Below are 144179 nucleotides of genomic sequence, written 5' to 3'. Positions count from 1 at the left end.
GACTTGAGCTGCTCCACTATGGGAGCGATGGAACAGGTATTGGGGGCAAAGGACACTAAGGGGATTATCTCTGTGATATATAGTACATTACTTTCCAAATTCCTTGGAGATCCGATGGGGGAGATCAGACGCAAATGGGAAGAAGATGTGGGGACTATAACAGATGAAGAGTGGGAGGAGATACTCGAATCGCCCAAAATGCTGTCCATTAATGTAGCACATAGGCGGTCACAACTTTTTCTCCTGCATAGGGTGTATAGGACACCTAAGGTGTTATGGCAAATGCGGCTTAGGCCAACGAAGGAGTGTCCCAGGTGTTCGTTTGATGGGGCAGACATAAAGCATATGTTCTGGGACTGTCCGATGCTGAATGACTACTGGAAGGAGGTTGGAGGCATGGTAGCGAGAGTATATGGGAGGGATTTCCCGTTGGAACCTAAGATCTTTATGTTGGGTTGCATGGGGGAGGAGGGAGGAAATGGGGCTGAATTACTGGCTATTAAAAAAGTTTTATACCATGCTAGGAAGCTGATAGCAAAATATTGGCTGAACACGGATCCCCCGGAGGTGTCTGAACTGGTAGGATATGTTAATCACACGGTGTCGTTAGAACATCGGATATATCTGAAACGTGGGGCAATGCACAAATATGATAAACAATGTGGAAGGTGGATACATAACTATGGTACGGCAGGGAGGTAGGAGGCAGATTGAGGGGACATGATCAGGAGATCGCTTATGAATATATTAGTATGATGCGGGAGAGAAAATGTACGAGCCAGGGAAAGGAGATACTGCGGGGGAGGGGGGGGGGGGAGTTTGGTTGCAGGGAAGGGGGAGTTATGTTAAATGTAACTGAATATTCTGTACAAAACTGAAAATGTATTGATTGTTGGAATTGACTAGATATACATGAGATTTATAATGTATGTTGTACTATCAATAAAAACTGGTTTGATTTTAAAAAAAAACAATGTATAGACTGTATTTCTGATTAATTTAATCTTATCTTCATTGAAAAAAACTGTGCTATTCTTTCAAAAATAAGGACATTTCTAAGTGACCCTAAACTTTTGAACGGTAGTGTAGGTGTAAGCTAGGAAGAAATAATATTGGATAAAATATAAACTGCACAATTTTGAGATAGATAAACTGGTGAACAAATAGACATATATGAAATAGATTGGAAATAGATTGATACAGGATCGGCGTCATGACACCCGGGAAAGTAGGAACTACACAGAAGAGCAGTGTTCCTACGTTCTGCCCAGTACATTCAATTCTCTCTTTTCCAACATGTATTGGACATTGGGGGAGGGGCTCTCCTATGAATATGCTGAGAAGACAGCTTTTTATACTGTATGTCATCATTTCTATGCCTCTCTTTGTATGTTGTCTGTGCTGGGCCTTAAAATCAGGACCTGCTGAACAGGAGGCAGATACACTAGCAGTGACCACAGGCTGCACTGCTATCTATGAGAGGATTCCCTCTGCCTAAATGCCTCAAAACTATTATTATTAATAGGCCTAATGTACTGATATATAGACATATGCTAGTACATTACAGGTAGAAAAAAAAAGTTAAAAAGTAGAAGTTCCCTTATTGCACTAACAAAAATGTTAATTATTTTTCTAGATACATCATGGCATCAAGAAGGTATGGGTAAATTTTTTAATACACTTTATTAAATAAATATCACATAACATTAAATAACAGACATATTTGGTATCCCTATAATCTTAACAATCTGTGCAATACGGTGAACACGTCTTATAGTGATCAGAAAATGGCTTCAAAATGATAACAGCCCCATTCAGATCTATGTACGGTATCTATGTATGGGTTTACATTTGCTGACATTCCTACAACAAATCTGCGTCTGTAATTGCTTTTCAATTTTGTTCACAAGTTGTGTTTTCGCTGTGCGTTTTAGCTTCATTATGTAGAAATGAAAGGAAAACATTCATGTAATTTTTTTTATTCAACACGCACACAAATGAAGACATGTATGAATAGACCCTTAATGCCAGAAGTTGAGGCGTAGTGGGGCCCACTGTGACTCTGTTGCCCAAAGGTGCACAAAAAACCTGGAGCCGGCGATAGATAGATAGATAGATAGATAGATAGATAGATAGATAGATAGATAGATAGATAGATAGATAGATAGATAGATAGATAGATAGATAGATAGATGGATGGATGGATGGATGGATGGATGGATGGATGGATGGATGGATGGATAGATAGATAGATAGATAGATAGATAGATAGATAGATAGATAGATAGATAGATAGATAGATAGATAGATAGATAGATAGATAGATAGATACTCTTAGATAGACTATTTTATATTGGATGTGGATCCTGTTTTTTCCTTAGTTTTTTTTTAAAACTATTTGTCATTCATCAGTTTTACAAGTCTGCATCCAACTAAGCAATGTCACCGTGCAGTATTTCTCCTTGCACTTGGCAGATCTTGCTAAATAATTCTTGCATGGGTTTTTATTAGATGGTTAGTTAAAATTCAGTTCAAGCAACTGTGCTAAAATATCTGTATTTGTGGAATAAGGCAAGAAAGAAGAATCTACAAAATAGAGACGCTGATTTCTATTCATCTCATGCTCATGTCCTTGAAGAAATGGATTTTGAGAACCATCTTTGCAATTTGGTAACTGTTTAGAAAATATGGTTTTAATTAGTAATTTGGAGGTACAGATAACTGGTAAATTATGATTTCCTATGATGCATCTTAAGTCTTACATTTTTATATTGTACTGAGGCTTATCTAGTAGAAATATAGGAGATGAGCACTGATGGAAGACTGAGTGTCAACAATTTTCTCAAATGTATAAATTGCAGTACCACTGATGGTCTCTAGGTGACTATACAACACATTCAGTTGAAGCTATTATTATTTTACAATATCATTTTTGGATTAAATTGATCAGACATCATAAATTTTTTACTATTTGCATATTATTTGGAAACATATAATTCATAACTTTGCAAATATTTGTGATTCCAGAACTACATTACCCTTATACTTGAGGTTCCAGAAAATCAATGTTATTGTTGAGATCTAGTACACTGGCATAATGATGAATGGGGTTTTCTGGGGGGAAAAACATTGATACCCCTGGGACCTGCATCAATCAACACAATGAAGTGACTGCAGTGCTCTGCCGAGTGCCGCAACCCCTTCATCAATTGTTCACGAACAGCAGGTCATCCCGGGTAGGGGTCCCAGTGGTTGGACCCTCAGTGAGGGGTTGTCTGGTTTAGAAACCAATTTTCATATACCCTATAAGGGAATTCTGAGTTAATAGAGGAAGAGTCTCTTTTTCTGGATCCTAATCTCTCCTAATCTCTCACAAAGAGCATCTATCACTCTGGAGGACCTGCCCTGTCTTGAATTTCACAGACAACTCATTGATATGAATGGGCACATGTAATAATGTGTAGTGCTTAGTTTCTCCTGTGGTGGTGCTGCAGGGAGATTAAACGCTTGCTGCCGGGTTTCCCCACAGATCACAGCTGATCGCTGGAGGTCTCAACATGGGGACAATTTGTGACCCTTTTATTTTCAAGGGACTTTACTAACAAGTAGGAATTATCCAATCCCTTTAAGGTTCCATAATAATAATAATAATAATAATAATAATAATAATAATACACTAATAAAATGGATTTACAGCCATTGAGATACATTTTCATTATGTGAAATCCCATACTGTCGCTTTGGGTACCAGAACTATCATGTACTTCCATTTATTCGTTTTAGTACAAGACAATCTAATACAGAACAATGACACACTGAGACTTAAGGTTCTAGATTAAAGGGAATGTGTTGCCAGCAAAACATGTTTTTTTTTTAAGTTAAACAATTAGTGTGTAGGTGATTAAACATTGTTCTAATTTTTTTTATTTTTTTCACGAGTCAGGAAATATTATAAATTGGATTCAATTTATAATATTTCCCAGCACTGGTCACTAGATGGAGCAATTCCCAAAATTGCAGCATTGCATGTGGTAAAGCAACCACATTGCTTTATGCTGCAAAATTGGGAAAAAATCCCTCGCTCTAGTGAGCTCTCAGAATCCCCCCCCTCCTTTATCCTGGCTAGTGCCGGGAGAAACGAGGGGTTTGAACGGTCTAACCTCCTACACTGTGTTTTTGAGCTAACACACAGTGTAGTAGGTTAACATACACTAGTAAAACACACTGAAACACGAACATACATAGAAATCACTTACCTGCTCCAGTTGCCGCCGCTCCCTCCGGTCCGTCCGCTCCGTCTGCTGCCGCTGCTCCATGTGCACAAGTCCGGAAGCCGCGACCGGAAGTAGTAATCTTACTGCCCGGCCGCAACTTCCGGTCCACAGGAAAATGGCGCCGGACGGCGCGCATTTCAAATCGGACTGTGTGGGAGCGGCGCATGCGCCGTTCCCATACACACGGCGTACACCATAGTGGATGGAACGGGCCCCGTTCGCAGTCCCTATGGGACTGGAGCTGCTGTATTCCATGTCTGTATGTGTCGTTAATCGACACATACAGAAATGGAAAAAAAAATGGCAGCCCCCATAGGGAAGAAAAAGTGTAAAAATAGAAAAAAGTAACACACAAACACACAAATAAATATAAACGTTTTTAATAAAACCCTAACATAAAACTGATATATAAAAAGAAATTTTGGTGACACTGTTCCTTTAAGGATTCAGCCTCATTCGGGATTCATGAACCATGAAACTGCTGATACTGCTGCCACAAAATAATAAGACATTCTCATAAACACAAACACTCTAACCCCAGGGGTTTTAGAACAATGTTAATCCTTCATTTGTAGTTCTAGCACAGTAACATACAATTATGGCTCCAGAACAATCTGATTTTAGACTTGGGAAACCTGCGTTACTGACAGCCGGGGGTTCTAGAACAATGATAAACTTTCATTTGAAGCTCTACCACAATGACATAATGATACTTGGGATTCCAGAACAATCATATACTTTAATTTGCATTTCCAGAATAATTACACACTGACAGATAGGGTTCCAGAACAGTGACATACTCTTAGGGTTCCAGATCTAAAAGCATACTGACATTTGGGGTTCTAGAAAAATCACACTCTCTCCTTTCGGTATCTAGAACAATGACACACTAACAACGTAGACCAGACTTGAATTCCTGAGCACTAAAACAACTTCATGTTGGATTCTAGAACAATGATATATTACTTGCCTATGCTATATTGACATATGCCAGTGGTTCTTGAAAAAGAGAGAAGGACCTGGACCAACTTTATATGACTTGTTTGGGTCCATAGCAGAATGGCACATCATAGTTACATAGTTACATAGTTACATAGTTAGTACGGCTGAAAAAAGACACATGTCCATCAAGTTCAACCAAGGGAAGGGAAAAGGGAAGGAAAAATTTCTACACATAGGAACTAATATTTTTTTGTTCTAGGAAATTATCTAACCCTTTTTTAAAGCCATTTACTGTCCCTGCTGTGACCAGCTCCTGCGGTAGGCTATTCCATAGATTCACAGTTCTCACAGTAAAGAAGGCTTGTCGCCCCTGAAGCTTGAACCTTTTTTTCTCCAGACGGAGGGAGTGCCCCCTTGTTTTTTGAGGGGGTTTTACAAGGAACAGGATTTCACCATATTTTTTGTATGTGCCATTAATATATTTATATAAGTTAATCATGTCCCCCCTTAGTCGTCTTTTTTCAAGGCTAAATAGGTTTAATTCTTTCAATCTTTCCTCATTACTTAAATTCTCCATGCCCCTAATTAGCTTCGTTGCTCTTCTTTGTATTTTTTCCAACTCCAGGGCATCCTTTCTATGAACTGGAGCCCAGAACTGAACTGCATATTCTAGATGAGGCCTCACTAATGCTTTGTAAAGTGGTAATATTATATCCCTGTCCCGCGAGTCCATGCCTCTTTTAATACACGACAATATCCTGCTGGCCTTTGAAGCAGCTGATTGACACTGCATGCTGTTATTGAGATTATGATTTACAAGTACACCCAGATCCTTCTCACCAAGTGACTCCCCCAGTGTAGCGCCCCCTAGGACATATGATGCCTGCAGGTTATTACACCCAGATCCTTCTCAACAAGTGAATCCGCCAGTGTAGCTCCCCCTAGGACATATGATGCATGCAGGTTGTTGGTACCCAGATGCATAACTTTACATTTATCTACATTAAACTTCATCTGCCAAGTGGACGCCCAAACACTTAGTTTGTTTAAATCTGCCTGCAATTCATGAATATCTTCCATAGACTGAACTATATTACATAGCTGGGTGTCATCTGCAAAAATAGAAATAGTGCTATTAATCCCATCCTCTATATCATTAATAAATAAGTTGAATAATAGTGGTCCCAGCACTGAACCCTGGGGTACACCACTTATTACCGGGGACCATTCAGAGAAGGAATCATTGACCACAACCCTATGGATACGGTCCTTGAGCCAATTCTCAATCCAATTACAAACTATATTTTCTAAACCTATAGTCCTTAATTTACCCATTAGGCGTCTATGGGGGACAGTGTCAAATGCCTTTGCAAAGTCCAAAAACACTATGTCCACAGCGGCCCCTCTGTCTAGACTTCTGCTCACCTCTTCATAAAAACAGATTAGGTTGGTTTGACAACTTCTGTCCTTAGTAAAACCATGCTGGCTGTCACTTATAATGCTATTTATTGTCACATAATCCTGTATATAGTCCCTCAATAGCCCCTCAAACATTTTCCCCACGATGGATGTTAAGCTTACTGGTCTATAATTACCCGGGGAAGACCTAGAGCCCTTTTTGAAAATAGGCACCACATTTGCCCTGCGCCAGTCCCTTGGCACTATACCAGTCACTAGAGAATCTCTGAATATTATGAAAAGGGGGACAGAAATAACTGAACTAAGCTCTTTAAGAATTCTAGGGTGTAACCCATCTGGTCCCGGGGCCTTGTGCACATTTATTTTATTTAATTTAGCTTGGACCATCTCTACATTCATCCAATTCAGTATATCAACTGATATATTAACAGCACTGGCACCGGCTACATCAGCTGCTCTTTCTTCAGTTGTATATACAGAGCTAAAGAACCCATTTAGTAACTCTGCCTTCTCTTGATCCCCTGTGATCAACTCCCCATTACCATTATCTAGGGGTCCTACATGTTCAGACCTTGGCTTTTTAGCATTTATATACTTGAAGAATTTTTTGGGATTTGTTTTACTATCCTTGGCCACCTGCCTTTCATTTTGTATTTTTGCTAATTTTATTAAATTTTTACAGATTTTATTAAGCTCTTTATATTTTACAAAGGCTGCAGATGTACCCTCGGATTTGTATTGTTTAAATGCCCTTTTTTTGTCATGTATTGCCCCTTTCACAGAAGGTGTAAGCCATGTGGGGTTTAATTTGAGTCGTTTATACTTGTTACCTGTAGGAATACATTTTGCACTATAATAACTCAAAGTAGATTTGAAAATCTCCCATTTATCATTTGTTCCATTATTTGACATTAGTTCTTCCTAGTCCATATCCTGAATTGCCGCCCTCATCCTGGGGAAATTGGCTTTCTTAAAATTAAATGTTTTTGCCCTCCCAGCCTGCGTTTGTTTTTTACAGTATAGGTAAAATGTAACTATATTATGATCACTGTTACCGATTTTTAAAGGTCCAAACCAGACAACCTCTTAACACACAACTGGTCCCCTGATTATGTATTTGTCCCTTGGGGCCCCCTGCTGCCCTGTTCCCTATAATCAGTTGTTATCACTAGGTCTAGTAAGGTCTCATTTACAATACATGATTACACAACACCCATTAAAATCAATGGACATTCATGTAATACGCAGTTGAAATGGATAAGAGAGAGAGAGAGAGAGAGAGAGAGAGAGAGAGCTGAGAATGTAAATAGGGGTAAAGAAAATCCCTTTAAGGTTGAAGGTTAGAGTTTAAAGTGAATATTCACCCTTAAATACCAGTCAGTAGGTTCAAAATTATGTTGATTCATTAATCCTTAATATATCTTTAAATATCTTCTTGTATAGAGCTCTAAATTCCCTGCATGGACCTAGAGTTGAAAGATAAAATTCTGTCTGCCTGCAGCCACCACTAGGCGGAGCTTGGGAGCTTACCACATACTGTTAATACATTGAACTCAATAATACCACAGTATGCGGCTCCTAAGCTCCCTCTAGTGGAGAGTACAAGAAACGAGAATTTTTTTATTTAACTTTACTGTATGTGTATGGATGGGGTTTGGAGCTCTGTACCAGAAAAATGGAGCTCTGTAATCAATCAGCACCATGGACCAAGAGACTCACAAATTAAAAATATCATAATAAATAGAAATTTCTATTAGTCTTTGGATTATTGTTACGGCCGCGGTGACACAGACCGCGACCTCCACTTACCTGCCTCCCACAGATCTTCCTCTTTCTGCTGGTGTCTCCCTCCCTGGAGAAGCCGACACATGCGTCCGCTCTGTCCCGTACTGCTCACTTGAGGGCGCGCGCTGGTTGCCGGCCTTAATGGGTCAGCGCGTGCATATGTAAATAATTAATTATTCCCAGATCACCCTGCCCTTCTGATCCTTGCCTGAGCGTTGCTAGTAATTCCCATGTTAGTCTTTGCAAATGGTCCCTTAGTGTTATCCTGTTCCCAGTGTTCCCGTGCCCTGCTACCTGTATCCTGTATCCCGTGCTGTGTTATTGTTCCTGAGCCTGTTAGTGATTGGAGTCGTGTCCTGCTGCTCCTGTTCTCACCGACCACATCTGGCGCAACCTACTGTACCTGTTGTCGTCTGCCACGTCTGGCGCATCCTGCTGTACCTGCTATCATCCGCCACGTCTGGCTCAACCTGCTGCACCCGCTGTAACCCGCTAGGTCTGGCGCAACCTGCTGCACCTGCAGTCATCCACCATGTCTGGTGCAACCTGCTGCAACCACCTCCATCCGTGCTAAAGCCTCTGCCACTGTGTGGACTATTCAGGTACCCTTGTGCTGGACTTTGTATTGCTTGGTTGCTCTGTTGTTTGGCCAGCTGCCTCCCCGCTACGGCGGTGCGGCCTCGTTGGTCCACATACCCACACACCGTGGCAATTATGATAAAAATTAACTTAAACAGTAATCGATGCACAACAACAAAATCATGTGCTGGATAATATATTTGTAATGCACGCCCTATATGTCCTGGTGAAGTGATATCCCTTGTAATGTAATTTCCTAGCACTTGGTCTTTCATGTACATTTGGAAGTTAATTATTAATAATCGAGTCACCAGTTAATATTACAACTTAAAGAAGATTAAACCAAATCCTTGATTAGCACTTTCTTTAATCCAGCAGTAATTATGTAGCAGGCTATCGCTAACCACTTACCTTCTGAAAAGCTTTAGTTAAAAGCAGAAGGTAATTGTCTGACATTGACTATAAAAAATGGATGTGGACCTAGTCCAAGAGATGAGACTTCTCTTTCTCTCAATTTTTATCCTAATTACAACCATCTTTTAATTGATATTATACCCGGGAAATTATCCACAGGATAGGTCATCATCAGTATATGATCGGTGCGTATCCGACACCCGGACAACCCCTTTATATAACATCTGGTTCCTCTGGGGTGGTTTTATGCTCATCATATAGTGCAACATGAAACATATAAGGCCCTGTTCACACGGAGTTTTTTGACACGTTTTTTGACGCGGAAAACGCGTCGGAAAACGCGCCAAAAACGACCCAAAATGACTCCCATTGATTTCAATGGGAGACGGAGGCGTTTTTTTACCGCGAGTAAAAAAAACGCCTCGCGGCAAAAAGAAGGGACATGACCCTTCTTGATGCGGTTTCCGCGTCCAAAACCGCATTGAAAGCAATGGGGACACGTCAAAAAACACCTCGAACTAGTGAGGTGTTTTCTGACGAGTATATTGCCGAGAGTTTTGGAGGAGTTTCTTGCAGTCTCCTGCTGCTAGTCCAGCCCAGAAAGGGGCTGTCATTTCCTGTCTGCTCGTGGAGGCTGAAAAACATCGTGGACAGAACTCAGGGATACAGAAAACCGAAGTCCTGCATCCAAATACAAGTAAGTGCACTTGCTCCTATGTTCCATACATGCTATACATGTATGGAGCTGTGCATTTTTTTTTTTAGAATTTTTTTTTTTAATTTTTTTTTCTGATTTTTTTTTTAGATTTTTTTTTCAATTTTTTTATTTTTAATTTTTTAATTTTGTTATGCAGTTGTTCATGTATGTCATCTCTTTTTTATTTTTATTTAACATTTCAGGAACAGAAATGACGACAGCAGAGGTGTACCACCGAATGGACATTGATGTTGGGAAATTGATTCAAGAAGTAAGTATACTTTTTTTTTTTTAATGTGGGCCTGTTCACATCAGCGTGGTTTCCGCTGAGGGGTTCCGTCGGTGCTTTCAGTCAGGGGAACCCCTCAACGGAAAGGCAAGTGTGAAGTGGTGACAGATCCGTTGCTAATTGTTTCTGTTTGTCCCCGTTGTGCAAAGGGTTCTGTCGTTTCGACTGAACCAATACCGCAGTGTAGGGAATCCCATTAGCAACGGATCCATCAGCATTGAAGTCAATGATGATGCAAACAGAAAACAATGTTTTTTTTAATGTGGGCCTGTTCACATCAGCGTGGTTTCTGCTCAGGGGTTCCGTCGGTGCTTTCAGTCAGGGGAACCCCTCAACGGAAAGGCAAGTGTGAAGTAAGTTCCGTTTGCATCACCATTCATTTCAATGGTGACAGATCCGTTGACAGAAGGCTGTCAGGCTGGGTTCACACGACCATGTTACGTCTGTAATGTACGGAACGTATTTCAGCCGGAAGACCCGGACCGAAGACAGTGCAGGGAGCCGGGCTCCTAGCATCATAGTGATGTACGACGCTAGGAGTCCCTGCCTCGCTGCAGGACAACTGTCCCGTACTGTAATCATGATTACAGTACGGGACAGTAGTTCCACGCAGAGGCAGGGACTCCTAGTGTCGTACATCACTATGATGCTAGGAGCCCGGCTCCCTGCACTGTCTTCGGTCCGGGTCTTCCGGCCGAAATACGTTCCGTACATTATGGACGTAACATGGTTGTGTGAACCCAGCCTCATGCGTGTGAAAACCTCGGCAAAAACAGCCTGAAAAACCGCCTGGAAAACCGCCTCAAAAACCACGTCAAAAACCACGTCAAAAACCACGTCAAAAACCACATCAAACATGAAAACCTCCAGGGTCAGTTTTTACAGGAGGAATTTTCCTCCTGCAAAAAACTCCGTGTGAACAGGGCCTTACAATCATAGGTTAATGCTGGTGAAGTGATGTTGTACATATTTGTGTTGTGCATCCATTCCTTTGTATAATTGCATAATATATAGAAAATCAAAAGAAAATGTTACAATTTTGCTGATCCAGCAGTCATGTGTTACTCCATTCCATCTGCGCCCTCTTTTAACCCACAGACAGTAGAGGGGGCAGATGGAAGGGAGTAATACAGGACTGCAGAATCTGACCAATCAGGTTTTGGTTGTCGTTTGTAACCACGGAAATACATCGGTCTTCATTGGAGCTGTTTACACAAAACGGTAAGAGATTTTTAACCTAGACTATATGCAAATAGAGCTAGTAAAATCTGACTTAGGTTACAAAGTATATACAAAAAATATATACACTGAGCAGCAAAATATTTTTTCTGTATTGCCACAATTGTCATTGTTCCATTCAGGACATTTGTGGCTGATGCCATTAGTTATGAAAATAGTTAAAATGACTAGTAGCCAAGTAAAAACTCTGGGTCGGGCTACTGTTTAACTTGCTGCACGCTTTTTATTGTTTGGTCACCTTTTTACTGATGTATTTTCGTAAGTATAATAAACGCCCTTTATTTACATCTATGCATCTTGCAGTTTTATACTTATTGCAGTTTCTGACTTTTCCTTTCTGAGCTGAATGGTAATTACACTTGCACCTTGTACTTAGTACTACAAGACTCAGCGGTCTCACCTCGTTTCAGCAAAAAAACGTCTACGCACCAGCAATCAACAGCATAGGAGGACTAAGGCCGGGTTCCCACGTAGCGTAAACGCTGCAGAATTTCCACGAATTGTGTGCAGAAATTCCGCAGTATTTACAGTAGCCACAAAGTGGAAGAGATTTAGTAAATATCACGCCCACGCTGCGGAAAAAAACAGGCGTAAGCATTAATAAATTGACCTGCGTTGCAGAATTTAATTCTGCAGCATATCAATTTATGCTGCGTTTTTGTTGATATTCTGTTGTGGGTTTTACCCATTGAATTTAATGGGGATGCAAAACCCGCAACAGAAAGCCAAGTGTTGCGACTTTTGCAGCGTATTCGCAGCGATTACGCCGCAAAAATTGCAACTTCGGAAAAGAAAAATCACACTTACCCAGAATGCCCTCCTTCCTGCAGTCCGGCCACCTGGGATGACGTTTCATCCCATGTGACCGCTGCAGCCAAACACACACTGTGCCGTTTCGCATGGCCTGCAACGTCATCGTAGGAGGCCGGAGTGGACGTCAAAGGAGGTAAGTATGAGCAATTTTTTTACGGACGGAAAGTTCTGCGGGTTCCAGGTCGGATACGCTGCGTGATTTTTACGTAGCGTATCCGACCCGTGGGAACCCGTCCTAAAGGTCCAAAAAACTATTTACCAGAATAGGTTATGAGGAAACCTAGTGCAAAAGGCAAAAAATCTCCATCAGTGAGTGTCCTGCACTAGGATGACCAATGTACTGCATATTATTTTACTGCTTTTAAGATACTCACCTTGTTTGCCTTTGTCTTTTCCTTGAAAGATGACGTGGTAGCAATTGAAGCTTTTATTTTATTTTATATCTTATTATGTAAAAGTGGCCGCCTATAGTTACTTTTTTCTTGTCTACAGGCTCTATTTAAGGCCAGGATCACACACAAAGTTTTGATGCAGTTTTTTATTTAGTTGTTTGAGCTAAAGCCAAAAGTGGATCCAAAAGGAAGAAAAGGTATAATGAAAATAATTATCCATCTCCTTTCCTTTGTGTCCATTTCTATGTGTGGCTCAAAAAACGGAGCCAAAAACCACCACATAAACTGCATCACAACTGTGTATGTGATCCTAGCTTAAATGTTCAGAAACCTCTTTAGTAAAAAAAACAAATTCTGTCTAGTGTAATACAGTACACACTAGATGGGGATGCAGCTGCAGTATTTCTCCACCAGGCTGTGTGATACTTATGCTATTAGAGGGAGGAGGGAGGATGGGAAGTCATTTACAGTCATCCTTTCTCAGTCTCTATGCGAGACCCTGTAAGATGCTGTGAGAGGGGAGGGAAGCAATATGTTATTTTGTTATAAAAGATTTACTTTAAGGGTATGTTCACACGCCCTATTTACGGATGTAATTCAGGCATTTTACGCCTCGAATTATAGCTGAAAAAATGGCTCCAAACCGTCGGCAAACATCTGCCCATTGAATTCAATGGGTCTTACAGTGTTCTGTGCAGATGGACTTTTTTTTACGCGCCGCTGTCAAAAGACGGCGAGTAAAAAGACGCCCGCCTCAAAGAAGTGCATGTCACTTCTTGGGACGTAATTGGAGCTGTTTTTCATTGACTCCAATGAAAACCAGCTCCAATTACGTCCATAAAAGACGCCGCGAAAAGCGCGTGCACTTGTCAAAACGTCTGAAATTCAGGAGCTGTTTTCGCCTGAAACAGCTCCATAATTTCAGACGTAATTGCCGTTGCCGTGTGAACATTCCCTAAGAGGCAGAAAAAACTTAGGCTCTGTTAAGCTCTGTTGAACTTAGGATCTGCATCAGAGGCTCCGTCACAGATTCTGTTGTTTTTGTAAAAAAAAAAAATAGTGCTAAATGCAGCGCCATTTTGTCCTGGCAAAATGACGGACATCATGACGGAAACCCAATTGAATCTATTAAAGTGAATGGTTTCCAACAGGCACCATTGGTGTCCATCAAGTGATGGATTCGGCACTTCCATTATTCTTGATATTTTTCTTCTATGACGGAACAGAATAAGGGAAAAACCGATGACGCAGATATGAACAGAGCTTAGTCAATAAATTGCAGGTCCAAGATTTATAAAGGTTTGACATGTTGACGGTCTACATGGTTGCCCGATTAAAATGGTATGTTGCAATCACTTTGACATTAGTTATGCTGGCTCGGCGTTAACAAGCTTGAAAGGGGTTGTATTTTACTTGGACAAAGTCCTAGAAGACATCTTCTAAGACCAGCAGGATCCTGTCGTCTATTAAAAGAGGCATGGACTCCCGGGAGAGAGACATAATATTACCATTGCACAAAGCATTAGTGCGGCCTCATCTAGAATAGGCAGGTCATTTCTGGGCTCCAGTTCATATAAAGGAAAATAGGGACTTTTGGGCAGTTTACATCGCTCATGCTATTTTACTATAATTTCTGCCAGAAACTGGCGTAAATTATAGAGGAAATCTACGTGAGCTGTGTAGATCTCAGTCTGTGGTAGAGGCCCGTGCCGCGCCCTGTACCTTCCTGTGCTGATCAGACTAACCGCCCCCAAGCAAAAAAAAAATGTGCTCACCTCACCGCTCCACTTTTCCCCCCGGATCCCCTCAGCGACTTGTTTCAGGCTGCAGAGCATACAAAGTACCGACGCCAGGGAACGTCAGGACGTTATGTACGACGCAGCACTCAGGACCTTGTATGCGCCGCCACCGGCTATAAAATTCTATGGGAATCAGTGGGGGAAATGAAAGCGGTGCGGTGAGTATATTATCTTATTTTTTGTCTGATCGTGGCAGGTTCGGCGAATAGGGATGGGGCTTCGCTCTGGCCAGCTAAAAAAGATGCAACACATTTATTAGGAGGCGTTCTCCTCTAAAGAAATGTGTCGCAATTTACTCCAGTCAACTGTTTATTAAGACTGGCATATGAAACGCCAGTCTTAATAAATCTCACCCTCAATCTTTACTTGTATGTTTTCTAATTCCTACAGTACTCTATGTGCTAAATTTAGTCTATGTTCACATTTGCACCATGGTTCTTGTTTATAACGAAAACCACAACCCATTGCCGGTTGATCCATCATACAATGGCCTAGATTCATCATACGATGGCCTAGATTCATCATATGATGGCCTAGATTCATCATACAATGGCCTAGATTCATCATACGATGGCTACCAATGGCACCCGAGGACTCCCATTGACTGACATGGGGCTCAATTGTGGTGTCCGCTGTATTGACGGGAATAACAGTGCTACATGCCGTCTCTGTCGGGATTGTGAGCATATGCTGACTGTAGATATTAATGTTGATCTTTATGTTCATACCTGGACTATCCAAAAAATAATGATTTCCTCTAAGTTGTTTGCTTGTCCTGGTAATTTGTGTACATTATGATGTTAAAGTTGCATTGTGCACTAATTAATTTCACTCCATTTTGACAGACGGCTTAAATCTCCAAAATGCCACAGCTGAATGAACCCATCTTAGAGTTTATGATTGCTTTCCTCCTCGAGCCCAACTCACATCCCAAGAGAAACTGAGACTGAACGCTAGTGGCCATTTACTTAAAACTCAAAGGAGCTGCTTATCTACGAATGGAATAGAAATCTACACAGGAATCTGAATGTAACCTGGTTTATGGAATTTCTAACTGACAAAAATAAACAAATGGCCTATCCTTGGTGCACGGTACTGTACCCATCATCCCGAACAGGAAGATAAAGAGCTTGCTCAAAAATCCGTTCCAATCATTTATAAGAGAAAGGGGCAGCAAGACCGTCAGGTCATTTCTCTGTCTGTTAATGTTGTAGTTAGTAGGGTAACTAAAGGCTCATGGGCTTTGGTGCAAAAGTTTTGGTCCCCCCTACATCAGAGTCCGTAACTTCCAGCTGCATCGCTAGGTCTCTTAAGTGAGCCTTCAATGCAGCACTAGCAGCCAGGAGCCTTGGTAGGTTCTTAAAAGACCAGTGGAGAAGCCCCTAAGACATATTCTTATAACATAGTAGAGAGTAAATACAGTACAGTTACCGTACATCACAGGTGACGTCTTCTCTGATTGGAGTCGTTCAAGGTCTTCTTATTAATCCGGGCTCAGACCGTCATGACAACTTCTGTTGACTCGTCTCTGCACATAAACTGACCATCCTGATGCTACGCCCAATGCCTCAGTGCCCCCTACACAGTAATAGTGCCCCCTACACAGTAATAGTGCCCCCTATGTGCCCCACAAAGAAATAGTTCCCCAACAAAATAATAATGCCTCCTTTGTGCCCCATAGTAATACTGCCCTCCTTTGTGCCCCACACAATAATACCCACCAAAGTTATAACAGCCCCCTATGTGGTCCTACACAGTAAAAATATGCCCTTTGTGTCCCCCCACAAAGTAATAATGCCCCATTTGCCCCGCAGTAATTATATCTTTCTTTGTCCCCCCCCAAAGTAATAATCCCACTTTTGTGTACTCCACAATGTAATTGTCCCCATTTGTGCCCCAAAAATGCAATAAATCCTCTTTTTGCCCCCACAAAATAATAGTGCCTCCCCCAGTATTGCTTCAGGTAATAATACCCCCTGCAAGTCTGCCCAGGGAGACTGTGGGGTCCGGAGCCACCCACCATTATTTCCTGACTGTATAGTTAATTATTTTATTCTCTGCGCACTGAGGCGTATGTCAACTTGTGCATCCTAAATCCTTCTCCCCTGTCTCTTCTTCTCCGGTGCCTCAGGGTACCAGAGAGGCTAGGCACAGCCAGTCCATGTGTGGTAAAGGGCCTGTAGGCCCCCTTGGCTTAGGAGACCGGTCGCAGCTACACCTCTGGTTGTAGTTATAGTGGAGAGAACATATCCTGTGTTCATTCTATAAATATATTTGATGGGAAAACCCAAGTTTTGGCATATGGACATCATAGAAGAGGGGTATCCCTCCAGAACAGAGAAGTTCTTTGTAAGAATGAATGGCCGCTATGTTAACATAGATAGATAGATAGATAGACAGACAGACAGAAAGAGAAAGGCTCCAGGGGAAGGAGCTGAAACGTTGCACATGGGGCAATAAAGTACACACTTTTTTTCACCTAAAACCAACGGAGTGCTGCCTGTTTTTTGCATTATAGATAGATAGATAGATAGATAGATAGACAGACGAATAGACAGACAGAAAGATAGACCCACCAGTATATTTAAAAATCTATTAGACCTTATCGATGATATGTCCTGTGTGTAAAACGATAGAAAATAGAAAAAAAGATTATGATGCAATTAAAATTAGACATGTACATGTTCTTTATAGATAGAGGACCAGTGGCGGATTAAGTAGACCATGGGCCCTGGGCTGTTAACCAAACTTGGGCCCCCCTTCCTCACCGCCGCCCTGCCGCGCCGTAACTATTTTTGACACTACTTTTTTGGGCAAGCATTAACAGTGTTACGATTTCCCTTGTCACAGGGCTGTGTCCCTACATACTGACAGTATCACACTGTGCAGGGACACAACCTCCTGACAAGGGGAATTGTCTATCAGTCCTGGACTGCAGAAAGACTTTTTGTGAAATACAAGGATTCCTATAATAAACATGTCAGGAGAGGTGACAGATTCTCTATAAATCTAGTGACTCACAGGTGACGACGTCTCAGATTCTAGTAGTTTTTTTCCTCTTTTCTTCACCATCCGGTCCAGCGCTCATGACGACTTCTCCTGGCCATGGCTCATTTCTGCAGAATTTGCCACTCAGACGTCTCCTCACTTTTCCAACATTTCCACACCTATAAACGAAAATAAAGTTATCATGGTGCCACATACTGTACCCCTAAATATAATAGCACCAAACACTGCGCGCCTGAATATAATACCACACACTGTAAAACACCATACACACAGCCCCTGTAGATATTACACACCCCCATAGATATCGCCATACACAGCCCCCTCTATATATCACACATCCTCCCCGTAGAGAGCGTTACACACAGCCCCATATAGATAAACTTTATGAATAAAAATTGTAAAATAGCAAAAAAGGTGTGTATAAAAACGATAAAAAACGAACCCTGCATTGTCTACGGAAAAAACGTCGCAAAAATCACGTCGTTTTTATTTATTTTTTATAAAAATGTGTGTTTGGTGCAACTTTGTAATTACGTTTTATTAAAAAATATTTTCACTTTTTGAGATACAGCTGCTTTGTATCCTGTATCCGTCAGGTCAGCAGGACTGACAGGATCAGTGACACGCAGGATCCACCTCAAATCTATCACATCGAAGATTATAATTTAGCGCAGGGCCCGTTTCACTGATCCCGTCAGTCCTGCTGACCTGATGGATACAGGATACAAAGCAGCTGTATCTCAAAAAGTGAAAATATTTTTTAATAAAACGTAATTACAAAGTTGCACCAAACACACATTTTTATAAAAAAGAAATAAAAACGACGTGATTTTTGCGACGTTTTTTCCGTAGACAATGCAGGTTTCTTTTTTTTTAGCGTTTTTATACACACCTTTTTTGCTATTTTAGAATTTTTATTCATAAAGTTTAAAAATAATAGTAAAAAAATAAGCTTTTTTACGTTTCAGCTATTTTTTTGGGTAATAACATAGTTTTACCCTAAAATAGACCTTTTATTTGTAATCGTCATTGTTTACCGTAAATGTTAATATATTACATGTCTATATTAGGGTAATTGGGTCAGCGCTTGCGTTACAACAATGATTGGCGGGGGGGACGGACGGTTTTTATTGGGGTGGGTATTTTATGTGTATTTATTATTTCATTTTTTTTGCACTTTACTTTCCTATTTTTTTATTACTGTGGTCTGTTCCTCAAAGGTCAAAAAAGACCTTTGGGGAACTTTATATATATTTTTTCTTTCTTTTACACCATGTTTTTCCCCTGTAACTGGAGCTGCACAGCAGCCCCAGTTACAGGGGAAATCAGCCCTCTCATAGTGACGATTGTCACTAATAGGGCTGTGCTGGGTCTAGTTAGACCCAGCAGCAGCCTGCCACTAACGGCACCCGGCGATCATGTGACCAGTCACATGATCACCGGGAGGAATAGAGACAGCACCGCTGCTGCTGTCTCTATTCCTATACACAGCGTTCATTGAACGCTGTGTAAGAAGACATCGGAGAAGACAGAAGCAGCGAAAGCTGCTTCTGTCTTTTCCTCAGGGTCCCCGGCAGTCACTGACAGCCGGAGACCCGATCGCGCGGGCAGCAAGTTAAAACCCGAGCCGTAGAAAGTCTATGGTTCGGGTTTTAAGGACCCGTCCCTGACCGCTGGCCGTAAAAATACAGCCAGCGGTCGGGAACCAGTTGGGAAGGAGGATAAGCCTGCTGTACTGACCTCAGCGCCGGTGACCGACCGTCTTGCAGATTCGGAGTAACAGAACAGCCGTCCCTCGCTGTTCTGTTACTCAATGGCGGCGGCCCGCACTTGTCAGGGAGGCGTGTCCTACCCCTTTCCCGGCCAATTCCCTGCTCCTCCCCTCATCTTCGTTAGTTAGCAGCGCTAGCGCGCTGAATAAGTAACTTTGCAAGATGATGTGCGGTTCGGGCTGCCATGGGCCCCCTGGGAGCCTCGGGCCCCGGGCGGCCGCCCGAATCGCCCATATGATAATCCGCCACTGTAGAGCACGTGTCCTCAGAATCATGTCCTCTAGCGGGCCCAAGAAGCCACAATCCAACACTGTCTAACAGAATAAAGGCCCTTTTACACCGGCCGACACTCGGCTGGTGCAGCGAGCGCCGATCAACGAGACATCATTGATCGGCACTCGTTTGCTCCTGTCACACGGAGCTATGGATGGGGACGAGCGGTTGTTACTCCGATCGCTCGTCCCCACACATTATCAGCATGTCGGCAGCGCGTCTCCCTGTTTACACAGGGAGATGTGCTGCCGACAACAATAATATTTTACTCTTTTAAAACTATACGGCCAGCCGATCATCGAGCGTTTGCTCGTTCATCTGCTGATCGTTCCCCTGTTTACACAGGGCAATTATCGGCAACAAGCGTTATATTAACGCTCGTCTGCCACGATAATCGCCCAGTGTAAAACCCCCTTCACGCTTTACCATGCTATATCTTATCGACCCATTGTCAATATTGTTTTAGAAACATCAATAGAAGAATACACAGTAGAGAATTTTAGTGCTCAAATGTTTCCAAAAACAAATCAAGACTTGGAGAGCCCTTGAAAAAAAAACTGGGCCTTGTGAATATTTATCTGTGATGACGTATAAGGATTATTAATTAACTATTAATAGTAGGATATTATGATTACATGGCGATTAATGAACAGTCATGATTCCCGTACAATGGTTCCTAATAATGTTCCAGGCTCATATTCCAAAAAGAGCAAGAATATAAATCCCATAAAATGGGCACAAGAACAAGGAAATCTACATTACATGTTAATGAGGCCGACAAATCCAGAGGCCTCATAATTAATAAGTGAAACAGCCAGAGCCCTAACAGATGTTCAATCACAGGACTTGGATAATGGAATTGGGCTGACACCAAAATTTGACTTTAACGGCTATCACTGGCAAAGTGACCTTGTTTTATATATTCAGCTTGTGTATCTGTCATCACAGACATTTCATAAGGCAAATGATTGGAAAACAAAAAAAATTATTACAAGAAAAAATGACAATCATTATTTCTGATAATTATAATCAGAATAAAATGATTCTGCATGAAGAACTCATTGTTATTAGTTGATATTTAGATACAAAAACATTCATCAGTGTTATAAGATATGCAGATGTAGCAGAGCTGTGTTCATTAATGCAGTGAGGAGAGTGGTAACTTATAGCTCTCTAACTTCAATGCAAACTCTGTAACATGGCCCTCCATCTATCATGTGCCATTTATAATAATAGTGACTTCCTATGTTACAGAGGAGCATTTGGGCCCGGAAGGGTCTTCTACCTTTGCACATCCTATAGCTACTCCTTTAGGAACAGGATTAAAGGGGTTCACTTGCGCTTTATACTTAGTGACTAATCAATGATTTCTGTTATCTCCGTGTTTAGGAGTTGCTAGGCAATGCCTTTGCTCTGAGTCTGGATTTGGTCATCATTTAGTTTTGCCTGCTTAATTAGGGTGGAGCACTTCTCTTGGGCCTATATATTCTTCAGGCTTGGATTACTCAGGTGCTAGTTATATTGTTTTTGGCATGTGCTAAACACTTTCCAGATTCTAGTTGGTGACTTTGTACGTGTCTATGTTTGTTTGTTCTGTTGGTCCTCTGAGAGATCTAGTTTTTGTATTGTGGTTTTATGTGTATCCTGAGGTCAGTAGTTCCACTGGTTTGTTTTCCTTTCCTGTGTGTTTTTTTCTGCTGTCAAGCTGTTATTTTACCCTGATGTGGGATAGTGTTCAGATAGGGGCAGATAGTGCTGTTCATTTTTGTCCACTGTCTATTCATCTGTTAACTGCTTGTGTGCTATTCATCTGCCATCCGCTCCATTTATGCATCGTCTCCATCTTCTACTATCTTTAGTATTCGGTTCCGCTCATCCCCAGGTGAGTTACTTATGCCTTTTGTTACCTGTTAGTATTGATCCATGTGATAGAGATTATCTGGTGTTGCGGTCTTGAGCACCACCAGTGGCCCAACACCGATATCTCCCCCTCATGATATTTTGCTAAAACACTGAGCAAGAATCTGCAGCTGCATCCCCCTCCTCCCTGTTTTTTAGGTCTCACACTAGATGGATTTTTTGGGTGATTAAGGAGGTTTCTGACCATTCACAGGGATCATATAGACATGGAAAAGGGAAATACAGGCTGCTGGAAGTTTCCTAATATAAGATAAATTATAAAGTTTCCTATTTTCACATGTACTACTAATTTATGATCAAAACACATAATGATAGGTGCGCTTTAAGAGCTTAAAAAACTTACAATACAAAAATGAATGCTTGCACTGTTTGTATGCCACATGCAAGTCACATTTCTATGTAGATTTATGAATATGAGGTCTCTTTGGCTTGAGAGCATCTTATTTTAGCTATAATTTTTCTGTTTGGAGATGTATCCAGTCAATCATTGTTAAACATGTATTTACAGATCTCCGGGTCTGCAGCGTGCATGACACTTCTCAGTTATAATTTAGATGATTCGACAAAATGACACATCTCAGTCATAGGCTTTCAGGCATTTGCTGATTAAGTGAATAAATAAATAATACGTGCTCCTCTCCGCAGAGTGTGGAGTTGTCATCACGCATAATGCCTTCATTCAGTGGAAATCTGCATGCACGGTCTCTACCTGCTCTGGGATTACAGTCCCCCGATGCTAGATAGAAAAAAGCATGAAAAAACATAATAAAACTCAGTATGAGGCACTGAAGCATGCAAGTCATCAAGATATATAAATTATCAGGCGCAGATTTTTTATTTTTTTTAGCATGTAGACTCGAGTCTAGGGTGTCAGTCTAAACTGCTCGTAATGCAGATATTGATATTTTATACTGCAACTTTATTTGGTTTGTAATAACCAGATTGTAAGAATGAAAGTGTTTGTGTTTATTTTCTAGGACAATTTTCCTGAGCAAATACATATCCAGTCCTCATAGTTTTCTACAATATATAAATGTATCCGGGTTCCCCAGACAATGCTGTGGCGATATGCGCGTTGGGGAGGTGTATGTCCTGGTCTGTAGTCACATTGACTTGGAGTTGCTGGTGTCTTTTAATGCTTATAATATTTTCAATAATTTGATTATGTATCCTATATTCCATGATATATAAATTTGTGCATATTACAATTACACTGAGGATAATATCAGAATAGTCCAATAGTACAACTCAGGCTTTACCAAATGGTCTGGTCCCTTTCCCTTTTTTTGCTTTCTGCTCTCCGGACACCAGGTGCTCTTTTCTATACGGATGGCCCTTTCCAGCCATTCTGTAATGCAGCTGCTGATTCGCTGGAGACCACACACTGGTGCTAACACCTGACCCCTCAGCTCCGCCTCTGGTTCCACTCCGGGTACTCACTTGCCTGCTCCTCTGCACACAGCTTTTCTGCAGACAGCATACGCAGACCACCGCTCAAACAGTTCTCCCCACACTTGCACTGACTGGAAACGCTTCTGTGGTTATACAGCGGTGGTCGAGCATGCGTCCTGCAGCTCCATTCAATGTCCATGAGGCTGACAGAAAAAGCTGAGCAGTGTACTCGGCTTCCTCTGTCTGTCCCATAGAGTTTGAATAGAGTGGCACCAAGCATGCTTGACTGCCGCTCCATTCAAAGTTCTCCTTGCTATGGTTGGGATGTAAAGAACAAGGGGTTCAGGACCCCGAGTTCGGGATCAGTTGGGGGTCCCATCGGTGTGTAGAGGTGATAAATATCTATGTTTGCACAACTCCTTTCATTTATCAGTACAGGTAAAATGTTCAAGTCTGGAGTCCAGGCAATTTAGCTCAGAGTGGACTGTCGGCACTGGATACAATTGTAGTAAACTCCCATATGTGTGTAGTATTAGGTCTGTGGGACTTTCAGTCTCTGAATGTACACAAGAATATTCCCATTCACTGACAGCAGAGAGAAATTGAAAAAGTAAGAGCTGTGGAAGTTGCATAACTTTTTATTATACAGTACAATGACTGAAGCAAGAAAAAGTGGGCACAGGAGCATTCCCTAAATAAGCTTTAATTTAGTGTCTCTCTCAGCTGATTGGCTGGATGAAACCATGTGGCTACAATCACGGACTCTTGTATACTAAGATTTTTTTTATATACACTATATGGACAAAAGTGTTGGGACACCTACACATTACACCTACAGGAGCATTTATGACATCCCATTCTATAGCCATTTATATTAATTTGGTCCCCCTTTTGCAGATAAAACACCCTCCACTCTTCTGGGAAGACTTTCTACAAGGTATTTGAGGGTGTCTGTGGGAATTTTTGCCCTTTCATTCAGAAGAACATTTGTGAGATCAGACACTGATGTTGGAGGAGGGGGCCGGGCTCACAATCTCAGTTTTAGGCTATCACAAAGGTGTTGGATGGGGTTGAGGTCAGGGCTCTGTGGGGAGAGTCGAGTTCTTCCACACCAAACTCCCCCAACCAACCGTGTCTTTATAGACCTTGTGCACTGGGGACAGTAATGCTGTAACAGAAAAGAGCAGAACGCCAAACTGTTCCCACAAACTGAGAAGCTACAATTGTCCACACTATGCAGAATGCGCATCAGCACTCCGTGACCCCGCTCTGTAACTTTACGTGGTCTCCACTTTTTGACTGAGTTGCTGTAGCATTACCAGGGTGGGAAGGGCCACTGTGTTTGCCCTTTCCCAGCCTATTAATACCAGCCTGCGGCCACCCCAGTGCCCGTCCATCATTACAGATAGTCGGGTACATGATCGCACCCGGCTCTTCCTGGCACCCCTGGTGGCAGTGGGTACCGGGGAAATAATGGGGGGTAGTGTTAGCCTCTGCACCGGCTAACACTGAGCCTCGCCTTAGTAATGGACGCTGTCAATCAGCCAGCAGCTATTAATAAGGCGGTAGCAATAAAGTTTAAAAAAAAATAGAAAGACATAGAAAAAACAGGTTTATTGAAATTAAAGAAAAAACCCACACAACCTTCATTAACTATTTTATTGATAATGAAAAAAGCCGTCATCCGAAGTAGTCCTTGAATCCGACGTAGTCCAACGACTGAACCGTTAAAAAAAAAACACAAACACAAAAAAACATTAGTAAGGGCCTGTTCACATCACCGCAGCCCTTCCATCTGAAGTATCCGTCGGGTTAACACCTCAACAGGAAGGCAAACTGAAACCTCAGCTTCCCTTTCCCTCACCATTGATCTCCGTGGTGAAGGAAACGTTGCTAAAGTTTTCTGTTTGCCACTGTTGTGACAGGGTTCTGTTGTTTTGACTGCGCTATTGGTTGCGTCAAGAATAACAAAACCCAGTCACAACGGTTTGTATGAGACCGATGCGACCCCTATAGTTACGCCACTAGGTGTGTCCCAATACTTTAGTCCATATAGTATATGTCCTACTCACACAGGTGCACAGTTCGTTACAAGAGAAATCTCGGATATACGTAACAACGTCTTCAACTGTGTCAGGATGTCTGACAGCAAGCAGAGATCTTGAAAAATGTTGAGGAATTGAAATACAAAGTATATTAGAAAGTTGCAGAACTCTTTATTATACAACGATTACATGGATTGTATGAGGTTAAAAAAATGTTCTGTTTTCTTCAAGGGGCAGTACCACTGCTTGTATATGTGCCGTGTCTGGTATTGTAGCATTCAAGTGAATGAGACTGAGCTGCAATATCAGGCGCAGCCTATGGATAATAGTGGCGATGTTTCTGGAAGAATTTACAGTAGTTATGTTTTTCTAATCTCATACAGCTTTTGCTTAAATAAATTTGGAGAACCCCTTTAAAATGATGTAGTAATGTGGCGCACAAGAATTTAAAGGGACATTCCACCCAAATGTGAGTCATGGGGCCAGGGCCGCCATCAGGAATTTCAGGGCCCCCTACAGCTAAATTTTTTGGGCCCCCCTACCGTGGCACCGCCTGTTAACGGTACTCCGTCCAGCACTATATCATGGTACCCAGGGCGGCCATCAGGGGGGGTATTAGGGGTACTGATGTGAGAGGCCCGGCCAAACCTAATTGAAAGGGGGGCCCGGCAAACTGCCGCGACTTGCCTTTGGTAGAAAAAAAAACAGGCCCCTGCAATGGGGCCCGTTTTTTTCACCAAAAGAATGTTGTGAGCTGCGGGCCCCCCTTTCAATTAGGTTTGGCCGGGCCTCTCACATCAGCACCCATAATACCCCCCCTGATGGCGGCCCTGGGTAGCATGGGGGTCGTCATGGGGCCGTCAAACACCGCCGCCCGTGCGACCGATCGCGCGCACCCGCAAACTCCTGCGCATGGGCACCCGCGACCGCCTGGAACCGCGCACCGAATTTTGAGGCAGATATTGACCTGCCCACACTATCTTGCCGCGTTTTTTGCCCACGGCGATTGATGACAGCAGACAAAAAACGCAGGGAAAAATGCATTTTCTGCCTCCCATTGATTTCGATGGGAGGTCAGAGGCAGAACCGCGGCAAGAAAGGACGTGCTGCTTTTTCTTTTTTCCGCGACTGGCTCCCATTGATTTCAGATTAAATCAATGGGAGGCGGTTTTGGAAGTTTTTTGGTGCTGATTCTGACGCAGTGTCCGAGTCAATATCAAGGCCCAAAAACTCTGTGAACTGGGCCTTATTGTTAGGGCTTATTCAGACGAACGTGTAATACGTCCGTGCAACGCGCGTGATTTTCACACGGACCTATGTTACTCTATGGGGCCATGCAGACTGTCAGTGATTTTCACGCAGCGTGTGTCCGTGTGTCCGCTGCGTAAAACTCACGACATGTCCTATATTTGTGCATTGTTCGCGCATCACGCACCCATTGAAGTCAATGGGTGGGTGAAAATCACGCCCAGCACTTCCGCAGCAGTATAAACTATGAATGAAAACAGAAAAGCACCACGTGCTACAAACAGAGTGTCATAATGATGGCGCGAAAATCACGCAGCCGCGCATCATACGCAGCTGACACACGGAGCTATTATGGAACTTTTGCATGCGCAAAACGCCATGTTTTTGCGCGCGCAAATAGCACGCGCTCGTGTGAATCCGGCCTTAGGGTAGGAACACACTAGGCATGAACACTGCAGATTTTATGCAACACATTTTATTGTGGAAAATCCGCAGCGTATCACAGTCGCAGCAGAGTGGATGAGATATGAACAAATCTCATCCACACTCTGCAAAAAAAATTGACCTGCAGTGTGGCTTTTGGCTTTTTAAGCCGCAGCGTGTCAATGTATTCTGTGGAATCGCTGCTCCTCTGTTGTGGAAATGCTGCGGTTCTGCCGCAAAAATCACACATGAGAAAAAATAAAAAGGCACTTTTTTAAATTTATAAAAAAGTTTAGACTTGCCCCGGCCGTAGTCCTGGTGACGCGATCCTCTAGTCTTAGCGCAGCTCAGCCTTCTGTCATGACGTTTCATCCCATGTGACTGCTGCAGCGGTCACATGGTCTACAGCGTCATCCCAGGAGGCGGGGCTACGTTCAGAAGAGAGAGATGCGTCACCAGGACTACGGCCGGGGGAAGTCTAAACTTTTTTTTCCCTGCAGGATTCCCGCAGCGGACACGCCTCACGAAACCTGCACCACTACTTGGTGCGGTTTTGCTTGCAGAATTCCCTGCGGCTCCCGCGATAAGCTGTGGAGTTTTTCTCAGCATATCCGCCTAGTGTGTCCCTTATGATGTCGCTCCTGGAGCTGCTGCCGGTCTCTAAATAGGCAGTTGGTCCAGTAGAATTTGGAATTATTTTTTTTTGTGAACCAGCTTAAAAAAATACAAAACTTTTGTGTTAGGGCCTGTTCACATCACTGTTCGCTTCCGCTCCGGGGTTCCATCTGAGGTTTCCGTCGGGTGAGCCCCGCAACGGAAAGTGAAAGTGACAGCACAGCTTCCGTCACAATTAGCGCAGTCGACTGATTGATTCCGTCCGAAAACCAGCCGGAATGGTGACGAACGGAAACCATTAGCGATGTTTCCGTCACCATTGAGATCAATGGTGACTGAAACGGAAGCTGTGCTATCACTTTCACTTTCCGTTGCGGTGTTCACCCGACAGAAACCTCAGATGGAACCCCGGAGCGGAAGCGAACGGTGATGTGAACAGGCCCTAACACAAAAGTTTTGTATTTTTTTAAGCTGGTTCACAAAAAAAAATAATTCCAAATTCTACTGGACCAACTGCCTATTTAGAGACCGGCAGCAGCTCCAGGAGCTGCGCTAAGAATAGAAGATCGCGTCACCAGGACTACGGCCGGGGTAAGTATAAACTTTTTTATCAATTTAAAAAAGTGCCTTTTTTTTTTCTCTTTTGTGATTTTTGCGGCAGAACCGCAACATTTCCGCACCAGACGAGTGGCGATTCTGCAGCATAAATTGACATGCTGCGGCCTAAAAAGCCACACTGCAGGTCAATTTTTTTTGCAGCGTGTGGATGAGATTTGTTCAAATCTCATCCACTCGGCTGTGACTGTGATACGCTGCGGATTTTCCACAATAAAATGTGTTGCATAAAATCCGCAGTGTTCATGCCTAGTGTGTTCCTACCCTAAGGCCGGATTTACACGAGCGTGTGATTTTTGCGTGCGCAAAAAACGTGGCGTTTTGCGCATGCAAAAGGTCCATAACAGCTCCGTGTGGCAGCAGCGTATGATGCGTGGCTGCGTGATTTTCGCGCAGCCGCCATCATTATGACACTCTGTTTGGATGTTTGTAGCACGTGGTGCTTTTCTGTTTTCATTCATAGTTTATACGGCTGCGGGAGTGCTTCCATGTGCTGGGCGTGACTTTCACGCACCCATTGACTTCAATGGGTGCGTGATACGCGAACAATGCACAAATATTGGACATGTCGTGAGTTTTACGCAGCGGACACACGCTGCGTGAAAATCACTGACAGTCTGCACGGCCCCATAGACTAACATAGGTCCGTGCGAGGCGCGTGAAAATCACACACGTTGCACGGACGTATTACACGTTCGTCTGAATAAGCCCTAACAATAAGGCCCAGTTCACAGAGTTTTTGGGCCTTGATATTGACTCGGACACTGCGTCAGAATCAGCACCAAAAAACTTCCAAAACCGCCTCCCATTGATTTAATCTGAAATCAATGGGAGCCAGTCGCGGAAAAAAGAAAAAGCAGCACGTCCTTTCTTGCCGCGGTTCCGCCTCTGACCTCCCATCGAAATCAATGGGAGGCAGAAAATGCATTTTTCGCTGCGTTTTTTGTCTGCTGTCCTCAATCGCCGAGGGCAAAAAACGCAGCAAAAAACGCGGCAAGATAGTGTGGGCAGGTCAAAATCTGCCTCAAAATTCTTTAAGGAATTTTGAGGCAGATTTTTTTGGCCTGCAAAAATACTCTGTGTGAACAGGGCCATACATAAACAGCACTTTCAGACACTTTACTCACTGTGTCAGAAGAGCTGCTCCCTCTCCAGTCCTCGTCAGGCGATGTCTTCGGTCCAGATGTCGTCCTTCACCTCCAGGCTCCAGAAAATTGCGGGGATCGAAGAACTCCTGCCGTCGCGCAAGAACTGGACTCCTCCCCCTCTCCTTACGCAGCTACGCTCTGGAGGAGGAGAAGAAGGAGGAGGCGGAGGCGGAGTCGGACGAGGAGGCGCTGGACGAGGAGGCCGAGGAGGAGGACGAGGAGGCGGAGGAGGAGGACGAGGAGTCGGAGGCGGGCCAGCAGGTAATTAGACTGTGCGCCGCTGTTCTTCCCAGTTGATTGGTCGCTGTACTTTTGGTGCGTGCGCACCGCATCCCTCTCGGCGGCGGGCACGAGCGGGTTGCTTTCCAGCCTTCCCCAGGTCGTTCGCGCGTGAGCGCGCGTTTGCGGTAACGAGCGCGCCGGCGCGCGCTTGCGGTCGTTCGCGCGCGCGGTCGCGCGCGGTGTTTCGCGGCAGTGTTAGATGAGAGGGGGGCCCGCAGCTCACAGCGGTGTTTGATGAGAGGGGGGCCCGCAGCTCACGACATTGCTTTGGTGAAAAGAACAGGCCCCATTGCAGGGGCCTGTTTTTTTCTAACAAAGGCAAGTCGCGGCAGTTGCCGGGCCCCCCTTTCAATTATGTTTGGCCGGGCCCCCTACAGTAGTACCCCTAATACCCCCCTGATGGCGGCCCTGCATGGGGCTTTTAGGCTAGAATTTACTGTGTGACAATTTTTCTACTGTATATAAATATTCTTGTCATGACTGAGTCTGATGTCGCCTATTATATTATCCTAATCACAAGAGGAGGACTTGCGTTCGATCAGATGTATTGGGATCTCCAGCTCCACGACTTCCTGTGGGAAAATATATCCTGATATTCTCTTAGGAATGGGAATGGCCGCGGTCAGGAATGAAATTTACAGATGTACTTGCTAAGGGTTGAAAGCACCTTTGGCTCTGCATGTGAAATTTAATAGAACGCAGATTGCAGAAACACAGTTGTTAGATTATAGTCATTAATCTTTAGGGAGCGCCATGTCTGTCCCGGTTATAATAATGCGCTTTCACCTGTTGTCCCTCTAATGCGGCTTAGCATGCTTTTCTATTTAGGTTATGCTTAGAAGAAATAGCACAGCACCTGATGCAGCAGCATTACCACATGAGCTAGTGGACACAACTAATATCATACAAACACCCTGCAACTCTGTTACTCCAACACAGGCCACTAGTAATGCCCTAGGGGGGGGGGGGGATGAAAACGCAGCTGTAGTCGCCGTTACATTCACTAGGCTAGCACTAGTTCACACTTATCGTAAATATAGTGGATTTTGTTGCAGAAAATCTGCAGCATAATACAGTACAGAACAAATCTCATCCACAGGCTGCGTAAATGATGAGCGGAAAAAAAGCGCCCAGAAATTGAACTGCAGTGCGTTTTTTTTAAATCCGCAGCATGTCAATTGTGTTTATGTAATCACTGCTTTTTGTTTGGGGTTTTTCCCATTGAATTCAATGGGGAGGTAAAACCAGCTATAAATAGCAGATGTTGCAAAAAACGCAACTCAGAAAAAAAAATCTTATACTTACCCAGAATACTGTGCTTCTTCATCCAGGCCGGCCTCCTGGGTTGAGGTTTCATCCCATGTGACCGCTGCAGCCAATCACATGGGATAAAACATCATCCCAGGAGGCTGGTCTGCGGGACGGCAGAGAGTATTTTTTTTTTCTTTTTCTACGTGCAGTTTTCCGCAACGGATATTCCAGCCAAAAAACCTCACCATTATTTGGAATGACCTGCAGCGGCCAGGGCGGATATGCTGTGTGCTTTTAGGCAGCGTATCCGCCCTGTGAACATAGCCTTGCAGTGGGCGATTGTCACACTGTGTGATATGCAGTACTCTCTCACCCATGCACTAATAGGCACCAACAGCGTGCCTCCCAACTGTCACTTGAAATGAAAAATGAGCCCCATTGTGGGCATCCTGGGAAATTTTGGGGCGTTCCTGGGTGGATTGGTGGGAGGGCTTAAAAATGTCCCTTTAAGTTGGGATTCAGATGTTGGGAGGTATGACTACAGCATTTTCAGAACATTGCAGGCAGTGTCCAGTTGGTTACACAAAGGAATAAAGACAGAGCGTCTTCTATATAATTTGGGCGCTGGCTCTTCAATGGTCTCCTAGGCAGCTGCCTACTTTGCCTAACCCTTGTCCAAGTCCTGGCTAGAGCCATTGAGAGAACCAATCACGTAACTGGGTGACATGACCACTGAATACGTCATCCAGTGTCTACATTTGGCTGTGGGGTTTTGGAAATTTAGAGCAAAAGGAAAAACATTTGAATCAGTAGTTCTTAGCAAAAAAAAAAAATTGTTTTGTTATTTAGCTTTCTTTTTAAATTGAATAAAAATAAAAAATGTTATTCCTAAAAAATCTATTTAACGTGACAAAAATCTGGCAAAGTCTTACAGCACCACGTCATTTCAGTGTCTGATGATCGTAATCTGGGGACAATGCGCCATCTGCACCGGAGCCTGTCACTCCACGCAGACAATGAGCCGGACAAATTGCTGCACATTATAGAAGGGCTTTCATTACATCTCCTATAATGGAAGTTTTATTTTGCCGATGAAAAATAAAATAATGAATTGATTTTATTGTTATTTTGAACAGTAGAATTTAGTGTGAATAACCAGGATATAGGAAATTATTATTTACCGCTGGTAAAAGAGGCAAAACATTTTCACATTAAACAATTTTAGAAAACACTACATCTAAGTTCAGTCAATACAGTGTCCAAGGGGGATGGGAGTTGGGCAATTTGCCTAAACTGCCCAGGGCACCAAAATACCTTGTCCCAGTCCTGCTTATTGCACACAGTGATATCATCGTGTCAGAATAATATGAACAGTGATGTCACAGAATAGGAATAATAAACATAGTGATGTCACAATGGAGAGATAGTAAACACTGGTATTCCCCTATGTGTCCTAGGGCCTAGGTGTGAGTTCAGTGTAATTTTCTCATGTTACAGCCAGGGCAGGTAGTATACAAAATGGGGTCCTCGGCAACAAGCAAAGTAGTGTCCCCCGCTTGCCATTTTTAGGCAGTGATCATTTTAGCCTACATAATACTGCTATTTAGTGCCATGAAAATACTGCTATATACAGCCCACATAATACCACCATATAGTACCCAGATAATATGCAGCATCCAAATAATACTCCCATACACCACTAACTAATACATGATGGATTTAGTACTCAGCACCCCCTAGGAAAGCGTGCCCTAGGAACTTACCCATTTTGGTATCCCATAAAACCATCCATGCTCCTGGCAGCCCAAAGTTCCCCTTTACCTGCATGCAGGTTCTCTGTAAATGTCCAGAAATCTCCAGTCACCAAAAAGTAAAACTGCAGCAAAACAGTAAAAGGAAGACCGGTAGGAGGGGGATGCAGCTGCAGGAGTTCTCTTTTTCTCTGTGTCTGTAAAACTGCATTCTGTAATGAAAGAGGGGGAGCAGAACTGGGAGGACATATCTAATGATTACTGAATAGCAGGAGTATCACACCAGGAAGACCATGCCATCTTAGCAGGCGTAGAGATTGAACATAGGCATTTTTGAAAGTCATCTAGAGGGACTGAAAAAAAGAGAGTTTTTAAAAACGGTCGCGTATAAAACGCCCCGTGGGAACGGAACGCCGTTTTTCCCATTGAAATCAATGGGCAGATGTTTGGAGGCGTTCAGCCCCCATATTTTTAGCCATTTTTCGGAGCGTGTACGGCCCGAAAAACAGCTGAAAATAGCCTGTGTGAACATACCCTAAAACCAAAGATAACCCATTGTGGTATCACGCGCTCTCAAGTTCTACTTCAGTGGGTCATGGTTTCCATATCTTACACTCATAAGAGCCAACAATGCCTCATGCACACGATCGTATTGGTTTTGCGGTACGCAAAACCACAGATTCATTGCGGCCCATTATGGATCCGTTGTGGTCCATTGAACCACAAAAAATTATTTGTTGTGCATCCGTGTGTCATCTGGATTCACGGAACCACAACAATTTCACCAGTGCAATGAAGCCACAAATCAGGACGGTAAAATTACTTGTTCTGAGTTTTTGCGGTCCAGATTAGCGGCCCCATGAAAACCACGGATCCGTGAAAACCACGGTCATGTGCATTGTGCCATAGAAATGAATGGATAAATTGTGCACATTGTGTGCATGAGGCCTAACAATTGTTTGCAAATATTTAAACGGGTTTTCTACTTATAGGAAGTTATGGCATATAGCTACGATATACCATCACATACCTATCTGTGGGGATCTGACTTCCAGTACCCCCAGTAATCTTTAGAATAAGGGAACAGCGACGCTGGTTTAGCAGCACGGTTCCTTCACTAATTTTTCTTGATTTCGCTGTGCAGGTAATGTAATGACATCTTAGCTTCATTCCCTGCGCATTGGGTGACTGGGAGCGCCACTGTGCATAGAATAAGTAATCCCTGTCTATAATGTCAGGGGACATAGTGATGTGCCCCCATAGGCAGGGGAGGGAACTGCACCCTAGACAGCTTCCCCTCCCTCCTAGTCTAGTATACTGGGATACATAAGTACCTAATACTCCTTTGTGGGGTACTATTTAAAGTCATCTTGGGTCGGATAATTCTGTTCATTTGTATTCAAGTTATAAAAGACAATGTTGAACATAAGCATGTGATGAAATGTTTTGTATTCAGAGTAAACAACGTGTATAAGTGCGCTCCTCACCCACTAGTCATAGACTAACATTTCCCTTATTTTGGAACTGTGAATTCTGTGGTATTTGTTCAACGATTCAAGGAAATGGAGAACCAAAAGGAAAATTGCCCCTGGCATCTACAAGAAAAGCCATTTAGAATCACAATGCTGCTACAACTGCTGGTGGCTATCTGTAACAACAGTACAAAAGGTTTCAACTGATGCATAATAAAAGGAACATGGCGAAAAATACACTATACTGTGTAAAACAAACTGGGTACGTCTTTTTACTTACTCCACAATATACTTACTGTAAATTAAAGGCCAGTTCAAGTCACTCCTGATATTAACATCAATGGTTCAGTTATAAATTCTTTAGTCAAATGGTAAAGACATTTTAAAAAATATGCTCTACTAAATATCTTTATTTTCATTATTAATGTCACTCCCATCATGCCACTGGGTGGAGCATAGTTTTTATATTGGGTTTTATTCTGGGAGGAGCTTTTTTTGTGTGCTCTTTGTCGCCCCCTACTGTGTGGCTCTGAGAATGTTGACTGCTTCCAGTCAGCTCATGGCCACTTAGTGAAACTAATTATCATAATACTGCCATCTATCCCTAAGACTATGGACTTGCACACCTAGAGTTTTCATATATAGTAAAGGGGTTGTCTCATTATGACAACCCCTTTTTATACTGAAGCTGGCCTGGGGATTAGCTGTTAGTCACGGGTCTAGATTTAGAAGCTCTGCCTAGCCAATTATTTACCTGGGGAACCTCCCTCTATGACTTTTGCATGCCTAAATAGAGCATATAGACAGGAGTCGACCTAACGAGAGCACCCCTTTAATGTATGCAAATCTAGAGATATCATGTGACTTACCTTTATCCCTTAGGCTCTGTTCACATCTACACTATGGCTTCCATTTATAACAGAAGCCACATTGTTATGATAAATCCGTCGTACGACAGATGCAAAACGGCACCTGACAGACACGGTCGGGATTCCACTGAGCTTTCCGTCAATTTGATGTAAAGAATAGCGTTGCATACTGGGTTATTATTGCCGTCAAAGGTGAAAGAAACTTCTCATATTTCAGATGTGAACAGAGCCTTATTCCAGGAGTCCTCTGTACATTCCAGTTACCAGTGCAGCATTGTTTACTGCGCGAACGTTATGTGCGAATCACGGTCAAGACGTAATCGCAACTGTTCAATATGGGGAGAAAAGTTGCAAATGACTGCGTCATAAGCTGTGCATTAATCATAATTTTACCATGTAGACTGAGCCTTAAAGAGGCTCTGTCACCAATTCTCAAATCCCTATCTCCTATTGCATGTGATCGGCGCTGCAATGTAGATAACAGTAACGTTTTTTTTAAAAAAAAAACGTTCATTTTTGGCCAAGTTATGAGCAATTTTATATGTATTCAAATGAGCTTTGAAATGGACAACTGGGCGTGTATTGTGTTTTTAACTGGGCGTGTTTACTTGTTTTACTAACTGGGCGTTGTGAATAGAAGTGTATGACGCTGGCGAATCAGTGACCAATCAGCATCATGCACTCCTCTCCATTCATTTACACAGCAGCATCACGTTCTTACTAGAACGATGTGCAGCCACATACACAAGTGTCCTGATAATGAATACACGTGACCTCCAGCCTGGACATCATGTGTATTCAGAATCCTGATACTTCTGAATCTTTTCTGTGAGATTCCAGCAAGGGAAACGAAATCTCGCGAGATTACGAGGTAAACAAGATTTTGTTTACCTTGTTGGAAATCTTACAGAAAAGATTCAGAAGTGTCAGAATTCTGAGTACACATGACGTCCAGGCTGGAGGTCATGTGTATTCATTATCAGGGCACTTGTGTATGTGGCTGCACATCGTTCTAGTAAGAACACGATGCTGCTGTGTAAATGAATGGAGAGGAGTGCATGAAGATGATTGGTCACTGATTGGTCAGCATCATACACGCCCAGTTGTCCATTTCAAAGCTCATTTGCATATATATAAAATAGCTCATAACTTAGCCAAAAATGAACGTTTAAAAAAAAACAAAAAAACGTTACTGTTCTCTACATTGCAGCGCCGATCACATGCAATAGGAGATAGGGATTTGAGAATCTGGTGACAGAGCCTCTTTAAAGAGGTTGTATGATCAACGGGGGTCAAGAACGGGCTGAGCTGCAATACCAGGCATAGCCACACTTATTTGTACAGCACTGTGCCATGATTACAATGGCGAGGCTACGGCGATCACTGCCCGTTTGTTCTGCTGATCGGTTGGGGTCCCGCTGATCATATGTTAATGGCCTATACTAAAGAGTCCTAGACAACCTCTGTAAGGAGACTCTTAGGCCATGTTCAGATGTGGCAGAATTTTTCCGCTGCAAATGTTGGTGCAGATTTGGGGCAATTACGCAACGAATCTGCACCAACATTTGCATACTTGACAGGTAATTCAGACGTTGCGGATATCACAGCGGACTTGCCACAGATTTCAGTTTTTGCATTGCAAAGGCTGAAATCCGCAGTGAAATTCTGCATCTTCTCCGCAATGTAATGAGCTGCTGCGGAGGGAATATTCTGCACCGCAGCTTAAATTCCGCACAGTTCTTTTCTGCAACGTCTGAACTAACTTTCCTAAAAATGTATAGAAAGAAATGTAAAAAACGTCCGCTGCAGAATTTCACTGCAGACTGTCCACAGCGGAATTCAACAGCAATTCTGCCACGTCTGAATGTGCCCTTATCAGTCAATACCCCTTGGTTTCTTACAAGTATTATTCAGAGTTCAATAGCTAAAATTTTAGAGCCGCGTAACCATAAAATATTCAGTCTGCTTAGCATATCTAAACCTGTATTGTTTTTCCTTTTTATTTCACAAAAGTCCGTTCATCTGCCAAAATCTAGGGAATACGGCTTGAAATATTGTATTAAGCTTCGAGATTCTGCTGTTAACTTTGCTAAATGAAAAAAATCCCAACTAAGAGCCTTGACTTTAATATTAAAGTCGGGGAAATTAAACATTTATACCCAAAGCCTTCTTACACTTTCGTGCCGGGTGAATGTGAGATCTCAATCTGGGTTGGAATTAGACAATGTGAATATAATATTCTTAATGGCAATTGTAATTGTTAACAGTCGGACAGTGGCAACGGCGGAGCCCGGTTATATAACCTTTACGTGTCTGTAGGTTCAGGAGGACTGGTAATAAAGTCTTTGAATAGAGTCTGAATAGAATTCCAGTGATGAGATGTGAATCGCATTCATTATTCATGGTTACAGCGCAGGCTCGGATAGACGGCAGCTCCTGGTATTCCCTGTTACTAATGCAACAAGTTACTGGCCTAGTCATTGTAAACAGACACGGATGATTTCTCAGGGACCGATCTCGAAATAGTTACACTATATAACACCCTATCGCTACCCCAAGGACCGCTATGGGCAAGACTTTCCTGGCACAAGTTCACCTCACCCTGTATTACTCCAACAAGAAGAAAGAATGCAACTTTGGTAAGTAAAAGCCGAATGACTGAAAGTGCTGAGCTTTGGGTTGTTGTTATAGAACGATGGACTTTTGTTATTTTTGGTTATACTACTTTGTGTCGATATCATTTATATTGCTGTTTAGTCGTAGAACTACAAGTTATAGCATGCGCTGCAATTAAAGGGATCTTGTAGAAGAAACAAAGAAAGTTTCTTGCAGTAAGAACACTTTACCGAATACAGAGCTATCTGGACCCCAAATGGAAATTCCCGGGAATCATGGCTACTTTGGCTTCTGCACTTGATGAACTTAGATGTGATCGGTATTAGTCTCTGTTCAGACAGAGTTTTTTTGCAGGCAGAAAAAATCTGCCACAGAATTCCTTCAGGAATTTTGAGGCAGATGTTGACCTGCCTGTTTTGTTTTTTTTGCAGCCTTTTTCACTGCATTTTTTGCTGCGTTTTTTTGCCCACGGCCATTGAAGCTAATGTAAGGATCATGGGCAAAAAATGCAGTGAAAAACGCTTGGAAACGAGCGCCATAGATATTTTTTCTGCATCTTATTGATTTCAATGGGAGGGCAGAGGCGGAACAAGAAAGGACATGCTGGTTTTTTTTTTCCCGCGAGCGGCCAGAAGCTGCTCGGGAAAAAAAAAAAAAACGCCTCTCCCTCCCACTGAAATCAATTAGGGCAATTTCGGAAGTTTTTTGGCGCTGATTCCGACGCGGTTTCTGTGAACAGGGCCTTAAGCTTAGACTGTGTTTCAGAGGCTCAGAAGAGCCGCTGTCAGTCGTGTCATCAGTCCAGCTTACTGATGGATCCATGTGACAGAGAAGTTATGCAGCTTCTATGCATATTCAATACACAGAAGCTATGCTAGAAAATGTTTAGGATGGCAAAACACATACATTACCTTAAAAAAACTAAACAAAAAAATTACATCAAAAGTTTTCATAGCCTTTAACCCCTTCCCGCCGCAGCCATTTTTCAGATTTTCAATTACATTTTTTCCTCCCAGCCTTCCAAAGGCCATAACTTTTATATTTTTCCGTCGATATAGTCCTATGAGGGCTTGATTTTTGCGGGACGAATTGTAGTTTTTCGTAGCACCATTAATTGTACCATATAATATACTAGGAAACTGTAAAAAATTATTTGTGGGGCAGAAAATGTAAAAAACAGCGATTCCTTCATGGCTGTTTGCGCGTCGTTTTTACTGAATTCACTGTGCAATTAAAACAACATGTTAATTTTATTCTGCGGGTCAATACGGTTACGGTGATACCAAATATATATTGTTTTTTCTATATTTTACTACTTTTACAAGGAAAAAACTAACTGTGAAAAATAAAATTTATCTTGTGTTGCCAAATTCTGAGAGCCATAACTTTTTTATTTTTCTGTCGATTAAGTGGTGTGAGGGCTTATTTTTTGTGAGATAAGCTGTAGTTTGCAATGCTAACATTTTGGGGTACATGCGAGGTTTTGATCACTGATTATTAAATTTTTTGTGGGAGATGAGGTGACCAAAAAATAGAGATTCTTGCGTTATAATATATTTTTTTTACGGCGTTCACAGTACGGGTTAAATAATGATATATTGTAATAGTTCAGACTTTTATGGATGGGGCAATACCAATTATGTTTATTTATTGTTTTACAATGCTTTAGGGGGTGTAGCAGTGCAGCTACTGGACGGTGCAGAAACTCAGGTTTTAAGCAACCAGGGAGCATGTACAGCAGAGAGGGTTTTCTCTGCTATTGCTTGGGTGTAAAGCCTGGAATAGGGCCTGGTTTGCTGGAGTGTGAAGGAGAAGGGTGGGCTTCCACTCCACACAGACAGTCCATGTCTTGGGCTGTCTGATGAGCTTAGTTAGGCTTCACCTGAGACGGCTCTTTAATTCAGGTGTGTGCTGTTCACACAAGGCTCTCAGTCTGGGGAAGATAGGCAGGCTAGCCTGTGAGAGTCACCACCGTGTGAGGTAAAACTGAAGGTTTTGAGGTGCTGGGCACAAGGCTCAGTGTCACATAGTGAGGGACACTGAATGTGTTAGTTAGAGGCTGGACGGCCTAGGATTTATTTTGTATGTTTATTGTTGTACCACTGACTGCTGTTGTGAAGACAATAAAGCTAGCTGCGGTTGGTTTAAACCTTTTTGGAGTGAACTTTCTATGTGTGCCAACCATCTCACCTGGGAGATGGCGATCCCATGAGCTAAGTGGTCCCCAAGTTGTCACAGGGGAAATGGGAAAAGGTTTGTTTTTTTAACTTTTAATATTTTTTTTGTTCATATAAAAAACTTTGTTTAACTGGTTTTTACTTTTTTTTTTTATTAGTCCCTGTAGGGGACTTGACCCAGCTTGCACTATATACTGCAATACTAATGTATTGCAGTATATTGGCCTTCTGACAGGCTTCTGTTAAGCAAGAGGCAGGGCTTAATAGGAGCACAAAGATGGGAGACCTGGGGGTCTTCATTAGGCTTTTTCATACTGAAGCTGGCATACAGCCGACACCCGCATTGTAGGAGCGAGCTCAGCCTGTGAGTCTGCTCCATACTTCCCCTACCCGGCTATGATGTAGCCATACGTCAAATGTCGGGTAGGGGTTAAAGGTGTCACCAGGTTTGGAAAACTCATTTTCAAATTCTCTATTAGGGAATTCTGAGTTAATAGAGGGGGTTCCTATGTTCAGGCCACTCATCTCTTTGGCAGAGTACAGAGTGGTTACTGACTGCCGGGAGCTCGCTGAGCTACGCTGTTTCCAGTACTCCCAGAGAAGTGAATGGGAGTTACGGATACAGCGTAACATGGTGTGCTGCGCTTTTTACGGAACTCGGGAGCTACAGAAACAGCGTAGCTTACTTCAGCTGTTTCCGTATTTCAAACCACCTCATCAGTCAGTGGCCATAGGGCAGCGAGAGCAAGAGAAGGTAGGGCCCCGTCCTAGAGATAGGTGCTGGTTCCAGTTGTGGGACCTGCATCTATCAGAGATTAATGGCATATTTTAAGGATTTCCAAGATAGGAAAACCACTTTAAGGATCAAACCGAGGGCCAATTGGGCAATTACCCTAAGGGGCTTCCACCATTCCCTGTTTAAAAAAATTATTTAAACAACTAAATATCATCAATTAAAATATTTTAGAACTGGTAATGCTGCAGAAATATAAATGCATTCATTCTATTTACATTACCAATTGCACTATGGCTGAGAGTTTTTCCTGGGCAGAGTGCTACCCACACCAGCACCACTTTGGCCCACATTATTGCACTGGGATTGAGGGTGGCATGTTTTGCCCAGGGATTTCCAACCACTTCTGTCCAGCCCTGTTAGCATTATATTGTAGTGTGATTTCTCAGAAAACATCATTCCTTTTTTGTATTAAAAAATAAAAAATCTATAATTATTTTTAAACCAATTCAGATTAAATCAATGTTTTCACAAAGAGCTACAAATCTCGAATCACATGAAAAGACATAATAACATCATTTACAATGGTTGTAAATTTGCTGGTAAGCCCTTAAATTAATTAAAAAAAAGCCATTTGTCAAATTGTAATTTATTGGTCCCTTAGTTTGTGTCCAAGGCTTTCCACTTCCCATATGTTTAAGATGATGGAGATTGTTTATCTCACAGATTCTAAATTAATTAAGCTATTAATAGGTGTTCCTTAAATTACAAGGTAATATGAGGTCTTAAAGGGGTATTCCCATGCTATAATGTAATGGCATATTGTGAGCTTAACCCATGACATTCTGATCCGTCCATGGGGCCCCCACCCATACCTAAAACAAAGGGACAGATGTCCCTTTTGGTAGTTCTCCTGCCCAGCAGTGCTCCTAGCCACCAGCTGTGCAGGAAAGTGGATAACAAATGGGGCAGTGTTAGAGTCCCATGTACAGTGGGCGGCCAGGAGCGCTACTGTGGAGGGAACATCAGTGAAGGAGCCGCTGTCTCAATAGGCCCAGTATATCTAATGATCAATGGAGGTCTTGGTAGTTGGACACCCACCGATTACGAAGTAATGGAATATCCTAGCAATATGCCTTCACTTCCTATAATGGGAAAACCCCATAAAAGTAAGGCTCTAATCAAGTCACACCGCAACATACTTGTGTTTCGGACTGCTAGCGTCCTCTTAATTGCGATAAAATACTACAATATTGACTGTCCATCATTTAGTCAAAAGATCTGGAATGATCAGAATTTATAAAAAATCAGCTAAAAAAAATTGTGGCATGTTCTATTAGATGCCACAGTACAGAAGTATTCTTCCTAAAAAATATTACTTCAAGGCTAGAAAATCTCTTTAGTATGATGCCAAATGGGAGCACAATATAGCATAAAAGCGGTAAAGGTGGCTAGAGACCCGCACTCCACCTCTGGAATCCAGACCATCTGACCCATTACAACATCCACATATAGGAAAGATGGCGGTGCATGTACATAGTCGTCTCCACTGAAGTCTATGGGAGCTATGGATATGACCAAGCCAAAAACTTCAAAAGAGAAAGTCACACGCAAATATTTCCAACTCTTCTCAGCTGGAAAGTATCACAGAGAGGTGAGGGGCACAAGGTGAGCAGTGTATACACTACCCATATAACTAGTGACTGCCAGGGTGTAACTAGAAAATGATTGATAGATAGATAGATAGACCTCTAGATCCACATCTGCCCTCCCTATAATCCAATCCTGAAGAAGGCCTATGGTAGTACAGAGCTATAGGCACACTGTGTGCCATCATGCAGGCTTTATACACACGTTTCTGCTTTCAGCGCATATAAACACAATAGGATAGGCCATTTTTTTTCTCAAACTGTTGGTTATTTTCTAGTTTATGTTGATAAGATGAGCAATAAAATATTAATATCCCGGAACCTTGTTGTGATTATATGAATATACCAGCTGTATGCATGAGAATAAAGCTAACACAAGGGCAAGGTATTAAGCTTTATGAAGCCGGGAAGTTTGACAAAACTTAATCTCAAGGTGAAAAACATCCCCTGAGCATAGTGGCTTTGTCACAATGAACATCTAATGGAAAATCAAAAGGAAAAAAGATTGTGGGTGATAGGGTCACATTGCCAACGGGGCTCATTTCAGGTGCAGATGAAGGTGAGGATGCGTTATAACTAGGTCTGAGATTCATGTAGGACAAGGTTTGTGATTTGTGTAGGTTTATCACATATCTTTATCTCACAGTCTTTATTATAGATAACAGACAGTGCTCTCATTCCTTAAAGTGAATATATCTGCTATATATATTTTTTCTTAATTAAAACCAGAAAGTGAAAAATAATATTTTTTTCTAACGTGTTTTTATTTTTTGGATTGCAGATTTTTTTAAAATATATTTTCTATACATTATTATGGGGGCAGCCACCATTTTGCCTCGGATACTGTTAACAGCATTTAGAGATATGCTTTACAGCCTTCCTTCCCGGAGATGCCAGCACATGCGCACTCGATCTCAGTCCCGGTCTTATAGGGCCAGCGCACACACATGTTTAGAATTGTCTAATCACCCTGGACTATAAGAAGGGCCCTGCCCCTTCACTCATTGCCTGAGCATTGTTGTGTTTACCCGTGTTAGTCTTGCAAATGGTCCCTTAGTGTTTTCCAGTTCCCAGTGTTCCCGTTCCTACTACTTGTATCCTGCATCCCATGCTACCTTGTTCCTGTACCTTAGAGAGTTGGAGTCGTGTTGTGCCCCCTATCACATCTGCTGTGTTACACCATGTCTGGTGTCTGCTGCCAAGGTCCCATCCATGCCTAACCATCACTACTGTCTAAAGTACCACAGGTACCCTTACTCGGACTGTAAACTTTACTTGATACACTGTGTGGCCAGCTGCTATCCCGCTACGGCGGTACGGCCCAGTGGGTCCACATACCCACAGATCGTGACAGCGTGAAAATCATTAACAGCACACGGAACCATTGATTTCATTGGGGCCATTCACACATGCGGGAGTTTTCACGCAGCGTGTCGATTGTGTGAAACTCACTGCATGTCCTATATTGGTGCATTTTTCACACACCTACGCGTCCATAGAAGTCAATAGGTGCGAGAAAATCACGCACAGCACACTGATGCACATCTATGTGCTGTGCGTGATTTGCGCAGCAATTCCATTGAAAAATAAAAAAGCTGTGCTTTGCGAGTGCGTGAAAAACACATGCCACACGCAAAGCACAGATGCAATAACGCAACGCACGCGGACAAGATTTACACGCGTATTTCACACGTGTGAATCTGATACTCTCGTGTGAATGTAGCCTAAGAGAGTTTTTTGTACATGTTCTGTGACCTGTGCAGAGGTCATTGTGCAGGGAGGGAGAGGAGGGGAGCTGTGTCCATCACCTATTGTCAGTGGTGGATCCTGTGTTATCTATATATAGTGTTGTTACCTTTCGTTGTTATCCTGTCTGTGATGATAGTGAAATGACTGCTAAGATGTGATCTCTACAGAACAGGAAGGGTCAGTCTAATATGAATGGTGGATCTTGTGTTATCTATATATAGGTGTTACCTGTCAGTGTAAGTCTGCCTGAAATGACAATGAGATGACTGCTGAGAAGTGATCTCTACAGAACAGGAAGGATCAGTCTCTTATAATTGGTGGATCCTGTGTTATCTATATGGAGGTGTTACCTGTTAGTGTAATCCTGCCTGTGATGATAATGATATGACTGAGACAGATTTTAGGATTGTTTCCTAATATAGATAATGACAAGGACATTTCTTTTTTTTTTTTTTTAAAACATAACCAAAAATAGATACAAGATGGATGCAAGAAAATTTACCAGTCACAATGTTTTTTGGAATACAGTCTGAAGCTCTTAAAATAAACAGGGAAAAAAAATCTGGCAGCAGTCCGCTAAGGCTGGGTTCACACGAGCATGTTACGTCCGTAAAGGACGGAACGTATTTCGGACGCAAGTCCCGGACCGAGCACACTGCATGGAGCCGGGCTCCTAGCATCATAGTTATGTACGATGCTAGGAGTCCCTGCCTCGCTGCCGGACAACTGTCCCGTACTGTAATCATGTTTTCAGTACGGGACAGTAGTTCCACGGAGAGGCAGGGACTCCTAGCGTCGTACATAACTATGATGCTAGGAGCCCGGCTCCCTGCAGTGTGTTCAGTCCGGGACTTGAAATACGTTCCGTCTTTTACGGACCGAATATTCTTGTGTGAACCAAGCCTAACTCTTCAGTTAGGAAGAAGCTAATGGGGTGGGAGAATGAATGGAGCTTGTACTCCAGTAAGTCGCCTCCCAACCAGAAGCATTCAAACCCAACACGTTTTCCAAAGTTTTCAGCTTCATATGCACTAGCCCTGGAGTAAAAGAAAGAAGAGGCAATATAAATTCCTATGAAAACCTTTTTTATTTTTCTTGCTTTGAATATCAGGGCAGCTGGTGCTAGATTTTATTTTTATCTATTCTTTTACTTTAGTGTAACAAAAAAAATAAAAGTGTTTTATTTATTCATTAAAAAAAATATACAGATGTCCAGCTCTGTCTTTTCTACCTCTCACCCACATCACCATTTTATTGCATGCATGATAGATGAGGAGACACAATGGGACTAAACTTGTATAACCACAAGGCCTTCTGACGTTAAGAGATAAGCGTCTCCTTGTTTTTCACTTGCAGCCATGGAAACAAATCTAGTGGGATCTTACTCAGAGTCATGAACCAAGGGGAAATACTTTTTTATGAGATCTATGTATTGTCTCATTACATGAAAGGTTGATGATCAATATCTATTTTATGAAAATAATAAATAGTTCTTTTAATTATTTAAGATACATGCCAAGTTTTATTTTGTTTGTTTTTTCTAAATTTAGTTGGGCATTTTCTGTAATTTTTTTTAAACTGCATAATATTTTTTGTAATTTAAAAAAAAAAAAATAAACTGCCAATTTTTTTTCATATTGTATTTTTTTAAATCCAATATTTATTTCTGTGTTTATGACTATGTAGACATTTTTTGTATCATTTTTTTAGTTGAAAAAAACCAATATTTTTTTATTATTTTAAACTACATGAACAATTTTTAAAAATACTATTGGGTAGCTGTTTGTGAATGTGAATGCAATGTAATGGTTAGATAAGAGTGAAATATATTGGACAGGTTAGGAAAAATTGTTGTCAGTTGCCAGAGGACATTGCTGAAAGACGATCTTAAATTTTCCATATGGGTCAATGCGAAAATACAATATCTTAATATTTTTTTTCCCATTGATAGGCTGATTGTTGGAAGCTATTTTTGTATGAATTGTGTTATATGATAAATATTCTGATATTGCTTAAAATATGAAATATTTAATATTAAATATTAAATATTATTAAATATTAAATAATAGGCTTCACATCAATGCAGACGTTATGTAGCAAAATGCGATTATTTCCCTCCTGAAACATAATAACCACAGACTGAGCAATAGAATATTTTTGGAAAGTGGATTGCTCATGAGTAAGTCTAGCAGCATAGTTGCAGAAATAAAATCTATCTATCTATCTATCTATCTATCTATCTCATCTATCTATCTATCTATCTATCTATCTATCTATCTATCTATCTATCTATCTATCTATCTATCTATCTATCTATCTATCTATCTATCTATCTATCTATCTATCTATCTATCTATCTATCTATCTATCTATCTATCTATCTATCTATCTATCTATCTATCTATCTATCTATCTATCTATCTATCTATCTATCTATCTATCTATCTCATATCTATCTATCTCATATCTATCTATCTCATATCTATCTATCTCATATCTATCTATCTCATATCTATCTATCTCATATCTATCTATCTCATATCTATCTATCTCATATCTATCTATCTCATATCTATCTATCTCATATCTATCTATCTCATATCTGTCTGAACAGGTTTGACAAGGGCCAAATTTTGATAGCTAGACAACTGGGTCAGAGCATAAAAACGTCAGATCTCATGGGGTGTCGCTGTAATACAGTGGTTAGTACCTATCAAAAGTAGTCCAAAATTTTGGTGTCATTAAATATTAAACAATAGCCATTCATATCAATGAGTTGTCTGTGTAATGCAGGACAGATCCTCCAGAGCGAGTGACGCTCATTGTAACTGCACTCTGGCCAAAAGACGTGGATCTTGAACAGAAACTAATTGTTGGGCACCATGCCCCCCACTAATGCCCCCCACTATGACAAGAAAATCCGAAAACTCACTTTAGATAATGCTAAAGATCTTTATGCGCAGCTAAAATCTTGAAATATTTGGTTGCCTGCCTGTGATGTACTTAAAGTTTAATGCGGGCTATCCGCGAGATGAAGCCTCGGTGTACTGTAACAATAACACTCTCAGAACATTCGGCAGCTCCGTCCTAAACGGAAAGCAATATCCTAGCACTTTGTTGTAGTTTCAATCATATAAAATCTTTTGAATGTGATTTGTTTTATATTGATTACCGCAGGCGAGCTCGTGAAGATTCCTCGGCCCATATGAAAACAATGCCTCTTTTGTTGACTTCTTATTCTTCTTTCCAATTCCACGTTCTATGGAAACGTGATATTTTTAAAAGAGGCTTAAACATAATGTGCTGAAATCAGATTACCATGGATGCATATCTTGCCCAACATTTCCTCTGAATACCCTCCCCCACTTGCTGGTTTTCCTTTTTTATTTTTTTTTAATCTTCTTGATGTCATTTTATTTGGTCTGATTATTGAACATTGCGTACTTTCAGTGTTTAAGTTTGAATAACAGGTTAGCAATGTGTTATGACTTTCAACAAAATATTTAACCCATTTCCATGGTTCATATTAGTTGTTAAAACAAACCGCAATACTTTTTATTTATGTGAAATCTCTTTTTATTCTAAAGTCTGCATAGTACAGTGCCAGACAAATGAAAAAAAGTGAAAATCAACAGAGTAGGACTCGCAGGTCCACAAAGAATGACACTTTCAAGTGATAATGCCGAATCGGTGACACAAGAACTGCAAAAGAGTCATGACAAAATGTCGAACAAGTAATAACCGTAACAATGGAAGGAATCAAATGTTTATGCCATCATATCTGTAAATGAGAATATATAGAATAGTCAGAGTAAGCTTTATTTACATAAAATAGTCTTGAGTCTGCCTAGACTTGGGACTTTGCAGGAACTATTAAACAAGGAATGGCATATGAGGGTTAAATCCAACCAACCTCTATATAGCCAAAAATGTTCCTTTAGATTGGCGTTCCCATCCTGCCAATACTTCAAAACCGCAGATCTGTTAGACCTTATCTATCCAAATAGGTATTGTGAGGGGCTCAACATCTCTCCACTTTAATGGAATCAGCAATTTTGTGGCTGAAATCAGTAAAGTAGTCAAGTTCGTTTTTGATATTCCCACCAAATATGCAACATAGTGCCTGGGTGGGTCTGACATCGCTACGTACATTTGAGCTAGATTCTTTTTGTATATGAAAATTAGAGTCCTATACCACCTGGTCATAAGTTTATATGAGCTTTCCTGCCTGTGTAGGTACGTAGACAAACCACTGGGATTACGCATTCATTTATTGGTTTCTTCCCTCGAAAAGGTGGTATGTAACTCAGCCTCCCATCCCAAAAAAGCACATTAGTATCATACATGATAGTATTAAGGTCTGTATAAGAAACATCTGCAGAACGTAAAATGTATAGTAACAGACAATTCAAGATGAAGATTTTGTGCGCGTAAAAAACACGGATGTGCGTCCATGTGCTTTCCGTGATTTTCACGTACCCATTGACTTCAATGGGTGCATGATGCGCAAAAAACACAAGTATAGGTCATGCAGTGTGTTTCACTCAGCGGATACACGCTGCGTGAAAAACATGGAATGTCTGAATGACCCCATTGACTTACATAGGTCCGTGTGACGCGGGTGATTTTCACGCGCGTATCACGGACGTGAAACACGTTCGTGTAAATAAGCCCTTACAGTGAGATTTCACAACATACAGTAGTATACCTGCAGATAAGTAGAGTAGTCCCGAAACATCATGTGACATATATAAGGAAAAAAGACAACAAGAAAGTATACAAATCCAGAAACAGAAATAGGGGGACAGACCTTGGACTTATGAACAAGCGCTAGAGCAAGGTTCTACTAATATCAGGAGTGCTTTTCTTGAAAGTTCATCTCAAGTTGTTGATCGTCCTTTATTACCTTTCTCTGTTTTCGATGATCTGATCCTAGTGCTCACTTAGCATTGTTCTTAATGCGGGAGTTGAGGCATTGCGGTACTAAGATGCACTGGTAACCATGACGGATTGTCCATTGGTGGCACTTCCAGTTTTTCCCACAATTTAGGTAGATCATCAGGCATACTCATGGTTATCTGATGTCTATCTTTAGAGGTTGCCAATCCAAAAGGAAATAGTCATCTTACTGGACGTTTTAGCAGGGGTTCTAGCTGCTATTTCTTTGAAGAGTAGAATCTTCTTTCCTTCATGGGAGATGTCTGCAGATTTTCTGGCCTAGTAAAATGGAGTGCATGTCCACATAACTAAGGCCAGTTTAGGCATCAGGGCTCTGTGGATCCTTTCGATGACTATAACATTTGCATGTTCAGCCCCCAGAAGAGAGCTGAAAATCTGCATGTCCGTGGTCTGTAGGCCCTCATTCGTCACTGATTCCAGAATCCCCCCCGAACCTGATATTTTTCCTTCTGCTTCTACTTTCTTGATCCATTAGCATGAGGAAGGCATTGTTAAAGTGTTCTTGTTGAGGAATTGATAAGAATAATGTTGAGTGCAGACAATGGAAGAAAGTCCTTATAGAAGCAATCCAAAGGAGTAGAAAATGTGACGATGGCCCATTAAGTGTCCTGCATAAGGTTCGAAGCTCTGGTAAGTGAGTAGTCTGAGAGTCCCAAAAATGAGGGCTTTTTACAACAGGAGTGGAAATATTAATGTCTGCAGGTTTAGGAAAATCCATCCTACTTAAAGATGGGGGCTTTGAACTTTATGCAGTCAGGGAGTCCAGATAGTGTTGGTGAGCAAAGCTCTTTCTCCACATGTATTCTTTGCGCCACGTGCTGGCTACACCCCTCAAACTGTAACACTTTTAAGGTGCTGTGATCACGCGGGCACAGCAGTTGTGCGCTCATGATCACCCATGGGGAAAGGAGTTGTCTCGCCATGCTGCTACAAAGGCTGGGATTGAAGAAAACACAGTGGCCGCTTAACCACTGAGATATTGCAATTAATAGGGATCGTGGCATCAGCAAAGGGAGGTGGCTTTATCATACTAAGGCATGCACTAGGCATAGGCAGGCCCAGGGCTGTCAATATAAACATGTTAACCTTGGCAATCACAATGCCGGGGCTGACAATTTTATAGTGACCGCTCTATGCCTAAGAAAGGTCCCCAGGGCTGTCCTGAAATAATGCCTGTTAGAGCATACTTTAGGTGCCTATGCATTTTCAATAGCCCAGTGCATCTTAATTAAAGTAAAAGTTTAATAAAATAAAGGGCTAACAAACAAGTCATCGCACAGACACATGCATTCACTGATTTTGGGGGAGGCAGGGACCTGCTGGCTCATGTGAAGTTAGTGCATGTGCTATATACAGTATGTGTTTTCAACGCACCTGTGATAGTATGTGCCTATACTGTATATATGTCTAAACACGCAGGGAAGGTAATCTGATATTTTATACTGTATTATACTATGCTCATCTATGAGCCTCAGCACACAGTTATTACATACAGTATGATTGTGCTTACATTTGTGGCCCTGAATAAATGTCTGCCTCCTCCGTTATTTGGAACCATAAATAGTAAAGAATAAGTCAATTTAATTAATGTACTTTGTGTAAACTTTGTAGGTGATTCCAAGGTAACGCTGCTTCTCACCATATTTTCATATTAAGAGCACACATATATGTTCCATTGGTTTTCTCCCCTGCAGTTCTCTTGGGCTAGAAGTTCACTCAGGCATGTTATATATAAAAGCAGCTGCCTTTTCCATCATTCTATCTGTTGTGATTTTGTGCTTTCTAGCGCAAAGACTTTCAGGGAAAAAAACAAATCCTAAGAACCAAACAATAAACTCTGATAGGTTACACTCATCAGAAACCCGAGATCTTTTGAATAGCAACTTAGTAACGCGGATTCAACAGAATATTATTTTTATTGGTGTCTCAGTAAATACCGAATGTGTAAAACACGTAACTTCTCGTGGCTACAGTGTAATAAATGTAATATAGATTATTTTTCTTTCTTTTTTCTTTTTTTGCAGCAAACTGTTTCCTGTTACAATCAGATATCTTGTCACTGCTGCTCCCTCTCCCCTCTCACAGCATGCTGTGTCAAAGAAACACAGGGAGAAAGAGAGAGGGGGAAGCTGCAGCTGATTTTTGCTATGGGGCCCTTTACTACTCAATACATAGAGCGATACTACTTTGTTAGGACTGCATCACATGTGGAACAGCTGAACTTTAGCATCTGTGTTACAGGCACATCGCTCGTACCGACCACAGTTTTATTGAGCCTTCGTATGGTGTATTTATTTTCAATTTAGTAAAACTGTCGGGGGTCCAGGTGTTGCGGCTGTAGTATGGCCCTAAAATGTTATCATATTATAGCTGTGTGATAGCGGCCACAGTCTGCTGTGTGGCCCTTGCCAAGATACCCCACTACTCTACTCACTGCATTTTGAGGGAAAAAAATGGATCTGATCTGGGCATCAAGACAAAATAACTCAGCCGCATAATATAAATACTTGGATGAAGAGCAGCCGAAAAAAAGTAAATATACTTAAACCGTAAATGCATTTTTCAATGGTAATAACTTTGCAAAAAACTTTTAAAGTTTTACAATTATTCTCATTGCAAGATTTACCATTTGGACCTGGAAAGACAGTTCTAAAAGGCAGACGCAGTGGGTTTGGTGCCCTCCATCATAGCACAGAACCATCAGATGGATATTTTAAGTTTGCAAATTTTTTTGCCTAATTTAAAAAAAACTAATGTTGTCCATATTGTACAGTTTAGGCCTTAGAGATATTCTAAATGATCACATTACAGGCTGAGTAAATGGTTTCAATCTGTCTTAAGACTTTTTTTTTTGCTGTTTGGAACACCTGCATCATTTCCAGGAATACAGTAATCATCGAACCCAATGGCTGCAGCTGACGGAACAGCAGGTTGCACCGCGCTCCCCGCTCCACCACTTACTCACTGCAAAACATTACCATGTGACCTCTATCCAAAATCACTAAAGATTTTATGAATGGCTGAGCATTGTTCAGTGATCAGATGAAGCAGCATCACACAGAATCCATGCATCGTGCCCAGAAAAAAAACAATATTAAGCAAGAGTTTTTTGTTTTTTTATCAAATCTTTGTTTTATTGAAAATATACGACAAGATAAACAGAAAGAAAAGCATCCGTACACAGATCACGGGCATATAAACCTTACGGCACGCAGGCCGAAGTTCTGTTCAATAATGACCATGCAGGATGAGAAACAGTAAACAATAAAGTAGAACAATAAACTGGGTACCCATGTCAGAACGTGAGAAAAAATGAGATAAGATAGAGATACAGAGAGAGAAAACCGACGTCATGCAAGGTTTGAGAGGGCAGGAGTAGTGTTAGGGTCTCCCCATGTGTAGGAGGCCTGTACAATCCTAAGAGGAACTACACTAGTCACCCCCCATAGATCCAAAGGGGTAAGAGGAAGCTGGTTTGGGAGGGGATGAGAGGCACGAAAAGTCAGCCACGGAGTCCACACCTTCAGATAGTCCTCATGCTTTCTGAGTTCTCAGATCAAGAGCTCCTCCATCCTGCCAATAGAGTCCATCTTATCTAACCACTCACGGAAAGTCGGGGGTGCGGACGATTTCCAGTGGAGTGGGATCAGTAGTTTAGCCACTGTAATCATTTGAGTTATCAGATCATTACGCTTCGGGCGGACATTTTGAGATGGAGCCCATAGGAGAACTAGAGGAGCCCCGAGGGGGAGCGTTTGTTTCGTAACTTTCTGAATTGTGTCAGACACTTTATCCCAGAAGGGCTTGATTGAGGGGCAGCCCCACCAGATATGCGATATGCTACCCACGCCAGCATTACACCTCCAACACTGGTTGGATGGAATCAGACTGATTTTGTACAAAAAATCTGGAGTTCTGTACCACCTGGTTGTGGTTTTAAAGGCGTTCTCCTAAATTTTAACGCATCTAGAGAAGCCAAATACGTGCTTTAGAATAAAAGACGTATCTTCCCTACTGAAGGTAACTTCCAGTTCCTTCTCCCAGGCCAGAAGAAAACTAGGTTTGGCAGGAGAGCCATCTAAAACCAGGCCAGAGTATATTTTAGAGACAAGGCCCTTAGGAAGAGCAGGTAATAGCAAATATGTCTCCAACCAGGAGGGTTCTGAGATATCCGGAAACATCTTCAGGAGGAGGTTGCTTGTTTCTTTGAAACCTAAGGAGTGTAAGAAAGGTATGGGCAGGTGTGTATCTGCAGGTAAAAGGGATTGCAAGGTGGGGACTTGCCCATCTCCAAAAGTATCGACTACAGTATTGTATTGTAAAGAAGACCAGAAGGTATCCGGGTCAGCTGTGCAATTAGTGAGTATTGAGAGAAGGTGTAGGGGTGTAAGCGGTAGTGTTTTTTTCCTCGGAGTGCAGTCGCAGAAAAATTTCTGAGATACTAAAACGGTGCCTTTAATTGTAGGGCTTATGGAGTTTGTAAGTCCCGTTTTTAAAAAAGGGCACCATAATCGAGCTTGTAAACCTGGAGGAAGCAGAGCTCTTTCCGCAGCTAGGGTTGGAGACATGTCTCTGGTCCTGTTCAAGGAAACCCACCTACCAAGGTGTATGGCTTTATAATAGTTTAGAATGTCCGGAAGGCCCATACCCCCGGAGCTGGGTTTGAGAATCAGGTGTCTATGTGCTAGTCGCGGCTTTTTAGAGTTCCAGAGAAATTTGGAGAATAGAGATTTGATGGAGTTAAAGAAAGTATTAGGTAGGTAAATGGGCATGGTTTGAAGCACGTATAGGATTTGAGGGAGAATGTAAGTCTTCAGGTAGTTTTTCCTGCCCACCCAGGATAGGAAGGGGATCCGCAGGGAATGTAACTGGGTTTTAATCTTGTTTAGTAAGGGGACGAAATTGGCAGCATAGAGTTGGGAGGATTTTTTAGTAAGCTGGACGCCCAGATATTTGATGCTATGTTGCGGCCATTGGAACGGGGCCAGTTGTTGTACGTCGCATATATCCGCCAGCGGTGCTGAAATATTAAGGACTTCTGACTTGGAGTAATTAATTTTGAAGTTTGACACATAGCCGAAGGAGTTAAAAGCTTGCAGTATTAAGGGGAAGGCTTGCTTAGGGTTAGTGACCAGCAGCAGGAGGTCATCTGCAAAAGCAGCTGTCTTGTGGATGTGGTTCCCCAGTTGTCTGCCTGAGATATCCGTAGTCTGTATGAGTTTCTGAATGAGTGTTTCTAAGGTGAGGATTAATAAGGCTGGGGAGAGGGGGCAGCCCTGCCTTCTTCCGTTATTTATGCTAAAGGAGGGTGAGATTGTGCCGTTCAAGCGTAGATTAGCCTTGGGTGTAGTGTATAGAGAGAAAACTGCAGATATAAACTTGTCAGGAAAACCAAATTTATGTAGAGTGGCAAGCATAAAGAACCACCTGACCCTATCAAAAGCCTTCTCGGCATCGGTCCCTAGTAAGACTAAAGGGATCCCCTTCTGTGTGGCATGATGAATTATGTTAAGAAGTCTGGTGGTGTTATGCTTGCCTTCCCTCTCGGGCACAAACCCCACTTGTTCGGGGTTGATCAATCGGGTGAGGAGAGGATTGAGTCTGTTGGCAAGAAGTTTTGCCCACCATTTGAGATCCGTGTTAAGGAGGGAGATGGGCCGATAGCTTCCACATTCTGCACTATCTTTACCCTCTTTGTGTAACAGGGTAATGTGTGCTTCCAAAGCCTGTGGAGGTAGAGTAGAGCCCTCCAAAAGACTATTGCATACATTAAGAAATTTGGGTAACAATACTTGTTTAAACTTTTTATAGTAGCTAATGGGGAAGCCATCAGGTCCAGGACTTTTACCATTGGGTATGGATGAGAGAACTTTGGACAGTTCGTCTAATGTAAAGGGCTGAGTGAGAGCGTCTCTATCTACGTCCGTGAGGGAGGGGAGATTTATATGTTGGAGAAATTGTTCAGTGAGAGTGTGCGAGTCCGAAGGTTCGGGAAAGTTGTATAGGGATGTATAGTATTGCAAGAACTCCCTTGTTATATCTCCAATATCAGAAAATAGAGAACCTGAGGGGGTCTTGATCTCTTTGATAAAGGATTGTTCTGTAAGTTTTTTAAGAAGTTTGGTCATGACTTTGGAGCCTCTATCCCCGTGCGCATAAAATTTGAAAGAGCTACGCTGATAAATTTTAGCTGACTTAATATTAAGTAAATCCTTCAACTTCTTCCGTAAGTCACTCAACTTCCCCTGTATCTCAAGCGCTTGTGAGCGTTTACCCACTCTCTCAAGAGCAGAAATCTGCGAGAGTATGGAGTTGAGCTCCTTCTCTCTTTGTTTTTTTAAATAAGCACCAAGAGCAATGAGCTCCCCTCTGATGAAGGCTTTGTGCGTTTCCCACACAATTGGCGTTGAGATATCAGGAGTTTCGTTTCTCGGAAAGAAGTCGACAAGATGGGCAGACAGGGAGGTTACATTGCGGGGATCATCCAAAAGGGTTTCATTCAAGGACCAAGTCCACGCCCTGGGGGGCAGGTTTTCCATGTTGAGGTTAAGAGAGATGGGGGCGTGGTCAGATAGCGTTATCGAGCCTATGCGAGGGGCAGTCGCCATAGGTAGGTGTCTACTAGAAATAAAGAGATAATCGATCCTATGGTGGGTCGCATGGGTATGAGAATAAAAGCAATAATCTTTAGTAGTAGGGAAATGAAGTCGCCAGACATCTATCAGGTTCAGGTGTTGGAGGCAGCTTCTAATTATTTTGAGGGAGGAGTGCGCAATGGGTGGCCTGGCGTATCTAGCAGGGGATCTAGTGAAACATTAAAATCTCCCCCACCACCAAAAGTCCCTCTGCAAATTCCTTAAATAACTTTAATGTTTTAATTAACCATTGAGGCTGTCCCTGATTAGGAGCATATAAATTAGCAAAGGAGATGGGCGAGCCAGCAAGAGTTCCCTTAAAGGAACAGTGTCATCACAAATTATTTTTTTATATGTTAAAGATGTTAGTGCTTTATTAAAAACGTTTATATTCATTTGTGTGTTTGTGTTTTACTTTTTCTTATTTTTACACTTTTTCTTCCCTATGGGGGCTGCCATTTTTTGTTCCATTTCTGTGTGTGTCGATTAACGACACATACAGACATGGAATACGGCAGCCACAGTCCCATAGGGACTGCGAACGGCTCCCGTCCCATTGACTGCAGTGTACGGCGTCTGTGTGGGAACTGCGCATGCGCCGCTCCCACACAGTCCTATTCGAAATTGGCGCCGTCCGGCGCCATTTTCCTGTGGACCGGAAGTCGCGGCCGGACAGTAATATTACTACTTCCGGTCGCGGCTTCCGGATTTGTGCACTTGCACCAGCGGCAGCAAACGGATCGGACGGGCCGGAGGGAGCCGCGGCGGCAGGAGCAGGTAAGAGATTTCAATGTATGTTCGTGTTTGTGTGTGTTTACTACTGTATGTAAACCTACTACACTGTGGGTTAGCTAAAAAAATGGCGACACACAGTGTAGGAGGTTACACCGTTCAAACCCCTCATTTATCCCGGCACTAGCCAGGATAAAGGAGGGGGGGATGCTGAGAGCTCACTAGAGCGAGGGCTTTTAACCCAATGTTGCAATGCTGCAATTTTGGGAACAGCTCCATCTAGTGACCAAAAATGGGTAGTATTATAAATTAGAAATAATTTATAATATTTCCTGGACTCGTGCAAAAAAAAAAAAAATTTGAACAATGTTTAATCACCCACACACTAAAAGTTTAATTTTTTTTAAAAAAACATGTTTTTCTGGCAACACATTCCCTTTAATGAAAAGGAATCTGCCTTCTGGGTCAGATTTAGACACTAAGTGGATGTAGGGTACATTCTTCTTAAAAGCTATGCTAACCCCTTTGGAGGAGGAGGAAGGATGAGTGCTATGGAACCATGTTGTGTAATGGTAGTGTGAGAGAGTGGGTAGCTTTTGGGGTTTAAAGTGGGTTTTCTGTAAAAGAATGACATCAGCCCTCTCCTTTTTCAGGAGCGCTAAAATTTGACTCCATTTCCTGGGGTCATTCAGGCCTTTGGTGTTGAGGGAGGTTACACAGATATCTGAACTAGTCATAGATAAACATAAGTGGTGGAGACAGGGGGATAGCGCCACCAGGTGACCAAGTGACATAGCGGTGAGAAAGAGACAGTTGGAGGACAGCGAATAGAGGCATCACATTCTTATATGGAAGTTTCAGTATCTCAGCGGGTACAAAAAACATCTCGAAATTTGGGAGAGACAGGGTTAAAACTGGTATCACAAAACAAAATGATGAAACAAAACAAAAGCCTGGAGATAGGCAAAGTATGTACCATAATAACAGTACATTTCAGATCGACAAACCAAAATAGTAGGTTTGAGATAGTGCTATGCAATGATAACATTCAAGATAACATTAAAGCTAAGTATGTAGTGGTCTAACATTATAAAGCAATCTGGAGAGGGCGTGAACCCGTAGGTTGCATATAACGAGGTTACAAAATAGTGGCGGTGCGTAACTGCGTATATAAGGAAACAAGAGCTTTAATATGAAAAAGGATATGTGGAGCCGCTGGTGCTCCCGGAGATCCAGGGATTCAAGTAGTGTCCATGGAGACTTTGCCAGGCGCCGATTTCCCAGATCTTTTACGATTCCTGGTCATCTTGTGCGGATTGGGGGTTTCCCAGGGCGTGTGAGGGGGCAATGGCGGCAGATCGGACAGGTTCTGAACCGCAGCCCAGTCCGGAACGTCCAGGTCAGGAATTCTCAAGGCCACCAGTGCGGCCTCCATGTCCGCATGCTTACGAACCATGAATCTTTTACCTTCAATCATGAAGGAGATGCCGAAGGGGAAAAGCCATCTGTATGCAATATTGTTGCGCCGGAGGGACTCCGTGAAGGGTTTCAGAATTTGGCGTTTGGATAACGTGGCTCTTGACAGATCTTGGTAGACTGAAACCCTCGAACCCTCCCACAAGAGGGAATCACAAAGTCTTGAATGCTTCAAGATGTCTTCTCGGACCTTTGAGCTAAAAAGGCGGCAAATAACGTCGCGTGGAGGCTCTTGGGGCTTAGGTTTGGCTCTCAGAGCCCTGTGAACCCTTTCCATGCTGATTTCGTCTCGGTAGTTATCGCCAAGTATTTGGACGAAAATTTGTTTGATCGAGGTATACAAGGATTCGTCCGGAATTGATTCAGATACGCCCTTCAAGCGCAAGTTATTACGGCGCCCTCTGTTATCTTGGTCTTCCAGCCAGTCCATGACCGAGTTCAGGTGGGTCTGACAGGCGATAAAAGAGGACGTGGAAGCTTCAGCGTGATGGATTAGGTGGGCTTGTGTAGACTCCAGCTGCTCAACTCTGTTGCCAATCTGACGGACTTCTTGTTTGATGTCACCTAGCTCTTTGACGACCGGTTCTAGTGCCTTGTTCAGGACCCTGCTAATAAAGGATCTGGATACGGGCAAGTCCCTGGTAGGCACGGTATCCTCCATGTCACTGTCAGCATCTGCTACGGGCGCAGCCTGGGCCTTAACAGACATGTCTTTCTCGTGTCTAGTGGTAGTGGAGAGGTGATCCCTGACGTTTGGGGGCTGAGGCTTTTTAACGAAGTTATCCAGACTGGTGGCTTTAGACTGTACAGTAGCGTCTCTTGCTTTTTGTTGCCCAATCTTGACCATCATACAAGCAGCTAGGTCTGCGGGTAAGTAGAATCAGGTAGTTAGACCATGTGTAAGGTTATGAAGGTTTCATTGCTGACGGTAAAGCTTTTGGATGTCGATCCGAGAAGAGTGGCCAAGTTAATGCAACATAGATACGGAAGTTTGTCCCCCACTCAAGAGGTGCAAATCTGTGGGCAAGAGGTCTTCCTCAGAAATTAGAGCCAGGCTCGTCCATATAGTAGTATAGTGACAATAGCAATATGGTTCAAGATGGCAATGTGCTGGGGAACTGCAAGGATATTCCAGTGTAATATAGGTGGAGTAGGATGCAGGTGCGTAAGATGCCCCTTGTGCTTCCCGTTCTGGCCCAGGGATGGTAGTTAAGGGCCTGATCTGTGTGGGTACGTTGGCTGCAGCAGCTAGCCCCCCCAGCCAGGTGCAGGGTGTAAGGTGTAAGTAGGCCGGAAGGATGGTGTTTGGAGTGATTCTGGCCCCCTCTCCCTCTCACCTCCAGGTCAGTTCAGTTCAGCCACCGGTGCTCAGGCTTCCCCCTGCGAGACCTTCAGCGAGGTGTCCGGTATCTGGGGGCTGGGGAGGTCTCGTCCGCGAGCGGGGAGGCCCAAATCGAGGCCGGGGCTTCTCCTCCCGCTGTAGGCCGCAAGTCCAGAGGCGGGACACGGCTAGGACAAGGGCTGTAGAGCAGCCTTCTCTGCTTCCCCCACACCAGGACGAGGGTGGAGGGCTGACAGGCAGACCAAGGGGAGCTCCGGGGAGTGCGTCGGGCGAGGGTCTCTGATGCGCGGCCGCCGCGCTTCTAGTACTCGAGGCCGCGGCTTCACTCGTGCCGCTAGGCCGCAAGATGTCCGGCGGCCTAGTGAGGCCGGTAAGGTCTCAAATTGAGCGTGGCCGTACGGGGGAGAGATGTTCCTACTGGAGAGTAGCTGGCAGCGAGCAGTGGAGCGGGATCCCCGGTCTGCACTCGGCGGAGTCAGGAGCTCTGCTGGGATGCGTCCGCTCGGTCCACGGCAAGCCACGCCCCAATCATTAAGCAAGAGTTTCATAAAACTAGATGTGTTTGAAAATATACTCTTAGGTGTTCACATATTAAAGATGTATATAAATTGTAGCTCAGTCAGAAATGTTGGTCCAGCTTGCATATTTAGGTATTTTCCAATAATTTATTAACGCGTTAGCGCATAATCATGTACATACACGGCATGGAAAGACAACCATTCGCGCATTCCGCCATGTATGTACGAGATTGTGTGGCACAGAAGATGTGCCCGAATGATCACGGCAGGAGCCTGACTGAGAATTACAGCCCGGGCATCGGCTGCAACAGCTAGGAATGGACCGCAGCATTTAAGTGGTATGACAGAGGAATAGGGCTCCCTCTAGCACCCATTGGCGGCCCGCGAACGTGAGGGTTGCCATGGCAGCCATGAGCCTAACAAACTATATGCCTATTAGGCTGTGCCCAAGGCATGGCCTAATAGATTGCCTGTTAGTCTTACATTGTAAAGTTCCCTAGTGGGATTAAAAAAAATTAAAACAGTAAAATAAAGTTTATTAAAAAAGATTCCATTAAAAATGAAAATAAAACCACTTTTTTTTTTCCATAAAAAGCAGTTTTATTTACTAGAAGGGTAAAAAATAAATAAATAAATACATATATCTGTTATCACCACCACGGACAATAAAGTTAACGCATTAATTAAACTGCCAGGAGAACGCCGTACAAAAAAAACACAAAAACAACGGTGGAAATGCTGTTTTTCTCCTTTCCCCCACCAAAAAAATTAAAATAAAGTTCATCAATAGGTGTCATGTACTCCAAAATAGTACCAATGAAAACTACATCTCAGCCCGTGAGACCCCCCCCCCCCCCCCACATATGGCTACATCGACGGAAAAATGTAAAAGTTACGGCTCTTGGAAAGTGGCGATGCAAAAACAAATAATTTAATAATAAAGCCTAATAAAGCCTAAAAAACCTCTACATATGTGGTATCATCGTAATCGTACTGACCCATAGAATAAAGTTAATATGTTATTTAAACCGCATAGTGAACGGCGCACATTTGAAATTTGAAAAACAATGCGGAATAGATTTTTTTTTTCTTATAGGCCATTCATTTCTTATGAAAGGACAATCCCTTTAATCCCTTCCCGACATGACATACAGTTAAGTCATAGCCATGTAGGGGAAGTATGTTACAGTACTTCACAGTAGCGAGCGGGATCGCGCTCCAGCGCTTAACCCATTAAATGCTGTTGTCAATAGCGACTGCGGCATTTAATTGTTAGAAAGAGGGGGGCAACCTGCTCTAACAGCTCATCGCCCCCTCCCCGCATTGCGATCGTGGGGCGCCATTGGTTGTTATGGCAGCCTGGAGGTCTAATGAAGACCCCAAGGTCTGACATTTTCTTGCTCCTATTGAGCTCAATAGAAGCCAGTCAGGAAGATTAAATACATGAAATACTGCTATACATTAGTATTGCAGTTTACACTATAGTGATCCAACTATCACTGGTTCAAGTCCTCTAGGGGGGACTAATAAAAAAAGTAAAAATCAGTTAAAGAAAGGTTTTTTTTATGTACAAAAAAAATATTAACCCCTTAAAGACCAGGCCAATTTGAGTTAGGGTTTTTTCCTCCCCGCCTTCCAAAAGACATAACTTTTCTATTTCTTCGTCAACATAGCCATATGAAGTCTTGTTTTTTGCTGGCAAGTTGTAGTTTTTCATGGCACCATTTACTGAACCGCACAATGTTCAGTAAATGACAAAAAATATTTGTGGGGTGAAATGGTCAAAAATAGCGATTACACAATTTTTTTTTTGGGGGTGGGGTTATTTTTACGGCGTCCATCAGGCGGTAAAAACTACATATTTACCTTATTCTACAGGTTGCTATTATTACAGCAATACGAAATGTATATGTTTTGTTTACCACTTTTAAAAAAATAAAACTATTTGCTAAAAAAAAAATGTTTTGTGTCTCCGTATTCTGAGAGCCATAACTTTTTTATTTTTCCATCAATTTAGAGGTGTGAGGGCTTAAATTTTGCAAAGCGGTACAATTTTGGCGTAAATGCAACTTTTTGAACGCTTTTTATTCCTTTTTTTTGGAGAGCTAAAGTGACCAAAAAACAGCAATTTGCATGTTTTATATATATATATATATATATATATATATATTTACGTCGTTCACCAAGCGGGTTTTATAACGCTATATTGTGATAGTTTGGACTTTTACGGACGCGGCGATACCAGTTATGTTAACTTTTATTTTGTTTAACATTGCTTTAGGGAAAAAATGGGAAAAAGTTTTTATTTTTAACGTTTAATATTTTTTTTTGGACCATTATAAAAATCTTTATTTAACTGGTTTTTTAACTTTTTTTTATTAGTCCCCCTAGGGGACTTGAAGCAGCGATCGTTGGATTGCTTGCATGATGTTTTGCAATACTAATGGTATTATATGGTACAGTAAATGGCGACATGAAAAACTACAACTCGTCCCTCAAAAATCAAGCCCTCATTAGGACTATATCGACGGAAAAATAAAAAAGTTATGGCTTTTGGAATGTGCGGAGGAAAGAATGACATTGGAAATCTCAAAAATGGCTGCAGCGGGAAAGTGTTACGTTTATTTGGGGGAGAGGGATATGGAAAGCATCCCAATACGAGACTTTCCCTCTAAAGAAAAATGGAGATTGGCTCCCATGTAAGAGAAATATGTTTTCAGGGTCTTTCCCATTGTTCCTCAAATAGAAATGCAAGTCGAAATTACAATGTAACCTCAGTGATTGAACTTGGCCTAAAAATATATCCCCCTATGTCCACCTGATAATCAAGAATTTAATTTGGCTCCTGTTGGGTTCCATGGAGGTTCCACAGTTCAATTACAAAAAAATGTTAATTTTTTACTTATTATTTATTTTGATTTTGTTTTAATATAATAATGCCTAATATAAAGTGTGTAGAAAAAGTTTGGACACCCTTGAAAGCGCGCTGGAAATGTGGAGGCCAGTGTTGGCTCAGGGAGGAAGCAGAGAAAACAACCAAACGTATCGAAGGACTGTCCTGGATTGTTCTTGGATATCAGGGTCATTTTCCATTTACAAAAATCCTGATAAATTTCCAGATCTGTTCTGTATGGTGCAATCTGTTCTTGTAATTAAATGTGCAATTTGGGATACAAGTTCTATAAATGGCTTCCTTCATTTTTTTTTCTCACAAAAAGTAATTCCAAAGAATTGGAACATGAGACAAAGTAAAATAAAAAATAACAACATTGACCTAAAGGGGTAAATATATTTCCGTGGGTGTATCCTGTGATGATATTAAGTTCCCTAAAGTGAGTGTTAGAGTCAGGTCAATGGGAGTATACGTGAGCAACATTACCATCAGGATTTTACAGCAAACTCATCAAAAAGCGTATAATCCAGTCAAACAATCTAAAATAATAACTAATAATATACTGTAAATGATTATATAGCACTATAAATGTAAGCACCCACGCTGTAGATTATCCTCGCAAATGCCACCAAACAATTCAATACAGAATACAGTTGCATTACAGTAACCTTGTACTCGTATATAAGATTATTTTTCTTTACATACTACATTGTTTATTTTCTTTTTATTACCATAGACAGAAAGTGAAATGGGCACCCCTTACCTAAACTGGAGACAATGCAGTGAGTAAGGGTTATCAGACGTGAGCCTCACGCTCTGGTTTCACCTTTTAAACACCTTATTCATACCCTAAAGATCTCACTGTAGACCCCATAGTCTTATAATAAAGCCTAGAATGTCTGTAATGATGGGGGGTGGGGAGACAGACAAGTGAGCCCTAATCTACCCTGCCTACTTGCAACGACCCGCCCTAGGCGACGGGGTACAACTGGGCGACAGTCCCTACGCTCAATAAGTGCACGACAGACAAACAGACAAGGGTACACAGAGCTAGGGGGAAATGGGGCAGTTGCCCACGGCAACACCGTGAGCAACAAGAGAAGTAAACTAGCCGAGTCAAACCAGGAGTGTACGAGGTACCAAACGCAGAGCAGGAGAGTAGTCAGCAAGCCGGGGTCAATATGAAGCAAGGACAATAGTACAAGACGCTGCAGCAGGGCCAGGAAACCAAACGAAAAGAATCACAAGCAAAGGAGGAACAGGAAAGGCAGGTATAAATAGACAGAAGGCGGGAGCTAGCTCCGTCTGGCCAGGCTGTGATAGGTTCTCCCACTCCTAAGCCTGCCACCCTGAGTGGTGGAAGATGGAGTCAGTCTTACAGACATAGAAGCAGGTGCAGACTGATTATCTATGGGCGTTAACCCCGAAGCTGTGCCTGGCAGATCCTTTACAATGTCAATATAATAATATTCCCCATAGTGCCAGACTCTTGTAGTGCCCATAGTTCTAGGCTCACCATACTTACCACAGTACCAGCCTCTGTAAAGTGCCCTTGTTGTAGTTTCTACCGCCAGCCTTATAGTAGTCCCCACAGTGCCAATCTTAATATAGTGCCCATAATACCAACCTCATAGTAGCCAACATAGTTCCGCACTCAATAAAGCGGTATCCCCATCTTAAAGAGGTATTCACACCTCAGACCATAAATGTCGGAGAAATGCAGGTCCCACCACTGCAAGAACAGGAATTCCCCGACTACATCTTACCTGGTGAGGATTTTTCCTGTTCCATCTTTTTGTTCTTGCTATATTAAAGATAATTCTGAATTCTGTTGGTCCGGCTGCTGGACCCCTGCTGTACTGGATTCAATAATGATCAATCATGAAATATATAGTTCTGCCGTGTCCTTCAGACAAAGAGCTGCTTTTTGCAGTGGTTCTCATCTCTATCTAATTGAAGGGAGTCCTAATTGGGTAGCCTTCTCTATCTTGTCCATATGGTCTAATAGGGCATAAATGACACATAGGACAATCTTTTTAGCAGTGCCAGTGAAGTCCGACATCCACTTATCTCCCTGCTCTATTGATTTAGGGTCCTCTTAAACAGCCGGATGTGGGCCGTGTAAACGAGCGCCGATCAACGAGACAGCTAGTTGATCGGCGCACGTTTGCTCCTTTCACAAGGAGTTATGAAAGGGGGTGAGCGCTCGTTACTACGATCATACATTTCCATCATGTCGGCAGCAGGTCTCCCTGTTATTTTCGGCTTCATAAATGATGCAATCAGCCGATGAACGAGCGTTTGCTTGTTCATCGACTGATCGTTGCCCTGTTTGCACAGGGCAATGATTGGGAATAAGTGTTCATATGAATGCTCGTTTGCTCGCTAATTGGCCCGTGTAAAATTAGTCCAACATGCATGTAAAAAGTGGACTGATAACCATCAGCTGACTGATCGTTCATGGATCCTAAATCTATGGCCAAGTTTACAAGTCATATAAGCAACAACCAAAGCTGACTGATGTGTCTTTTATATTTGGCCATTTAAGCTGCTTCCATCAACAGGCGGAAATTCCCCATTGACTTGTATTTTTTTTCCACAGAAGATGTTGAATAAAGAATATCCAGACAATTCTAATATATCTCGGTTTCAAAGCCAAGAACAAAAATATTAACATGTATTAAAAGGGGATTCGGAACAAGTCTTCTTATAGAGAGTGTGTAATTCTGTTTTAAAGTCAGCATTAGCGTGTCTCAGAGGTTTAAGGTTTGCATAGGGGATAAACTACAATCATGAATTTGGTGTGTTGCCTAGCAACAGGCATTTTTATTTTTTTTACGTCTTCTTGGAAATGTTACAAGTATTCAACTGAAGAAAATAATATTGCTTCAATGGATGGATTTTATAGGATCATGAACAGCTGGGATGTGCTCGTATTATTTAAACTTAAGTAACAGTATCAAATCCAAAGCCAGTGTGTTTTATCACAAAATATATTGTTCTAAATGTAATAAAATTCAGCGGAAAACCATTATGGCTATCAAATGAAAGTACTTTTTGTTTTGTTTTTAGTTTTTATAATTTGATTCCGTATTTTTTACAATGTATGTATTACTTTTAATGTGACTGGATCATTAAAAAGTTTATTGTCTTATTTTACTTTAAACGTAGGCATTAAGAGTGCAATTTCCTCTCTTCTATAAAAAAAAAAAAATGGTTTCCGTATACATCTATATTGTATAATTCTATGCCATCTTTCAAAAAAAAAAAAGAAAGAAGGAAAAAAAAGTTAAAAAATTTATTTAAAAGACGTGAATACCTTAAAGGGAATCTCTGGGATTTCAACATTGTTGCACTATTCTTAGGAAGGGTCATTAATGTTTGATCAGTGGGGGTCCCACCATTCTGCATCCCCTTCCAGGTACTGCAGATCGTCCCAATCGCTTGAATGAGACTGAGTGGGACTGACCTGCAGTACCAGGCACAGCCGTCAATATGGATGAGCCACGGTGACTGTGTAAACAATGTGGGAGTACCGCCATTTACGTGGCTTATTCATTGTGCTGATCGGTGAAGTTCTGTGTAGGTCGGACCCAAAGGCGCAACTTGAAGCTTCTAGGCTCCAGTGCAAAATCAGTAACTTTTATGTTTCATTTATGTATAGTTGTGTTGTGTGGCTCATGGTCGGACCACCATAGAGCAAACATTGATGGACTATCCCAAGGATACACTTTGTATCAAACCCATAGCTGTGTGGGCAGGAAAACGTCACAAAATTTTATTATATTATATTATATTATATATATATAACTAGAAAAAGTACCTGGCCCTGCCCGGGTATAACCTGTCGGTTTGTCTGCTTGTGTGTTCATTGGATTTCTTCCAAGGGTGCCCATGAGTCTAATCCATGCCCTCATATTTTCTTTGTTTACGGGGAAATCGCTAGTTGCCCTATATACCCCGGCAGTTACACACTGTTTATTTCAATTTTAACTTCCTAAATACCTAACAGCTAAACTGGTAGGAGATGGAGTCATAAGACTGTGACAGAGCCTGTTGATTAACAACATTGGCAGTTTTATTACCAGTTGGCCATGAACTATGGTTGGATCATAATTGAAAACAGGATCATGCATGAAAGCCAACTCATTAGCCCGCTGAACATGATGTGCTCTATCAGCTTGCTGACTAGCCTGGGTTCGGGCAGGAGTCTCTGCGTTTCTGAGAGCCACCTGCCTGATCTCTTGCTGAGAGAGCCCAAGTTTGCTGAGGAGTTTCAGCAGCTCGAGCAGCAGTATGACGCATTTGATCAGCTTGCAGTTGGGCAAGGGAAGTCTCTGCAGCTAGTAATGCAGCTTTCCTCCTGGCCATCAGTAATCTGATTCATTGCTATGGGTAACTGCTCCCCTGTATCTTCCCATCTAGGATTATCTTGTAAAGTGTACTATCTGCTACTGCCAGATAAAAACATCTTTACTATTAAAATGAATGTCTATATTCGCTTTTATAGTATTGGATCGTGATCATGTGATAATGGCTGATAACAGAGAACAACAGCAAGGTTGGGAAATTTCCGAAAGCCTTCCCGGACACCCGATGTACCTATGTGCCAAATTTGGGGTCAAATGGTTCAGGCATTTCGATGCCTATAGAGGATAGACAGGCAGACATTGACTTTTATAATATAGAATAACAGAGTTCCCCGGCTTCACACTGGTCCATTTGTTTGTTGTTTTGTGTGTGGTTAAAAACTTCATTTCCTACTGATATGAAGCCACCATATCCAATAAAGTCCAAGTGCAGGTTCCTTTTTGGAGGCATGACTGGCCTGAAAGGGGTTCAATTTATGAGAATGCTGAAATCCACGGGCTTGGTTCTGTTGAGAGATTTCAGCAGCCGAGCAGCAGCCATGCGCTTTGCCACAGGAGTCTTTCGGCTAAGTGCAGGTTCTTTTTTGGAGGCATGACTGGTATGAAAGGTGTTACATCCCTGGTCACAACTAGGAGCTGGTGTAGATATACTCTATAATTATGCCAGTTTCTGGTGTAAATTATCATAATATACTATAATATACAATATCTTTGGGCCCGCCCTTATACTAAGCTCCACCCACTTTGTAAAAAAGTGGCGAGAGCTGCACAAAAGTCGCAATTTTTCTTGCAAATTTTGACTTTTGAGTCATTTTTGAGACTTTTCTATGCCAGTTTTGCATAGAAAAGTTGATCAATTCCAACCAAAGTATAATAGAAAATTGTAGAACTTCATTATACACATTTGGGCAAAGGAATCCCAACGTGGTGCTAAATGTTAAGAAGTATAGATCTTCAAATCAGGGAACTCGGCCAGTGGACATACATAGTGGCAAACTCCTAAAGGTCAAGTAGTCTATATGTTCCAGGATGCGTGCACTGATTGTATATCTGCCCTTATGATGAGCGCCCTGCACAGCGTGAACGCACGCGCTTAGTTTATCAGGAGTATTACACCACTGCCTCTCTCCACAGAACTTCAGGTTTCCTTGATAAAAATGCAATTACTACATATCTGCTGTAGAGGCTACAGATAAAATCAAAAACCACTTATATTCTTCTTAGACAACGATAATGTTAACGCTTGTTTGATACAAGACATCAGAGAATGATTCATATAATCATGTAATGTAGGAAAAAAACAAAAATCTAAAGTGCAGAACAGCATTATTACTGTTTTTGCGTAAATGCACAATAGCCTGTATGAGTTTAAAGAGATATTCCAGTCATAAACACTGGATAAGTGATAAATGTTAGATTGGTGGGGGTTCGACCACTGGGACCCCCACCGATCGGTAGAACGAGCTGCCACAACCTCCGTTAATTGCCTGCAGAATTGTGATTGCAGCTCTGGAGTATAACACAGGCTGTAACTAAGAATCAGTATAAGAAAAATAATGTAATGTATTTACAATATTACTCAATTCGTCGTGTAAAGTGGATAAGCACTTCAAGATTATTTTTTCACACCACATCTATGGGAAATTGTGCAGTATCACTATGTAAATTACATAAGCATGACAAAATTTTCTTCATTTTTTTTATTGAACCAGGACTGCCAAACTGCAAGGAAAGTTCTGCCAACATCAAACATGAAGATGCTCATAACAAGGCAAACCTAAAGGTAAGAATTAGGAGACATGACAAAGGCAACATCAATTCTCACTATGACCCACCCTAGTTATCCTATCAATGTAGGCAACCAAAACCCATAATAAAATGTATGGGAAGGTGTAGAAGAAATGGGAATTTTAAAGGCTATGTACAACTTTGAAGATAATATATATCTAATGTTTTATGTGATTTGAAACAACTTTTAAATTGACTTTTATTTTTTTTTTACTTTTCATTTCAGATTCTATGTATCCTCTATACATAGCAACTGTATCGCTCTGTCAAAGCCAATTCCGTCAGTTCAACTAAACTGAAGGTTTGGCTGAAAGCTGGTCTTGTGTGTCTCTGACACACAGGATTCAACTAATAACAATCACATCTAAATTTATTTACTGTCCAATTAAAAGGAAAGGAGCTCGTTGAAGTGTATTTGCGAGAATGGGAGAGAAAGCCAAAGGTGTCATGTCCATGGCCGCGGGCCGTCAGACTCACTCACCTCCTTACGGCCGAAGCAATGGGTCTGTGAGCGCTGGCCCCAGTCTCCTCCTGAGGAGATGCCAGCGCTCACTTCCGCTTACCTCGGCTGGTTCCCGTAGGGTGAGCGCACGCTCGTGCCCGCTCTTAAAGGGTACCTGAATACACTGGACTATAAGAAGGGCTCAGCCCCTTCCTCCATTGCCTGAGCATTGTTGTCGTACCCTAAGTTTGTCTAGCAAATGGTCTCCTAGTGTTTTACAGTTCCCAGTGTTCCCCGTTCCTGTATCCCGTCCTACCTGGTCAAGTGCCGTGCTGAGCTGTAGTCGTGCTGTGCTGTATTCCACGCCTGTCCTGCTACACCACGCCTGATGTCTGCCTGCTGCCTTAGTCCCAGCCGAGCCTGTCATTGCTACTGTCCGAGCTGCCACAGGTACCCTATAAGAACTATAGACTGTGACCTGCGTCCTGTTGGCCAGCTGCCATACCGTCAAGGCGGTACGGCCCAGTGGGTCCACGCACCCAACGTGACAGAAGGCTTAAAGTTTAAAGTTTGAAAGGGTGCGAAAGGAATATCCTAGTGCCTCCTGCTTTTTAAAATATTTATCCAAGTCTCTCTGGCAGCCCGTGCCTGGATGTTCTGCTTCAGTTAACACCAATTTTCACCATATTGTGGTAAGGTAAACTATGGTTAGCTCCAAATTGGGCTCAGTCCAAACGAGTATGGAGCTCAAGAAGATACGTCCATTGAGTACAGGCGCAAGCCGGAAAACCTCAAACATTTATATATTCTCAAGACCCAGGTCACATTCAGAGTCATTCCTTTTTTGAGACCCATCATGCCCAACCTAAGAGCATATTCTAACTAGCTACCTATCTGCTATTCAGGGCAGAGTTATAACTAGGCTTTCCTTAACCTGGGGCAAAGATTCAGTTTATTATTTGTTTACAGAGCTCCAAATACTCTGCACAGACTTATTAACTTTAATAATAAAATTTTGGCTGACTGCAAGCCACGACTAGGGAAATGGGGTGGGGGAGCTTACTGCATAGATTATTAATTCAAATAAATGATGCAATACCAGATACAGACCATGAACAAGAGTGGCACTATTTTATGTGCTCACCAAGCATAATTCCCAAATGCAGTATGAAGGCAGCCTTCACTAATTGCTCGCCATCAATAATCCGGTATACAATGTGTACGTCTGTTTACAGCGCATTTAAAGTCTTGTCAAAATGAGTAGCGCCAGTGTTTAGATATTAAATATAATTACATTTTTGTTAATGTACATTTTATTATCAGTTTGCATCACATATAAAATATAGATGATGCAGACATTAATCACATTGGAACAGTAATATTTACCTAAACATTGCTAAAAGATAATCATCAGTTTATGTTTTATTAATTAATGCTGTAAAACAGACATTACTGTGTGCCCTCGAGTCATTTAAAACGGATGGATAATGAAACTACCATAAAATTAACACACAAAGTTCATTTTCTCTGTGCAAATTCACAATTTTCCCCGTTACAAGACGAATCCCTGGAATCGTTGTAATTTTCTACTGTATCCCCAAAGATAACTGCATAGCTCTACCGGGCATTGTAACCTTTTCCAGGCGAATACTATGATAGAAGTGATAGGCAATTTTCATACTTGCAGTGTACGTTTAGCGTATGCACCAGAAAATGCTTCTGGTGTATACACCAAAGAGGTCCGTAAACCCTTATGGACCCAACAAATGCTGAGAAAGTGTCCTTTTGGCATCCACCGTTCTGGTACACCGATCTGGTTTCTAGCTCCATTAGTGTATTTTCAATTTCCAAAAACACAAGCAACCAGGCATATATTATTTCCAGTACTCCGCTTATTTATGGCACTCTCCACAGAAAACAGGGATTGGGAACCCTATTTTCTTAGGATCGGTAGGGATCTCTGCAGTCAGACCCCGCTGATTGCACTTTATAGCATATCTGATATGCATACCATAAAAGTGTACCCCTTCAATGCTCTGTATTCTGTTGTTTACTTGTATTTGGTGATCCACCTGCTCTCCTGCTGCACGCTGTGTAGATCCACAAGCAACCTCCTCTAAGATTCACTTTATGTATACCACTTGTTGACTGTAATTTATGCTCTGAGGAGATTTATACAGACTGCGGCCGGGGAGCAGGGTGATCTGACGGCTGTAACAAATAAACTGAGCACAGAAGTTAAAGTAAGTATATGGCACATTAACTGCTGTAAGTAAGGACTGTCTGCCTGAAAAATGTCATATGAAAAAGATTGGAAACTTAAAAGCATTTAAAAACATATATGATATAACAATAATGTAATATTTTTTGTTTACAAAGTGCATTATACAGATATTTTGCCTGCAATCAATTAAATAAGTTGTCTCTTCAGAGACAATACTTTTCAGAAAGGAGCCACCCGGCGAGCAGCTGAATTTGGTGGGGAAAGCCGCAGCCAGACATTAACCCCTTTCCGTTGTAAACAACTTTCATATTTTAATTTTCGTTTTTTCCTCCTCACCTTCCAAAAGTAATAACTTTTTTATTTTTGCGTCGATATAGTCCTATGAGGGCTTGAGTTGTAGTTTTTCGGAGCGCCATTTATTGTGCCATATAATGTACTAGGAAATGGGAAAAAATTATTTGTGGGGTAGAAAGTGAAAAAAAACAGCGATTCCTACATTGTCATTTGCGCTTAGTTTTTACGGAATTCACTGTGCAATTAAAACAACATGTTAACTTTATTCTGCGGGTCAATACGATTATGGCGATACCAAATATATATAGTCTTTTCTATATTTTACTGCTTTTACAAGTAAAAAAACTAAGTGTAAAAAATGTAATTTATTTTGTTATTTTATAACTTTTTATTTTTCCGTTGATTAAGTGGTATGAGGGCTTATTTTTTGCGAGATAAGCTGTAGTTTTTAATGATACTATTTTGGGGTACATACGACGTTTTGATCACTTTTTATTCCATTTTTTTGTGGGATATGAGGTGACCAAAAAATAGCGTTTCTGGCGTTTACATTTTTTTTTTACAGCGTACACCGTGTGGGTTAAATAATGATATATTGTAATAGTTCAGACTTTTACGGATGCGGCGATACCAATTATGTTTATTTTATTTTTTTTACTATGCTCTAGGGGGAAAATGGGAAAAGGCAGGTTTTTCGAACTTGTATTTATTTTTTATTTTTTGACATAAAAGAAAAACTTTATTTGACAAATTTTAACTTTTTTTATCAGTCTTCCAAGGGGACTTCAACCAGCGATCGATCGATGTATTGCAGTATATCTTCTTTTTGACAGGCTTCTATAAAGATGGCGGACATGGGGGCCTTCATTAGGCCCCCAGGCAGCCATAGCAACCATCGCGACCCCACGATTGCGTTGCGGGGGGGCGCTATGAGCTACTAGAGAGGGTCACCCCCTCTTTATAACGATTTAAATGCTGTGTTCGCTATTGACCGTGGCATTTAACGGGTTAAACGAGTGGGATCGCGCTCGAGCGTGATCCTGCTCGTTACTGTGAAGTGACGGCTGTAACATACTGCCGACACCTGCATCGTATGGAGTGGGTACACTCCGTGAGCCCGTTCCATACTTCCCCTACCCGGCTATGACATATGGATATGTCAAATGTCCGGAAGGGGTTAAATCAATGGCTAACCATGTAATACATGGACGATTCGAGTCCGCCAGAACGTGAACTGCTCTTACAGAACAGCTTTCCATTATGGCTCATGGAGAGGGGTCCTGAGCAGGGGACCCCCTTCTATGACATTCAATAAAGCATATGGACACGAGTTAGCTTTGTGAGACAAACCCTTTAGAGGGAAAGGGGTTGTCTAGTTTGGAAAACCACTTTTTATACAACTTATTAGGAAATTCTGAGTAAATAGTGGGGGCCTCAGTTCAGGATCCTCATATCTTGGCCATAGTTTAAAGTGGTTACATAAGCGTCTGTCGCTCTGGAGGACCTGTCCTTTCCTGCGTTACACAGACAACCCATTGATATAAATGGGCACTGTGTAATGCTTAATTTCTCCTGTGGTGGTGCTGCAGGAACATTAAGCACTTACTGTAAGGGTATGTGCACACGATAGCGACCATTACGTCTGAACTTACGGAGCTGTTTTCAGGAGAAAACAGCTCCGTAATTTCAGACGTAATTGCATGTACTCGCATTTTGCGAGGCGTCATTGACGGCCGTAATTTGGAGCTGTTCTTCATTGGATTCAATGAAAAACGGCTCAAATTACGTTCAAAGAAGTGTCCTGCACTTCTTTGCCGAGGCTGTTATTTTACGCGCCGTCTTTTGACAGCGACGCGTAAAATGACAGGTCGTCGGCACAGTACGTCGGCAAACCCATTCAATTGAATGGGCAGATGTTTGCCGACGTAATGGAGCCGTATTTTCAGTCGTAAATCGAGGCATAATACGCCTCGTTTACGCCTGAAAATAGGTCGTGTGAACCCAGCCTAAGGTTTCCTCACAGAAAGCAACTGATCAATGAGGGTCCCATCAGGGGGACACTTTGTGAACAGCTTAATGTCAAGGGACCCTTCTAACAAATAGGGATTGTCCAAAGTGGAGATCCACTTCAATCAGGTGTAAATGTAAATTTCTGAATAACTAAAATTTACTAGTTTTGGAATACTTGGGTATTAGATCAAACAAATTCATTTCAATTCCCACAATCCCAAATCAAAAGATCTGTAATATTTGAGGTAACATTTCAGAATTTAACTTTTTTCCTTTAAAATATTTTTGAATTGTATAAATTTAATCTGATTTTATCCGTCCTCATTTTACAGATGGTCGATGAGGCTGAATCTGAAGACGATAGGAAGCTTCTTCCTTCACAATCCATGATCACTGAGCCTGTTACTACTTGTTTGAGGCCGTCTATGATTAATCAGATTTCCATCAGCAATAAAAGAACATTGTCATCACTTCCCGGCAAATTAGAGATTCTAACATCCCCCGACAGAACTGTATGTAGAACAAACCTCCATCCTGCCAGGAAAAAACACAGCCTGGATACAAAGAAAGGATTTTCGTCTATTACAATTACAGCCAGAAGATATATTACATCTTTATTCCACACTCCGAAGGAAATTACCAGTGACCCAGCTTCTTCTCAGTGCAGGAGTAATGACTTATTAATGAACGCTCCTGTTTCATCAGTTAAATACAATCAGCAATATAGATATTTAGATAATGGAGATGATTGTAGCCAGAATTTCAAGAATTTTGGATTAATTAATTCCCAGGAATTTCCATGTGGGCCCAGTCGGGTTTCAAACATGGAGGCCGATCATCAATATTTAAAGGACAGCTCCAAGAAAACCAACCATACAACATTTATTTCAGGTGTCCGTGTTAAAAGGGATCAAACATTTCCAGGAACTATTTATTATAGACACAAGTTATTTTCCCTGTCTATTGGTCAATGTCATGCAGCCAACCAAAGAACTTACAAATCCGAAATATCATTTAGGATAAAGCATCCTCTGAAAAGTAGACTTGACCATTCTTTTAAAAGGAACTCTGTGGAGCCCCCTAGACATGTTTTCAGATGCTGTAACAGAAATCACCTTGCGGGGGAAAATAAGAAGAATCGTCCACTTGACTATGAACGAACAAGTCCGTTTTGTGAAATTCAACATGGACCATTAAAAGAACATCAAAAAGATAAAAAACTACACGTAAATGGATATCACCATGACCCTTGCCAAGATGTCTCTAATTATCTCAATATAGAAGGTGAGCAGCAATCCCAGGGTGCTCTAGTTATTATTCAAAAGAGGACATCATGTGGTTGATGATGTCGTATGTAAGGAACCCATGCTGCAAACTCAATGATTTTTAAGCTAATTCGGTGTAGGGTATATGAAGTCGATAAACTAGTACATGTCATTCATCATACTGGACTTAGTGAAGGAAATAAGTATTTGATCCTTTGCTGATTTTGTAAGTTTGCCCACTGTCAAAGTCATGAATAGTCTAGAATTTTTATGGTAGGTTAATTTTACCAGTGAGAGATAGATTATATATATAAAAAAAAAAAGAAAATCACATTGTCAAAATTATATATATTTATTTGCATTGTGCACAGAAAAATAAGTATTTGATCCCCTACCAACCATTAAGAGTTCAGCCTCCCCCAGACCAGTTACACGCTCCAAATCAACTTGGTGCCTGCATTAAAGACAGCTGTCTTACATGGTCACCTGTATAAGAGACTCCTGTCCACAGACTCAATCAGTCTGACTCTAACCTCTACAACATGGGCAAGACCAAAGAGCTTTCTAAGGATGTCAGGGACAAGATCATAGACCTGCACAAGGCTGGAATGGGCTACAAAACCATAAGTAAGACGCTGGGTGAGAAGGAGACAACTGTTGGTGCAATAGTAAGAAAATGGAAGACATACAAAATGACTGTCAATCGACATCGATCTGGGGCTCCATGCAAAATCTCACCTCGTGGGGTATCCTTGATCCTGAGGAAGGTGAGAGCTCAGCCGAAAACTACACAGGGGGAACTTGTTAATGATCTCAAGGCAGCTGGGACCACAGTCACCAAGAAAACCATTGGTAACACATTACGCCGTAATGGATTAAAATCCTGCAGTGCCCGCAAGGTCCCCCTGCTCAAGAAGGCACATGTACAGGCCCGTCTGAAGTTTGCAAATTAACATCTGGATGATTCTGAGAGTGATTGGGAGAAGGTGCTGTGGTCAGATGAGACGAAAATTGAGCTCTTTGGCATTAACTCAACTCACCGTGTTTGGAGTAAGAGAAATGCTGCCTATGACCCAAAGAACACCGTCCCCACTGTCAAGCATGGAGGTGGAAACATTATGTTTTGCGGGTGTTTCTCTGCTAAGGGCACAGGACTACTTCACCGCATCAATGGGAGAATGGATGGAGCCATGTACCGTCAAATCCTGAGTGACAACCTCCTTCCCTCCACCAGGACATTAAAAATGGCTCGTGGCTGGGTCTTCCAGGACGACAATGACCCGAAACATACAGCCAAGGCAACAAAGGAGTGGCTCAAAAAGAAGCACATTAAGGTCATGGAGTGGCCTAGCCAGTCTCCAGACCTTAATCCCATCGAAAACTTATGGAGGGAGCTGAAGATCCGAGTTGCCAAGCGACAGCCTCAAAATCTTAATGATTTACAGATGATCTGCAAAGAGGAGTGGGCCAAAATTCCATCTAACATCTGTGCAAACCTCATCATCAACTACAAAAAACGTCTGACTGTTGTGCTTGCCAACAAGGGTTTTGCCACCAAGTATTAAGTCTTGTTTGCCAAAGGGATCAAATACTTATTTCTCTGTGCACAATGCAAATAAATATATATAATTTTGACTATGTGATTTTCTGTTTTTTTGTTAATATAATCTATCTCTTACTGGTAAAATTAACCTAGCCTAAAAATTCTAGACTGTTCATGTCTTTGACAGTGGGCAAACTTACAAAATTAGCAAGGGATCAAATACTTATTTCCTTCACTGTATATGTGGCAGAGGGACCTTTGGAGTCCCCTCAGGTTTCAGGGCCAGGGTGCGACTGCAACCTCTGCACCCCCTATGATTACGCCCCTGATTGCCAAGATCCTTTTAATATTACTATATATGTTTATGCAGTGTCTTGTATATGTGGGTGAGCAATGTCCTGACAGGACGGGGTTGCATATGCTGTGAGCAATGTCAAATAGAGTATGGGAATACAACACCTTGTAGCCAATCAGATCATAATAGTGGCCATAACAGCAGAGGAGTGTGCTGATATTGGGGAAGGCAGTGACCTGGTGTTAATTAGCTCGCCCGGCTCCATAGACAAGTCCCAGTGGGTGGCCACAGCTCCTGCAAGACGTCTCCTTCTCTGGTCCCGTCTTTAGCTATGTCCTGCTGAAAATGGTAATCAGCCTGCCATGCCTTGCCTGCAGAACAAAGTATATCCTTTGTTTGGCTATCATTTTAATCGCTATTTCACTCTTGACTCTGATTCTGACATTGACCTCGATCTTGTTACTGGATTACGTTCCCGTCTCCCACTTTGGATTTGTCATTTGGTTCCTGTGGTTCTACTATTGTTCTTCTCACCTGACTCCCAAGTATGGTCCCACCTCATCCACCAGCTTGCTACATTCTGACTTTTAATCTGATGAAGACCCCCGGCTACGTTCCTGACTCCGCTATAGCGCACCTGCTGACAATTCGTGACTATTCTTACAACCGCGTCTTGGGTATCTAACTGGGAAAATCCATTCCTCCTTGCAGGGGTTAAGGGAGAAGAACGTCAAGTATTCTTAGACTGCGCACCCCAGCCTAGCCAGCGCTAAACCAATTGCAGCTTATAGGATGCACTTCTCTGGTGAAAAACGTAACACCTGGTTAATCACATCATTATGTTGGTAAGGACAGGGCTCCACATGACATGAACAATGTCAAAAGTGGATGGTTATAGAACATTCAGTACTCCAACAGATCATAGGAATAGTCACAGCAGCAGAAGAGGAGGGTTCTGTACTTGTGGGAGGCAGTGACCTATTCATTCATGTCCTTTTGTTATTAAGGGAAGAAATGCATGTGACATAAATAGTGTCTACTAGTACAATGGAGTAGAATATATTATATTGGCACACAGCTTATGAGTATTTTCACAGCAGCAGATGAGCAGTATGTTGACTTTGTAGGGGCAGTTACCTGTCCACTCATGTCATTATGTTCGTCATGATATCATGGGGGAATAAAGACTAATTTTATAATTTTTTTCCATGGATAGTTTTGATCAACGCAGATATATAAATTGATCTAAGAGGTTTGGGGAGCAAACAGAGAAGCAATTAAATAAAACTAGGATGAATAATGAATTCAGATGACTAACAATACCTTGTTTATATCTTCTATGCCTGTGGCTCAAACATTTGCTTCATTTATCCACATCATCTGATTTCATAAAAAAAGAAAAGTCTACCCAACATTTCAAGGGAAATGACTAAACACAGTGTTTCTCCCGTGTAAGGTCTCAGATGCCACATTATTCTTAAACACTATTCTCTTTTATAGCCTTACTAAGATTAACTATAAACTTTTATATCCGCAGCCTTCGATTTCCCGCAAATACTGAAGAAGGATCCTCTGCCTGTTAGTGAGATTTATGCAGAGAGAGATTCTCCTCTTCAGAACTTCGGTCATCTTGGAGCAGAAAGGTTAAGCATAACAACCTTCAACTTCATATTTGGAAAACAAATTGCAAACCAGGGAAAGAATAAGCTGAATTTGCAGAAGGAAAACATCCCACTGAGAGGTAATCCGCAAGACGACATTCTGCTATCAACATATAGGCAGCATACACTGTGTACCTTGTGTTATGTTATCTATTTTTATCACTTTATGATCGATTTTTAGCTTTATGCTAATTAGTTTCTTAATGCCCAACTCGGCATGTTTTTACTTTAGACCAAGTGGGCGTTGTACAGAGGAGTGTATGACGCTGACCAATCAGCGTCATACACTTCTCTCCATTCATTTACACTGCACTTGCGATATAGCTATATATCGCTATGTGCAGCCACATACACACACTATAACATTACTGCAGTGTCCGGACAATGAGTATACATTACCTCCAGCCGGGACGTGATGTGTATTCAGAATCCTGACATGTCTGAATCTTTTCTGTGAGATTTCCAGCAAGGCAAACGTAATCTAGTTTTAAATGACAGGTTACATCGTAATCTCGCGAGATTACGTTTGCCTTGCTGGAAATCTCACAGAAAAGATTCAGAAGTGTCAGGATTCTGAATACACATCACGTCCTGGCTGGAGGTAATGTATATTCATTGTCAGGACACTGCAGTAATGTTAGTGTTTGTGTATGTGGCTGCACATAGCGATATAACTATATCGCTAGTGCAGTGTAAATGAATCGAGAGAAGTGTATGACGCTGATTGGTGGTGACAGAGTCTCATTAAGTGACCTTTTGAACTGCTATATGAACCGGCCTATGAATTTATCCATAGATAGATAACTTGTAGATGCATTGACTGTTTGCTGAATGATGTGGATAATAAATAATGTGATTGAAATTGAGTATTTTCTTAGAAGTTTTATTACTCATAGTTGAGTAATGTTGATAATGGTGTGATCTATTTTTTTAATATTACATATATTCATCTACTATTTTGCCTAGTTCCTACTAACATACTGTAAATATTTGACCAATTCTACTAAGGGCCTGTTCACATCAGCTATGGCTTTCCGTTGAGGGGTTCTGTCGGAGGTTTCCTTTTGGGAGAACCCCTCAATGGAAAAGTAAACTGTTTGTATCACCATTGATATCAATGGTTACGGAAACATTTTTAATGGTTTCCGTTTGTCATCATACCGTCAGGTTTCAGTTTTTTTTTAAAGAATCAATAGCGCAGTCAACTGCGCTATTGATTCCGTAAAAAATCCGGAAACCTGCCGGAATGGTGACAAACGGAAACCATTAGCAATGTTTCCGTCACCATTGATATCAATGGTGATACAAACGGAAGCATGATGACAATCTCAGTTCAGCTACATCTGCAAATTACCAGATAGCAATTTGACAGGATAGGTTCAAGCATTTCCACTTTATTTCGTGCTAGACAGTCTGCTATCTATATGTCAGATACCTTCGGTTGTCTACCTAGTTTTACAATCAAATGCAAAAATATTTTTGGGCGAGGGGCAAGAATACGTAAGAGAGCTTTACATGTGATTATGCTGTTCAGTACACTGGACCACAAGAGTCTTTTACGTAACAATTGGCCAAAAGACTCTAGCAGAAGACAACACCATTTGGAGGTAACTTTGGAGCCAATCACTTGCCACTGGGGGTCTATTTCTTATGGGTTTGCAAATAATCAATTAGAGCTTATTGATGATATGTCCTTTGTCGGCCCCTTAGGATTATCTCCTTTGGTGGGTCCTTGAGTCCCCAAGTCTATACTGTATGTAAATCCTTGACTTAACCAACCCATGGAAGTAGATTAATTGTGGAGGAAAACAAGTTATACGTGTGCAACTAGAACATATGTGCCATAGTAGCAGTCCATGGGACTAGTATGAGCAGGACCGATTTTAGGTGGTGGCCAACTGGAAAATTGCCCAGGGCCCCCGTTTCTTGGGGTGCTCCCAGGACTTGACCAACAGAAGCATAACCTCAAGGTGGAGAGGAAAAGTACGAGACCCATAGAAAGGCCCATTCTTCTTCCCAATGATTTGCACAAGGCTTTTCTTCTCCAAATGTACCACAATATTGTAAGCAAGGGTACGGGAACCATATCTAAAAGGGTTAAATTATATGTTCCTATATTCTATATGTCCACAATACATATCTATTAGCATTAAATTGTAACCAGCTGAAATATTCAGGTTTGCAAATGACACTTAGGGAGTGATTACAAGTTCCAGCAGGTGGGTAGACTTTACGAATATGGGACTTTACTGCTAGAAATAAGTGCTAGAAATAGTATTATTTGCTGGCCTGGAAAGCCGGCTGCTTAGGCCTGTGTTTAACCCCTTAAGGACGCAGCCTAGTTTGGGCCTTAAGGCTCAGAGCCCATTTTTCAAATCTGACATATTTCACTTTATGTGGTAATAACATCGGAATGCTTAAACCTATCCAAGCGATTCTGAGATTGTTTTCTCGTGACACTTTGGGCTTCATGATCGTGGTAAAATGTGGTCGATATATTCAGTCTTTATTTGTGAAAAATTGCAAAATTTAGAGAAAATTTACAAAAAATAGCATTTTTCAGAATTTAAATGCATCTGCTTGAAAAATAGACGGTTATACCACCCACAATAGTTACTAGTTCACATTTCCCATATGTCTACTTTAGATTGGCATCGTTTTTTTGAACATTATTTTATTTTTCTTGGACGTTACAAGGCTTAGAACATAAACAGCAATTTCTCATATTCTTAAGAAAATTTCAAAAGCCTTTTTTTTAAGGTACCTGTTCAGTTCTGAAGTGGATTTGAGGGGCCTATGTATTAGAAACCCCCATAAAACACCCCATATTAAAAACTAGACCCCTCAAAGTATTCAAAACAGCATATAGAAAGTTTTTTAACCCTTCAGGCATTTCACAGGAATTAAAGCAAAGTGGAAATGAAATTTGCAAATTTCATTTTTTCTGCTGAATTTCAATTTTATTCAAATTTTTTTCTGTAACAGAGAAGGTTTTACCAGAGAAATACTACTAAATATGTATTGTCCAGATTCTGCAGTTTTTAGAAATGTCCCACATGTGTGTCTACTGCGCTCGTGGACTAAAACACAAGCCCTAGAAGCAAAGAAGCACCTAGTGCATTTTGAGGCCTCTTTTTTATTAGAATATATTTTAGGCAGCATGCCAGGTTTGAAGAGGTGTTGAGGTATCAAAACAATGGAAACCCACCAGAAGTGACCCCATTTTGGAAATTACACCCCTCAAGGAATTCATTTATGGTTTTTGTTATCATTTTGACCGCACAGTTTTTTCACAGCACCTATTTGAATTGGGCTGTGAAATGAAAAAAATGATATTTTTTCCAATAAGATGTCATTTTTGATCAAAATTTCTTATTTTCACAGGGAACAACATACCCCATTTTGTTGCTCAATTTGTCCTTAGTGCGGCAATACCCCATTTGTGGTGATAAACTGCCGTTTGGGCCCATGGGAGGGCTCAGAAGGAAAGGAGCGCTATGTGTTTGTTGGAGTCCAGATTTTGCTGGATTGGTTTTCGGGTGCCATGTCGCATTTGCAGAGCCCCAGAGGTATCAAAGCAATGGCAACTCACCAAAAGTGACCCCATTTTGGAAACTACACCCCTCAAGGAATTCATTTATGGTTTTTGTTATCATTTTGACCGCACAGTTTTTTCACAGCACCTATTTGAATTGGGCTGTGAAATGAAAAAAATGATATTTTTTCCAATAAGATGTCATTTTTGATCAAAATTTCTTATTTTCACATGAAACAACATACCCAATTTTGTTGCCCAATTTGTCCTTAGTGCGGCAATACCCCATTTGTGGTGATAAACTGCCGTTTGGGCCCATGGGAGGGCTCAGAAATAAAGGAGCGCTATGTGTTTGTTGGAGTCCAGATTTTGCTGGATTGGTTTTCGGGTGCCATGTCGCATTTGCAGAGCCCCAGAGGTATCAAAGCAATGGAAACCCACCAAAAGTGACCCCATTTTGGAAACTACACCCCTCAAGGAATTAATTTATGGTTTTTGTTATCATTTTGACCGCACAGTTTTTTCACAGCACCTATTTGAATTGGGCTGTGAAATGAAAAAAATGATATTTTTTCCAATAAGATGTCATTTTTGATCAAAATTTCTTATTTTCACAAGGAACAACATACCCCATTTTGTTGCCCAATTTGTCCTTAGTGTGGCAATACCCCATTTGTGGTGATAAACTGCTGTTTGGGCCCATGGGAGGGCTCAGAAGAAAAGGACCACCATTTGGCCTACTGGAGTTTTTCTGGTGCTAAGTCATGTATGCAGAAGCCCCTGAGGTACCAGTACAGTTGAAACCCCCGAGAAGTGACCCCATTTTAAAAACTACACCCCTTAAGACATTCATCTAGAGGTGTAGTGAGCATTTTGACCCCACAGGTACTGTGTAAAAGATAATGCGCAGCAGATGGTGCAGTGTGAGATTTGCAATTTTATATATATATATGCCATTTCAGTGTCCAATATATTGTGCCCAGCATGCGCCACCGGAGATATACACCCCTTAAATTGTAATGTGGGTTCTCCTGGGTACGGCAATACCCTACATGTGGCTGTTATCAGCTGCCTGGGCATACGGCAGGGCTCAGAAGGGAAAGATGAAGGGGGTAAGCTGTGCGGAGTGCATCATGGTAAATTAAAAATCAAGGGATGTATGATACATTTTAAAACAATCTTTTATACAGAGCCCTGGTTTTTCGGGACACGTGTCACATTGGTATATTGTGTTCTTCCTTATCCCCCTCTTATAGCAGACTCTGCACCTCTTTTGACTCTTTCCCTTTCCACCGGTTTGGGGAACTTCTCCTGGAAAGTGTTGCCCTGGTACGATGCGTGTGGTCCCGCTTCCAGAAGTACTGGGTGCCCCCCTTCCTGTTCCCTAAAGATTAGATCTTGAAATTCCAGGAAAGTTCCCCTCTGGCCTGCACATCGACGTAGCACGTACGCATTGTACAAAGCCATCTGTATGATGTGCCCGGCCAGCTTCTTATACCACACCGCATGGCGCTGTAGGGCTTCAGGACTTGATTTGACAAGTCCATCCCTCCCATGTACCTATTGTAGTCCAGGATGCAGTCTGGTTTGGGGGTGGCCTTTCCTTCATATATCCTAAATCTGTAGGTATACCCTGATGCACTCTCGCACAGCTTATACATCTTCACGCCATACCTTGCCCTCTTACATGGCAGGTACTCGCGGAATTGAACCCTCCCTTTAAAATGTACCAGGGACTCATCAATAGAAAAACACTTCTCGGGGGTGTATGCTTGGGAAAACCGGGCACCGAAACGGTCTAATAGGGGTCTCCGTTTATACAAACGGTCAAAACTGGGGTAATCTCGGGGTGGGCACGGCTCATTATCAGTATAATGTAAGAAGCGAAGTATTGCCTCATTTATTTATTTTTTTAGGTTCCAGTTCATTTCTGAAGTTGTTTTGAGGGGCCCATATATTAGAAACCCCTATCAAACACCCCATTTTAGAAACTAGACCCCTCAAAGTATTCACAACAGCATTTAGAAAGTTTATGAACCCTTTAGGTGTTTCACAGAAATTTAGAGCAAAGTAGAGGTGAAATTTACTCTTTTTATAAAATTTTTTTTATAACACAAAAGGATTTATCAGAGAAACGCAACTTAATACGTATTGCCCAGATTCTGCAGTTTAGAGAAATATCCCACATGTGGCTCTAGTGCGGTAATGGACTGAAGCCCCGGCCTCCGAAGCAAAGGAGCACCTAGCAGATTTTGAGCCCTCTTTTTTATTAGGCACCATGTCCGGTTTGAAGAGGTCTTGTGGTGCCAAAACATTGGAAACCCCCCAAAAGTGACCCCAATTTGGAAACTAGACCCCTTGAGGAATGCATTGTAGTTTTCTTGGGGTGCATGCGGCTTTTTGATCAGTTTTTATTCCATTTTTAGGTGGCGTGGTAACTAAAAAACAGCAATTCTACTATTGTTTTTGTATACTTTTTTTTTTTACAGCGTTCACCGTGCGCTATTAATGACATATTCACTTTATTCTGCGGGGCGATACGATTACGGCGGTACCCTATGTTTATAGTTTTTTTTATGTCTTATGGTGTTTGCACAATAAAATACGTTTTGTAAACAATCATTCACTTTTTGTGTTACCTTATTCTAAGCGCCATAACGTTTTTATTTTTCAATCAATAAAGCCGTGCGAGGACTTATTTTTTGCGTAACGAACTGTAGTTTCAATCATTACCATTTTTCGGTACATGCGACTTTTTGATCTCTTTTTATTCCATTTTTTGGGAGGTGAAGTGACCAAACAATTGTGATTCTGGTACGGTTTATTAATATTTTTTTTTACGGCGTTCACCGTGCGGGATAAATAACAAAATAATTTTGTAGTTCAGGCCGTTACGGACGCGGCGATACCAATTATGTATAGTTTATTTGTTTGTTTATATATTTTTATTAATAATAAATGACTGATAAGGGAAAAAGGGGGATTTTTACTTTTATTACTTTTAAAACTTTTATTTTCTTATTTTTACACATCTTTTTTTAACTTTTTTTTTACTTTATTACTTTGTCCCACTAGGGGACTTGAGGGCAGGAGACCCTGATCGCTATTCTAATACACTGCACTACATGCGTAGTGCAGTGTATTAGAACTGTCAGCTACTCACTGACAGCAAGCATAGTGGGCTTCCATCTATGGCATAGCCGGACGCCATTGTTTGGTGTCCGGTTGCCATAGTCACCATCGCCGGCCGCTATCGTGTAGCAGGCCGGCGATGGCGGATTAACCCCTAAGAAGCCGCGATCGCTATTGAACGCGGCTTCTGAGGGGTTAATCGGCGGGGGAGCTCCGCGATCGGTCCCGGCATATTGAGCAGTGATAGTCTGCTGTCACAGCTCATGAACGCGCCCCGCGCGAACGGCGCCGTGTTTACTCCATGACCTACTATTAGGTCACTGAGCGCGAACGCTACAGTTAGCATGACCTAATAGTAGGTCATGGAGCGTTAAGGGGTTAATTGTAGACACAAACTTTATCATAGCTTAGCCGTTGCTTATAAAAACACTGAATTATCTGCTTTCCAGATTATTAAACATATACATAAACACATAAAACTTATCATTTTGCAAATGTGTTTTCTAGGTTATCCTTCAGTTATCTGAAGGGTAGTTGTAAATTTTGATAGGATCCTCCATCCTCCTATGGTCAATATAGCGCTTTAACCCTTTTCCGTCACAGCCATTTTTTTGATTTTCGTTTTAGTTTTTTCCTCCCCACCTTCTAAGAGCCGTAACTTTTATATTTTTCAGTTGTTAAAGCCATATGAGGGCTTTTTTTTGCGGAACGAGTTGTGGTTTTTCACGGCAACATTTATTGTACCATATAACGTATTGGTAAATTGAAAAAAAAAATATTTTCGGGGTGGAATAGGAAAAAAACAGTGATTGCTCAATCTTTTGAGGTGTTTTGTTTTTACGTCTTTCACAGTAAAAATGGCATGATAACTTTATTCTGCCGGTCAATTCGATTACGGTGATACCAAATTTATATAATTTTTTTATGTTTTACTACTTTTACAAGGAAGAAACTAATTGTTATAAATTTATGTTTTGCGGCCATATTTTGAGTTCTATAACTTTTTATGTTTCCATCGATTGAGCGGTATGAGGGCTTATTTTTTGCGGGGCGAGCTGTGGTTACGATGTGACCAAAAAATAGCAATTCTGGCGTTTTAATTTATTATTTTTTACGACATTCACTGTTTGGGTTAAATAACATTATATTGTAATAGTTCAGACTTTTACGCACACGGAGATTCCAGTTTTGTTTATTTTTTTACATTACTTTAGAGGCAAAATGGCAAAAGGTATTTTTGTTTAGCTTTTAATATATATATATATATTTTTTGACACTACTAAAAACTTTCTGAAACTTTTTTTTACACATTTTATTAACGAACCATCATTAGATCGCTGGTACAATACACTGCAATGTTAATGTATTACAGTATAATGTAATTTTTACACGCACCTGTTAAGCCATGCCAAAGGCAGGGCTTAAAAGGAAATAAAGAAAGGCAGTCCTGGGGGGCCTTCGCTGGGCCCCTTGGATGCCATGACAACCATCGGCACCCGTTGTGGGCTGACAGAGGGGGCAGTCCCCCTCTTTCTAATATCTTGGATGCTGTGATCATGATTGATCAAAAGAATTTAAGGGGTTGAACAGCCAGGAACTGCACGATCGCTGTTCCTGGACGTTAGTCCCGGGTAATAAACAGCTGACGCCCACAGCTTACGGAGCGGGTTGAGCGGGTGAGTCCGCTCCATACACCACCCTCCCGCACCCCGATGTGCTATTACGCTATGGTGTGGGAACAGATTAATGGCTATCTTAATTTATACTTAGGCACCTGTTCCCTCATTCATGTAAATTAAATGTTTAACCCCTTAGTGCACCAGGATGTACCGGTACGTCCTGGTGCGGGGGGTGATGTTTGGAGCGCACTCACACGTTGAGCGCGCTCCATATGCTGTGGGTGTTGGCTGTGTTTTACAGCCGACTCCCAGGTCTAACAGCCAGGAGCAGCGATCCCACTGTTCCTGGCTGTTTAACCCCTCAAATTCTGCGGTCAATCGTGACCGCAGCATCTGAAGCGTTGAAAAGAGGGGGGCGGCCCCCTCCGACAGCTCATCGCCGCCCCTGCAACGAGATCGGGGGGTGATGATAGTTGTTATGGCAGCCCAGGTGCCTAAAGAAGGCCCCCAGGGCTGCCTTCACTCTGCCTCTGTTAAGCCCTGCCTGCGGCAGAGAAAGCGAAAACGCTGCAAAAAACGTGGCGAAAAATGTGGCAAACTGCGTGCAGGCAGGTCAAAATCTACATTTTGGGGCAGATTTTTCTGCCTGCAAAAAACTCTGTGTGAACAGGGCCTAATAGTACTCCTATGTGCAGGAATTGACTCTGTTATGCAAGAACAGGTTACTACTACAACTATTACTACTACTACAACTACTTCTAATATTATACATAAACAAGGTTATGGTGATTGCTCCCATGTATAAACATTTCAAACACAGAGTGAAACATTGTACTCACTCCACAAACTAGAAGAAAATTGACAACTTTTTTGTTCTTACGATTCGGTAAAATAAATTCTATACTGGTAATAGCATTTAGAACTTTTTCAGAGTAATCCCCTTTCAGTACAGGGAAATTCTTCCTGTATAAATCATTGTCCTGCTAAACATTTGTGTTCGAGGAATACATACTCTTTTCTAAAGAGAACAAATTGCAATTTGTTCATTGATCGCACAATAGACATACAATAGATCAGTGACAACATCTCTGGATGGACTAATTGTATCAATGAAGCAATAGAGCAGTAGCCATTCCCAAGTGTAAGTGTCTCATATAAATACATTAGTCTTAAAGGGGATCTGTCACTAGTTTTATTAATTCCCTATCTTCTAACTAATCTAATAGGCGCTATGATGCTGGTAACAACAGTGTGATTGTTTTTTGGGAACGTTTATTATTTGCAAAGTTATGAGCATTTTCTTAATATGCTAATTTGGCTATACTTGCCAAATAGGAGGTGACTCTTTCTTTTCACTCTGGGCGGTATAATGGTTTCTGTATGACGCTGTCCAATCCAAATCCAGTCATACAGTTCTCCTCTTCCCCAGCTCAACAACACAGCATGATTCTATAGTATACAGCTTCCATTTCACAGCCCCTGGTGCCATATGAAAGATTAGAATTTCATCTTTTATATGCCACCAGAACCACTGTTCTAGGTGGTCCACAGCCCAAGATATGGCTGTTTTAATTGATCCCCCTTCGCTCCAGCCTCAGTCTCTCACACTTTGTGAAGCAGCTTCATGCTGATAGGACAGCGTCAGAGGCTGTGCGGTAGCTCCACCTCAGGGGAATCGCTGGTGTTGACACCCATTTGTCAAGTATAGGCTCATTTACATATTCAGGAAAAAAGCTCATTTTTAAAATAACGAAAGTTTTCAGACACAATTTTCACTAGCATTATCAGCGTGACAGCGCCTACTAGATTAGCTAGGAGATTGGGCATTACTAAACTAGTGACAAATCCTCTTTAACATTTATTTTTTATTAAAGTTTGCTACAAAATGTCTTCCCCTATCCTTTCTCTGAATACTAATTTTAAAGGGGTATTCCCATCTTAGACATTAATGGCATATCCGATGGATATGCCATTAATGCCATAAATGTCTGATAGATGTGGGTCCCATTTCTGGGACCTGAAAATATCCCCCTAGTAGTGGTCCCCTGACCCCATTCCCCTGAGGCGGCCACTGCATCCAGGCAGAGAATCAGTACAGAGGTGGCCGGGAATTCCAAAGGTGGGACCCGCATCTATCAGACATTTATGGTATATACTTTGGTGATGCTATAAATGTCTAACAACTCTTTTTTTTCCTTCACATATTTTTGCTTTTCTTGCATGTTCTTATTTTCAAGCTGACAATTTAATTTTACTTATGCTTGCTAAAAGGATCTAAAATAGTCCTGTGCAACATGAAGAGGCAGTGTATTTTATAGCAGATCTAACTTTCCGTAAGCACTGAAATGGTGGTCACCCAGACAGGGAGATGGTGGTTGCCAGGTACACACCATGCAGAATAGACAATATGCAAGATATAGGGGGGAAAACACAGATTCTGAAAAGGTATGTAATACTAATAAAACTATACTACATGGCCAAAAATATGTGAACGTCCAAGTATTCCACTTTCCAACCATATGTATTATTATGAAGACAATCTCTCCTTTACTGCTATGACAGTCTCCCCAATTCTGGAAAGGTTTTCTGCTAGATTTTGGAACATGACCGAAGGGATTCATGTCTATTCTGCCACAAGAATTAATTCCAAAGGTGTTCAAGAGGTTAGAGTTTACAGCTCTGTGCAATTCAGTAATTTTCTTCCACATCAAACTTGGCACTATTTTTATCTCCCTAGCTTGGTGCACAGGAAAATTGGTAGGCTAAAACATGAACCAGCCTTTCTCAAACGGTTCCCACAAATGCATAAGTTCTCTCACATCTAATTTTCCCAATGAAGCGGGCCCCAGGTCCAACTTCTGAAAACCTTCACAAACAGCTGTTATCACCAGGGAAAGTTGCAGTTGGCCATAAATTTCCAATGCAACAGCTGATGGGGAATAATTAGTTAATCATGTAAAACGGGGGTCGGTGGAATCCATCAGAGGGGAGTGCCACCCATAATAAGCGGCTATCTGCTCTGGCTATTAGAGGTAGATGCCGAAGTGGGGGACACTTAATGTTAATATGTCCTAATAGGGAATATGGAAAAAGGGTTTTCCTATTGAGACAAACCCTATAGCCGTACACCACTCTAACCAATTGGTGGAAATTCTGAATGGGGGGGCCCTTTAGTAACTCAGAAATCCCTAATTGAGTATTTAAATATGGGTTTTTGAAAGCAGACAAGCCATTAAATGTAGGCGCTTTCATATGAAGTACAGTTTTTATTTTTTTATTTCCTGTTTCTGGACATGGCCTTTGTTACTGTTTCCTTTCATTAAATGCAGCGGTGAATGTAGTGAGTTTTTTTAAAGTGTAATTAATTTAGTCCTCTCTTCCAGAAATTACTAAATAAAATGATGTTAACAATAGAAGGGTTATTCATGAAGTAAGATATGTATTTTAAGGACATTTTAATTTCAAAAGGCAATTAACTAGATTCTGACAACATTGGTGTTTTTTTGTTCCCATCTCTTGTTCATCTTTGTGCACCTTGTTTTTAATAACATAGTCAGGTCCAGTGTGATACTAAGATAGCCTACAATCTGCAATACATGTGCATACTTACTATTAACTTCACAGTAAATTATGTTATTATTCCCCATTGTAACGTCTATGGCCGCTGCCCGTTGTTCTGACACCCCTCGATGGCCGCGGCCATGGACATGTGAGTTCCCTGCAGCGTCGTCCCCCTGTGAGGCGCCGGCACTCACTTCCTGGAATCGAGACTGTCTCCCGGAGGGCGCGCGCGCCCGCGTGTGCCCAGTCTTAAAGGGCCAGTGCTTTCATAATTGCAGGAAGTCTGCAATCAAGCCCAGAATGCTACTGGACTATAAAAAGGGCTCTGTCCTTTTGTTCTTTGCCTGAGCGTTGTTCTTACCCAAAGTTTGTCTTGCAAATGGTCTCCTAGTGTCTTCCAGTTTCCAAGTGCTCCCTGTTCCTGTATCCTGTATCCCGTGCTATCCTGGTCAAGTGCCGTGCTGAGCTGTTTTTGTGTTGTGCTGTATTCCACACCTGTTCTGCTACTCTACGCCTGATGTCTACCTGCTGCCTGGTCCCAGCCGAGCCTGCCTTGCTACTGTCCGAGTTGCCACAGGTACCCTTTCTGGACTATAGCCTTTGTACTACACCTGTTTGGCCAGCTGCCATCCCGCTACGCAGCACAGCCAAGTGGGTCCACACCCCCCACCGTGACAGTACGCTCAGGCCATGGACCCCGCTGGCCAATTCAAGGGCATGTCACCCTCCCAAGCCATGCAGGCGGACCTGCAGTATCTCCGAGCAAGACAGGATCAACTTCTTGTGGCAGTGGACTCCATGGCACAGCAGCTAGGGACGCTAGCTGCTTCCCTTCCTGCTCCTATGCAAGCTCTTCTGATCGACCCTCCTGCTACATCTCCTGGCAGTTCCGGTTCGGATCCTCGGTTCTCGCTGCCATTACTTTCTCGGTTCCATGGAGACGCAAGTACGTGCAGGGGATTTCTGAACGAATGCCATATCCATTTTACCCTGCACGCCCCAGCATTTCCATCGGACATAACCAACATCGCCCAGTGGGTCCACACCCCACACTGTGACACCCATAAAGGTCATATCATTAATAAGAACAGATATATTTGTGTTAAATCCCAAAAAGTGATAGGCCCTAAACAGCAAGTTATCTGCTGCAATGTCAACTTGAAAGGGGGTTGTCTTGCTGGGCCCTATTGTTGGGGAACATATCAAGTGCCTAGAACCACTTAAGTATCCTGTGTGAACTTGGACAGATGAAAGCAGTGGGAGCTGAGTATTCTGATCTTGTAGGAGACCGTGACCTGTCCACTTTTTCATTATGTCTTTATTTTCTGTTATTTTTAGGATGCTAAGTTCAGCATTTTAAAGAGAAGGCATTCACAATGATACATGTCACCAGGAACTTTTGTTGGACATATCTCAAGAGCAGTAACTACATACATATGCTTTAATCACTAGTACATAGCTTTGTAGAATTTGTCTAGTCACCACTTGTCTTCCTCCCTAGGTGTTTCTTATTAAACAATACTCTACTGTACAAGGGTTGTGCATTGATAAACAATGATGACCCCTAGCTATAGAGATTGACCTAGCCAAATTAATTCCTCCTGCTGAGGAAATACTAAGCCGCAATGAGCTTAATTTGAGTGTAGTGTAGTATTAATGGTAATGGGAACAGGACTAAAGGATAATTCTTAAAGGGAGCACGGCACTCAAAATCAAGGTGCTCGGATAGGGTTCAACTCTTGATTGAAGAAAGATTTGTTGAGTGCCCGATTTTCTATTTATAGGACCAAAGGATAATATACTCCTCATTCTTAAAGAGTCTTTCAGGATACTCCTGTCATAAGGAAATACAGTTGTTCTACTGCATAAAAGGGGTAAATGAATTAGGATGTTGAATCTTATCATTTTGTTGAGATCATTGAGATGCAAACTCACCTAACATTTTAAACAGTTGTTTTTTTTATATGTGACTATCCATATAATAAACCATGAAACACTTCAGTTCTCACACTAGCCTCTGGATCACAGAAAGAAAAGGCTGACATTTCCTGCTCTCTGCATCTCACTTGTCAGCTTTGCTGTGTAGACTGGAATAGTTTCAGCAGAGTCATCTAATCATCATTAGATGATGGAGGTTTTAAAGGGAACCTGTCACCAGCATTTCACCGATTAAACCAGCAATACCTGGTGGTAGTGGGTGAAAAATCATTTCTATATAACCTATAATTGTCTCCTTAGTCGGCTCTGTAGCTTTAGTATTCCGTTTTTTAGTGTTCCCACATCGTATGCAAATGAGCATAAAAGAGTCAAATCTTCATTTGAAAAGAGTCAAATCTTCATTTGAAAAGAGTCAAATCTTCATTCCTCAAGTCTTTCCGAGTTTATTCCGCCTCCTTACTTTTGATTGACAGCTCCTCGCCTTCCCCCAGCACACAAAATCCTGCGCTTGTGCATTGATGTCCTCTTCTGGGATTATTACAATAAAAGGCGCAAAATGTTTGCAGACCGTTATTTACAGTCGGAGGAGGAGTTTAGGAGAGGGGATACCGGCAATGAACTTTTGATAGCAGCGGCCAGTGAGGGGTGAGTAGAGTTCAATAGGTGTAATGCTGGTGACAGGTTTCCTTTAATGGCATATACCAGCTTTATTGTACTTCTGAATGCCTAGATAAGCCAGGAAAGCAATACTATACATTATACACACAGATCAGGCTCTGCATGCTGCTCCCCTGCCACTCCCTGTTTTGTTTTTTTTTAAATAGGAGGTTGTACTCCCAATCTCTTTTTGGAGACTTTATTAGATTATTCAAAGTTTTTGACCATTATCTCCTATTCATTGTAGCAGCTACAAAGCACATACATCCTCCTGCACTGGAATAAGGAAGGGTGTTGTAATGACCGGGGGGTAGGGAAACGGACAAGTGAGCCCTAATCTACCCGCCACTCTGTCCCTGCCTACTTGCAACGACCCGCCCTAGGCGACGGGGTACAACTGGGCGGCGGTCCCTGCACTCAGTAAGTGCACGACAAACACGACAAACATACAAGGGAATACAAGCAAGGGAAAGGGGCAGTTGCCCACGGCAACACCGTGAGCAACCAGAGTGGTGAACGAGTCAAGCCAGGAGTGTGCGAGGTACCAAACGAAGAGCAGAAGAGTAGTCAGTAAGCCAGGGTCTGTATGGAGCAGGAACAAAATAGAAGGAGCTGTAGCTGGGCCAGGAAACCACACGAAAAAGAATAACAAGCAAGGAGGAACAGGAAATGCAGGTATAAATAGACAGAGGGCGGGAGCTAGCTGAGTCTGGCCAGGCTGCGATAGGCTCTCCCACTCCTAAGCCTGACAGCCTGAGTGGTGGAAGCTGGAGTCAGTCTCAGGGATGTAGATTCAGGTGCTGACTGATTAATTAAGGGAGTTAACCCCGAAGCTGTGCCTGGCAGATCCTTTACAGTACCCCCCCTTTTATGAGGGGCCACCGGACCCTTTCTAAGTGGACCTGGCTTACTGGGGAAACGCACGTGGAACCTCCTGACCAATACCCCAGCGTGAACATCCCGGGCGGGTACCCAAGTCCTCTCCTCGGGCCCGTAACCTCTCCAATGGACCAGGTACTGGAGGGAGCCTTGGACCATCTTGCTGTCCACAATCCTGGCCACCTCGAATTCCACCCCCTCAGGGGTGAGGACGGGAACAGGAGGTCTCCTCGAGGGAGCCAAGGACGGGGAGCAGCGTTTAAGGAGGGAGGCATGAAACACGTCGTGTATACGAAAAGACGGGGGTAACTCCAGCCGGAAGGAGACAGGATTGAGGACCTCAATGACCTTATACGGCCCAATAAACCGGGGAGCAAACTTCTTGGACGGAACCTTGAGACGCAAGTTCCTAGACGACAACCACACCAGATCCCCCACCATAAACAGGGGGTTAGCAGAACGTTTTCTACCAGCCTGAGTTTTTGGTACGCTCTGGGACGCCTATAGGTTCTTCTGAACCTGGGCCCAGACTGTGCACAGTTCCCGATGAACGACCTCTACCTCGGGATTGTTGGAACTACCAGGTGAAACGGAGGAGAACCGTGGATTAAACCCAAAATTACAGAAAAAGGGAGAGACCCCTGACGAGTTACTGACCCGGTTATTAAGGGAAAATTCGGCGAGGGGAATGAATGAGACCCAATCATATTGACAGTCAGAGACAAAACACCTTAAGTATTGTTCTAGAGATTGATTAGTCCTCTCCGTTTGACCATTGGTTTCAGAATGGAAGGCAGAGGAGAAGGACAGATCAATCCCCAACTTCATACAGAAGGCTCTCCAAAACAATGAAACAAATTGTACCCCTCTGTCCGAAACAATATTGACAGGGACCCCATGGAGACGCAGGATGTGTTTGACAAACAAGGTAGCCAACGTCTTGGCGTTGGGTAGTTTCTTGAGGGGCACAAAGTGGCACATCTTACTGAAGCGGTCTACCACCACCCACACCACTGACTTGCCTTGGGATGGAGGCAAATCGGTGATAAAATCCATGGAGATATGTGTCCAAGGTCTCTGGGGAATGGGCAACGAACGCAGTAAGCCCGCTGGTCGGGACCTGGGAGTCTTGGACCTAGCACAAACCTCACAAGCGGCGACGTAGGCCTTAACGTCTTTAGGCAACCCAGGCCACCAATAATTTCTGGTAATGAGGGGTTTGGTACCCAGGATGCGTGGATGACCAGATAGTGCGGAGTCATGATTTTCCCTAAGTACCCTTAGCCGGAATTGCAGGGGAACAAACAGCTTGTTCTCAGGAATGTTCCCGGGAGCTGAACCTTGATCAGCAGCAATTTCAGAGACTAAATCAGAATCGATCGAGGAAATGATTATACCTGGAGGCAAAATACAAGCAGGATCTTCCTCCGAAGGAGGACTGGCCATGAAGCTACGCGACAGTGCATCAGCCTTAATATTTTTAGACCCAGCCCTATAGGTAACCAAAAAATTGAATCTGGTAAAAAATAACGCCCATCGAGCTTGTCTCGGGTTTAGCCTCCGGGCAGATTCTAGGAAAACCAGATTCTTGTGGTCGGTAAGGACCGTTACCTGGTGTCTAGCCCCCTCCAGGAAGTGGCGCCACTCTTCAAATGCCCATTTAATGGCTAAGAGTTCGCGGTTGCCAATATCATAGTTACTCTCAGTTGGCGAAAACTTCCTGGAGAAGTAGGCACAGGGGCGGAGATGGGTGAGGGATCTGGTACCCTGGGACAAGACAGCCCCCACTCCCACCTCAGATGCGTCAACTTCCACGATAAATGGCTCCATTTGGTTGGGCTGAACCAGCACCGGGACCGAGATAAAGCACTTCTTAAGGACCTCAAAAGCCTGGACAGCCTCAGGAGGCCAGTGGAGGAGATCAGCACCTTTGCGAGTGAGGTCCGTAAGAGGCTTAGCGATGACCGAGAAGTTAGCAATAAATCTCCTGTAATAATTAGCGAACCCCAAAAAACACTGTAACGCCTTCAGGGAGGCAGGTTGGACCCATTCCGCCACAGCCTGAACCTTGGCGGGGTCCATGCGGAATTCATGAGGAGTGAGGATTTGACCCAAAAATGGTATCTCCTGTACCCCAAACACACATTTTTCGGTTTTGGCAAACAGTTTGTTTTCCCGAAGGACCTGGAGCACCTTCCTGACATGCTCAATGTGGGAGGACCAGTCCTTGGAAAACACCAGTATGTCATCAAGGTACACTACAAGAAATATCCCCAGGTAATTTCTCAAAATCTCATTTATGAAATTCTGGAAGACCGCAGGGGCATTACACAACCCAAAGGGCATGACGAGGTATTCGAAATGGCCTTCGGGCGTGTTAAACGCAGTCTTCCACTCATCCCCCTCTTTGATGCGAATAAGGTTATACGCCCCCGTAGATCCAATTTAGAGAACCATTGGGCCCCCTGAACCTGATTAAAGAGATCAGGAATCAAAGGAAGGGGATACTGGTTCCTTACCGTGACCTTATTCAGGCCACGGTAGTCAATGCATGGCCTAAGACCACCATCCTTCTTCCCCACGAAGAAGAAGCCAGCACCTACCGGAGAAGAAGAGGGACGAATGTAACCCTTGGCCAGGGATTCCTGGATATACTCTCTCATGGCTTCACGTTCGGGACAAGAAAGATTAAATATCCTACCCTTAGGAAGCTTAGCTCCTGGTACCAATTCGATAGCGCAATCGTATTCTCTATGAGGAGGTAACACTTCGGAGGCCTCCCTAGAGAAAACATCAGCGAAGTCCTGAACAAACTCGGGTAGCGTATTCGCCTCCTCAGGGGGAGAAATAGAATTAACAGAAAAACATGACGTACAACATTCATTACCCCATTTGGTTAGCTCCCCAGTATTCCAGTCAAACGTGGGATTATGCAACTGCAACTAGGGAAGGCCTAGAACCAAATCGTACGATAATCCCTGCATCAACAGTACAGAGCATTGCTCCAAATGCATGGAGCCAACAAGGAGTTCAAAAACAGGGGTATGCTGTGTAAAATAACCATTAGCAAGAGGAGTGGAGTCGATACCCACTACCGGGATAAGTTTAGGCAAATCAATCAGAGGCATAGCAAGAGACATAGCAAATTCCACAGACATAATATTAGTAGAGGACCCTGAATCCACGAAGGCACTGCCGGTAGCAGACCTACCACCAAAAGAGACCTGAAAGGGAAGCAAGATCTTAGTACGTTTCCTATTTACTGGAAATACCTGTGCGCCCAAGTGACCTCCCCGATGATCACTTAGGCGCGGAAGTTCTCTGGCTGCATTCTTACGCTTAGGACAGTTGTTTACTTGATGCTTGTCATCCCCACAGTAGAAGCAGAGACCATTCTTCCTGCGGAATTCTCTACGTTGTTGGGGGGACACGGAGGCCCCGAGTTGCATAGGTATCTCTGAGTCTTTCGGGGAGGAACGAAGCAACGGAACTTCGGGAGGCATCATGGGGGAGTCGGAGGAGAAAACACATAAACGTTCATGTTGTCGTTCCCTGAGACGTCGGTCAAGTCGTACCGCTAAAGCCATTGCCTGGTCTAGGGAGTCAGAAGAGGGATAGCTAACTAGCAGGTCTTTCAGGGCATTCGACAGACCCAACCTAAACTGGCACCTTAAGGCAGGGTCATTCCACCGAGAAGCTACGCACCACTTCCTAAAGTCAGAGCAATACTCCTCAACAGGTCTCTTACCCTGACGTAAGGTCACCAGCTGACTCTCGGCAAAGGCAGTCCTGTCAGTCTCGTCATAAATAAGTCCGAGAGCAGAAAAGAAACAATCAACGGAGGAAAGTTCAGGGGCGTCAGGAGCCAAGGAGAAGGCCCTCTCTTGGGGCACTTCCTGGAGCCGGGACATAATTATACCCACCCGCTGGCTCTCAGAACCTGAGGAATGAGGCTTTAAACGAAAGTAAAGCCTACAACTCTCCCGAAAGGAGAGAAAAGCCCTCCGGTCCCCTGAGAACCGGTCGGGCAACTTGAGGTGGGGTTCAAGAGGTGCGGTGAGGGGAACTACCAAGGTAGCATCAGGCTGGTTGACCCTCTGAGCCAGGGCCTGGACCTGTAGGGAGAGACCCTGCATTTGCTGAGCCAGGGTCTCACGGGGGTCCATAGTGGTGTCAGGGACCAGGGTAGACTAGGTATGGGCTTGTTATTATGTAATGACCGGGGGGTAGGGAAACGGACAAGTGAGCCCTAATCTACCCGCCACTCTGTCCCTGCCTACTTGCAACGACCCGCCCTAGGCGACGGGGTACAACTGGGCGGCGGTCCCTGCACTCAGTAAGTGCATGACAAACACGACAAACATACAAGGGAATACAAGCAAGGGAAAGGGGCAGTTGCCCACGGCAACACCGTGAGCAACCAGAGTGGTGAACGAGCCGAGTCAAGCCAGGAGTGTGCGAGGTACCAAACGAAGAGCAGAAGAGTAGTCAGTAAGCCAGGGTCTGTATGGAGCAGGAACAAAATAGAAGGAGCTGTAGCTGGGCCAGGAAACCACACGAAAAAGAATAACAAGCAAGGAGGAACAGGAAATGCAGGTATAAATAGACAGAGGGCGGGAGCTAGCTGAGTCTGGCCAGGCTGCGATAGGCTCTCCCACTCCTAAGCCTGCCAGCCTGAGTGGTGGAAGTTGGAGTCAGTCTCAGGGATGTAGATTCAGGTGCTGACTGATTAATTAAGGGAGTTAACCCCGAAGCTGTGCCTGGCAGATCCTTTACAGGTGTGCTTTCAATTTGGCTGCCTACAGGAAAGGTAAAAATAAAAAATAGCTTTTTTTTTTTTTGTTATCTTCTTCTCTCCCCTCGCCCCAAATTGGACTTTGATGTGCTGAGGCACTGCGTTGCCCTACATGATTTTATGCTATACTTTTTTATGTGTAGTTGCCTTTTTTCTGTACATCTTGCACTTTTCCTCCATTGAGAAGTATATGGAAAATTAATAAAATTCTGTTAAAAATGAAAAATAGCTACATTAAAAAAATAATAAACACATTTTCTTCTACAATCTTACACTATGCTATGTAAACTTTTGAAAAGCAAAATTTTTTTAAAATAAAAAGTTGTATCAGTGTGTTTTTGAACTTTGTAAATACTTTTTATTAAAAATTTATGAAAGTTATGAACTAATAGATTACAGGTGGATCCTGCATGTCAGAGACCCGCAGGAACTGCCGACACTGAACCTGTCAGGTCCGTGGGACTGATGGATTCAGTGAAAAGCGCTAGATACAGCAGCTCTGTATAGAGAATACAGAGCAGCTGTATCTAAAAAAAGTAAAAAAACATATTTACTAAGTATTTACACAAAACACTGATACACCTTTTCATTTAAAAAAAAGCAAAACGTTTCTGCCTTTATATAGCCTTTAATTAATTAATTAATGAAACTAAAATTATATAAATGATACATTTACTTAGAACTCTTAATTTCTGCTATGTCTATTATAATAGTAGCGTTATTTAAAGACTTATTTAACGTTCTATCCTATGATAAAAATTCTAGAGGAACTGAAAACAGTAATTAGGCCAACAAGAGGAATATACAAAATATCATGTCCAATTTAATACTTGAAAATGTATTATATAAAAACATCACAGATATTAAAAATAAAAAAAAACAACTGCAGTAAAAGTAACTATTATTGCATTACACTTGAGTAAAATGACACTATATATATTTTAATGTACAAAACCTCATATAAAACGTTATTTTTCCTGACATGCTGTGGAAGGCGTATGCAGAACTCAGCTTTTAAATTAATTCTTATCATTAACTCTCCAGCTATTTGTTCTACTTCTTGTGGAGATGTATAATAAAGCACTGTATGTTATTATTTCCATGTCTTACCATGCTTATTTAGCTGTTTTAGTCAGGGGGTCCCCTCTCCATTGATATCGCTATTTACCAGGTTGCATGAAGACTGTCATAAGGGATTTTCTTCCTTCTAGGTCTAGGTGTGTCTTCCCCACTGACTATTGTTGTGATATGTATAGGCCGCGTCAGCTGCTCCTTTCTCCCGCCGCATACTTACCTCGCTTCAGGGTTTTCTTTGTCGGGTAGCATGATGCACTCCTCCTCTGGTCTGCCCAGCTTGCAACATCCCTTTCCTCCAGGCGCTCTGTCCACATCTAGTGCATGTGCGCGCTGACTCCTACTGACCTAAAGGCGCATGCCAATTCACCCTGCTTTCCCATGATACTTTAGATACCCTCTTCCTTTCCTCTGGGCCTGAGCAATTGGGTTCTAAAGCTTGCTAGAGTTTCTCTGCTGTGTATTCTATTGGATTTTCTGTTGCGGACGCTGCTTGAATTTGACCTTCACCTGTCTGCTGCCTGCCATGACCTTTTTCCTGATTACCGTGATGACCACCTGCCGCGACCTCTGCTCTGCTAACCATGAGTGATCCTCTGCCGTCTGCCCTGTCCTATGCTAATTTTAAACTTTGTATCTTGTGGGGATTCTATCGGACAAGTCCACATCTCCATATGGAGATTAAAGGGTGAATACCTAGCAAGTCCTTAGACTCCGCTCCCCAATTTAGCCCCACGCCAACTAGTTGGCAACACAGGATATACACAATCCTCTGTTGGCCCTCTGACAGTCACCAGCCTCTACGGGCTCCGTAACAATAGACAAGAAGGGCACTAGAAAGGAAAGCAGGAAGTGTATGTCTATACTTGCATACAGTTGAGTGACTGGGTGACCAAAGACACCCCTCTTTGGTGTCCAAAATGGCCCAGTATAATTGCAACTTCCTGTCTCAGACCACAGTTCGAAGAGCAGCTATGGAGTAAAAACTACTGCTCCTATAAATTAAATACTGCACACACTAAAAAACAAGGACATTCAAAATTGTATATATTATTCAAACAGTTATATTATCTGTGCAGAGGTGCAATTTAAAGGGTTGTCTCAATAAGACAACCACTTTTCCAAAAAGAGCCACCGGGAGATCAGGTGTCATCGCCAGGTGAAGTTTCATTCAACCATACATATGAATGGCTGCAGGGAAAGGATGAGGGAAAGGCAAAGTAGTATGGATTAGAAAAAAACAGCAATATTCTGCATTTTCTTTTTTTACCAATCAGTGTTTCCCTGTATAAATATGAATTCTAGACATTGGTGGGGGAGGTTGCATCCAAATACATGGACAGGCTGGGTTCGCCAGAGTGGGAGCTGCTCTTACTTACGACTTGTGTGTGGGACCCCCCTTTCTGACATAAATTAAACCCAAATTGTCTTTATGAGACATCCCCTTAAATATTTTGGGTAAGCGTAATAGTTTCTCCATTATTTTTAGCTTGAATAGGTAAAATGTGCAGGAGAATTTTATGACTTATTCATTTATCAGTGTCCGCATAAGCAGCTGCAGAAAAGAACACAATGTACTCTTTAGACATAATTTTATACTAATTAGTACCCTGTAGTGACTATCCATAGGGATAAAATAATACCATTGTATTTAAATATTTTATTTTCCATTTGCAGGTTACAAGTGGAGTAAGTCGTGTGGAAATATTGGAAGGAATGATAAAGAGAACAGGCCACTGCCAGAACTAAAGGAAAACAAGCCAAGCGGAAAACTGCTTCTAGAAAAAATGAGTTTACAGGTAGATAATGTTTATATATTTTTTATGAAACAATTTCTGGGTCATGGATTCCATTACTGAGAGATTCCTGAGGGATCCAGTTTTAGTCAAAACAGAAGCATAACGGTTCATAATAGATCCTAACAGATCCCATAAACTTTTCTGGGACGTTTCATGTTTGTTTTACTAGGTGGAATAAAGTAACAAATAAGGCCATTCTGGATGCCAAAAGAAATGGAAACCTGATGCAACAAAGGCATGAACGGAGTCATGGTTTCCATTTTTACAGGATCCATGATGGATATAATTGATCTGCATTGATCTGTTTTGGAATGGATACCAACCGACCCCAACAACCTATAATGGATCAGTCAGGTTTAAATTTTTCTTTTTTTTATCTGGCAGACTGCGGAGCTGAAGCCAAATAATAGTATTTGCCATAAAAATAAATCCCCAATTATTGTAGATATAAAAATGAAACATGTCTCAAAGTTTTTTCTGAAAAAATTACAGGACAGAATAAAGTACAAACAGAAGTGTATAGAGCGTTAGGTGATGGCCTTTGTATATGAAAAGGGGCATCTCGTTTACAAAAAACAATTTTCAAATTCTCTATTAGGGAACTCTGAGTTAATAGAGGAGGCTCTCCGATTCATGACTCTCACTTATTAACCTGAGCAAAAAGTGGGTACAAACAGTGCATCCTCCTCTGGATGACCCAGCATGTCCATGCATTACACAGACAGACAATTTATTTCAATGGGAACTACCGTACTGTGCAAAAGTTTTTGGCATTTGTGGAAAAATGCTGTAAAGTAAGAATGCTTTAAAAAATAGAAGCGTTAATAGATTTTTTATGAAATAACAAAATTCAAAGTGAAAGAACAGAAGAGAAATCTAAATCCATTCAATATTTGGCGTGACCACCCATTGTTTTCTAATCATCATCAATTTTCCTAGGTACACTTGCACAAAGTCATGGCTTTTGTAGGATTGTAGTCAGGTGTATGATTAACCAATTATACCAAACAGGTGATAATGATCATCATTTTCAAATGTAGGTTGAAACACAATTATTAACTGTAAAAGAATCAGCTGTATAGGAGGCTTTAAACTGGGTGAGGAACAACCAAACTCTGCTACAAAGGTGAGGTTGTGGAAGACAGTTTCATGTCACAGGTTCACAATGGCAAGACTAAACACAGCAATACCCACACAAGGCAGTTATACTGTATCTGCAAGTTCTCTCCCAGGCAAAGATTTCAAAGCAGACTGGGGTTTTAAGATGTGCTGTTCAATCTCTTTTGAAGAAGAACAAAGAAACTATTTTGAGGGCAATGTTGAGGACGTAGACGCAGTGGTTGGCCAAGGAAACTTAGTGCAGTAGGTCAAAGACACATCATGCTTACTTCCCTTAATAATCAGAAGATGTCCAGCAGTGCCATCAGCTGAGAACTGGTAGAAACCAGTAGGACCCAGGCGCAACCATCTACAGTTTAGAGAAGTCTGGCCAGAAGTGGTCTTCATGGCAGAATTACACCCAAAAAACCATACCTTCGATGTGGAAACTATGCACGAAAACATAGGAACTGGAATGCAGAAGAATGGTAGCAGATACTCTGGACTGATGAGTCAAAATTTCAAATATTTGGCTGTAACAGAAGGCAGTTTGTTCACCGAATGGCTGGAGAGCGGTACAACAATGAGTGTCTGCAGGCAACAGTGAAACATGGGGGAGCTTCAATGCAAGTTTGGGGCTGCTTTTCAGCAAATCGAGTTGGGGATTTGGTCAGGATTAATAGTGTCATCAATTCTGAGGCAGATACTAATCCATCATGCAATACCATCAGGGAGGCATCTGGATGGCTCCAAATGTATTCTGCCGCCGGACAACGACCCCAAACATACAGCTAATGTCATTAAGAACTACTTTCAGCGTAAAGAAGAACAAGGAGCGATGATATGGCCAGAGCCCTGATCTCAACATCATCGAATCTGTTTGGGATTACATGAAGAGACAGAAGGATTTTGAGGAAGCCTACATCCACAGAAGATCTGTGGTTACTTCTCCAAGATGTTTGGAACAACCTCCCTGCCGAGTTCCTTCAAAAACTGTGTACAAGTGTACCTAGAACAATTGATGCTGTTTTGAAGGCAAAGGGTGGTCACACCAAATATTGATTTGATTAGATTTCTCTTCTGTTCATTCACTGTGCATTTGTTAATTGATATAAAAAACGATTACTTCTATTTTTGAAAGCATTCTTACTTTGCAGAATTTTTCCACAACTGCCTAAAACTTTTGCATAGTACCATATGTAATGCTTTATTCCTCCTGTAGTGGTGCTGCAGGGAAATGTAACACTTGATGCTGGACCCGCACAGATTACATCTGATCTTTGAAGGTCCCAGCAATGGTATACCCTTTGATCAACTTATCATCTGGAATCCCTTCTAACAAAACTAGATTATTATAAGTGGACACCCCTTTAGAATTCCCTAACCAATGGAGGAAACTTTGTTATGTATTATAAATATTTCTGTTACATTATAAGATATATTCTTGTTTTTACTATGGTGTCTTAATTTTTTCTAACTGGAACCTCTTGTGATCAGCTGTTAGTATTTCTTATTGCAAAACCATTTAAGTCAATGCTGATTCCACAAGAACAAGGTATGCTCTTTACAGCAGCTCTCTGCCCCAGCTAATAGAATGGCAGGTCCTGAGCATGGGGCACCCCTCTATAACATCGCTCTTCCCTAATGCGGCATATGGACAGTGTAGCGGGAAGCAGCTGGCCAACTAGGTACAAAACAATGTCTATAGTCCAGAACAGTTACCTGAGGCAATGTAGACAGTAGCGGAGACACAGCTTGACTTTCACAGTAGATGGCTAGTAGATGCAGCGGAAGACTCTGACTGTAGATACAATAGCACGGGATACAGGGTACAGGCAGCAGGAATGGGTAAAACTTAGGTATACAACAACGCTCAGGCAAGGATCAAGTGGGCAGAGCCCTTTTTATAGTCCAGCAGCCATTTGGGCTAATTATTGAGTGATGACAGCTGGACGCGTACTGGCCCTTTAAGGCCGTGTACGTGCGGGCGCGCGCGCCCTGCGGGAAACAGTCCGAGAACCCGGAAGTGAGTGCCGGCGTCTCCCTGGAGGCTAATGTCACCGAGACCACAGATATCCATGGCTGGGGCCGTCAGAGGGTAAGTCTGAATGATAGCCCTCGGCCATAGACGTTACAGACAGGGATTGCCTTGAGTGGACAATCCTTTTAAAAGGAATACCTAGTATTGAAATATTAGTCTCCCTATGCAATCAGATAGAATTATTTATTTGTATGGTTTGTATGACCAGGCACACAACTGTGGGTTATGATCCACACATGGCTTCCAAGCCACTGGTTGGGGACCACTGCTATACATGCTACTGCAAGACGGAATGATATCTTAGACACCCTGATATTGAATTTAAATTATTAGCAGGTATACAATATATTCACAGTTTGCAGCTAGATCAAAACCATCCTCAAATTTACACACAACAACAAGGAAGTAGCTAACAATACTGCCTTGACCTGGGTATTTAGATACAAGGCTAGAGCAGTGAATTTAATTTTTGCCAAGGATAAAGGAAAACCTAGCTACGCCTTGCAGACCAAGTGCAGAGTAGACCACATGGATAAGGTGTTTAATAGCCCAGAAGTTGACAATTTCATATACAAATTCTATACTAGTACTATGGGGTAGACTCATCATACAGGTGATATGCGCACTATATACCCAGGTATGGTGAAAATAAGTTAGTATCCTACAGACACCCAAGGTTGTGTATTTTTTTCTCATCCTCTAAAAAGGAGGCTCTAAAATATTGCAGGCCGGACTTCATCTATAACTCACAAGAACGTGTTCACAAACTGGAGCTTATGGCACGTCGGCGAAAAATAGAGAAGCAAGATCCACAGTCAACTTTCCAAAAACATCCTCCAAAATTGATGAACCAAAAGGGGAAAATCTTTACAATCCCTCATCCCCTGAGTGGTAAGTTTGATGCACAGTAGTATGGTGAGCTCAGTTTCAAATGACCAAGACAGGGCATTGATAGATAGATAGATAGATAGATAGATAGATAGATAGATAGATAGATAGATAGATAGATAGATAGATTGATAGATAGATAGATAGATTGATAGATAAATATGAGATACATACATAGATATTTGATAGATATGATAATATAGCATTTTAATTGTACTTTAGCATATAAAATTAAAACATTTTAGGCTTCATTACACAGGTATATAATAAACATTTCCTCCTGGATATTGTGCTGACTATAGAGGAGAGATGCAGATGTGTTTTCCGCACGCTGAGTCAGCACACTGCCTGTTGTCTCAGTAGGTTTTGTTTCAGGGATACAAACCTTAGGCAATGCTCCTAATATGCTGGGAGAGCCAGGGACTCCAAGTTACTGTGCAAGAAGCCGTTCCCACTGGCCACAGGATCACTCAGCCTTCCCTCGATATGATATAGGACGGAATACAGAATACAGCGCAGTATTTGTAACAAGTTCTCACATACTTAGAATTTCTTCGCCTTGTCAAACCCTTTAAAGTAGAATTTGCAATATGTACTAGTAATAATAGGAATACTTTCTCTATTTAAATATTGCTATTGTTCAACCAAAGAGGGCTGACAGCTGCTGGTTCAAGTGGCCGGCGGAAGGAGCATATTATGATATTATAGGAGAGTGCCCTACATAAACAATACTGCCAGTAGAGTACCACCAATAAACCGTGCCTGCTAAGTACCCCCAACATATCAAAGTCGGCTGTTTCCGTCGGCCCCATAGACATTGGATGGAGCAGCAGGACGCATGCGTTATCTCTACTCCATTTAAGCTCCTCCTCACTGCGAGAAGTTAGGAGGAATGAGAGATTCGTTTTAGTGATCGAAGGGGGTCCCAGAGGTGGGTCACCCAGCGATCAGATGTTTCTCCCCAATCCTGTCGATAGGTGATAAATGTTAATCTTGGGACTCCCAAAGTTGCACTATTTTTATTTCTGATACAATTTCTTCACCTTCTCCACTCTGCTGTCACCTTTTTCTATTTTAAAGAAAGAATGGGCATGGATGGCAAATGAAGGACAAGGATGAAAAAGGGCACCATTGGAGAACTTTGTTTTTATCGCAGAAAATTAAAAGTTGCACATTATTTTCATACTTCCCCAAATTTGTATATCAAATTATGGAATATGTGTAAGCTCCGCCTAGGAGCGTCCCCAAAACAGAAACGACCATTTTAGGGCAAAATTCGAAGCGGTCCACAGATTATCTGTAATTACGGATAAAAACTATGGTCGTGTGCATGGGGCCTTAGATGCAGAATTAGCAGTCGTATCCGGGTCCTGGTGCCTGAGGTGGACCAATGGTCCCTTTGCCACATAAGTAGACAGTGTTATAAATAGGGCATGGTAGTTGTTACATATTTAGCATCGGGGCTTAGAAGCTTCAAGTTACAATAATTATATTGACAAAAATAATTTATCTGCTTTATCCGCTCTCCTGTCCGGTGCTGCTCTCTCTATGTGCTGGGACTTACGATATCCTTAATGCTTTCCAGAAAAAGCTGCCAACATTTCCATTGTCACAGTGAAGATAAAGAACCTTCCACTGAAACATCTGCTCTGTGTTTACTTATCAGCAAGGCCAAAAAAACCATTTCCAGGCGTCTATCAGATGTGCACAGTGTGAGGGCGACAAACACGTGTCATCAGATTTACAAAGCAACAAAGGAAAATAACAATAGCTTTATATTATTGGAGCATAAAGGAGATACCTACAGATTTACACACAGGCCGGCAAATCATGTGAAATTAGATATTGCCGCTCGTATTAATCTGCCGAGCCCGGATCATAGAGACATAAGAGGGAAACATAAATTCCTTCCTGATCCAATAAACATCAATCATTATAATTTTCTAGATCCGTAATCCAAATATGTGTTTCCTGGATAATTCATTTTTAGGGTATGTTCACACACACACACACTAATTACGGACGTAAATCGGGCGTATTAACCCCCGAATTACGTCCGAAATTACGGCTTGAATGCCTTGACAAACATCTGCCCATTGAAAGCAATGGGCTGACGTTTGTCTGTTCACACGAGGCGTATATTTACGCGCCGCTGTCAAAAGACGGCGCGTAAATAGACGCCCGTGTCAAAGAAGTGACCTGTCACTTCTTGGGGCGTAATTGGAGCCGTTATTCATTGACTCCAATGAAAAGCAGCGCCAATTACGTCCGTAAGGGACGCGGCGTTAAAGCGCCTGCACATGCCGTTACGGCTGAAATTACGGGGATGTTTTCTCCTGAAAGCATCCCCGTAATTTGAGCCGTTACGGACGCTGTCGTGTGAACATACCCTTATACTTCACATTTTAACTCTGGTCATGTAACCAGTGAGGAGTGGAGATGGGGCTGCTCCCCCTCCCAGAAATTGAGTTTAGGCTCAGTTCACACAGAGTTTTTTTTACGCTAAATTTGACCCGGAAATGGAAACCGCATCAGAATCAGCGACAAAAAACGTATGAAACCGCCTCCCATTGAAATCAATGGGAGGCGGAGGCATTTTTGTTCTGCAGCGGTTTTTAGCCACTTGCAGTAAAAAAAAAAAAGTGACATGCTCTTCCTTTCCGCGGTTCGGCCTCTATCCACACATTAAAATCAATGGGAGGCAGAGAAAGCGTTTTTCACTGCGTTTTTTGCCTGCAGATCTCAGTGGCTGCGGGCGTGAAATGCTACAAGAGTTTGCAGGCAGGTCGAAATCTGCCTCAAAATTCCTAGAAGAAAAACTTGACTGTGCTTGTAGCACCTCTATGTGTAAACAACTCCAAAAGCTTTAGTACTGTCCAGATCTATCAACTCTTGTGTTTCTTAGAGTTACAGATGTAGCAGAGTTGAATTTGTCTCTTGAATTTGTTTCTTTGGTGCACTGTGATAACTCAGTATGAGTATAAAAAAAAAATCAGTACCAATAAACACTCTGTACAGAGACGCAAACTGCTTGTCAATTCCCTTTTAGCATAGGATTTTTTTTCTATGTTTTCGTATAGTGTTCTTCATGAGTACTGTGTAAGTTCCATGCATTTCCCTATAAGGCTTCATTCACATCTGCGTCAGGGCTCCATTCAGACATTCCATCTGAGCTTCCCTTCAGAACGGAATCCTGACTGAAACAAACGGAAACCATAGGCTTCCGTTTGCATCACCATTGATTTCAATGGTGACGGATACGGTGCAAATGGTTTCTGTTTGTCACCGTTGTGTAAGGGTTCCGTCGCTTTGACGGAAGCAATACCGTAGTAGACTGCGCTATTCATTCCGTAAAAATGACGAAACCCTTACACAACGGTGACAAACAGAAACCATTTGCACCGGATCCGTCACTATCGAAATCAAAGGCGATGCAAACGGAAACCTATGGTTTCCGTTTGTTTCAGTCAGGGTTCCGTTCTGACGGGCAGCTCAGACAGAACGTCTGAACGGAGCCCTGACGCAGATGTGACTGAAGCCTTAGTTTCATATGGTGGTTCTCATGGGTTGCATATAAGCTCTGTATACTTCTGTATGAAGTCCATATAGTGTTCCATACAAGTTCTGTATGAGCTCCGTGTACATATGTCCATCTGACTTCCACCTCTATCAAATTTGTAGCCATGATCTCAGGACATAAGTGAAGGCATATGGTCTCTAAGCAAAGTTTTAGGGTATCGGGTAGCAATATTCCAATATTCACAGATCTGCTATACACTGGATTCGATGTGAGGATCCCCAGTCTGGAATAATGAAGGAATACAGTTCAGATTTGGGACAGCTCTGCAAACCAGACAACAAAAGGGGAAGAGTTTATACTAATTTGTAACAATTTGTTTCTGGGCATTGTGGGGGGCATCACCTGTATGGGCTTAAAAAGTCCCACATTTTAAGCTTTAAATGTTGATAAGTACGTTATTCATGGATAAAAATCAACAATTACAATCATACCGGTCCCACTATTTAACGTCTATGGCTGGCACATGCTGGATCAGCGGACATTCCGGGCGGTTCAGGTGCCAGCCAATAAGGTTCTTACTGTATATTAGCAATATATCCTTTATACAACTGGAAATGGCTTAAACAGCCTTTTGGTGAAAACAAATACTTTACAATATAGAACTGTAACCGATAGACCTGAGAAGCCTGCAGCCAGCTAATGTCCCAAGGACCAAACTTGGATAGGATGTCTGGCGTTCTGCAATGATTTGTAGGCAAGAAAAAGGGAATGAAATTGGAGGAATACAGCGACCTGGGAGAATTTATATATATTATGTAGGTCCTAGGAAAACTGGTCAGACCATTACTTACAAATATAGCTAGATATCACATAAATAGATGGATAGACAGGTAGATATTAGATAGCTAGCAATTAGTTGATGATAGATAGATAGATAGATAGATAGATAGATAGATAGATAGATAGATAGATAGATAGATAGATAGATAGATAGATAGATAGATAGATAGATAGATAGATAGATATGAGATAGATAGATAGATAGATAGATAGATATTAGATAGATAGATAGATAGATAGATAGATAGATAGATAGATATGAGATAGATATGAGATAGATATGAGATAGATAGATAGATAGATATGAGATAGATAGATAGATTAACAGGAAAATTCTGGATTATAATTAATTGTGTGGAATTAGATTATAATAAAAAAAATTACAGCCAATTCAGAATTTTTCAAGATATATATTTAGCATTGTATTTCAACAATAATCCAGGTATTCTGATAATCCAGACAAGTGCTGGATTATTGGGCTCTCATTGTAAATTTCCTCCTTACCTGTGTATTGGATTATAATATAAATCTGGGGATATGCACGTCATTATTGTCTCTATCTGCGGCTATGTTACGGTATGGTCGTCTTTATTGGGCTGAATCTGCTCATTACATTCCTCTTGTGGAGTTTGGCAGAAACGTTTGCACTTCTTGACATTTTCCTGCTTGTGCTTCCTAAGCAGTTTTGTGTCCAATATTATTATAGTTTTACCAGACGAGCTTTAAAATTAAGCAGTAGCCATTTATAAAGTCATTAGAGTATACCTGGGAGGCTGGGATCGCTCTACCCTAATGTTCTACATTTCTAGCAGAAGCTGCGATGTGAATGTTTGTTTTCTTACTTCTACATTTCTTATTTATGCATTTTGTTCTTTTAGTAGCCGAATTTTCTTTCTTCAATAACACTCCTTTCGTCCTCAGAACTCCAAATGAGCTGAATTTGTCAGGTAACAATTTCTTCAGTGCACTGTTAGTGAGTTAAAATTCTGCCTCCTGCAAAGGACCGTACAAAAAATCAGAACCAATAAACACTCTACATTAGTTTTTACCATATATTTTTGGCATACTGTTCTGTATGAGTTCCATTACTTTCTTATGCGTTCCGTATGAGCTCCGTGTACATCCATCTGAGTTCCATACTGGTACAGTATAAGATCCTCGTACTTCATACCAGTTCCATATGGTGTTCTGTACGGGTTCTGTAGGGGTTCTGTGTAATTTCGTGTCACTTCAACTTGGTGTTACATAGTTAGTATGGTTGAAAAAAGACATGTCCATCAAGTTCAACCAAGGGATGGGAAAAGGGAAGGGGAAAAGGGAAAAGGGAAGGGAAAAATTGTTCTATATGACTTCTCTATTGTATGAGTTATTACGATTGTATGGGTACTATCGTAGGAGTTAAATATAAGCTCCGTGTACGACCATCTGAGTTCCATACTAGTACAGTATTAGGCCTCATGCACACGGCCGTGCCCGTAATCACGGGCCGTGGGCCGCATTTTCGGGCTGTGCTCCCATACAAAGTAAAATACGAAAAGTAGGACATGCTCCATAATTCCCGGTACGGTTCTACGAAACGGACACCTATCCGTAGTGATACGGAAAGGTGTCCGCACCCAATAGAACCGAACGGCTCCGTAATTGCGGACCGTGTTATAAACCGCAATTATGGAGATTTTTACAGTCTTGTGCATGGGGCCTAAGATCCTTGTATTTCATACCAGTTCCATATGGTGTCAGGTACAGGTTATGTGTAATTCCGTGTGAGTTCCACATGTTGTTCTGTAAGGGTACCGTGTGACTACCAATTTATTTTCTGCTTCAAGACCAGTCCTCCTTGCAAGGGGAGGAAACCGATACTCGTCATTTGTTACCTGTACTTAGGTTTTTCCATGACTCCATGAACACGAATACAATTTTACCCTATACATTGAATTTGATGGGGAAAATCGTCATCCATCATACCATTTTTTTAATTTGGCAGCAGACGGGGGGCACAGAAACCTAAGTAGGATAACATAAAGGCGGTATAATGGTTCTGTTCACTTGGAACTTGTAGAAATCCGTAACATAGTTGTATGTGTGAGACCTAATAAAATGAATTGCAAAAGATCACATTCGGCCCTGCTACATCTGTATGTTTCCCCATGTGATGCCACATCCTGTTACTGATTATTGTTACCAGGGGCGTAACTAGGAAAGACTGGGCCCCATAGCAAACTTTTGACTGGGGCCCCCCCTCCCCTGGGTGTCACACAACCCCCCCCCTTGTAGATAGTGCCTTTTTTACAGCCCCCCCCTGTAGATAACGCCATACAGCCCCCCCTCTGTAGATAGCGCCATACATCCCCCTGTAGAGAACGTCATACAGCCCCCCTGTAGATAACGCCATACAGCCCCCTGTAGATAACGCCATACAGCCCCCCCTGCAGAGAACTCCATACAGCCCCACCTGTAGAGAACGCCATACAGCCCCCCCCTGTAGGGAACGCCATACAGCCCCCCCTGTAGAGAACGCCATAGAGCCCCCCCTGTAGGGAACACCATACAGCTCCCCCCCTGTAGGGAACGCCATACAGCCACCCCCCCTGTAGGGAACGCCATACAGCGTTCCCCCCCCTGTAGGGAACGCCATACAGCGTCACCCCTCTCAAAAAAATGCGACCTACAGTGTGTCCTACAAAATACATGTATCCCCTCTCCACAGGATCTCCACAGGAGAGGGGATACATGTGTGATCGCTGGCAGCAATAGGGAGAACGGGGGACTGAAAGTCCCCTGAACTTCTCCATGACTAACCTCTGACTTCCGGCGTCTGCGCAGCTCAATAAAAATGAAAGGAGCGCTGGTCACGCATGCGCACAAGCGCGCCCGGCGCTCCATTCATTTCTACGGAGCTGCCGACACAGATCCCGGAAGTCCGAGGTTTGTGATGGAGAACTTCAGGGGACTTTCAGTCCCCCGTTCTCCCTATCAATGCCAGCGATCACACATGTATCCCCTATCCTGTGGAGATCCTGTGGAGAGGGGGGGGGGGGGGGATACATGTCCTGTGGAGATCCTGTGGAGAGGGGATACATGTCCTGTGGAGAGGGGGGGATACGTGTCCTGTGGAGAGGGGGGGGGATACGTGTCTTTTGCTCTATTTTGCGCCTTCAGGACCAGACACCGTTTAGCCATTTTTAGCACGTGTTAGTTAAATTGCTATAACTTTTTTATTTGTTGGGCTAACGACGTGATTTTTGCGAAGTTTTTTCCGTAGACAATGCAGGTTTCATTTTTTATCGTTTTTATACACACCTTTTTTGCTATTTTAGAATTTTTATTCATAAAGTTTGAAAATAATAGTAAAAAAATAAGCTTTTTTACATTTCAGCTATTTATTTTTTGGTAATAACATAGTTTTACCCTAAAATAGACCTTTTATTTGTGATCGTCATTGTCTACCGTAAATTTTTATATATTACATGTCTATATTAGGGTAATTGGGTCAGCGCTAGCGTTACAACAATGATTGGCGGGGGGAACGGTATTTTTTTTGGCGTGGGTATTTTATGTGTATTTATTATTTATATTTTTTTTGCACTTTACTTTATTCTTTTTTTATTACTATGGTCTGTCCCCCAAAGGTCAAAGAAGACCTTTGGGGAACTTTATATATATTTTTTCTTTCTTTTACACCATGTTTTTCCACTGTAACTGGAGCTGCACAGCAGCCCCAGTTACAAGGGAAATCAGCCCTCTCATAGTGACGATTGTCACTAATAGGGCTGTGCTGGGTCTAGTAAGACCCAGCAACAGTCTGCCACTAACGGCACCCGGCGATCATGTGACCAGTCACATGATCACCGGGAGGAATAGAGACAGCGCCGCTGCTGCTGTCTCTATTCCTGTACACAGCGCGCATTAAGCGCTGTGTACAAGTGATCGGAGAAGACAGAAGCAGCGAAAGCTCTCCTCAGGGTCCCCGGCAGTCACTGACAGCCGGAGACCCGACATTCAGCTGCCCGATCGCGTGGGCAGCAAGTTAAAACCCGAACCGTAGAAAGTCTATGGCTCGGGTTTTAAGGACCCTGACCGCTGGCCGTAAAAATACAGTCAGCGGTCGGGAACCAGTTAATGGCAGAGCGGGGAGATACCTCCCTGCTCTGCCGTAGTGTTCAGTGGCGTCCCGCTGTAGCAGCCATAGCGGCTGCTAGCGGAGCCTCCGGCCATGGTGGGGGCCCGTGCCGGCGGGCGACACGGGCCCCCTCATGCTGCGGGCCCCGTAGCAGCCGCTACTGCTGCTACGGCGGTAGTTACGCCACTGATTGTTACATAACAGGGCAGTCTATCCATGCTCCCACTGCTGGTAATACCAGGCTACAGAATACAGGCTGCTGTTAACAGCAGGCATCACTAGGACAGTTCATTTCCTTGCTGCTGTTCTGCTCTCTTGTGAAAATCTGCGCAATGTGTAACAGGTAAATAATAAGGAATTGGTCATAATGCAATTTAAAATTTCTTCATTCACTTTATATGTAAGTTCAAGTGTCTGTAAGGCCTCATGCACACGACCGTAGTATTTTTCTTGTCCGCAAATTCCCAGACCGTGGCCTGTATTTTGCTGATGAAATGTCATCTGTAGTGCATCTGTGTGTCAGTCTCAAAATGCGCATCATATAAAAAAGTGCAAGGAAAACAATGATACAGATTTCCTGTCGTCGCTTAGTAACACTTCCGCAAATCTGCATATTATGGATGTCACACAGAGGTGTATCCGCAGTTGCCACGGGCCCATTGACTTCTATGGGCATGTTCGTAGCGAATTTGCGGGCCGTAATAAGACATGTCCTAAGTTTCTGCAGCTCATATTTGTGGTCCTGGAAGGAACCGTGAAAACCACGGTCATGTGCATGGTGGCATAGCAATGAATGGGTCCGCAATTCACCCGCAGATTTGCGGGTGAATTGTGGATGCAAAAACGCGTTTGTGTGCATGAGGCCTTAAGGTGAAGTTTCACTATAAAGGGAAGGTTCCCTTTGAACAAAAAGGTCCAAAATTCTGTGCTAATTACTTTCTTAATTTATCTTTACAAGGTTGGGGCTTCATTTTTTATAATTCAGACCTCCTAATCCATTGCATTGACGTATATATAAATGATAAAATTGTGTCTGCCGGCAGTCACCACTAGAGGGAGCCTAGGAGCTTAAAGATAACTTTTCACCTCCCCATACATGTGCAGCTGAGTGCAGCATGTAATGGGGAGGGCTGTACAAACCCTGTGGCACTTTAAAAAAAATTCTACCTCCCTCCGTTATTTAGATATCGGTGGAGTTATATTTGGCACCCGATATTTAGATAATCCCCTGAACTGTCAATGGGGCGTGTACTGGCAAGGGGGCGTGTTACTATGGCTGTGACACTGTCCAATCAGATATGGAGAGTGTTACAGAAAGAGCGAGGAGAGAGAGAGTGTGCGGGCGCGCACGCTCTCTCACTCTTCAGCTTTCAAGATCAGTCTTCTGCCGAACTGGAAAGGGGGTGTGTCACTGCTACGGACAGTGTAAGAGCTGTGGAGAGGAGAGCGCGCATGCGCACTCTAATCTCTTCAGCTCTTTTGAGAGATCAGTCTTGTACTTTGTCTGCCGAACTGGCAAGGGGGAACATGTGCGCGCCTCTCTCCACAGCTCTTAGGCTGGGTTCAGACGAGCATGTTCGGTCCGTAATGGACGGAACATATTTCGGCCGCAAGTCCCGGACCGAACACACTGCAGGGAGCCGGGCTCCTAGCATCATAGTATTGTACGATGCTAGGAGTCCCTGCCTCTGCGTGGAACTACTGTCCCGTACTGAAAACATGATTACAGTACGGGACAGTTGTCCTGCAGTGAGACAGGGACTCCTAGCGTCGTACATAACTATGATGCTAGGGGCCCGGCTCCCTGCAGTGTGTTCGGTCCGGGACTTGCAGCCGAAATACGTTCCGTCCTTTACGGACGTAACATGCTCGTGTGAACCCAGCCTTACACAGTCGGTAGCAGTGACACGCCCCCTTGCCAGTTCGGCAGAAGACTGATCTTGAAAGCTGAAGAGTGAGAGCCCCGTTGACAGTTCAGGGGATTATTTAAATATCGGGCGCCAAATATAACGGCACCGATGTCTAAATAACGGAGGAGGGTAGAAAGAAATGTAAAGTGCCCCAGGGTTTGTGCAGCCCTGCCCATTACATGCTGCACATGTATGGGGAGGTGAAAGGTTCTCTTTAACTGAGTTTTCCAAGTTATTTAAAAAAAATTGGCCACGGCAGGAGGGAGGCAAAAACAAAAAGCCATTGCTCAACTCATGGATCCCCGTCGTTCCAGCACCTCCGCTTCCGTTCCTCTCAGCTGCTCTGTATTGACATAGCTTCAGCGTTGATGTGCTTGTATACCCGCATGATCGCTGCAGCCAATCAGTGGTTATATGGCACAGGATCGCTGAGGCCAGTGCTTGGCTGCAGCGATCACGTGTGTATACAGGCACGTCATTGCCGCAGCTATGTCAATACACAGCAACGGGGAGGAATGGAGCGGGGACGCTGAAACCACGAGGATCTGTGAGGTAAATAATGGCTTTGTTTTTTTTTTTGCATCCCTCCTGCATTGGCCAATTTTTTTTAAAAACTCGGAAAACCCCTTTAAGCTTACCGTTATACATTGTATACCACTGTATACAATGAACTCCTAAACTCCCCCTAGTGGTGGCTGCAAGCAGACAGAATATTATCTTTTAATGCTATGTTTATGCAAAAAATTTGGTGATACAAAGATATATTAAGAAATTTGTCAAAACAGAATGTTGCTCCCCCACCCAAAAAAAACATGGTTTAAAAGGTGGAGATTCACTTTAAGATTGGGACTCCATACAGGATTATTTTATGTATTTTAATGTGGTCTCACATGAGATTGTGCTGCAAAATAGTCCTCAACATGCAAGTACATTGCAATCTAATGTGATATTGCAGTTAGCAGAAAAAAATAAACTCTCACCTAAAGAGTAACTTCACCCGTTTCTTATATATTATTTAAATAATGCTAAAAGTGAACATTCTTTATAGGGGGCAACTCCATCCAAACATAAAAATTGCGTTTGCATTGTAGTCTATGAGGGAACGGGGGAGGAAAAACAATGCGAATCCTGAGCCCAGTAACTGAGCTGTTGTCACGCGTTATTTTCATCTAAATACATCAGTGAACTTCTTTCTCACCTTCTCTAATACAAGATTCTGCCATCATAATGATGATTCACAAACAAAAAGTGCAGCACTAGAGGAGATCAATATCACAGTTTACTCAGAAGTAATTCATCCCGTGGAGGAGCTTCCCTCAGATTAATAATCTCACTCGAGTCCCTTCACACCTTGATATCGGAGCTGATAGAAAGGGATTTCCCACCTTTTCAAGACCTTTATTGATTGACTAGATTGTAATCTTTTATCATCTTTACTTAATGTGTTTCCTTCTGACCGGAGTTGGTATTTCCACTTGCCAGACAATAGAGTGCATTTTTATGTTTTCCATTGGCTTCAAAGTTCAGTTTTTGTCTATAGGATAGGGAATTATACAGAGAAATTATTTTAACCCCTTAAAGACTACCTGTCACCTCTCCTGAAAGGTCTGTTTTAGTAAATGATTGTATTCTCCATGAAATAATGATTCTGGAGCATCTTTTTCTAGAACTTTGCATTGTGCCGTCCCTCTGTTATTCCTCCTGGAAATGTATGAATAAATTGGCAACTGGGTTCATGGGACCCAGTATAAAAGTTCTTCATCCCTCTTTACAGCCTCTCTTTGCTGCCCGCAACTTTCAGCTGTATTGCTCGACATTTAAGACTTGGTGGAATTGCTGTGGAATTCCGCTGTGGACAGTCCGCAGTGGAATTCTGCAGCAGCCGTTTTTTCCATTGGTTTCTATACGTTTTTAGGAAACTTAATTTAGATGCTGTGGAAAATAACTGAGCGGAATTTAGGTTGCGGTGCAGAATTTTCCCTCCGCAGCATGCACAGTGTGTTGCGGAGAATCAGTGGCTTTTCACTGCAGATTTCAATCTTTGCAATGCAAAAACTGAAATCTGTGGCAAGTCCGCTGTGATATCTGCAACGTTTGAATTACCTCTCAAATTTGCAAATGTTGGTGCAGATTCGTTGTGTAATTCCTGCGATTTGCATCCACATTTGCAGCGGAAAAATTCTGCCACGTCTGAACATGCCCTTAAGTGACCCATCAATGTACCACTAAAAGACATATATATATATCGGAGACAGCATATCTCTAAGACTACAATCCCCACTGGATAGAATTAGATATAGCGGCTCCACAGACAGTAACACACATAATCAGATTAGATACAATGGCTAAGCAAACAGTATCACACATTATAGGCTTAGATACAGCAGCTCATCTGTAGAAACAGAGCCCTACAGACGTTATCACATGTGATAGACATATGATAGGATTATATACAACCCCCAGTAGACAGTATCACAAAGTATAGGCTTAGGTACAAGGACCCTGGAGACAGTATCATGCCTGATCATTTTAGATACAGGGCCTAGAAGACAGTATCACACATGATATGCTTGGATACAGGGCCCAGCAGATAGTATTACACAGTATAGGCTTAGATACCGGGCCCCAGCAGACAGTATTCATATGCTTACCCTCCTTGCTCCAGAGTCGGGTCCTCTTGAGTTTTGGGCGCAGTGCTGGATCCTGACACTGTTCAGCATCATAACATTGTGATGCCAGCGCTGCATCTGAAACTGAAGAGGACCCGACTCAGGAGCAAGGAGGGTAAGTACAGTATATGGAGATGTTACTGTAGTAACAGGGGCTGGTATAGATTACTACATAGGCCCCAGTTATTACAGTAACTATGGACAGACATGGTTCAGGGGGTCATATGCCCCCTGTCTTTAGGGCGCGGTTGCAATTAGGACCACGGCGATTCCTATAGCTTCACCACTGTCCCTTCACTGAATGTTTATTGCACTACGTTTGATGCCTGGAAAAGCTCCTGACGCATAATTCATAAAGAGAAGAAAAGTATCAAATAATTTATTACCTGGTTTTGGCTCAAATAATATAAATAACGCATAAAAACCTACTACAAATCTGCAGTGTATGTGAACAAGGTCTAATAAGTACAAGAAGAAGAATCTAGTGATTGGTTTTCACAGAGTTTTATTACTACCAGCCCACCAAATATATAAATATAGAAATTGAAAAAAAAAAAATTGCTTTTAATCTATTTACTATTTATTCATGTCTGTAAAAAAATCTAAATGTTGTAACAAATATTTACAAACGGTAACCATTACATTTTTGTAATATGGTTTACAAGGCTATTCCCATACTTGTGCTAATTGTGCCATAGGGGTTGCTGCATTCGTTTGCCAGGAGACGCTGGCATCCATCATGAAGAGCAGATGTCTGGCAGCCGCACATGGTCAGACCCCTCACAGCTGAGGACTAGCACAGCCTGCGTTATTTACTCAATATGGCAAAGGAACCCTTGTTATGGGCACATGATTTTTTTGGGATGCCAAATATCTGCTTTTCATAAAGGTTAGTGACCTCCCGGATGCCAGGGTTTATTGTCTGATGGTTGTCGGTTCCTGCCCTATAAATGGGATTGAACAGAGGCAGTAATCCCTACTTAAAGGGGTTATCTCATCGAGACAGATAATCCAGTAGGAACAACCCCTGAAATGCAAGCTTATATAGTATAGAACTATGGCGGGCAATAGTAGCGTGGCATTGATTCCCATGCCAATGGCTCCTGATAATTTGCTAACGGTTCCTTGCCGTGACTGCAGCGGAGCAGTATGTAATATGGTATATAATTATAATGTCTCTTCATCCCGTCAGAGCCATAACTTGAAGCTCCTGGGCCCCAAGGCAAAATCTACAACATGGCCCCCCACCTACGAGGTGTCATTTACATTACTGGTGTCTTCTTTTCTGGCAGAGGCACCATTGTGCCCCTTCAGGTACCAGGGCCAAGGTGGACATCACATTTTGGTTCTTTGCGGTTTCCCAAGTAATTGTCTCTTGAAGGTTTCTCCTATCCAGTAACCCCAATTTGATCATAGGTTCCCTAAACAACCAGAGCAACTGCATCTAAAAAAAAGGGTATATTAGACCTTATTTACACAAGCGTATTTAACATCTGTGATACGCGCGTGATTTTCGCACTGACCTATGTTAGGCAATGGGGACGTTCGGACGGTCCGTGATTTTCACGCAGCGTGTGTCCGCTGCGTAAAACTCACGACATGTCCTATACTTGCCCATTTTTCGTGCATCGCGCACCCATTGAGGTCAATGGATGCGTGAAAATCACGTGCAGCACATGGAAGCACTTCCGTGTGTTGCGCGTGATTCGCGCTACAGTTGTAAAATAAATGAATGAAAACTTAAAAGCACCTCCTGCTTTTATGTATGTAAACCTAAAAACAGAGCGTCATAACGATGCCATATGAGCGAAAATCATGCAGGCACGCACCAAATACTGATGCCACACGGAACTGCTACACGCACACGCTCGTGTGAATCCGGCCTTACTGTGTAGTATGTGGTAATTGTAGACAAATATAAGGAAGCCATAGTGTGAAGATGTACAAATGGATCCTTTATGTATTTGGGGCTGCTTGTGATGTCATAATGCTAAAATCTGCCACCACTTCCTGAAGGTTGGGGGTCAGACTGCCGAGACCCCCAACAACCTTAGAATAAAGGGGCACAGCGGCTGTTCTACAGTTTTTTACTGCGGTGCAGTTTTTTAGTCTGCAGCATGTGAATTGTATTTGCGTAATCACTCCTTATTTGTTGCAGGTTTTCCCCATTTAATTCAAGGAAGGTAAAACCCGCAACAAATAGATTTTGCAAAGAAAAAAAAATCACGTTTACCCAGAATTCTGTGCTTTTTCGTCCAGTCCGGCCTCCAGGGATGATGTTTTTTCCTATGTGACTGCTGCATCCAATCACAGGCTGCAGAAGTCACATGGGATAAAACGTCAACCCAGGAGGCCGGGCTGCAGGATGGCAAAGGGACGCATTTTTTACATGCAGTTTTCTGCAATGTACATACCGGCCGAAAAACGGCACCATAATTGGGTGCAGTTTTCCATCCGGAATTCCGTGCGGCGACCAGGGCGGTGTGCTTTAACGCAGCGTAAAAGCCCTATGTGAACATAGCCTTAAAGATAGAGCAGTTTACCTGCAGTCTTATGTAAAACCATAGATAACACTTTCAATTACATGAGTTATGCCAAATGACAAGCTCAGCTCTGCTGCATCTGTTATAACTGTGGTAGATATATTGTGAAATATTAGTAAGGCGTGACAGCTATCTTGCTGATATATTGTCTCTGTACATAGTGGGGTATGTGCTGTAGGCTGTATCATCATATATCAGCTTTAAGAAAGTGCAGAACAGTCTCATACATTGCGGCGTGCAGTAATTCTCTCTGAAGTGATTTGCTACAACTTGTTTAGTGGTTCCATTACAATAACCCAGCAACCAGGAGGTTTTATTGACAGAACTACTTGCGGACCTGGCCGGTGCCTCTAACAAATGGCGTTCCACCCTGTGCTGCGCCCACCTGCCATTTATTATCAGGTGACTCAATTTAAAGCATACTGAGTATTTCTTCCTGGTGGTTTATTTCCATGGATTCCGCAGTGATTGGATCTATATTCTCTTTAATCTATGGTCAGCTGAGGGCAGGCACTGGAAAACCTGCATTCAGGAGATACATCAATTCTCTCTATAAAGATCCAAGCTCCTCTTTAATGCAGGACACTTGCGGGAAATCAATTCTGCAGGACTGCATTGGAAGCAGGATGCAATATACATTATTCATGGGTCCTGCATTAAAGCCATAGTGTGGTCATTAGATATAAATTATCCTGGATAGACAGGGAGACCCAGAAACAAATGAGGTCTGCTGCTAGAGCAAAGGAGGAGATGGCAGATGAAGTGGCCCAACACAGTTTTATGTTAGGAGTAGAAATAGGAAATATGAGACAATACATAAAGTAAGGAGACCATGCAGCAAAGATCTGCCCATTTATTATGTATGATACAGTAACTCTAGAAATGCCAGAGATAGATAGATAGATAGATAGATAGATAGATAGATAGATAGATAGATAGATAGATAGATAGATAGATAGATAGATAGATAGATAGATAGATAGATAGATAGATAGATAGATAGATAGATAGATAGATAGATATGAGATAGATAGATAGATATGAGATAGATATGAGATAGATAGATATGAGATAGATAGATATGAGATAGATAGATATGAGATAGATAGATAGATAGATAGATTAGATAGATAGATAGATAGATATGAGATAGATATGAGATAGATAGATAGATAGATAGATAGATAGATAGATAGATAGATAGATAGATAGATAGATAGATATGAGATAGATAGATAGATAGATAGATAGATAGATAGATAGATAGATATGAGATAGATATGAGATAGATAGATAGATATGAGATAGATATGAGATAGATAGATAGATATGAGATAGATATGAGATAGATAGATAGATAGATATGAGATAGATATGAGATAGATAGATAGATAGATAGATAGATAGATAGATAGATAGACAGACAGACAGATAGATAGATAGATAGATAGATATGAGATAGATAGATAGATAGATAGATAGATAGATAGATAGATAGATAGATAGATAGATAGATAGATAGATAGATAGATAGATAGATAGATATGAGATAGATAGATAGATAGATATGAGATAGATAGATAGATAGATAGATAGATAGATAGATAGATAGATAGATAGATAGATAGATATGAGTTAGATAGATTGATAGATAGATATGAATTTGTGTTCAGTATAAAGACAAGATGGATAGGTAAATAACTTTATTTGCACTCGGTGCTGCACCACAAGGATCCATATACTGAATGCAGATCTATAGGAGCAGGTTGGACTGGCCCAACAGATTACCAAAGGATCCTCTAGTGGTCCCTGTGTTTGACACAAGAAGGTCCAGGAGAAGACAACCCACTTTTGGTGCTGACTTTGGAGCCAAATCACAAAGAAATGATCAGTGGATGTGCAGTGTTCTCTCTTCTGTATAGATGGAGGGCGGGCGCTCAGAATAATTCCCTCGGATGGGCCCAAAGATCCTAATATTTCTCAATAATTCCTTCTAGGTAATGCACTGTATGGTATATACATCTCCCTCATTGACTTCAATGAGTAGGTTCTGTCTGATCTGACACATTTTCTATACAATTTAAGAAAAGCCTTAAAGTAAAAAGTTCTGCCCAGCTGTAGAAAGTCATTCATCTACACCCTCATCTTGTAATTTATTAGAGTCCAGCTTTAGGCAAAGTTATAACACACGTGGTAAATAATTGGGAAGGGAAGCAATCATGCATTATATCATCCACCGCCAGCAAATGGGTCTGCTGGATGGTTTTGTCCTTGTTAATTCACTCAAAAAGGTTTTGATGTGCTGCATTATCGAATTATAACTGCTGCCGGCTGTAAATGAAACAGATATCCAAAAATAGTTATACATTGTTACGGCGAAATCCAGCTGGATGTTGCACTGGGGGCCGGGTTTTACATAATATGAACAAGCAACACAATATGAGCAAACGCTATTGTTCGGCATTTTACAGCGAGCACAAGTCAACATGATCCAGTCCACCCGGGAGACAGTTGTCTGTTTCCATCAACCCTAATTATTCTCCGTCAGGCTTTACCTGAGCTCCCAGCTATCAAAGCATAGAATTTTCCTGCATTTGTTAAATTTCCTGCTTGTGTAAATGCCAAACGGAAATTACTAAAGAAAATATGGAATCACAAAATTCCTTCTGTGTTGGGGGGTTCTGTTGACATTGATAACAAAAGCCATAGTACCCCCATAACAGGGACAGCCACATTGTATCTAATAACAGTGACAGACGCAGGACCCCCAGTAACAGCAACAGGCACGGGACCCTGAATAACAGCCACAGGAACTGCAATAACAATGTTAGGACAGAGAAAAGGAGCAGCAGTGGCCACACTGATAGAAAAGGGAGTGGGCGGACTGTAGGGGTGTCATCGGGCATCTTTTTTTATGTAATTATCGCATGGCACGTCTTAACTCCTGTGCCAGGTAAATTTTGTTGCATGTCTAAAAGGCCTTTGGCCTATTGTATTTATATTAAGGTTTAGGCCCCATGCATACGGCTGTGCCCGTAATCATGGCAGCCACCCGCATTTTTCATATAAAGTATGGGAGCACGGTCCATGAAAAGCAAAAGAACAGACATGTCCTATCTTTTGCGGTACACTTCTATGGCCCAGACACCTTCCCGTGAATATACGGGAAGGTATATGTGGTCAATAGAAGGGAATGGGTCAGTAATTGCCGACAGCAATTACGGTCCGCAATTGCGGACGATTTTTACAGTCGTGTGCATGGGGCCTTAGTCTTTTGCATATAGAGCAGGTTCTAATCCAGAGATCTGAACATTAAGATAAAATATAATTACCAAATTTAGGTTGTTGCTCTAACTTCTGATTTATGTATGGCTATTTTAAAGGGGTTATCTAGAATTAGAAAAACATGGCTGCTTTCGGCCAAAAACAGCATCACACCTGTACATGGGTTGTATAAGGTATTGCAACTCAGCTCTATTGAATGAATTGGACTGAACCGCAATACCACATACAACCTGCGGACAGGCGTGGTGCTGTTTTTGGAAGAAAGCAGACATGTTTTTCTATTGTTGGACAACCTCTTTAACTTTTGAGGTGAAATTCTCTTTAAATTTTGACCCTGTAGAAAAAGTAAATCAGTGATATACCTGCCATATAAAAGGTAAGCTAAGCTATTGTTATTGTCTGTGGAGGGGAATATTCAGGCAATCCGTATCCTGGTTACGGCATAGGCAGAGCTTTGTGGGTTGTGGATCGCTACACTGTAGCACTGTCAATCTTGTAAGGAGGGGGGATGGGTGAACCAGTTTTTGGTGTATCTCCCAGTTTGATTTTTGCTGGGGGGGGGGGGGGGGGTCACCTATGTCTCCAGTCTCACAAACTAAAACTTTTGCAAATGTGAATGCAATGCAACGTATACAACACTAAAAACAACCTAATTTATTTTACATTTCAATAATTTATGCACAGAATTGCAATTCCGAACACAAGATGTCATCTTATCAAGTAATAATTCTTAAGTAATCAGCCTTTAAATCTTTAAGCAAATTCATCTGCCTGTAAATAGAATCACTTATCATAATTACTCTCTTCTATTACATTGTAATCCCAAAAAATGAAAAACAGGTCTCACCTGTAGAGCAAGAGAGACACATAACTCAAGTGATTAAGCGTCGTGCATGTCATTATAATACGGTTTTATGAAGTCTGTGAGACACACGTGTAATCCCACTCTCTATTACAATGCATTGCAATTATACTGTAGTTGTGTAGTATATTACATACTGTACATAATATGCCCACCATGACTTACCTGTGCTTCATAAAGAACAACAGGTAGTTTTATCACATGGGTGCTGGGGTGTACTATTATAAAAGTCAAGATCAACCTCTATCAGTAATAGCTGGGAGTCTTAGTTTTGCAATTGCAGGAGACAGGGGTGTACACTAAAATCATAGGGCTCCATAGCAATGAATGGGCTACACTCTCCACTGAGAGTCCCATCAAATAATGTAACACACATTTATGATGTTCCCATTCTATTTTTAGGTCCAACATTCTGTGCTAATTTATTTAATAATATATCTGTAAAGGGGATCTCTGTTTTTCTGACTTGATAAATGATATAATTCTAACTACCTACAACCACCACTAGGGGGAGCTAACTAGTATTGAACGTAAAGGGGTTTTCCACTCTCTGACAACTGATGACCTATCCACTGGATAGGTCATCAGTATATGTTCGGTGAGTGTCCGACTCCTGGACCCCACACCAATCCACCACACCCGCTGCCTCCGGGCGCCAGACGATGTTGCCGGAAGCAGATGGCCCTGGTCAAAGAATAGCGGCCGAGCTGCAGTATTGCAGCTCTGCTCCTATTCAAGTAAATAGGAGCAGAGCTGCAGTTCTGCTGAACGGCCGCTATGCAGTGGTCGCAGCCATCTGCTACTGGCTCCAACTACTGCATCCCGTTCCAAACATCCGGTGCATGGAGGCAGCCGGAGTTGCAGATCGGTTCAGGGTCTGGATGTCGGACACGCACCGATCATATACTGATGGCCTTTCCAGTGGATTGGTCATCAGTTTTCAGTAAGTGGACAACCCCTTTACAACCCCTTTAATGGAAGTATAAGTCTGTATGGGTGAGCTCCCCTAGTGGTGGCTGCAGGTAGCTTCTATGATAATGCCAAGACAAGCAAGGGAAGCAGATCAATGTTGGCTTCCTGCCCACCATGGATCCCACAGCATTAGCGTGCTCTGCCTCTATGGTAGTTGTGCCACGACCTGGAGAGTCACAAGTTAGAGACCACATTTTTAGGTTACTTCCAAAAACAGCGCCACACCTGTCCATGGGTTGTGTCTGGTATTACATCTCAGCTCTATTGAAGTGAATAGGGCTGATCTGCAATACCAAAAATAACCTATGGACAAGTGTGGCACTGTTTTTGGAAGATAAAAGTCATGTATTTTTAATCCTATACAACCCCTTGCTGTAATTCATAATTCATTTATACCTTGAAATAGGACTCCACCCGAAAAGTGCAGTCAGTTTCGTAGCAAGCAAATATGTGCACTAGTGGATTTCCACCCACAATTAAAAATTTGCTTAATATTAGTAAATCAGGAGATAGAGCATTTATTTTGTTTTATTCACTTAGAGAAATCTCGCCATTCTTTTTTTTTTGCGGCAGCAGACATTTTTGCAAGTGACAACAAAAAGTGCAGCCATATAGAAAGGAACTGTTCAAAGTGGATAACCCCTTTAAATTAAACACTTCTCTTCTGTGAACCCAAAATGTATCATGAATAATCTAATTATGACATCTTTATTTCTTTCTTTTGTATTAGATAACCTATTCAAACCAAAGGAAAGAGCGATTTCAGAGAAGGAAATGCAACAAAGATCCAAAAGGTATAAGACACCTTAATGTACCATCCAAAAACCTCATAAGTACCCTCATAGGACGTGCCTCATTTTCTAAATGTTTTGTAGATTTTTCTAGATCTCCTATGCTTCTTTCTGATGTTAACATACGATAGAGAAGGAGGCGCTGAGCTCGGGGAAATATAGTTTTTTATGATTTGATTCCGTTTTTAAAAAAATGTAAAACTGTGTAATTGTGGCTAGGAATCTTCGAGAAAGCCTGTGAGTCCTGCTTCCCCCGTCCCCACACAGCAATTGACAGCTCTCCCTCTATACACGCTCCTATAGGAAAATATGTAAATCACTCTGCGTGGGCGGGGGAAGCCGGACTCACATGCTTTCGCTAAGAGTCCTGACAACATTTTACATGAAAATTCTGAATCAAGTCATAGAAAACGATACACCGTTCAGCCTTAAAATGAAAACCACCTGCCTAATATTGTGTAGGTCCTCCTGGTGCTGTTAATACAGCTCTGACCCGTCGATGCATGGACTCCACAAGAACTCTAAAGGTGTCCTGTGGTATCTGGCACCAAGACGTTAGCAGCAGATCCTTTAAGTCCTGTAAGTTGTGAGGTGCAGCCTTCATGGATCAGACTTGATTTTTCAGAACATCCCACAGATGCTCGATCGGATTAAGATCTGGGGAATGTGGTTTGTCTTCCTGCCATATTACATCCTGTTGCCATCTCTTCCCCAGGTAAGTGACACACACGCACTCAGTCATCCATATGATGTAAAAGAAAATGATGCCCACGTGCCCATTGTAGGTGCAGTCGGTTGTGGACAGGGGTCAGCATGGGTACTCTGACCGGTCTGCAGCTTCGCGGCCCCAAACGCAGCAAGTGGTGATACTCTTTGCGTTCGGACACCTCTCCTTCAGAGCTACAGTAGCTCTTGTGTGGAATTGGACCAGACTAGCGAGCCTACGCTTCCCACCAATGAGTCTTGGTCGTCCATGATCCTTTTTCAGGTTCACTGATTGTTCTTCCTTGGACCACTTTTGGTAGGGAACACCCAGTGGCAGATTAAGTAGACCATAGGCCCTGGGCTGTTACCCATACTTGGGCCGACCTTCTCCACCGCTGCCCTGCCGTAACTATTGTTAACACTACCTTTTTGTGCAAACATTAACAAATGGGTGTTACGATTCCCCTTGTCACAGGGCTGTGTCCCTACATACTGACAGTCTCCAACCATCGCTGACAGTATCACACTGTGCAGGGACACATCCTCCTGACAAGGGGAATGGTAATACGCATTGGTCTATCAGTCCTGCGCTGCACAAAGACTTTTTGTGAAATACAAGGTTTTCCTATAATAAGCATGCCAGGAGAGGTGACAGATTCTCTATCTAGTGATTCACAGGTGCCGACGTCTCAGATTCTAGTAGTTTTCTTTCCTCTTTTCTTCTCCATCCAGTCCAGACTTCATGATGACTTCTCCCGGCCATGACCCATTTCTGCAGAATTTGCCGCTCAGATGTCCTCGGCTCCTAACTTTTCCAACATCTCCACACCTATAAACGAAGATAAAATGATCATGGTGCCATACACTGTGCCCCTAAATATAATAGCACTATACACTGCGCTCCTGAATAAAATAGTACCAAACACTGTGCTCCTGAATATAATTGTGTCAAACACTTTAAATTAAAGCACCACATACACAGTGCCCCCTGTAGATAGCGCCACACACAGCCCCCTGTAGATAACGCCACACACAGCCCCCTGTAGATAGCATCACACACTTTCCCTGTAGATAGTGGCACACACCCTCCCCCTGTAGATAGTGCCACACCCCCCATAGATAGTGACACACACTCCCCCTGTAGATAGTGCCACACACACCCCCCCATAGAGAGTGCCACACACCCCCTGTAGATAGCATCACACACAGCCCCCCTATAGATAGTGCCACACAACCCGACTTTATATAGCGCCACACACAGCACCTGTAGATAGCATCACACACTCCCGCTGTAGATAGTGCCACACACCCCCTGTAGATAGTGCCACACACAGCCCCCTGTAGATAGCATCACAAACACTCCCCCTGTAGATAGTGCCACACTCCCCATAGATAGTGACACACACTGCTGCCTAATTTACCCCCCCCCTTGACTGGCACCTTTGTAACCAGATCATCAATGTTATTCCCTCTACCTGTAAGTGATGTTAATGTTATGGCGTAACAGTGTATATCTCTGAGCTCCGTGTCCCCCACTCAGTCCTTCAAAACGGAAGGCCCCTGGACTCAATTGTATCCGCGTCCTTTGGACGTGGATACAATTGACATTGCTGGCAAGACAAAGGAACTATCGGTTCCCTTCCCTACCATTCGGCCTTTTTTTGTGTTGCTCCCCTGGATGCGGCCTAGTCAGAAATGACCAGGCCTGCAAAATCGGAGAAGAGGACAGCGCTGGAAGGGGGAAAGGTAAGTGTGGCACTAAGTACAGGGGGGGTGGCGCATTCTACAGAGGGGTTGTGTGCCTATCTACAGGGGGCTGTGTGGCGCTTTCTACAGGGGGCTGTGTTGGGCTATTTACAAGGGGGAAGTGCTAACTCTAGGGGAGGGTGGTGCTATCTACAGGGGGGGTGTGGCACTATCTACAGGGGGCTGTGTGGCGCTGTTTACATGGGGGGCTGTATGGCACTATCTCCAAGGGGTCTGTGAGGCATTATCTACAGGGGGGCTGTGTGGCGCTATCTATAGGGGGCTGTGTGGGATGCTGTCTACAGGGCTGTGCGTGATGCTATCTACAGGGGGCTGTGTGGCACACTATCTACAGTGGGGGTGTGTGGCACTTCCTACAGGGGCCTGTGTGTTGCGTTATCTACAGGGAGGGTGTGGGGCCCTACCTACAGGGGGCTGTGTGGGGCACTATGTACAGGGGCACTGTGTATGTGGTACTTTACAGTGTTTGACACAATTAGATTCAGGAGAACAGTGTATTCTACTATTTTATTCAGGGGCTCAGTGTATGGTTATTATTATATTTAGGGGCACAGTGTGGGGCACCATGCAAATTTTATCTTCATTTATATGTGTGGAAATTTTGGAAAAGTGAGGAGCCGAAGACATCTGAGTGGCAAATTCTGCAGAAATGGGCCATGGCCGGGAGAAGTCGCCATGAAGTCTGGACCGGATGGAGAAGAAAAGAGGAAAGAAAACTACTTGAATCTGAGAAGATGTCACCTGTGAGTCACTGGATTTATAGAGAATCTGTCACCTCTCCTGTCATGTTTATTATATGAAATCCTTGTATTCCACATAATGTCTTTGTGCAGTTCAGGACTGATAGATTAATGTGGGTTACCATTCCCCTTGTCAGGAGGATGTGTCCATGAACAGTGTGATACTGTCAGCAATGGTTGGAGACTGTCAGTATGTAGGGACACAGCCCTTTGACAAGGAGAATCGTAACACCCATTTGTTAATGTTTGCACAAAAAGGTAGTGTTAACAATAGTTACGGCGCGGCATTGCGGCGGTGGAGAAGGGGGGCGCAAGTTTGGGTGACAGCCCAGGTCCTATGGTCTGCATAATCCGCCACTGCAGGTACCATACAAAACTTGAAAAAGTCTCTTGAAGTACAAATCATTCATATATTTTTAACAAATAATGTGGGTTTTTTTCCGTTGTGCTTCCTGTTCCTAGTTTCTTTAGGGAGATCATTCATTGAAATGACATGCTTGAAGTCTACGGGTCCTCTATATTAGTGTCCCCATGTCAACACTTCCCGCCCTGTGTACTTTCTCTTCAGCCTTGTCATAGAGTCATGTGAAATGAAAATAAGCATACATTGTTTACATACTAGCTGGTTTCCTAAGTTGTTGACATTGATGTGGATTGTACGTTGGATTGACACAGTCTCTGTGTAACAATTCTCTGTATAACAATGCTGAATTGCACTGGACAGGTACTATTGTTATGGGGATATTGGACCAGAAAAGCTACATGATTGGGCTTGTAATTTCAAACAATGATATCCCTATAAAAGAATAAAGTAGTGAAACAGAGAGCGGCATCACAGAGCTTTTCTTTTTCCGGAGGACCCGGCCTGTCTGTGCATTACATGAACGGTCCATTAATTTCAAAGGGCACAGTGTAATACCTAATTTCTCCTCTGGTGGTGATGCAGGGAAATTGAACACTAGCAGGGCACCCTGTGATCAGCTTATTTTTAGGGGAATCCTTAGCGGACAACCACTTGAAGCCAAGGACTGCTTACCATTGACTTTAACTATTTCAGTTCCTACATTTTTTAGGTTAAACATTTTTTGCTAACTTGTTGGTCAGTATTTTGACTTATCCTTCACGTCTTTATTCTTGAGAGTCTCTTATATGTAATTATGTGTAACACATGTATGCAAAGATTATAATTAACAGAGGTATTGGCTAAAATATAATCTAATGTATTCCTACCCTTACAGAGAGCATCAATAAAAACATAAAAAGCATGCACGTTGTGTAAGTTACATTTGTGTAAGTTACATTAAAGCAGCACAGTCCTTAGTATCACACCTGCCAAGATAGGACCTCCTTCCCAATGTTCATGTTCTCCTATCTTGACCCTATAATCCTGAGCAGTAATGGATATACATCTCAGGATCCTGTAAGCACAGATTGTCTAGGACCTTTAACAGGTGCATTTACTCCAGGGCCACCTGTTGGTAAATCTGGCCCTGATCCAGAACTATTTCTCACCCTATATTCCAATGTAACTATATAAACATGGTAATAAACATGAATCTACAACGTTGCACTTAGAAATGTTGCAGGCAATTCAATCTTACATATGTAGGAACTGTAACTTTCCAATTCCATCCCAATAGAGATAAAATATGTCTCTTTATTCCACAGCTTTAGTAAAAGATTGGGAAGAGTTATGTTGACCCGGGAGAAGAATTGGTTGATGTTCTCTTTATATATTACGAGAAGAGCAGCAATTTCTCAAATGAACAGACACATTTTACCTGAAGTGACTTCTCAGTTATGTTACAGCCATGTCAAGCTAATAAGTCTGGGATAGGCTTGGGGATCTTTTGGCTGATCATTTGTCTTTTCTCTGATATTTTTATGACCAGCCAAACACGGTTGTTTAAATCTTGTGCTAACCAGGGCGTAGAAAGATGTTAAAAAGCTTCCTGTCTGAGATTCCAGTACTCTATATAACATCCTATCATATCTATTGACAAGAATGATTTATGTCCATGGCTGGGAAGGCAAAGAATTTGACCCTCGGGTACATTTCGGGGTGTTATGGGTCAGTGTTTTGAAGTCTTACTGTTGCAGCCTCTTTATCCATGTTTCAAACTGAATTTCTCTTGTTACTATTGCTCATTTTATGTGTTATTATGGCAGAAAGCAATGACAAATTTTTTTCAACATTTTTTATCCAAAATGCTTGTTATTTTTTTTATTGCTATTGGCATCAGGGCCATTATTGAGCAATTTTGAAGCCATCATTTCTAGCATGTCCTCCAGTAGGTTAGTCGCCTACTGTTGTTCCAAATGGGGTCTCCATTGAAATCAACGGGAGTCAACACATTAGTGAGCCCCGTGCCAAGGTTTCAAGAGCGGGTCTACCCACCTGAAAATTATGTAAAAAAAATAATAAAGATGGAAGGCCATACATTCATGATTTCCTTGATGAATTGCCACTATGTCACTAGAGTCATTTTGGGAGGCCAGCCGCTTCCAGGATGAGTCACCACAGTTCTAAGTCCACATAGGGAATGAGTTACTTTTTTCACATGATTGTGTCTGTATGTATGTTTTTGGAAAAAAAGGTGGCATTTTGCCCTGACCTTATGGTAAAGCTCATCCAACAAGGCCTCAAAATAGTTTAAATCTGGCAATTGTGCCAAACAGTTCATCAAAGACATTACTGCAGCTCCCAGTTTCTTAGCAAAAGCAAAATAATTTTGATGGATCTCACCTGGAAATGGATCCTTAAACCAGAACTGGTTTGATTATGGCTAAACTAAACTGATGGCTAGGGTATCTCCACGTTCTTCACCCTAGAACCCCCGCAAGGAGGTAGGGTCTTTTCCTGTTGAATTCCCTGGTCATGACCCACAGATTGTTCACCAATAGGCGGCATGTGCACTCTAAAGATATAGGGGCCATACACAATTGGAGTTGAAGGAAAGCTGGGTCGTCACCAGGAAGGCAGTCAAGATGCGGAATACCAGAGTAGAAGGCTAAGATGTAATCAGAAGAGGAGCCAGGGGTCGGAACCAGGTGATCAAACTACAAGAATCAAGCGACGAGTCCGAAGGAGCAAGATGAAGGCGACATGTACCTTATTTACAGCAAAGGGTACCCAGATGGATATTATATATTAAAGCTGCCGGTGTGTGATGTCGTCAAAGCGGGCCGGTGGCAATGGAAACCTGACTTGAGCCGCGGCTGGGTGGAGAGGACTGACGGCCGCGAGCAGGAGAGCGGCACTGGATCGGGGCAAGGTAAGTAACAATAGTTAGCTTACAGTAGCTAACATTTATGCTCTAGATCATTGACCTTCTGAATGAGTGGTAACCATTTATGGTTCCTGATTCCTTGCACTGTGTGTACAACTCTCTGCTTAACAGCACCAAAATAGTTCCATAACTTTCCTCCGCCATGCTTAACAGGAGGGATCAAGCTCTACTCCGCATCCTTTCATTTGCTCAACAGCTTACATAAGTTTTCCTTTTTGATCCAAATACCTCAAACTAAGAATCTTTATATTGGTGCTCGGTTGCGTTCCGGTGGGTTTTTGATGGTAGGAATAGTTTACAGAAATATTATTGTCATAAAAAAACCCGGAAACTCTATAAGTCAATAAGATCTGCCAGAACTTGTTGGGATTCTGTTAAAAATGGATCCGTCAAAACTATCATGGCTCCTTTAAGAACGTAAGCCATGACGCTAATGTGAACAAAGCATTAGGCCTTATTCACACGAACGTGTTATACGTCCGTGATACGCGCGTGAGAATCACGCGCGTCGCACTGACCTATGTTAATGAATGGGGCCGTTCAGACTGTCAGTGAATTTCACGCAGCGTATGTGCGCTGCGTGAAACTCACAACATGTCCTATACTTGCCCGTGTTTCGCGCAGCACGCACCCATTGAAGTCAATGGGTGCGTGCAAATCACGCATGGCACACGGAAGCACTTCTGGGTGCCGCGCGTGATGCGCGCTACAGTAGTAAAATAAATTAATGAAAACAGAAAAGCACCTCGTGCTTTTCTGTTTGTAAACATAAAAACAGAGTGTCATAATGATGCCGGCTGCGAGAAAATCATGCAGGCACGCACCATATGCTGATGACACACGGACCTTTTGCGCGCACAAAACTGACACGTCCGTGTGAATAAGGCCTTAAACTCATCTATTTATACTACCATATTCCTGTCATCTATGTCCAATATTCAGGATCCTTATATCTTGGTCAGAAGGGAGAGCGGTTACAAAGAGCATCTCTCATCTCATCTCCGGAGGACCTGACCTGTCCAGCTTTACACAGACAACCCATTGATTTGAGTGGACACTGTGTAATATTTAATTTCCCCTGTGGCGGCGCTGCAGGGAAATTGAACGCTTACTGCCAGGTTTCCCCAAGGATTACAGCTGATCGCTGGGGATCCCAGCAGGGGGACACATTGTGATCAGTTATTATGAAGGGACGCTTCTAACAAGCAAGGATAGTCTGAAGGGGACAACCCCTTTAAGAAAGATGCCTACTTCGGTAATATTAAACTACAGACTCTCATGTACTTATCCTCTTGTGCTGGGCCTTCTGTTTCTTTTTCTATCAAATATAGATTAGCCTCTTCTCTCAGACAGGAGTGCAAACCTTTGTATTAAATATTAAGTTCCTTGGCCATCTCAGTCGTGGAATAATTTAGAAATAACAACAATGATGGGGCTTCTGGAGAAAGCTGTATTGTTTACACCATTTTTGAACCCGCTTTGAACTTTATAAATGCCAGTGCACTAAACACCTTGCAACCCAAAGTAAGATATTTGAGTTGGTTTATTGAATAGAATAATCGTTTTCAGCTGCGCTAACAAAGGTGAGAGTTTGTCATTCTGACCCTGGAATAATAACTGCTAAAAATGGGGCCTTGCAATCATATGTGAATAATAAATGATAAATCAGTCATTTTTCCACAGTAATAGTCATGTACAACAATAGTAATGTTTCAAATAGTTATATGAATTTTTTTTTTTTAAATGTTTCCCTAGAAATAGCGCCACTCTTGTCTATAGGCTGTTTAGGGTAATGCAGCTCAATCTCATTAAAGGGATTGTCTCATCACAGCGCTCCCCTTGGGGTTCATAGGGTTGGGTCCCAAGCATGAGACCTCTCTCTGATGTCCATAAACCCTATGAGGCATAAGGAAAGAGGTTGTCGAGATGAGACAACTTCTTTAACTTAAATAGGGCTAAGCTGCAATACCAGACGCAGCCCATGGACAAGAGTGGCGCTGTTTCCGATAAAAAAGCAGACCCTTTTTCTAATCCCATACCAAGTATAATTTAATGGTACATTGACAAAAAAGTATTAATTATTTAAAAAACAAAGACATACAAGTGATATCTGCTGCTCTGTATGGTAAACATAAAGTAAATGTGCAGCCTTCAGTGTAAATGTATTACATACAATACATATGGGTTTTATTGTATGTGGTGTGTTAATAATAAGACTGATCTGTATAACTGACCTAACCTTGCAGTGAATAATTCATGACTTTACTTCAAGCATATGGCAGCTTTACCCAAGATTTCATATAATAATATTGCGTCACTGTAACATGTTTCAGAATGTATAACAGCCTGCCCGAAGTTAAGAAGAAGAAAGAGGAGGAAGAGAAGGAAATGATAACACAGGGCAACAGAGTCCGTGTCCAGATATTCAAAAAGGTAAAACCACATCCAACTAATGACAATGCGATGACGGGAATCTGGAATCTTAGCGTTGACAATTTATTTTGTTTTATTCTAGAAAATCCTGGATCAAATTCTCCAACGAAGCTCGGACTGAATTGTTGCCATGAAATGTTACTGCCTTATTTTTTAATACTATCATATCATTATCATATTATTAAAGGAGGTGCATAAGATTGCAAAAAAATGATCTATTTTCTAGAAGCAGCGCCACTCTTGTCCATAGGCTGTGTCTGGTATTGCAGCTCATTCTCATGAAAAAAAGCAGATCCTTTTTTTCTATTTTTATAGAACCCCTTAAACCCACATAACCCAAAAGTAACCAACGTTTGTACAGATATTAAATGTACTTTTTCTCCTTATACTTGCATGAATATCTGCAATGACTTACATCTTTTTACAGGATATTATTAGATTCCACATATCTTTGTCCCCTCTTAAACCATTTTTCTTTTGTTTTATATCTAAATAAGTCCAAAATCCTGCACTGATTAATTACTTCATATATCTTCATTAAATATGATAACAAATGAATCAGCACAGAAGAGAGGCTGATCTGCTGGTATTGGTTTATGACACACATTATATACAAATTAAATAAGTAAGCGTATAAATAGAAGAAAACTTTTACTACTATTAATACTACTACTTCTACTTCTACTACTACTACTACTACTACTACTACTACTACTACTACTGTTACTATACCACTACTACTACTACTACTGCTGCTGCTACTACTACTACTACTACTACTACTACCACTACTACTACTACTACTGTTACTATACCACTACTACTACTACTACTGCTGCTGCTACTACTACTACTACTACTACCACTACTACTACTACTGCTGCTGCTACTACTACTACTACTACTACTACTGCTGCTGCTGCTGCTGCTGCTGCTGCTACTACTACTATTACTACTACTACTACTATTAATACTACTACTTCTACTACTACTACTACTACTACTACTACTACTACTACTACTGTTACTATACCACTACTACTACTACTACTGCTGCTGCTACTACTACTACTACTACTACTGCTGCTGCTGCTGCTGCTGCTGCTACTACTACTATTACTACTACTACTATTAATACTACTACTTCTACTACTACTACTACTACTACTACTACTACTGTTACTATACCACTACTACTACTACTACTGCTGCTACTACTACTACTACTACTACTACTACTACTGCTGCTACTACTACTACTACTACTACTACTACTACTGCTGCTGCTGCTGCTGCTGCTGCTACTACTACTACTATTACTACTACTACTATTACTACTCCTGCTACTACTACTACTACCACCACTACTACTACTGCTGCTGCTGCTGCTACTACTACTACTACTACTCCTGCTGCTACTACTACTACTACTACTACCACCACTACTACTACTGCTGCTGCTGCTACTACTATTTACTACTACTACTATTACTACTCCTGCTGCTACTACTACTACTACCACCACTACTACTACTGCTGCTACTACTACTACTACTACTACTACTGCTGCTACTACTACTACTACTACTACTACTACTACTACTACTACTGCTGCTGCTACTACTACTACTACTCCTGCTGCTACTACTACTACTACTGCTGCTGCTACTATATCACTACTACTAATTCTACTGCTGCTACTACTACTACTACTACTACTACTACCACCACCACCACCACCACTACTACTACTACTACTGCTGCTACTATACCACCACTACTACCACTACTACTACTACTACTACTACTACTACTACTACTACTACTACTTAAAAGGTTGATCCTGGAACCCTCAGTGACAAATGGGATTTCTCTCAGCTTTTAGATAATTTAAGATACTGTATAAGACATTTGAGAATAAGATACTTATGGAATTATAGATGAAGAGGTAAAACATTCACAATCACTCCTTAGTGGTGTATATTAGATACAGTGCAGCCAGAAATGCTGAGCGTAATCTGCATCGTTGGGGTCTTTTACCTTTCCAATTATAAAGTGATGCAGAATTTGTTGGAGCTATATAAAGAAGCATTATTATTATTATTATTATTATTATTACTATTATTATTCCCTCAACTGGTTTCTGTAAAATCCTTGCTCCATACTTGCTGAGTGGGTGGGCTCGCTCTTCCTGGTGTAATGTTAAATGTACGGCTCTGAGCCAATCAGATGACTTCCACTGCAGATTTCTTTCCCCTCTCACACCATGAGTTTCACACATATTGAGAGAGAAGCTGCAGCTGCATCCCCCTCCTCCCGGAATTTACTTTTTTACACTACAATGATTTTTTTTTGGACTGAAGAGGATTCAAAACATTTATATAGAGCCTGTAGGCAGGGAAAGGGGTTCTACAGACTGCATTAAAGAGAAAAATGCCATTATAAGATACATTAATAATTAGATAGAATACATTGATATGATAGATACGTTTTATTTTTCAATTTATTCCCATGTACTACTAATTTATGCAAAAAAGTTATACCAAATGATAATCCTTAAAGGTTACATATATATTACTACATTATTAACTATTTGTTGTCTTCTCATTGGTTGCAACTTTCCAAAAAATGGATGCTATAATAATATATATTATGTTTTCACAATTAAAGGTTAATATATAATGTCTTTATAACGAGTATGTCTCATCAATGTGAAGAACACTTGTTCTCGGCCTGCCAACATCTCTACAAGACTAGGCAGGTGATAATTAAGCAAGGTTAAAGAGCCATTTAAGTAGAAATATTAATGACAATCTTCATTGACTAATTTGAGAGAGTTCATCTGCAGGTTTTCAAGATCTCTTATGTCTCTTCCTTAAGAGGTATATTCAAGAGTGAGAAATTTAAAGTGAACTCAAGCATAACTAACTCTCCTGTGTAAGACTGTGATATAAAGCATTATGCCCTGTTCACACTGTTTTTTTTTTTGCTGCATTTTTTTCTTCCGAAACCACGGCCAAAAACGTCAGAAATTGCCTCCTATTGACTTCAATGGGAGTAGGAGGCGTTTTTTTCCCGCGAGCAAAAAAAAACACTCGCGGGAAAAAGAGGCGACATGCCCTATCTTGAGGCGTTTTCCGCCTCAAAAACCCCATTGAAATTAATGGTAGACGGAAATAAACTTATTTTTTCCCCCATTTTCGTCAAAAAACGCTCGCGGCTATTCCCTCAGTCTGTGGAAGAAATAGAAGAAAAAAAAGCCTAAAAAAAGTCAAAAATTGCGGCAAAAACGCGTGTGGTGCAAAACCACTTAAAAAAATCAGGAGCTAATTTTTCCTGGCAGAATTTTCTGCTGCAAAAAACTCAGTGTGAACAGGGCCTTAGAGTGTATTCACATGTTGAATTCATTTTTTTTTTAAAAATCGCTGTAAAAACCACGATATGACCGCATCGTATAATAATACACCCTTAGCCAATGATGATCTGTATCAGTGGTGACCAACCCAATGTTGTGGGGGCTTTAATTGCGGCCCTTGACTCCTATTCAACAAGTGCACACCCACACATATGATCTTTTTGACAATATGACCTTTTTACACAACTGTAATTTGGCCGGCGTCATCTCGTATTTCCCATATTTTCAGAGCTAAAATCCGGTTTCAACACAGCAGAAGAAAAAAAAAACTTTCCAAAACAGGTCTTCTGAGATCTGATCTTGTTCCTGGCTGAATACAAATAAAGCTAACACATATATCCATACATACTATGTACAAAAAACATACAGTGAAGGAAATAAGTATTTGATCCCTTGCTGATTTTGTAAGTTTGCCCACTGTCAAAGACATGAACAGTCTAGAATTTTTAGGCTAGGTTAATTTTACCAGTGAGAGATAGATTATATAAAAAAAATATAAAAAAAAATAATCACATAGTCAAAATTATATATATTTATTTGCATTGTGCCCAGAGAAATAAGTATTTGATCCCCTACCAACCATTAAGAGTTCAGCCTCCTCCAGACCAGTAACACGCTCCAAATCAACTTGGTGCCTGCATTAAAGACAGCTCTTACATGGTCACCTGTATAAAAGACTCCTGTCCACAGACTCAATTAATCAGTCTAACTCTAACCTCTACAACATGGGCAAGACCAAAGAGCTTTCTAAGGGTATGTGCACACACTAATTACGTCCGTAATTGACGGACGTATTTCGGCCGGAAGACCCGGACCGAACACAGTGCAGGGAGCCGGGCTCCTAGCATCATACTTATGTACGATGCTAGGAGTCCCTGCCTCTCTGCAGGACGACTGTCCCGTACTGAAAACATGATTACAGTACGGGACAGTTGTCCTGCAGCGAGGCAGGGACTCCTAGCATCGTACATAAGTATGATGCTAGGAGCCCGGCTCCCTGCACTGTGTTCGGTCCACTACTTGCGGCCGAAATACGTCCGTCAATCACGGACGTAATTAGTGTGTGTGCACATACCCTAAGGATGTCAGGGACAAGATCATAGACCTGCACAAGGCTGGAATGGGCTACAAAACCATAAGTAAGACGCTGGGTGAGAAGGAGACAACTGTTGGTGCAATAGTAAGAAAATGGAAGACATACAAAATGACTGTCAATCGACATCGATCTGGGGCTCCATGCAAAATCTCACCTCGAGGGGTATCCTTGATCCTGAGGAAGGTGAGAGCTCAGCCGAAAACTACACAGGGGGATCTTGTTAATGATCTCAAGGCAGCTGGGACCACAGTCACCAAGAAAACCATTGGTAACACATTACGCCGTAATGGATTAAAATCCTGCAGTGCCCGTAAGGTCCCCATGCTCAAGAAGGCACATGTACAGGCCCGTCTGAAGTTTGCAAATGAACATCTGGATGATTCTGAGAGTGATTGGGAGAAGGTGCTGTGGTCAGATGAGACTAAAATTGAGCTCTTTGGCATTAACTCAACTCGCCGTGTTTGGAGGAAGAGAAATGCTGCCTATGACCCAAAGAACACCGTCCCCACTGTCAAGCATGGAGGTGGAAACATTATGTTTTGGGGGTGTTTCTCTGCTAAGAGCACAGGACTACTTCACCGCATCAATGGGAGAATGGATGGAGCCATGTACCATCAAATTCTGAGTGACAACCTCCTTCCCTCCACCAGGACATTAAAAATGGCTCGTGGCTGGGTCTTGCAGCACGACAATGACCCGAAACATACAGCCAAGGCAACAAAAGAGTGGCTCAAAAAGAAGCACATTAAGGTCATGGAGTGGCCTAGCCAGTCTCCAGACCTTAATCCCATCGAAAATTTATGGAGGGAGCTGAAGATCCGAGTTGCCGAGCGACAGCCTCAAAATCTTAATGATTTACAGATGATCTGCAAAGAGGAGTGGGCCAAAATTCCATCTAACATGTGTGCAAACCTCATCATCAACTACAAAAAAGTCTGACTGCTGTGCTTGCCAACAAGGGTTTTGCCACCAAGTATTAAGTCTTGTTTGCCAAAGGGATCAAATACTTATTTCTCTGTGCACAATGCAAATAAATATATATAATTTTGACTATGTGATTTTTTTTTTTTTTTTTATATATATATAATTTATCTCTCACTGGTAAAATTAACCTAGCCTAAAAATTCTAGACTGTTCATGTCTTTGACAGTGGGCAAACTTACAAAATCAGCAAGGGATCAAATACTTATTTCCTTCACTGTACACACAACACAACTTTTGGAGATGGGGAGAAAAAAGATAACAAAGTGCCTCCTGTGGGTCACACATTAGGCACATGAGGGCTGTCAGTTAGGTCAGTCATTCCTGCTGTGTCTCTTTTCTAGGGAGCCTTGGTGGTATGGTTCTGGCAAATTTGAAACGTTCTGGTGCCAATATGCTCCTAAGGGTTCCACTTTTTTGTAAACATTTGCGTTTAGTCTACTATTAAACTGTATGGAAGCCATATAGCAAAAGGGATGTGTCTGTCAACAAACTGTTGACTGTTTCCAGCAGCAACCAGCAAAAATCTGAGTACAGCTGTTCTAATATGCGATGTAACTCAAGATCAGTATAGGATAAGAAATATATTTAATGTACATTATATCTGTATGTAAAGTATAAATGGATGTTTTAAGTAATATTATTGTAGGAAATTAATAATAACTCAGAATACAGTAATGTAATATGTTTTTTATTAACTTTTTACAGAAAGAGAGTAATAATCCAGTAAATACATTAACAATAATGAGAAACAGTGTTGGACTGGCCCAGCAGAGTAGCAAAGTATCATTCGGTGGGTCCAGGCTCCGCCACAATAATGGGCCCCAAAAAGTCCAGCACCATTTGGAGATTTCTCGGGGGTCACCAACACTTTGTCATGCAATAACAGGTCTATGGTGATGTTATGTGACTGGGGTGGCCTATCCATACTTACTAGCAGCAGAATCCCAAATTGCTGGATAATTTAAAGGGGTTGTCCAATACTGAACAACTGATGACCTATCCACCAGATAGGTCATCAGTATATCATCAGTGTAGATCCGACACCCGCACCCCGCACCGATAAGCCGCTCCGACTGCCTCCGGCCACCGGATGGTATGTTCCATTATGCGATGGGCCATAACATAAGCAGTTGGCTCCGTACATAGAATAGCAGTCATGCTGCCGAACTGCAGCTCTGCCCCTATTCACTTGAATAGGAGCAGAGCTGCAGTACTCCAGCTCGGCCACTACTCAGTGGCCGGAGCCAACTACTTCCGGCATGTACGTCTGGTGCTCGGAGCCAGCCAGAGCGATTTAACGTCGCAGGGTCCGGGTGTCGGATCCCCACAGATTATGTACTGTTGACCTATCCGGTGGATAGGTCATCAGTTGTCCAGTGGTGGACAACCCCTTTAAGCCTTGCCCTTTTCACTGGGAAAGCCCACAAAATTCCACAGAAATGCTCCTTTTATGGAAAATTAGAATAAACTCTGCTACTTTTGAGGTCCGGTTTGAGGAACAGTCCCATCCAAATTGAGACTGTTGGCAAGTAATCTCCTCCAGCTACACTTTTGCCAATAGTAGCGTCACGTCCCCGTAAGCATTCTCCCTGCCTCTTGACAATTTTCCCTACAGAGAGTTGTGCTGCAACAACCTTGTGGTTTTCTTTTCTCCCAACCGAGGGATGAGTGCTCTTTAATGTAAAAAAAATTCCTACATTGTCATTATTTCCTTCCGATAAAAAGTCTGTCAATGTGACAACTTTATAGAATATAACCATAATGCATGATTTAAAAGCCATGTCACTTAATGCTCCTTATAAAGGGACTTTATCAGACATACACATGACAAAGTGGGAGCAAATTTACTTCACTTGCATCAAGATGTCTCTCTGACAGCAAAGGACGTTAAATGAAATGACATGCAAAAGTATTAGTCAGTATCCTATCAGTAATGTCACATCCTATCCATAATGTAGCATGGGGACAGCGGGGTGAGTAATATTTCACATCAAATGGAGCAGTTGTTACTGGAAGTGGGAATCAATACGTGATTTGTGTCTTATAAATTAGAAATCGCTGGAAATGTTTCTAATCAGACGACTACAAATAATCATCGCAATTATACAATAATGAAAGTGAATCGATGATTTATTAATTTACCCTGTTAGACTGCGCAAAATATAACAAATGTTTGGTTTAATAATTTTTAAAAAATGCTCCTGTGTCTAGATATTGCTGTTGCATACTAGTAATGGCGCTCCCTGGTGTTCTTTAGATTTGCTCTGAGAACTTTCACCTAAATTGGTGGTCCTCAACTGGCGGAACGAGGTCCAAATCCGGATCGATTTAAAGAGGACCTGGCATTTTTCCTGACATGTCAATTTTAGTAAATACTTGTATTCCCCATAATATAATAATTCTGGAACATCTTTTCTTAGAACATTGTGTTGTGCGGTTCCTCTGTTACTCCTCTTAGAAATGTATGAATAAATTGACAACTGGGTGTTACCAGTGGGCGTGTCACTACACAGTCTCACAATGACCAATCACGTTTGAGTGAGTGTGTGTATAGTTCTATGAAAATATGTTCCAGAATTGTTATTTCATAGGGAATACATGTATTTATTAAAAATAAATGTCAGGAGAGGTGACAGATTCTTTTTAAAGCACTCAAATGAGGACAATTAAGCCACACCCCCATTTCGCTCAGGAATGCCTCCACAACAGTTAAAGATTTCCACTTTCAGTGCAAATTTGCATAAGCCCTGCCCCTTTTGTGATTTAGTTGCGGGATTGTCTGGGACTGTTGGCAAGCATGGCGGCAGAGCGATTCCTGCTATTTTGCAGACCAGCCAATAAGATATAGAGCACTAGAAGCGGCTTCTCACTTTCACTGAATACATTCATAAAGATAATGAACCCCAAAAATGGGTACAGAGACAAAAGTCATAGAGCCCCATAGCAAAACTCAGAATAGCCTCCACACCCAAAAACTGTTAAAAAAGGCAAAGAAGAGAAAACGGGTTATAGCAACTAAAGCCCGGTGTACTAGCTTCATGCAGCCACCACCAGATGGAGCTCACTGCATACAGAGTTATACATGTCTCAAACGAATTGGGAGGTGCATAAATCTGTATGCAG

At 42.1% G+C, this 144179-nt stretch overlaps 1 protein-coding gene across 1 annotated transcript; it reads left to right on the top strand.

Annotated features, from left to right (window-relative positions):
* The first annotated feature begins 63923 nt into the window (after positions 1 to 63923).
* Positions 63924 to 136441, top strand: C11H10orf90 (chromosome 11 C10orf90 homolog). Its single transcript, XM_075842715.1, has 9 exons — positions 63924 to 63975; positions 68289 to 68359; positions 73667 to 74618; positions 77975 to 78178; positions 100966 to 101087; positions 104934 to 105117; positions 126566 to 126629; positions 135462 to 135561; positions 135644 to 136441. The coding sequence occupies exons 1-9, from the start codon at positions 63924 to 63926 to the stop codon at positions 135680 to 135682; spliced, it is 1788 nt and encodes a 595-aa protein (XP_075698830.1). The 3' UTR covers positions 135683 to 136441.
* Positions 136442 to 144179: the final 7738 nt, after the last annotated feature.

The sequence above is a fragment of the Rhinoderma darwinii genome, chromosome 11, assembly GCF_050947455.1.
Source record: "Rhinoderma darwinii isolate aRhiDar2 chromosome 11, aRhiDar2.hap1, whole genome shotgun sequence".
Classification (NCBI taxonomy): domain Eukaryota; kingdom Metazoa; phylum Chordata; class Amphibia; order Anura; family Rhinodermatidae; genus Rhinoderma; species Rhinoderma darwinii.
Note: the sequence above shows the minus strand (reverse complement) of the source record. Positions and strands in the feature narration are given on the sequence as shown.

Bases quoted from the DNA above. Each gene is read 5' to 3' on its own strand.
- C11H10orf90 (XM_075842715.1), top strand. From the start codon at position 63,924: ATGCAGGTCCCACCACTGCAAGAACAGGAATTCCCCGACTACATCTTA. The intron at 68,360-73,666 runs GTAAGAATTAGG...CTCATTTTACAG, and splicing joins ATAACAAGGCAAACCTAAAG to ATGGTCGATGAGGCTGAATC. The intron at 74,619-77,974 runs GTGAGCAGCAAT...TTATATCCGCAG, and splicing joins TAATTATCTCAATATAGAAG to CCTTCGATTTCCCGCAAATA.